This window comes from Oncorhynchus tshawytscha, linkage group LG30 (assembly GCF_018296145.1).
Source record: "Oncorhynchus tshawytscha isolate Ot180627B linkage group LG30, Otsh_v2.0, whole genome shotgun sequence".
In the NCBI taxonomy this organism is placed as follows: Eukaryota; Metazoa; Chordata; class Actinopteri; order Salmoniformes; family Salmonidae; genus Oncorhynchus; species Oncorhynchus tshawytscha.
The window spans coordinates 8,348,228-8,473,229 of NC_056458.1; the positions used below are offsets into that span (position 1 = coordinate 8,348,228).

Sequence of the window (125,002 nt, forward strand, 5' to 3'; positions counted from 1 at the left end):
TTGCAGTTGTCAAGGTAATTTACTGCAATTCTACACATATTCCCATGGAGCAGAGAGACACATTTTCAGGTTTAAATCTTAAATGACAGTGCATTTACGTTCAAAACAACATTTTTAGGAAATACAAGTTGAGTTGAAAACTGGATCCTTGATGGAGTTCTGTGGATCCTTGTGACCCTCCCAGGCCCTGTTGTGCATCTAGGGTAGCCTATATTTGTAACGATCCTCTTCATCTGATAAAGAGTAGTCAAGATCGGACCAAAACACAGCGTGGTAAGCGTCCATGTTAATATTTATTTTAACTCAGACAAAATTACAACACTAGACCAACACGAAACAGTTCTGTCTGGTGCAGAGACAGAAAACAACTACCCACAAACACAGGTGGGAACAGGCTACCTAAGTATGGTTCTCAATCAGAGACAACGATTGACAGCTGCCTCTGATTGGGAACCATACCAGGCCAAACACATAGAAGTACAAAACATAGAACAAAACATAGAATGCCCACCCCAACTCAAGCCCTGACCAAACCAAAATAGAGACATAAAAAAGGAACTAAGGTCAGGACGTGACAATATTGGAGATGAGTAATATTACATTACATTGTATTGTATTGCATCCTCTTAACTTGTTCCACAGATCCCTTGGCCAAATGTGTTTAATCTGTTGTTGCTAGCCACGGACACCCTGCAGTAGGACCCCGGTTTGGGAACCACTGATATTATTCACTGTAACCTGAACAAACATGCATGCTTTGATTAGGGGACATTCAAGACCTCCATCCACAATCTTGTGCTAGGCTAACACAATGTCAAAATGTGTTCTTACTGACTATATAATGACACAGATTACTACATTTATGTCATTTAGCAGACGCTCTAATCCAGAGCGATTTACAATTGAGTACTGGTCCGCCGTGGGAATTAAACCCATAACCCTGGAATTGCAAGCGCCATGCTCAACCAACTAAGCCACATGGGACCCATTATATAGCATTAGAAACTGGATGGTTCGAGCCCTGAATGCCGATTGGCTGACAGCTGTGGTATATCAGACCGTATAACATGTATTTTTACTGCTCTAATTATGTTGGTAACCAGTTTATAATAGCAATAAGGCACCTCTGGGGTTTGTGGTATATCTATACCACTGAAAGAGCTGCAAAATCTGGACCCCTACAAATCAGCCGGGCTAGACAATCTGGACCCTTTCTTTCTAAAATTATCTGCCGAAATTGTTGCAACCCCTATTACTAGCCTGTTCAACCAATCTTTCGTGTCATCTGAGATTCCCAAAGTTTGGAAAACAGCTGCAGTCATCCCCCTCTTCAAAGGGGGGGACACTCTTGACCCAAACTGCTACAGACCTATATCTATCCTACCCTGCCTTTCTAAGGTCTTCGAAAGCCAAGTCAACAAACAGATTACCGACCATTTTGAATCCCACCATACCTTCTCCGCTATGCAGTCTGGTTTCAGAGCTGGTTATGGGTGCACCTCAGCCACGCTCAAGGTCCTAAACGATATCTTAATCACCATCGATAAGAAACAATACTGTGCAGCCGTATTCATTGACCTGGTCAAGGCTTTTGACTCTGTCAATCACCACAACCTCATCGGCAGACTCGATAGCCTTGGCTTCTCAAATGATTGCCTCACCTGGTTCACCAACTACTTCTCTGATAGAGTTCAGTATGTCAAATCGGAAGGCCTGTTGTCCGGGCCTCTGGCAGTCTCTATGGGGGTGCCACAGGGTTCAATTCTTGGACCGACTCTCCTGTCTGCATACATCAATGATGTCGCTCTTACTGCTGGTGAGTCTCTGATCCACCTCTACGCAGACGACACCATTCTGTATACTTCTGGCCCTTCTTTGGACACTGTGTTAACAACCCTCCGGACTAGCTTCAATGCCATACAACTCTCCTTCCATGGCCTCCAATTGCTCTTAAATACAAGTGAAACTAAATGCATGCTCTTCAACCGATCACTGCCTGCACCTGCCCACCCGTCCAACATCACTACTCTGGACGGTTCTGACTTAGAATATGTGGACAACTACAAATACCTAGGTGTCTGGTTAGACTGTAAACTCTCCTTCCAGGCTCACATCAAACATCTCTAATCCAAAGTTAAATCTAGAATTGGCTTCCTATTTCGCAACAAAGCATCCTTCACTCATGCTGCCAAACATACCCTTGTAAAACTGACCATCCTACTGATCCTCGACTTTGGCGATGTCATTTACAAAATAGCCTCCAATACCCTACTCAATAAATTGGATGCAGTCTATCACAGTGCCATCCATTTTGTCACCAAAGCCCCATATACTATCCACCACTGCAACCTGTACGATCTCGTTGGCTGGCCCTCGCTTCATACTCGTCGCCAAACCCACTGGCTCCAGGTCATCTACAAGACCCTGCTAGGTAAAGTCCCCCCTTATCTCAGCTCGCTGGTCACCCTAGCAGCACCCACCTGTAGCACGCGCTCCAGCAGGTATATCTCTCTGGTCACCCCCAAAACCAATTCTTCCTTTGGCCGCCTCTCCTTCCAGTTCTCTACTGCCAATGACTGGAACAAACTACCAAAATGGAAACACTTATCTCCCTCACTAGCTTTAAGCACCAGCTGTCAGAGCAGTTCACAGATTACTGCACCTGTATATAGCCCATCTAAAATTTAGCGCAAACAACTACCTCTCCCCCTACTGTATTTATTTTGCTCCTTTGCACCCCATTATTTCTATCTCTACTTTGCACATTTTTCCACTGCAACTCTACCATTCCAGTGTTTTACTTGCTATATTGTATTTACTTCGCCACCATGGCCTTTTTTTGCCTTTACCTCCCTTATCTCACCTCATTTGCTCACATCGTATATAGACTTATTTTTCTACCGTATTATTGACTATATGTTTGTTTTACTCCATGTGTAACTCTGTGTTGTTGTATGTGTCGAACTGCTTTGCTTTATCTTGGCCAAGTCGCAATTGTAAATGAGAACTTGTTCTCAATTTGTCTACCTGGTTAAATAAAGGCGAATATGTATATATATATATGTATTTATTTATTTATTATATATTTATATATATATTTGGCCAACATACCACAGCTGTATCCAGGCACTCTGTGTTGAGTCGTGTATAAGAAAAGCCCTTAGCCGTGGTATATTGGCCATATACCACACCCCCTCGGGCGTTATTGCTTAAATGCTATAATTTCACAATTTCTACATTAATTAATGTTGAACAATAATAATATATTTGCATTCCGTGGTTCCGGCCAGGAGCAATCAACCATAGCATTTCAACCATGGAATCCCATTCTGTGAGAGCCCTCAGTTGAGGATGCTCCTTCTTCTGGAGTGAATCACGCACCGGAGGTAAGAGCTGAGAGAAAAGGCTAAGGAAGACGAGGTGGGACTGATGTTAGAAATTGTGGTAGAGGGCCGTGTGCTTTCTGCCACAGGCTGCAGAGGCCTGTTCTGTTTGATCTCCACCCTCTCTGGGGTATACTCCCTCCCTCCCTAACTCTCACCTCCTGTGTCTCACTCTCTCTATATACATCCACCTCCTCCCCTTTCCCCTCTCCCCTGGGGTTAGCTACAGCAGTCAGGCCCACAGCAATGGTAGCAGGGTGGTGGGCCCCGTAATGGAGTCACATGTATCACATACCCTGGCTGAGGATGGGATTATCAACCGCAAACACACATACTCACAAAGGACAGACACACTCATTATGAGAGCAAACCATGATCATGATCATGATCATGGACAACAACATAAAAATGGTGTGTAAAACAAACCGTCAAAGAGACAAACAAATAATGACTGATTTTGACTACCCCGACCCCACACCATCCCTCACACTTGTGATGCCCTCCTCCCCCTCTAGGCCCTATCCATAGTGAGTGGACAGAGGGGGGTTTAGCTCAAACTGCTGCAATCTGCAGAAAGCACCCCTGTGTAAGCAAATGTGCTGGCCAGAGTCTGGCTGCCAGTAGCACCCTGATATCATGCACTCAGCTCTTTCCCTTTGTCACAGTGGATTGTGGATTGGCCGTCTGTTTAAAAGAGGGGACCAGGTAGGGGCGGGACAGGAGCGGGAATGGAATGGAGGGGCTCTGGGGGGATGGGATGATCTATTGCACACTGGTAAAATGCTCTAGCTTGTTTCAGTCTACCACAGATAGAGAGCGAGAAACACAGAGTGAAAGAGAGATGAAGAGGGAGACAAAGAAAGTTTGGAGGTAGAACAGCATGGTTGTCCAAAGTGGGTGGGTGAGACATTCCCAAGTTCCCAAGGCAGAGGTATAGACAGTTTGTTAAACATAATCTGCAAACACACACACCTATTCCCGCTTCAGATAGATGAGTGGACTGGGTCACTCTCTCTGACTCGGTGTCAGAACCGTTAATGTGAAGGGAGAGTCCAGATGGTAAATGTCTAGTCCTGAGGACTTCCCCTGGACCGACTGGTAGATTTGACTCTTCACCACCCCCTGTCAGATTTCAGCCCCCTGTCGAGCACGGCACACACGCCAACAGACAACCGTTTGAGCCACTTCTCATCTCCTAATCACTGCACTATATGGCTCATAGAACAGATCAAGGTGGGACAGACACACAGAAATATAGAGTGCATGGGAGGGGGGGCACAGTGACCAACATAACCAACACACAAGAACAATAGCGATGACTTTGATCATTGTTTTGTTTAGACCATTTTGGCTACACTGACACACACACTCATCTGTAATGTAGGTGTGCTCTGCTTCCTACTAGAGTCATTATAATGTGTACCTAGTCTATTTGTCAAAAGCATAGGTGTAACATTTCTTATAACTTTCACTGTTTAAATGGAGCAAGTTCTGCCCCTCTCTGTCTGCAGTCATTTTAAGACTGTATCATAAAGGTGGATGCTCGTGTTCTGAGTTAAATACAGTGACTATCCTGCCTCATCCTGCATACAGGCTCCTGTGTGACTGAAATTGTTTTCTGTGTGATTGTTTCCCTGTGCAAATAAACTCAACTGGAGAAAAAAAAGTGTTTTACTGAAATGCATAGGCCTTGGAGGGCAACAGGTTTGTGTTTAGGCTACTGTTCATTGACACACTATTGGGGAGTGTGCCGCTATAATCACACTATATTGATCAGTTGCTATTTCTATGGAGGATGGAAGGATAGATAAATAGCCTATGGTCCGATTTAAAGAAAAAAAATCGATTTGCCAGGAGGATCATATCGATGTAGACGCGTCAGAATCACACGTTTTGCGATAGTTCCAACACGTGATTCACATACGTATTTTGATCAATTTAGTCATTGGTATAGGCCTACCTGACTCATTACACACAATGTTCAATATTCATCCGCCCCCATAAAAAAAAAAAAAAAAACGTTTCTCTGTTCACATTTGCAGAAAGGATACCGTGTATGCATGGGGTCCACAAAGGAGCCCAATATTGCGACTAATAAACGGAAATTGTTGGGTTGGAATCAGGCTGAAATTATGAACCAGGGACAGCACCACTCTGGAGGCTTTGCGTGTCTCCGCGGTATGAATGTGATTGACTGAGCGTACTCATCCCCCCCGTATCATTCATTCTTTCTTTCTCCCTCCCTGTTGAACGAACGGAATTAGGGGACGACCGTCGGAGGTTATCTAGGAAACTGCGGACATCTCTCCGATGCTAACTTATCAACGATTTCGTATATCCTTGCGAGTAGCCTACCACCATTGCTTTGCCTTTACTCTGTCAAATGTAGAGGACTGCCTATGTTTCTGTCAAATGTAGAGGACTGCCTATGTTTCTGTCAAATGTAGAGGACTACCTATGTTTCGTATCACGCCGTGCTGCACAAGCAGCGTGAAAAGATCTGACTCAAGGATGCGGATTTAAACAGAAATACGCTGCCAACTTGGATTTGAAACATTCACATTGAATTAAGTCACTAATGCCAGTAACCAGATACTCTTTATGTTAGTTTTATATTTGATCAGTGACGCGGTAAAAATATCGAGAGCCAACCACCAACGAAGATAAACCGCGAGAACGGGTAAGCGTGCTTTTTTTTTCTCTCTCTCTCTCTCTCCAACACAGCATCACCTCCGCCACCCAGAACCAGCTAGCTAGCAAACGTGGGCTAATCCTAATATTCAGGTAAAGATGTTTTTGGGGGTACCCTTTGTCATTTTAAAAATCGACCATTGTCTAAAAAAAAATGAGCCATACATTAATAAAGCATTTGCTCTCAACTTGGCTATTTAATGTGTATTCTATTGGCTACCTCGCCATGCTGTGTTGCCTTTGTTTGAGTCGATGTTCGCCAGTTAGCTACTAGCTTGATAGCGCCCCTCATCTTCTCGGTCGAGTCCGCCAGCCATCCAACCTGACCATATTGTCCAACCAGGCGCTGTGTGACTACCCGGCGTCCCACTGAACATGACATTAGCGTTGGGCAAGGTATCTCGCCCTCAAACTGTGTATGAATACCCGACTCAAATTATATGAAGCATCTCCATCAAATGTTTGTTTGCATAGCTTTGTAAATGTTCTACTGAGCGAGCTTCGTAGGAGTTTTGATATGTCATCGTAGCTATGGGTAAACCTGGCTGTTGCGCTGTCTCACGACGAGACCAAGGAAACGACACGATCGTTCTTCTCTGGGGACACGGAGGTAGCCAGCATCATCTGCTGCTTGCTCACAATTGCAATGTTAATTGCCTGTGGATATAAACTACAACCGTTATAATTTCAGATGGCTGGCCTGTTAAGATCATATCTGTAATGCATAGCTAGCTAAGTGGTGTATTGATGTCAACCTCCAAGTGTTTTTTTTTTTTTTCTTCCTGGACAGAGCCGGTGTGGCCTGTACGAGGAGGATCAGTTTAGATAACTTGGATGAAAACACCACGTTGTATATGATTTAGTAGGAAACTAAACCTGTGTTTTGTCAGCTACGGTTTAGTCACCATTTGAGTTATGATTATGACCAGTGGAGACCTGTCATTCAGGGCAGGTTTTGAGCCCTACCCGTTTAGTGTGTATATGTGTGTGTGTGTGTGTGTGTGTCGTTCAAAAGTTTGGAGTCACTTAGAAATGTCCTTGTTTTTGAAAGAAAAGCATTTTTTTTGTCCACTAAAATAACACACAATTGATCAGAAATACAGTGTAGACATTGTTCATGTTGTAAATGACTATTGTAGCTGGAAACGGCTGATTTAAAAAAAAAATGGAATATCTACAGTGCCTTGCGAAAGTATTCGGCCCCCTTGAACTTTGCGACCTTTTGCCACATTTCAGGCTTCAAACATAAAGATATAAAACTGTATTTTTTGTGAAGAATCAACAACAAGTGGGTCACAATCATGAAGTGGAATGACATTTATTGGATATTTCAAACTTTTTTAACAAATCAAAAACTGAAAAATTGGGCGTGCAAAATTATTCAGCCCCTTTACTTTCAGTGCAGCAAACTCTCAGAAGTTCAGTGAGGATCTCTGAATGATCCAATGTTGACCTAAATGACTAATGATGATAAATACAATCCACCTGTGTGTAATCAAGTCTCCGTATAAATGCACCTGCACTGTGATAGTCTCAGAGGTCCTTAAAAGCGCAGAGAGCAGAACAAGGAACACACCAGGCAGGTCCGAGATACTGTTGTGAAGAAGTTTAAAGCCGGATTTGGATACAAAAAGATTTCCCAAGCTTTAAACATCCCAAGGAGCACTGTGCAAGCGATAATATTGAAATGGAAGGAGTATCAGACCACTGCAAATCTACCAAGACCTGGCCGTCCCTCTAAACTTTCAGCTCATACAAGGAGAAGACTGATCAGAGATGCAGCCAAGAGGCCCATGATCACTCTGGATGAACTGCAGAGATCTACAGCTGAGGTGGGAGACTCTGTCCATAGGACAACAATCAAGTCGTATATTGCACAAATCTGGCCTTTATGGAAGAGTGGCAAGAAGAAAGCCATTTCTTAAAGATATCCATAAAAAGTGTCGTTTAAAGTTTGCCACAAGCCACCTGGGAGACACGCCAAACATGTGGAAGAAGGTGCTCTGGTCAGATGAAACCAAAATTGAACTTTTTGGCAACAATGCAAAGCGTTATGTTTTGGCGTAAAAGCAACACAGCTCATCACCCAGAACACACCATCCCCACTGTCAAACATGGTGGTGGCAGCATCATGGTTTGGGCCTGCTTTTCTTCAGCAGGGACAGGGAAGATGGTTAAAATTGATGGGAAGATGGATGGAGCCAAATACAGGACCATTCTGGAAGAAAACCTGATGGAGTCTGCAAAAGACCTGAGACTGGGACGGAGATTTGTCTTCCAACAAGACAATGATCCAAAACCTAAAGCAAAATCTACAATGGAATGGTTCAAAAATAAACATATCCAGGTGTTAGAATGGCCAAGTCAAAGTCCAGACCTGAATCCAATCGAGAATCTGTGGAAAGAACTGAAAACTGCTGTTCACAAATGCTCTCCATCCAACCTCACTGAGCTCGAGCTGTTTTGCAAGGAGGAATGGGAAAAATGTCAGTCTCTCGATGTGCAAAACTGATAGAGACATACCCCAAGCGACTTACAGCTGTAATCGCAGCAAAAGGTGGCGCTACAAAGTATTAACTTAAGGGGGCTGAATAATTTTGCACGCCCAATTTTTCAGTTTTTGATTTGTTAAAAAAGTTTGAAATATCCAATAAATGTCGTTCCACTTCATGATTGTGTCCCACTTGTTGTTGATTCTTCACAAAAAAATAGTTTTATATCTTTATGTTTGAAGCCTGAAATGTGGCAAAAGGTTGCAAAGTTCAAGGGGGCCGAATACTTTCGCAAGGCACTGTACATAGGCGTACAGAGGTCCATTATCAGAAACCATCACTCCTGTGTTCCAATGGCACGTTGTGTTAGATAATCCAAGTTTATAATTTTAAAAGGCTAATTTGATCATTAGAAAACCCATTTGCAATTGTTAGCACAGCTGAAAACTATTCTGATTAAAGAGAAATAAAACTGGCCTTCTTTAGACTAGTTGAGTATCTGGAGCATCAGCATTTGTGGGTTCGATTACAGGCTAGAAACAAAACTTTCTTCTGAAACTCGTCAGTCTATTCTTGTTCTGAGAAATGAAGGCTAATCCATGCGACAAATTGCCAAGAAACTGAAGATCTGGTACAACGCAGTGCACTACATCCTTCACAGTACAGCGCAAACTGTATAGAAAGAGTAGAAAGAGGAGTGGGAGGCCCCGATGCAACTCTGAGCAAGAGGACAAGTACATTAGTATCTAGTTTGAGAAACAGATGCCTCAAGTCCTCAACTGGCAGCTTCATTAAATAGTACCCGCAAAACACCAGTCTCAAAGTCAACAGTGAGGAGGTGACTCTGGGATGGTGGCCTTCTAGACAGGGTTCCTCTGTCCAGTGTCTGTGTTCTTTTGCCCATCTTAATCTTTTCTTTTTATATGCCAGTCTGAGATATGGCATTTTCTTTGCAACTCTGCCTAGAAGGACAGCATCCTGGAGTCGCCTCTTCACTGTTTACGTTGAGACTGGTGTTTCTGGCCTTTTTTGAGCCTGTAATCAAACCTACAAATGCTGATGCTCCAGATACTCAACTAGTCTAAAGAAGGGCAGATTTCTTGCTTCTTTAATCAGAACAACAGTTTTCAGTTGTGCTAACATAATTCCAAAAGGGTTTTCTAATGATCAATTAGCCTTTTAAAATGATAAACTTTGATTAGCTAACACAACGTGCCATTGGAACACATGAGTGATGGTTGCTGATAATGGGCGTACGTAGGTATTCCATTAAAATTCAGCCGTTTCCAGCTACAATAGTCATTTACAACTTTAACAATGTCTACTCTAAACTTCTGATCAATTTGATATTTTAATGGACAAAATTTGGATTTCTTTCAAAAACAAGGACATTTCTAAGTGACTGCAAACTTTTGAATGGTGATGGTACCAGTCAAAAGTTTGGACACCTACTCATTCAAGGGTTTTTATTTGTACTATTTTCTACTTTGTAGAATAATAGTGACAACATCAAAACGATGGAATCATGTAGTAACCAAAAAAGTGTTAACAAATCAAAATAGATTTTATATTTGAGGTTCTTCAAAGTAGCCACCCTTTGCCTTGATGACAGCTTTGCACACACTGGGCATTCTCTCAACCAGCTTCACCTGGAATGCTTTTCCAACAGTCTTGAACAGTCTTGAAAGAGTTCCCTCGTGCTGAGCACTTGTTGGCTGTGTTTTCTTCACTCTGCGGTACAACTCATCCCAAACCATCTCAATTGGATTGAGATCGGGTGATTGTGGAGGCCAAGTCATCTGATGCAGCACTCCATCAATCTCCATGGTCAAATAACCCTTTCACAGCATGGAGGTGTGTTGGGTCATTGTTCATTTGAAAAACAAATGATAGTCCCACTCAGCGCAAACCAGATGGGATGGTGTATCACTGCAGAATGCTGTGGTAGCCATGCTGGTTGTGTGCCTTGAATTCTAAATGCATCACAAATGGTGTCACCAACAAAGCAGCATCACACCTCCTCCTCCATGCTTCACGGTGGGAACTATACATGTGGAGATCATCCGTTCACCTACTCTGCCTCTCACAAAGATATAGCGGTTGGAACGAAAAATCTAATTTGTATTAATCAGACTAAAGGACAGATTTCCACCAGTCTAATGTCCATTGCTAGTGTTTCTTGGCCCAAGCAAGTATCTTCTTCTTATTGGTGTCCTTTTTTGCAGCAATTTGACCATGAAGGCCTGATTCACACAGTCTCCTCTGAACAATTGATGTTGAGATGTGTCTGTTACTTGAACTCCGTGAAGCATTTATTTGGGCTGTGATTTCTGAGGCTGGTAACTCTAATGAACTTATCCTCTACAGTAGAGGTAACTCTAGGTCTTCCTATCCTGTGGCGGTCCTCATGAAAGCCAGTTTCATCATAGCACTTGATGGTTTTTGCAACTGCACTTGAAGACACTTTCAAAGTTCTTGAAATTTTCTGAATTGACTGACCTCCCTGTCTTAAAGTAATGATTGACTGTCAGTTCTCTTTGCTTATCTGAGCTGTTCTTGCCATAATATGGACTTGGTCTTTTACCAAATAGGGCTATCTTCTGTATACCACCCCTACCTTGTCACAACACAACTGATTGGCTCACATACATTAAGAAGAAAAGAAATACCACAAATTATCTTTTAACAAGGCACACCTGTTAGTCACATGGAATGCATTTCAATTATCTCATGAAGCTGGGTGAGAGAATGCCAAGAGTGTGCAAAGCTGTCATCAAGGCAAAGGGTGGCTACTTAGACTCAAATATAAAATGTATTTTGATTTGTTAACACTTTTTTGGTTACTACATGATTCCATATGTGTTATTTCATAATTTTGATGTCTTCACTATTATTCTACAATGTGGAAATTAGTTTTTTTTAAATACAGTGAGTATGTGTCGGAACTTTGACTGGTACTATATACAGTGGGGCAAAAAAGTATTTAGTCAGCCGCCAATTGTGCAAGTTCTCCCACTTAAAAAGACTAGAGGCCTTGTGAAGACTTACAGAAAACGTTTGACCTCTGTCATTGCCAACAAAGGGTATATAACAAAGTATTGAGGTAAGTATTTGGTCAATAACAAGTTTATTTTCCACCATAATTTGCAAATAAATTCATAAAAATCCTACAATGTGATTTTCTGGATATTTTTCTCTCTCATTTTGTCTGTCATAGTTGATGTGTACCTATGATGAAAATTACAGGCCTCATCTTTTTAAGTGGGAGAACTTGCACAATTGGTGGCTGACTAAATACTACTTTGCCCCACTGTATATATTATAATTGGCCTATTTTTGCATGTCATTTTTGCATTAATATGTGTTACATATCAGTTTGCAAAAAATTTAATGAAATACAAATCCTTCAGTTAATATAGCTGCATACATACATGGTCTCTTGAGTAAGGCAGCTGCAAAATGCAGGCGTTTCAGCTTAGCTCAGTGCTTTCTGTGGTGGAGGGGCAGCCAGCGAAAGCACAGAGCGTAGGCGTTGGTACTTTTCTCTAGTTGCGCTGTGATTGGCTCAGTGTTCTGTCACTCATGGGGACACTACGTCACCTTAGAATCTTCAGGGAGAGCTTGGCAGTTCAAGCCCCGTTGGTTTCTGCCATAGATTTTTATTAGAAGTGCCCATTCAAGAAGGCTTATGGTCATTGGCCACAGATAAAAATGATGTCAAATCACCTTATCTACTGTAGCTTTGATTGGATTGATCATGTCAACATCATACATACATCAAAATCTTAGAGACAAGCAGTCATCATCATGAATAACGTTGACAATCTACTGGCAAATCCTTTTCAATCCTTCATATGAATACATTTTTCTTTAACGAGGCAAGTCAGTTAAGAACAAATTCTCATTTTCAATGACATTCTACCCCGGCCAAACCCAGATGCTAGGCCAATTGTGCTCCACCCTCATGGAACTCCTGATCACGGCCGGCTGTGATGCAGCCTGGATTCGAACCAGGGACTGTAGTGACGCCACTTGCACTGAGATGCAGTGCCTTAGACCGCTGCACCACTCGGGATTGAACATTTTAAGAGGAAATTATAGATTAAATGTATCGGTGCGCAACAGCCATTGGATATTAACATTACACAATAAGTCGTAAAAATCGCAAATTCACCAATGAGTGGTTTGGAAGGAGTCAGTGGTTAACTGCAATCACTATTTTGCTTCCCCTGCCTGCTATTTGGTGGGGAGGGTGTTTGGTCCAAGTCTGGGTTTAAGGATTTAAAATGTCTGTCTGAAAGGGTCTATTTTCCAAGCTTTAAAAGGATAAACATTCACACTCGCGCACCAGAAAATGTTGAATACATTGGCAATGCTGTCAATCCAGCATGACTTCTGCTGGGTTCAAAACAACTGTGAACTCAGAACTGGGAAATCTCCGACTTCGGTGCATTCAACACAACTGGGAACGAAGGGGGAAAAAATGAGCTCCGACTGGGAAAATACATTTTGAACGGTCATCCAACTCGGAATTCCAAGTCGGGAACTCTGGCCTCTTTCTAGAGCTCTGACTTTCCAACCTGAAGATTGCTGACGTCATGATTCGACCTAGTTTTTTTTCTGAGTTCCCAGTTGTCTTGAAAGCACCACAAATCCATAGAATGCCAGACTTTGATGACAAAGTTTGCACACAAGAAGAACCACCGTGCCACCTTCCTGTTCAAGTATAACAGTGCTAAAATAGGCCTATGTCTTGTATGCTGCTGTGTAAATGATGTAATATGCCAGGGATCTATGTATACTGTAGCTAAGTAATACGATGTGTATGTTGTGTGTTAAGCTGTTAGTAGCCCATGCAAATTTGGTCTATTTGCACCTCTTAATTTAGCCTATTCTGATTTGGTGGTGCACATGTAGCCTATAGGCAGTCTTGGATTAATGTAATCATTTGAATATTGTAAAAGCGTTCTTTGTCTCCTTATATGCCCCAGTTATTTATCATGCGTTTCTAACTTGGTGTACAGGGAGAATACTGTAAGAATACGCAAATGTTCTGAAATCTGTTGCTGTACATTTCAAAGTGCTGAACAAATAGTTATATTGATTACGTCCGTCTTAGCTCGCTCATTAATGTCATAATCGAAATGACTCCTTGCCTCAGATCCCCTCATCGTTCCCTTGTGTCGTAGTTTGTACTTCTCATGTCAGAGTTCGTCATTATTGAAGGATGCGGTTTTTATCGAGTTACACAAATCCACAAGGAGTCAGTAAAAGCCATATTTATTTAAGCAAGTCATTCGTATCAGCTATGGTTTTTAAAAAGGCAGTAAATGAGGCTTAATGAACTGTTTGGCTGCCAGACAAGGCTCCGCTGATAGCCAGGTGTAGCGGTGGTAAGGATTCACTTCATGGTGCCGAAAACAAACAAAGCTCTGATGTTGGGACCGCTTTATGTGGGCACCGTTTGCCACCATTATAGTTACATTTATGTATTGCTTAGTGTTGTGTAGTGGCTTTGCTGGCATGCATCTAAAGAAATTGTTACGTTTGCTCCACCAAGATTTACTTGCTAAAATCGCCACTGATTATGACTGAATGACCACTTACGGAGAACCTTTTATGGGCCAATGACAAAAACGATCCTATCGCAAAGCTGTCTTATATCTTTCAAAACCATACCCACCCTTGTGCTCCCCCAGCCTAGACAGACCCACTATTTTCCACTAACATTTTTATGAGTACAGTATTGCGAGCTCTAGATGGATGTAGTCCAGCCATTGGTGCAGTGGTGTGTTAATCAACAGGATTTGTGAAATTTAAATGTTTGCATGGTGCATCAGCCTAATTGCCGATGTTTATTTTGTTTGAATCTATTAGTCTTGGACGTAGCCTATTAGTCATGCTGTTGGGAACCTGTTTATCCTTTACATGTACAGTATATGCTGTTGAGAGGGGTATTGACTAAAGGTCGACCTATTAATCGGCATGGCCGATTACATTGCAATCCACGAGGAGACTGCGTGGCAGGCTGACCACCTGTTACGCGAGTGCCGCAAGGAGCCACGGTAAGTTGCTAGCTAGCATTAAACTTATCTTATAAAAAAACAATCAATCTGAACATAATCACTAGTTAACTACACATGGTTGATATTACTAGTTTAACTAGCTTGTCCCGCGTTGCATATAATCAATGTGGTGCCTGTTAATTTATCATCGAATCACAGCCTACTTAGCCAAATGGGTGGTGATTTAACAAAACCGCATTCACAAAAAAAGCACAATCGTTGCACTAATGTACCTAACCATAAACATCAATGCCTTTTTTAAAAATCAATACAGAAGTATATTTTTTAAAACCTGTTTATTTAAAAGAAATTCATGTTAGCAGGCAATATTAACTAGGGAAATTGTCACTTCTCTTGCGTTCAGTGCAAGCAGAGTCAGGGTATATGCAGCAGTTTGGGCCGACTGGCTCATTGCGAACTGTGTGAAGACCATTTCTTCCTAATTAACCGTGATACATTTTCTATAATTATACCATTTGAAGGTTGTGCAATGTAACAGCAATATTTAGACTTAGGGTTGCCACCCGTTCAATAAAATACGGAACGGTTCCGTATTTCACTGAAAGAATAAATGTTTTGTTTTTGAAATTATAGTTTTCGGATTTGACCATATTAATGACCTAAGGCTCGTATTTCTGTGTATTTATTTTCTATAATTAAGTCTATGATTTGATAGAGCAGTCTGACAGAGGTGACAGGCAGCAGCAGGCTCGTAAGCATTTATTCGAACATCACTTCCTGCGTTTGCCAGCAGCTCTTTGCAATGCTTGAAGCACAGCGCTGTTTATGACTTCAAGCCTATCAACTCCCAAGATTAGGCTGGCAATACTATAGTGCCTATAAGAAGAACAGCCAATAGTCCGAGGTATATGAAATACAAATGGTACAGAGAGATTCCTATAATAACTACAACCTAAAACTTCTTAACTGGGAATATTGAAGACTCATGTTAAAAGGAACCACCAGCTTTCATATGTTCTGAGCAAGGAATTTAAACGTTGGCTTTTTTACATGGCACATATTGCATTTTTACTTGTCCAGCACTGTTTTTGCATTTATTTAAACTAAATTGAACATGTTTCATTATTTGAGACTAAATTGATGTTATTATGTATTATATTAAGTTAAAATAAGTGTTCATTCAGTATTGTTGTAATTGTCATTATTACCGATTTTGAAATCGGCCGATTTTATATATTTCTATCGGCTTTTTTTGGTCCTCCCAATAATCTATCGGCGTTGAAAAATCATAATCGGTTGACCTCTAGTATGGACTACTTCAGATCTATGGATAGACTATTGGACGGGTTTAGCGAGTGTCTTCAGTTGTCGACCCTAGGTGGGTGAGGAATGGATGGATGTTTGGAGAGCGCAAGTTATATGGAGGCTGGGGAATGCAATTGTGGGGCCCCCCCATAGTGCTGATGCTCAGAATCCCTCCCATACAAGCTTGTTTCATCTCCGGCCACTCACAGGATCATTGTGCTGCAGTCATCCATGTCAGTTAAGCTAAGTCATGCCATTATCACTAACAGTGTTATTGTTCTTATCAGATGTGCAGGTCCTGATGCAACAACTCATTTAAACTTTATTCTGCCATTGAGATAAAAGGCAAATAGCCTTCAGTTTTTTACCCTTCTGTTTCTGCCTATTCTTTTTTTGGTGGGTGTACAGTATCAAATCGAGCACCTCTTCACATTTCAGTATTGCTCTCAGCCTCTTCAGCAGGATTAATTTGATCTGCCCAATGAAGATTAATGTTATGACATCTCAATATGCACTTTAGAAAAAACATTTTGTTTTTTACAAGGTTGAATATGAAAGTTCCAGTGTGTTGTCATTAGTCCACACAGCTAATTGAAACATTGAGATGGACCAAAATGAATGCCATGGTCTACCTGCATGCTTAAGCTACTTGAGGACAGTGATTTCCTCATTGTCTGGGTTTTGTATGGGGTATTTGAATTGCTGGGCTGTTTATAGTGCTTCAATAAATTGTCCTCTGGGCAATTCCACGTTAACGGACTCAGGTTTTTCACTTAATGTATTTTTAAAAAATATATATAATTTCAAAGTATAACAAACCATAGAACTATGCACAATGACTACTTTTAACTCGGGGCTCTACAGTGCGACCATTTTAAGGATTCTAGCATTAATACCTCAATTTCCTTTGTTATTTTGTGTTCGCCAACATTTTTCAACTTAGGCGCACTTCAACTTAGGCGTGTTCCTTGTAAAAAAAAAAAAAAAAAAAATGTATTTTTAAAGTTAAGCCTAGAGCCCTGTAACAATTTACACGGAACATTTTAAATAAACCGATGCAATGCTTGGTAACTGAATTTCGGTAAAATCTCCCTCAGTTGATGTGACCATGTTTTCCAAAAACTCTTAACCATCTGCTCCGAATTAAGATTCACCGATTTGACATGACACCTTTTCAATTTGAAAAAAATATATATATTTGCAGTGTTTTCCACAAGTACATAGAGTAGCCAGCCAAACAGAAAATGCACTCTATTTTGGTGGCCTCAGGAACATTCTAATGACTTGATTCCATCTGAAATACACAGCAAAATGGTCTAGGATCAGGTCCACATCTGTCCATATAATCGTATTCATTATGATCTAAAATGTTAAACTGATCCTCGATCAGCACCCCTATTATGAGACACTTTGTGGATATGGGCCCAGGACTGTTTTCTAAGGGACCTTTTTACATTTAACCTGTCTTCTCTTGAGATTAAAGTCATATTTACAGTTTTACTACACAATATGAATTGCTGCTGATGTTTGTTCACATATTTTATTAAAACAGAAAAATGAAGTAAATAGCCCACATTATCATGGAAAAGAAATGAAAGGTTATATTGAAACAATGTAAGGGTTCTATCAGTCTTAAGTATTATCTTTCTGATTTTGCATAGCCCCAATTCATGAAAAAGTATTGTTAGGTAGGGCTCTATAAAACCCGTAATTTTTGCCTGATTTCGTTTGGTTCTTTCCCAAATTCAATCCATTTTTAAAATAAAACATCCAATCTTGTTGTTTTTCTAGGTCCACACCAATGCTTAAGCCATGTCAGGAGACCACATGAGGTCTGGAAAAAATCAGAGAAATGTTCATTTTGGGGTGTAATTACCATTTAATTCAAGTACGAACCTAGCAAGAGAGAGTTGTTTAGCTGTTTATTTGTAGCGCACTTGTCATTGTAGTTTGCAAAACAAATACCCACTGGATTGATGAAAATAATCATGATATCATTCTGCCAGGTAAGCATAGGCTACTTTGTAGTTCATATTTAATTGAGAAGGTTTTTGGGAAAGGCTATCCATCTACCAGAAGACTGTTTTCATTAGCATCATCGCTAACGGCTTCACAAAGTGGAAGACCACACATGCAGACCGGGGCATTCTCCTTGCTTCTTCAGAAAGTTGCTCGAACTACGAATCACTGATTCATTTGGTTCATGTCTTATGATAAACTTGAGCAAATTCATTACATTAATAAAACATTTTTTAAATGTTTAGTTTGATTCCCTAAGGTCAATACATTTTTGAATATTGTTGAATTCTGTTTTAATGCCTGGATTTCATGAATGCCCTAATTATCATATTTGGACCAGAATGAGGCTCTCCACTGCCTATTGTTTCTGTAGTGGTGATTCAAACTTCATGGAATGTTATCTGCCTAGGCCTACCTGTAACCTATGCAAATTAGGTAGCCAAATGCAATGTCCGTACTGTGAGATGCATAAGACAGCGCTACAGGGAGACAGGACGGACAGCTGATTGTCCTTGCAGTGGCAGACCACGTGTAACAACACCTGCACAGGATCGGTACATCCGAACATCACACGTGTGGGACAGGTGCAGGATGGCAACAACTGCCCGAGTTACACCAGGAATGCACAATCCCTCCATCAGTGCTCAGATTGTCCGCAATAGGCTGAGAGAGGCTGGACTGAGGGCTTGTAGGCCTGTTATAAGGCAGGTCTTCACCAGACATCACCGGCAACAACGTCGCCTATGGGCACAAACCCACCGTTGCTGGACCAGACAGGACTTGCGAAGTGCTCTTCACTGACGAGTTGCGGTGTTGTCTCACCAGGGGTGATGGTCGGATTTGCGTTTAATGTCGAAGGAATAAGCGTTACACCGAGGCCTGTATTCTGGAGTGGAATCAATTTGGAGGTGGAGGTTCCGTCATGGTCTGGGGCGGTGTATCACAGCATCATTGGACTGAGCTTGTTGTCATTGCCTGCAATCTCAACGCTGTGTGTTACAGGGAAGACATCCTCCTCCCTCATGTGGTACCTTTCCTGCAGGCTCATCCTGACATGACCCTCCAGCATGACAATGCTACCAGCCATACTGCTCGTTCCGTACGTCATTTCCTGCAAGACAGGAATGTAAGTGTTCTGCTATGGTCAGCGAAGAGCCTGGATCTCTATCCCATTGAGCATGTCTGGGACCTGTTGGATTGGAGGGTGAGGGCTAGGGCCATTCCCCCCCAGAAATGTCCAGGAGCTTGCAGGTGCCTTGGTGGAAGAGTGGGGTAACATCTCACAGCAAGAAAGTTGTCTCGCGCACCTACAGTGCTGGTCATTAAAAACAGCTAGCTAGCTCATGGATGCAAACAATCCCCAAAAACATAGCAAAACGGTGTAACGTTTCAGTAGCTTTTTTAATTGATATTTTATTTAACTAGGCAAGTCAGTTGAGAACAAACTATTATTTACAATGACAGCCTAGGAACAGTGGGTTAACTGCCTTGTTCAAGGGCAGAACGACAGATTTTTTACCTTGTCAGCTCGGGGATTCGATCTAGCAAACTTTCGGTTACTGGGCCAATGGTCTAACCACTAGGCTACCTGCCGTTAGCTAGCTATATAGCTAGGTGTCATCATGTAAAATAACCCTAATTTATAAGACAGGTTTTATTTGATAGATGGGTCCGACCACCATTAATGTGAAGCTAGCCACAATAAGGATTAGCCAGAATAGTGGACTTTGCGGTTACCCTTCAAAGTAAAAGTATGTCATTGATAGGGATGCAAATGAAGAATACTAATAGTAGAATTATTCCATAATTTAATAGATCATGCTAAACGAGGTTGGAATGTTATATCAAATCAACAAAATACAATTTTGTTAATTTGACAAAAATATGTTGAAGTCACACTATGTATTCTACTTTAGGATTGCATTGGGGGCATACTTATTTCACTGTACCGCCTTACCTATGGATTGTGGATCAATGACATGGGGTATCAGTCAGTGACACCCAGAGAACATTAGCATTGTAGCTCTTATTGTGGGACTCTGAAACAACTGTGAATTGAGCCACATTTATTGTCAACCTGTGTGTATTGAACACTATTCCAGAGGAAAAACAATACTGCGTGGATTTTCGAGTCTGATAACTCTGAGGACCTTGGTAAAAGTGTATTGAGTGGACTGTTACCCCATTTCGTTGCTTCACATTCCAACCTTCCTTAACATTATCTAGTCTAAATATGGCTAGATTCCACCAATTTGTAACCTTCTGTACTTTTATTTTGAAGGCAAGCCTCAAATTCCCCTATTGTGCTTAATTGTTATTGTGGCTAGCTTCACAACCCGGTCAGGTCGAACCTCACTAGCCAGATGAAGCGAGCTGGCTGCTTATAACATTAGCTTTGGGCGACAGGGTTAATAACTTGTTATGGCTGCAATCCCACTAACGGGATAAGTGTCATCAACAACCGCTGAATAGCATAGTGCTACATTCAATAAATATTACTACAAATATTTATATTCATGAAATCACAAGTGCAATATAGGAAAACACAGCTAAGCCTTTTGTTAATCCACCTGTCATTTTGAAAGGATGCTTTACAGCGAAAGCAATCCAAGCGTTTAAGTTTATCGATCGCACAACAAAACATTAAGTACACTTAGCATCAGGAAGCTTGGTCACAAATCAGAAAAGCAATCAAATTAATCGTTTACCTTTGATCTTCGGATGTTTCAACTCACGAGACTCCCAGTTACACAACAAATGTTCCTTTTGTTCCTTAAAGATTATTTTTATATCCAAAATACCTCAGTTTTGTTTGTCGCGTTATGTTCAGAAATCCACAGGAAAGAGTGGTCACGACAACGCAGATGAAAATTCCAAATACTTTCCATAATGTCCACAGAAACATGTCAAATGTTTTTTATAATCAATCCTCAGGTTGTTTTTAAAATATATAATCGATAATGTATCAACCGCAAATGTCTTTCACAGTAGGAGAGGGAAAACAATACCTATCCGAACTCTGTTGCGCGAGCAAAACTCACGTGACCACTTGGCTCAATGTTATCGTTCTGGCTCATTTTTCAAAATAAAAGCCTGAAACTATGTCTGAAGACTGACACCTTGAGGAAGCAATAGGAAAAGGAATCTGGTTCATATCCCTTTAAATCCAGCAAAGGGAGGCTATGGAACATGGAGTTTTCAAAATAGAGGCCACTTCCTGTTTTGATTTTCCTCTGGGTTTCGCCTGCAATATCAGTTCTGTTATACTCAGCTAATATTTTGACAGTTTTGGAAACTTTTGAGTTTTCTATCCAATACTAATAATAATATGCATGTATTAGCAAATGAGACTGAGGAGCTGGCCATTTACAATGGGCATCTTTTTATCCAAGCTACTCAATACTGCCCCTGCAGCCATATGAAGTTTTAAGCTGGCTAGCTATTTATTTTCAGGAACTGAAGTTCAATTTCAATAGGCAGACAAGTGCCTACCTAGTTAATACTTACTCACAAGGATTCCTAAATCGTTGCTAAGAATAATGAAAATGACTGCAGTTTCTACTGCTCATTGTTTTCAGGCTGGTTGTATTGGTGCTAGCTAGGTACCACGCTAAAGCTAGCTACCCCAGAAGTTGGAGTCAAACAAATAATGCTTTATTACCAACACGGTATTGTAAACACATCGTTCGTGGCCAGTGTTTGCTTGTTTGCAGATTATTCTTTTTTTGTACGGCTTTGACAGTGCTACTGATAGCAGTGGTGTCGCTTGGCTTGCACAGGCAAGTTCAGAACACACAACATTCTATAATAGAACTGTGTTATTTGACGTGTCAAATGGTGTTATTTGACATATCTTTTTTGACACGCGAAGACCCATGCGGCGTTCTATAGTATGTCGTGAAGTGACGCTATTACTCTATAACTCCGGTAGGGCAACATCTGAACAATAGCACACTTGGTAACGTTAATGTGTACCGGTGCTCGACAAGCTGCGAAAGACAAATTCACCCACGACGGAGAACGGTTGATTGTCAAGGGCAATGAATTCCATTATCTTGCCGTTAATGGATTTCGCCTTTGAATTGTCTCGCTGAAGTTTTCCTAGTCTTTCAAATGACTGCTCGACTTTTTGACTGCTCAATCCACACAGCAGCAGACATTGTGGACTAAGTTAGGAATGCTGTGTTGCACGTGTAACGCAAAGTTTTATGTCATTACGTCATGTACCTATAGGTATGCATGGCAGCTTTGACATTGGTTTTTCACATCAGCGTTAATCTAGACATCGGGCCGATACCGATGTTGGCATTTTTAGCTATTATCGCCCGATTCCGATATGTTCACCAATTTTTAAAAAATATATTAAATTAATTGTTAACTTTTTTAAAATCGTGCATCCCTAACAAAATGTGGAAAAAGTCAAGGGGCCTGAATACTTTCTGAATAAACTGTATGTTTGGTCTCATAGGCTGTGAGTGAGATCCTTTCTTTAATTAGTAGTGCTGAAACAACTTCTATTGAAGGCTGCTGCCGTAGGGAAGAGAGTAGGAATGTGCTGGTATTATATTAACTGTGTTTTTAGAAATTAAATTGTTAGGTTTAAGCAATTCATAGATGTTGCCCCAAATTAGATTGTATTACGTTGTTGTTTTGCAATGTTTCTCTTGTATTGAGAAATGCAGTCCCCTGGCAATTTGCTCTGTTTTGGAGATGGTGATAAGTTTGTCCCCCACATCATCTGTCCAGTTATCCAAGGCAGGCAGGAGTTTTGCCGCTCAGGATAGTGGGGGATGTTTTGCAAGTTGTTTTGCAAGTTGTGGACATATCCATTTGCCCTCACGCCTCCTCTGGCCTTGTGAGTCCAACATTTGAACATGTGTTCCTAATTCTTCCCTGTAGAGTCCATGCTGGGCTTTTGGAATTCTTCCTAAACCCCCCCACACCAAGTCCGCCAGAGCTCCTTTTTGAGCCATCTCAAGTAAAGAAGCAACAATCTGTTGAACTGATCGGGCGTCCATCCATTGCCTTAAATGGGGAAGGGCCTAAGGTTTAGAGTTTAGGCTGGGAATGATTGACTGTAAGGAAATCTGCTGAAAGAACCCTATGTTGGGATCTGTGGTTTTCTGTGACCGTGAGTAGGCTGGAGGTCTCTACCCAAGGGGAGCGCCGACCCTGAACTTTCTCCTACGCCTCATGACCCAGGCCCTGTGGGTGGCGTTTGTGCTGCAGGTCATGAGTGCAATGGAGTACATTGGATGGCTCACTTCTGCCAGTTTGGCTAAATTACAAATTCTAACCGAGCACAATAAAAGGGAGGAGAATTGAGAGGATGAGCATTTCTGCGCTCATAGCTTCATACTAAACTTGACTCTTGTGTTAGAATGTAGCCTAGATGGAGATAACACACAGATGTTGCCCTTATTCCTGGCCAGTCATGCCATAATTAGCCTATTGCACAGTCATGCCATTTCTGTTACCCAGTGTTGAGTAATGAAACCTAGCTTTAGTATAGTATTCTTATTGCTTGTCCCATGTGGAGAAATGGCTTGTGTGATTTGTCTATGTATAGCCAGGCCCATCCTGTACAATATCGATTTGCTCCGGTCTCCCTTCTCTGGGCATTTTAATAAATTGCAGTTGATGTTCTGTGGCTGTAGCCGTCATGGTCTTTCTCATTTGTGATTAGTTTCAGGAAACTAGGCTATGTCACGCGTCATTACTTCACACAAATCTGCAGACTGAGTCGAAAAGAGAACACACAATGATTTTGTATAAAACATGCATATTACATCTTCAAACTAAGGGCAACCATGGCATCCATGACAGAGGGGGAAGAAGCGTCCATCCATGTATACTGGTAAGAGTCTAGCTAGATAAACTTTCAGATATATGTTTCTAATTTTGTCAGAAAGTTGTTTTCATTTCAAGCTAGCGTATTGTTAGCTAGCTACCTAACGTTAGCTGGCTCACTGTCTAGCTGACGTAACGTGTATGATCAGTGTAGTAATATTATTAGTATCTCAGAGCCATTTGCACTGCTAATTATAGCCTAATGTTAGCTAGCTAACATTTAACCTGTTGAATCTAGGGGGCACTATTTTCATTTTTGGAAAAATAACGTTCCCAAAGTAAACGGGCTATTTTGTCAGGACAAGATGCTAGAATATGCATATAATTGACAGTTTAGGATAAAAACACTCAAGTTTCCAAAACTAAAAATATTGTCTGTGAGTATAACAGAACTGATATTGCAGGCGAAACCCTGAGAAAAATCAAACCAGGAAGTGGCTTCTATTGAGCAAAACCCAATCAGGAAGGGACTCTTATTTAGAAACCTCTGCGTCCCTATTGAGCAGTGAATGAGATATCAATCAGATTCCTTTTTCTATGGCTTCACTAATGTGTCTAGTGTCACAATAGATAGTTTCAGGCTTTTATTTTGAAAAATGAGCCTGAACGTCAACATTGCGTCAGTGGTCAGCTGGAGTCTCTGAGTGAGTGTTTTGTGCGTAAAAGACAAATGCGGCCATTGTTTCTCTCTTTCCTACTAAGAAGCCATCTGTCCCGGTTGATATATTATCTAATAGATATTTGAAAAACACCTTGAGGATTGATTATAAACAACGTTTGCCATGTTTCTGTCGATATTATGGAGCTTATTTGGAGAACTAACAGAGTTATTTCGGCTACAAAAATAATATTTTTGGAAAAAAGGAAGATTTGCTATCTAACTGGGAGTCTTGTGAGTGAAAACGTCCGAAGCTCATCAAAGATAAACAATTTAATTTGATTGCTTTTCTGATTTTCGTGACCAGGTTGTCTGCTGCTAGCTAGGCATAATGCTATGCTAGGCTATCGATAAACTTACACAAATGTTTGTCTTGCTTTGGCTGTAAAGCATATTTTCAAAATCTGAGATGACAGGGTGATTAACAAAAGGCTAAACTGTGTTTCAATATATTTCACTTGTGAATTCATGAATATTTTCTAGTAATATTTATGTCCGTTGTGTTATGCTAATTAGTGTCAGTTGATGACAATGCTCCCGGATCCGGGATGGGTAGTTACAAGACCTGGTTGGTTAGCTACCTGCAGATTCAGGCAGGGTAGTAACGCTATGAGTTGGGATTATGGTTCATTGATTAGCTAGCTAGCTACCTACATGTCTTAACTTCTTGGATATAGGGGGCGCTCTTTTAATTTATGGATAAAAAACGTGCCCGTTTTAAGCGCAATATTTTGTCACGAAAAGATGCTCGACTATGCATATAATTGACAGCTTTGGAAAGAAAACACTCTGACGTTTCCAAAACAGCTAAGATATTATCTGTGAGTGCCACAGAACTCATGCTACAGGCAAAACCAAGATGAAACTTCAAACAGGAAATGAGCAGAATTTTTGACACTCTGTTTTCCATTGTCTCCTTATATGGCTGTGAATGCGCCAGGAATGAGCCTGCCCTTTCTGTCGTTTCTCCAAGGTGTCTGCAGCATTGTGACGTATTTGTAGGCATATCATTGGAAGATTGGCCATAAGAGACTACATTTACCAGGGGTCCGCCCGGTGTCCTTTGTCTAAATTGGTGCGTAATCTACAAGCTGCACGCAGTCATCCAGTGATTGAGAGGAGAGAGGAGGCTTCCACGAACGATATATGATGAAGAGATATGTGAAAAACACCTTGAGGATTGATTCTAAACAACGTTTACCATGTTTCAGTCGATATTATGGAGTTAATTTGGAAAAAAGTTCAGTGTTTTGATGACAGAATTTTCATTTTTTTTTTGGTAGCCAAACGTGACGCACCAAACGAAGCGATTTCTCCTAAACAAATAATCTTTCAGGAAAAACTGAGCATTTGCTATCTGAGAGTCTCCTCATTGAAAACATCCGAAGTTCTTCAAAGGTAAATGATTTATTTGAATGCTTTTCTGGTTTTTGTGAAAATGTTGCCTGCTGATGCTAATGCTAAATGCTACGCTAGCTACGCTAGCTGTTACCCAAATGCTTGTTTTGCTATGGTTGAGAAGCATATTTTGAATCAAGAGGTTAACAAAAGACTCCACTATGCAAGTAACTATTTCAATAGAATGTTTATGATGTCACTGTCGATTGCCAGAGTGAATTTACCAGCTACGTCTATCTACTCAGATTTCAGAGCACTCTAGTCTGAGTGTGCCAGAGCGCAGAATAACTGACAAATTTACAAACACTCAACACCTGCTGAATATGACCGGTGTCAGTAAACGTTGGCAAAAAAGCTGAATTAAATCATTGCCAGCTGCACAGTCGCCAGAGCGTCCAGTGTGCGCTCTGAATGCTCCGTGAGCGAAACGCTCTCAATTTACGAACGCCCAGAGCACACTCTGGCACTCCAGATTACATTTACGACCTCAACCATAGTATAAGCCAGCCTTTAGTCTTGAAAACTTAGCCTCACGTGTGAATCTTTAAAGAGATGGTTGGGGCTAAAGCTGAAGAGCGTGCGAGCGATGCTGAATGGCTGTAGACTAAGAAGAGCTCTTCATTAGGTACCAAAACATTTAAGGGCCATTTTTTCAAAAGTGAAGTTACAAGTTTATCAACTTTCAAAGCAGAATTACTTTCCCATTGTTCCTTGACTGTAGTGCATGATATACCATTTTCTACCTCTGAGTCTACTTCTATCCAATGTAAAAAATAAAAAAAACACATTCAAATTTTGCTACGTAAGACCGAATCCAACCTGTCGGTCACATTTTTGCTAAAAAGGTGTTCAACACAACTGAATTTGAGCTAGCCACAAATGAGAGAATAGGCCTAAAAAGTCTCTGGCGTGTCACATTACATTACATGTATGCCTATAAGTAACTGTCTTTAGTGTGTCTGTGTGAGTGTTCCACCAGATTAAGCATGTAGTAGATTGCTCCTGTAGAGGTTTATGTGGGTGTTTTTATATGGATAAAAGCCTTGAGCGCCTGGTAAGCGTGTTCCGCGGGTGAATGCATGACGTGGGTGAGCGCAGCAATGGCATGATGAGTGTCGTTGTATGAGTGAATCAATCTGGCTAATGAGAGTGGGTTTGAATGGCCACTGATGGGGAAAACGAAACAGACGTTTCTTGGAGAGATGTGGGGGTGGTAGAGGTGTTGAAGTGATGGAGAGAGAAATAGGAGAGTATGTCATGGAGAGGGCGTTCTCTCTCTGGAGGACTCTGTGTTGGTGAGCATTCTGGGGTGGGGAGGGGGGGGTGTTTGTTGAATGCGACGCTACAGGCTTGACAATGGGCCGCCGCTGCTCTATTCAGAAAAGCATTCAGGGCTGGATCAGCGCCTCTGTGAGTGGCCCTCTGATACATGTGTGTCTCTGGCCACCTCATTTCTGCAAACAGGAAAGGCGTGAGCTGCTGGCCCCTTGTTCTGCTGACTCCTCCATTGTGTCGGGCCACTGGCGAGATGGGCTTTGTGCTGGGCTTTTTGGGGATCTCGCCCCTACTCCTGTCCTACCCCATCTGAGCTTGACTGACAGTAGGACATGGAGCCAGAGAGGGGTTACCCCCCCAGGAGAGGAGAGGCTGTGGGCAGAGGGGTCTTGCTGCAGTAATTATAATTCCTGATTATTAGCATGTAGGCCTAGAACTCAACTCTGGACCTAGAAGCCAGTTTCACTGCATTTCTTTCATTGTGCCCCTCTAATCATGGACTGATTTAGACCTGGGACACCAGGTGGGTGCAATTAATTGTCAGATTGAACAGAACACCAGCAGGCTCTGGACTTCATAAGGTAAGAGTTGAATACACCTGGTATAGAGAAACATCATCCAGTGCTGTGGGGGGGTTTGTTTGGGTGGTCATGCAGCCTCCATCCTTATTTTCCACAGTTCAGCTCTGGGACTGGCAGAACTAAATGATTTGATGAGCGGTGTGTGTGTGTGTGTGTGTGTGTGGTTCCTATAAGACTGTATTCTCTGTCTGACAAAGCAAGCTTAAGTATTGTTGTGGTGTTGGGGGAGATCGGATGCATGGCCAGGCTTACAGCCCGTCTGTCTGGGTGAGGGAGTGAAGTGTGGCCCCATCCCCCGGGCATAGTGTGGCGCGTGTGCTCATCTGGCATGTTGTGCGCTGGGGTAATTCCCTCCTGGCGACTGTGCTGGGCCCCATTTCTCCCTGATTAACTGGTGCAGTGAAAAACAGACCAGCTAGCGGAGAGGAAAGAAGGTCAGGGAGGGAGAGAATGGAGAGCGAGGAAAGAGGGGTGGTGATGCTGCCTTTGATGCTGCTTGCTCTGTCCTGCTTTCCCTCGTTCTTCCAAGCTCCCATCGTTCTCCTGAAGGTGATGCCCTCTCCGTGCCAGAACAGCCACCAACACTAGTCTTCCTTCTAGAGCTGGGCCATGTGGACAAATATTGCGATAAATTGCCTGTATTGATGCGATAATGATAAATACAACCATACGTTTTATAGCATTAATGTGGACCAGTTTTTTTTACTACTACTAATTTGATTGTTGTAGCCATCAATTGTGTCATTAACAATCACCCATATTAGAAAACGTATTTCATTTCAAACATCACATTTCTCTTGAATAGGCTACTTATTGTAATGAACGATATCAAATCAAAATTTGTCATGTCCCGACTACAATAGGTGTAGACCTTACAGTGAAATGCTTACTTACAAGCCCTTAACCAACATTGTAGTTTAAAGAAAATACCCAAACAAAAAAAAGTAAGACAAGAATAACAAATAATTAAAGCGCAGCAGTAAATAACAATAGTGGGGCTATATACAGGTGGTACCAGTACAGAGTCAATGTGTGTGTGTGGGGGGGTGGGCACCGGTGTCGAGGTAATATGTTCATGTAGGTAGAGGTAAAGTGACTGCATGGATAATAAACAGAGTAGCAGCTGCGTAAAAATGTGGTGTGGGGACAATGCAAATGGTCCGGGTAGCCATTTGATTAACTGTTCAGCAGTGTTATGGCTTGGGGGTAGAAGCTGTTAAGAAGCCTTTTTGACCTAGACTTGCTTCTCCGGTACCGCTTGCCGTGCGGTAGCAGAAAGAACAGTCTTATTACTAGGGTGGCTGGTGTCTTTAACAATTCTTTGGGCCTTCCTCTGACACCGACCTGGTATAGGTGAAAAAAATAAAATAAAATAGAGGTCCTGGGTGGCAGGAAGCTTGGCCCCGGTGAAGTACTGGGCCAAAAGCACTACCCTCTGTAGTGCCTTGCGGTCGGAGGCAGAGCAGTTGCCATACCAGGCAGTGATGCAACCAGTCAGGATGCTTTCGATGGTGCAGCTGTAAAACCTTTTGAGGATCTGAGGACCCTTGCCAAATCTTTTCACTCCTGAGGAGGAATAGGTTTTGTCGTGCCCTCTTCACGACTGTCTTTGTGTGCTTGGACCATGTTAGTTTGTTGGTTACGTGGACGCCAAGGAACTTGAAGCTCTCAACCTGCTCCACTACAGTCCCGTCGATGAGAATGGGTGTGTGCTCGGTCCTCCTTTTACTGTAGTCCACAATCTCTAGAGGTCGACCAATTTTAATTGGAAGGCCGATTAATTAGGGCCGATTTCAAGTTTTCATAACAATCGGAAATCAGTGTTTTTGGACACTTATTTGGCCGATATTGATTTTTTTTTTTTTTACACCTTTTATTTAACTAGGCAAGTCAGTTAAGAACACATTCTTATTTTCAATGACTGCCTAGGAACGGTGGGTTAACTGCCTCGTTCAGGGGCAGAACGACAGATTTTTACCTTGTCAGCTCGGGGGATTCAATCTTGCAACCTTACAGTTAACTAGTCCAAAGCTCTAACCACCTCCCTCACGAGGAGCCTGCCTGTTACGCGAATGCAGTAAGCCAAGGTAAGTTGTTAGCTAGCATTAAACTTATCTTATAAAAAAACAATCAATCAATCATAATCACTAGTTAACTACACATGGTTGATGATATTACTAGTTTATCAAGCGTGTCCTGCGTTGCATATAATCGATGCGGTGCGTATTGTTGCTCCAATGTGTACCTAACCATAAACATCAATGCCTTTTCATAAAATCAATACACAGAATTATATATTTTTAAACCTGCATATTTAGCTAAAGGAAATCTAGGTTAGCAGGCAATATTAACCAGGTGAAATTGTGTCACTTCTCTTGCGTTCATTGCACGCAGAGTCAGTGTATATGCAACAGTTTGGGCCGCCTAATTTGCCAGAATCTTACGTAATTATGACATAACATTGAAGGTTGTGCAATGTAACAGGAATATTTAGACTTATGGATGCCACCCGTTAGATAAAATACGGAACGGTTCCGTATTTCACTGAAAGAGTAAACGTCTTGTTTTTGAGATGATAGTTTACGGATTCGGCCATATTAATGACCTAAGGCCCGTATTTCTGTGTGTTATAATGTTATAACTAAGTCTATGATTTGATAAAGCAGTCTGACTGAGCGATGGTAGGCAGCAGCAGGCTCGTAAGCATTCATTCAAAATTTATTTTGTGTCAAGAGAAACTATAGTTGCACGCCCCTTATCGCTTGAAGAGAAACAGACTTTCAATATAAAACACAGGCGAAGTGGTTTAAAATGCAGATTTTGATTGTCTGCATTTTGAAAATGCTGATTTCTGAAAGCTAATGCGAACCCTGCATATTTCAGTAGCTTTCTAATCTTGAGATGGAAAAAAACTGAATGTCCCCTTTAAAGTAATGTTAATCTGTAGTGACCTGAAGACGCACTGATCTGTTGTGATCTCTCTCTCACACACAGACAAAAGCCCGGTTGACAGTTTTTCATGGTGATGAATGGCGTGTACAGGAAGAGTTCCACAGCGTTCAGTATCTACGCACTCTCATCTTAGCACCCCGTTCTAGCTGTGACATCTTGTTGGTTTATGACCGCCACACTCCTTTTTTTTTCCCCTCCTCTGTCTCTGTTAAAGGGTCACAAGGCGATTTTTATCCAGGACAACCTTGGCACATTTAGTACATCATCCATTTTGGGTTGAGGCTCATAGGTTTGTCCCGTAAGTCCACTGCAACAGCTCGGCAGACGTAAACATGCTCTTCCACCATAATGGCTGTCAACACGAGGCAGGCGCACAATGACGAGTAGAGGGGGGAATAAAGCTGATTATTACGGGGTCAGCTGCACTGCAGGGAGGAGTGTCACCCAAATTGTCTATACATCATACATTAAGGGTGATTAGGGAGGTGGTAGCGCTTTACACTTGTACCCTTATACGGGTTGACAATGGCAGATTTGGACACTGATAAGCGCCTTAATTGGGACGCAGTGGCTGTACAGTAGCGTGCTATACATGAGAGCTCGGGGTCAGAGCTCGGGGTCAGAGCTCGGGGTCTCCGCTTCACAACGCTGTATGGGATTTGTCTGACAGCCGTTCTGAACTTGAGCACTGTGCGACAATGTTGCCCCCATCCCTTCTGCTAATTTAGCAAATTTCTTTTGTCGTCTGAGTGAGGGGGGGGAAAAAGCTATAAATGACAAGGACTCGATGTATTTTGAAAGATGAGGCGTTGAGGATTATAATAAATACTGCTTTGACGGCATATAGAGAAAGTCAAACACCTGTGAGTCCAAAGTTGCACTTCACATTTACATATGTAATATCTTGTCATCGTTTATGATCATTGTTTGGTGTACAGTTACAAGAGGACATGGCGTCATACCCTGGGATGACCTGACCAGAATGAGCCCATTTGATGTATTGTGAAGAAAATTTGCCATAGGCCACACACCTGAATGCACACATGACTCATGCTTTTCTGAATTGCCTTGTGAAAGCTTTCGTTAACAACAAATGTGGCAAAGTACAGTAAATGTAAAATGCTCGTAAAATCAACATTGTAATGTTTTGCATTCAGTCTTGTCAGGTGAACTGTCAATTTTCTGAACAGGAACTGAATAATTTCCCCATAATCTCCAAACTGTTCCCTTTTAATTGCTACCAGGGGTATTTGTTTATTTGGATCCCCATTGAGCTTTTACAGAAGCAGCAGCTACTCTTCCTGGGGTCCACTAATTATGCATTACATATTTCTTCATTAAGAAACATTTCAATTTAGCCCCATCCATATAGGGCGGTTTCCACGAGTGTAAGGGGTTCATTTGCTAAGAAGGGGTTCATTTGCTAAGAAGGGGTTCATTTGCTAAGAAGGGGTTCATTTGCTAAGAAGGGGTTCATTTGCTATTTTTGCTAAGAAGGGGTTCATTTGCTAAGAAGGGGTTCATTTGCTAAGAAGGGGTTCATTTGCTAAGAAGGGGTTCATTTGCTAAGAAGGGGTTCATTTGCTAAGAAGGGGTTCATTTGCTAAGGTGGGGTTCATTTGCTAAGATGGGGTTGGTGGGTGTGTGAGTCGGAGGAGGACGTGTGTGACGGGAATGAATATGTGCATAAAGGAGGTTATTTGTTGGTATGTAGTTAGTGTATTAAAAGACTGCATGTGTGAGAAAGCTGTAGGCTCTCTATTTCTGGCTTGTGTGTATGGAGCAGACAGTCCCAACAAAGCCCTGTCACCTCATCCCCTGCAGGCAGACACAATCCTCCTGGGTCCTGTGTCTGGCCCTCCCTCCCCAGCTCTAAGCCCTATTGATTTATATCCCCTCCAATTCATCACCTTAATCGGTGACCAGGGGAATATTGTAATTCACTCATTAGATATCAGAGAAGGCCATTTTAAACGGTCATTTTTTAAACTTTATGAATTGCACTTTTCTAAGGCACGCACTGTAGATATGACTAGTGTGACGACGCGTTTTGGAGGATAGAGGTGGTGGTGACAGCCAGGTATCACGATGAAAAATAATCTTTTTGCCTTATTACCTTTGTAGAACAAAATTGTGGGATGCTGTTTCGGAGGAGGCTGTGTTCAGAGGTTGTGTGTATTCTAGGCTCAGTGGGGAGGCTGGCTAGTTTCGAAGCTGTGTCTATTGGCTAGGTTCGAAGCTGTGTCTATTGGCTAGGTTCGAAGCTGTGTCTATTGGCTAGGTTCGAAGCTGTGTCTATTGGCTAGGTTCGAAGCTGTGTCTATTGGCTAGGTTGTGTCAGACGGAGGCTGTGTGTTGTAGGCTACGTCATAGGCTGGGTGTATCGTAGCATGTGTGTTGTACCCTGTGCCCTGTATTGGAGGCTGTGGAAGTGTGAGGGTCTGTGTCATAGTGGGTCAGGGGATTGTGTGTCTGATCCAATCAGGAGTGATTAGTCCAGACACTGAGCCCCAGCTCCTCCTAGCCATAGCAGGGATACACCCCCAGTCCCCTAGTACCATCTCCTTCCCCCTATTCCCCTGTCCCCCCACCCACCCATCACCATTCCCGTCATACCCCTGCTCCAAGTACAGGAAGTGGTGGTAGCCATGTTCGTCCGGGGGAACGCGATGTCCTCCTCTTGTTGCGTTGGCTCCAGATACCAAGGACCAAAGCTCTTCCAGGCTCTAGCAGGGGCCTGGTCAGTCAGTCATCCCCAGAGGGCCCATCATGGCTGCCTGTCTGTCTGTGGGGAGGTAACGGGATCGGCGGGTCGCGGGGGTGGACTGGAGGGAGGCGTTGCCGACTGTTCCTCCTGTCTTGCTTTAATCCAAGGATAATGACTGAGTTTCTATTCTGAGCCACTTCCTAATCTGACTAATGGGATTTACCCTGCTTCTTCTCGTTGTTTTGATATTTACATGTGTGAGGAGTGGAGTGCCGCTCGCGCCTGTGTTACGTTATGTGCTGTAGCAAGGTGTCTGTGTGTTCCGTCCCCTCGTAGGCTGACTCATTGGGGCGGCGGGGTAGCCTCGTGGTTAGAGCGTTGGACTAGTAACCGGAAGGTTGCAAGTTCAACCCCCCGAGCTGACAAGGTACAAATCTGTCGTTCTGCCCCTGAACAGGCAGTTAACCCACTGTTTCTAGGCCGTCATTGAAAATAAGAATTTGATCTTAACTGACTTGCCTAGTTAAATAAAGGTTAAAAAAATATATACAAAACAAATTGATTTCCTGAATTTGATTTTGAAATGTGATTTCACTGTAAGGCCCTTGATGAAGTATGTTTTAGACAGTGGAATAGATGGTCCTGTGAGATGTTATTACAGACCGCTTTATTCGGTCCCATCAATCTCTGTCACAAAGACTCACTGCGCTGGTCCATGTTCATTGAACATATTACATCACTAGCTAAGAGTCCCATGAATACATAACCGTACTGGATGGACTGTATTGGCTGGCCCTGTATGACACACTTTCTTCCTCCTTCACCTCACTAGTGCCGCATTTCCATGGAGACTTACCCCCACATCAGTGTGTTGCCAGTGTTTTAAGTTAATATAAGCTCTATAGTGTTGTTGTGGATCCATTAGGTGTGTGACGTGAAACACACTTGAGACTCTCACTGCCGATAGGTATTTATCACAGTGGGAGGCCGTTCCTTTTATTACTAGAACAAAAGCGCTACCTGCTGCGTGCCAACCCGGGTTGCGACGAACCTGCCATTTGTACTTGTAGAAGATCCCAGACATTTTCCATACGCACCAAAGCGTATTTCTCCCAAATGATGTGCATACATTTGTTTACATCCCTGTTAGTGAGCATTTCTCCTTTACCAAGATAATCCATCCACCTGACAGGTGTGGCATATCAAGAAGTTGATTAAACAGCATGATCATTACACAGGTGCACCTTGTGCTGGGGGACAATTAAAGGCCACTCTAAAATGTACAGTTTTGTCACACAACTCAATGCCACAGATGTTTCATGTTTTGAGGTAGTGTGTCGTTTTTAGAAAAGTTTACAGTACATCCAACTGGACTCACAACCCCAGGCCATGTGTAACCACACCATCCCAGGACCTCCACATCCGGCTTCTTCACCTGCGAGATCGTCTATGGAGGAGGAGTGCTGAGGATTATTTCTGCTTGTAATAAAGCCCTTTTGTGGGGGAAAAACTCATTCTGAGTGGGTGGGCCTGGCTCCCCAGTCATGTGAAATCCATAAATTAGGGCCTAATTCATTCATTTCAATTGACTGATTTCCTACTATGACCTAAATCTTTGAAATTGTTGCATGTTGTGTTTTATTACTAGCGTTACCCATAGCACAATGACTGGAAGTCTATCTACTATCATGCTGGCAGATACCCATAGACTTCCAGCCACTGCCAGTCACACTTCATATGCAATGTAGGCTATGGGATGGCTAAGTGCACAGACGCAATGCACACAACACTATTGTAGGAATAGGTGGGGTTTAGCATAATTACAACTTTGTGGCTGTGGTAACTAGTGATGACCCTGATGGACAAACTTGGATCCTCTCAATCATGTGAGACACATTTGACAGAAGTACCGAACGTAACAAAAATTCTAGTACCAAACTGTTTTTTTTTACCGTGCAATACAATAGATTAGATTCCATGAAACAGCTGCCGAATTAGTGCAGTGTCCTTAGCTAGCTAGCTATGTTGCGCTAACAAGAGAATATGCTAACAATGCTACTGCCACCTTCTGGTTTGGAGTATTTTAACAAGGCTGAGTGGCTGACGACTTCAAGGTCTTTGCTGTGTGAACACAAAAGATTCACTGCCGACACTGTTCAGACGTGCTAAGTACAGTTTGACAATCCTACCGGTGTCTCTGAGCTATAATAACTCAGGAGAGCAAAATCAACAACCTCTGCTTCGTAAGAAGGTGTTAAAGTACCGGTGGCCTGGCTTTGGCCCCAGGTAAAAGCAGGTCCACTGGAGCCATGGACGAGTGAGACACGGATGCCGGACCGCATAGATGGAAACAGACATGTCTCGTCCTTTTGGGTAAAACACTGGGGTAAATCCTGAATCAAAATGCGCCGTAGGAGTGTTCTCTGAGCCCCTACAGACATCCTGCCCTGTCTCACATATAATATCTCTTGTTTTAACACCCCATCCTCCACAAGGTGTCCCCTTTATATGAACTCTTTCTGTTCTCTCCATTCCTGGCCTCTGTCTATTGTCAGTTTATTTGGAGTAGGGACTGGGAATGACGAATGTTCTTTCATTGTAATATGTCCACATTTCTTACCTTGATGCTTCCTGCTTATTAGAGGGAAACCTTTTTTTGATATAGCTGAGGGAAGACAGACTGAATACTCCATGTGAGACTGTGAATGCTCAATACTGCAGGACATCACATTCTGCTGGATCTGCTGAATATATGAGACTTAAGTTCCTCTGATCCGTCTGTATTAAAGGTGTCATTCTTGGAGTATGGATTTAGCTAGGCCTAATTGATATGTCTAAATTAGGGGGTGAGTCAGTGTGCGCATACTTGCCTGCATGCATATTTACCAATATTTTGAAAATGGCTCTCGTAGCAGGTCAACTCCCCTCTGGCAGGTCTACTCTCCCCTATTTCCCAGTTCATGTGGTAGAGTGGTGCTGACACTAACTCAGCGGATGAGTGGTCTCTTATAGCAGAGCATGGAGCAGCAGGCGCTGTCTATCCTGGTGGAGGGAGAGCGGCAGCATGCTCTGCCCCAGCCTTCTGGATTAAGACAGCCTCCTGCAGGGAGAGATGGAGTCTGGAGCAGAAGGCCTGCCGGTCAGCCTGATTTGAGGACAGGGGAGCAGCCTCGCTATCGCTTCGACATAAAGACCCCAAGCCTTAAGGCGTCCGCGTGCTTCCCATTCGAAACAGTTCGGAACAGTTTGTGCATATATTATGTCGACATTTTGTGACGTTTTTGTTCATTTTGGCCTTCGGCAAGGTATTTAAAAAAAAAAAACTTTTGGCCTTTCGGGAAGTTGAAGTCGACGCCCTTTTGTCTGATTGGTCAACAGTAGGGATTCTTCAATGATGTGTTTGTTGTCATTTAAAGGTAGACGGCACGTTTTCGCGCACATTTTTCACTTGAGAAATAATGCACCAAACATCTTAGTTTAGATGTCAAGTTGTGCAACTATGATCTCTGCAAAAAAAATTTAAACATTTTTGACCGACGTCTTGAGTTATTTACGGCGTCTCAAGATGGACAAACGGTACTATTGGTGCTTTTGTCTTGGTTTTTAAAGCCTTTTTAAGAGTGTATGCGAGCACACTCGTTCGCTTTGCCTTGCCGATCTGAACCGAAGCATGTGGACGGCCTTTACCACAGCAGCCCTACTACTCAACCCCCACCCCTAGATCCCACTAAGAGCCTTACGACAGACACAAAGCCAGACACAACAGAACAAACAAACATGGCCTTGATAAACAGACAGATCCGATCTGTTATCTGTCCTCATAAACAAACAGACCGTGTCAGCTAATGGGTCTTTTTAGTTAACTGTCTGGGTTTCAATCTGAATAGATTCCCCCACGGGGAGGGGAGGCCATATAGCTGTCAGAGAAGATAGAGGGGGTAGTCACTTTAGCCAGGGAGAAACCTGAAAACTCTTTCTCCCCCCCCCCCCACACCACTCTGATTCAGAGGGGGTTGGGTTAAATGCGGAATGCACATTTCAGTTGAATGCATTGTTGTGCAACTGACTAGGTATCCCCTTTCCCCTCTCCATGGTGGGGCTTTAACTCTTACCGTGCCACAGCATACTCAGAACACGGTGAAAGGAAGGAGAGGTTCTGGGAAGGAGCAGTGCATGGCCGTGGCACATCTCTGTCCTCTCCTGGTTCCTGAGTTCAGTCATTACCCAGAGATCTACTTCTGGACAGTACATGGACGAGTTGGTCTAGTGCACCCACCCACCCACCAACTCAGTGGCCTTGTGATTAGTTTCCGCCCTGAGATTGAAAGGTTGGGAGTTAGATCCTCGGCCGAGTCATACCAAAGACTAGAAATGGGACCTGATGCGACTCTGCTTGACACAGATTTGGGGTAAGGCACTGTGATGTACACTCGCCCGGACAGGACGCTAGTCTTTTGTACATCAAGCTGCCTCATGCTACAGAAACAGGAGAGCGACTCCTGACCCTATGAGCTGTTCCAGCTTGCACAACCCAAGGCTGGTGCAAGGCAACTTACTTACCCACCCATCCCGCTGTATCTAACACCGTATTTGATGTCTGGATTTCAGATCCCTTGTACTTTTTACCCTTTTTTCTCCCCAATTTCATGATATCCAGTTGGTAGTTAGTCTTGTCTCATCGCTGCAACTCCTGTACGGACTCGGGAGAGGTGACGGTCGAGAGCCATGCCTCCACCGAAACACAACCCTGCCAAGCCGCACTGCTTCTTGACACAATGCTCGCTTAACCCGGAAGGCAGCCGCACCAATGTATCGGAGGAAGCACCAACTGGCCACCGTGTCAGCCTGCAAGCCTCGGTCCGCCACAGGAGTCGCTAGAGCGCGACGGGACCAGTCCATCCCGTCCAGTCAAACCCTCCCCTAATCCGGACGACGCTGGGCCAATTGTGCGCAGCCTCATGGGTCTCCCGGTCGCGGCCGGCTGCGACACAGCCCAGGATCGATAACGGATCTGTAGTGACACCTATAGCACTGTGATGTAGCGCCTTAGACTGCTGTACCACTCGAAGGGCAGTTTTTCCCACTTGGATTCTGAAGCTGTTAGTGATGGTCAGGGATGTATGTTCTGCAGAGGCATATTGGTCAGGTCAGGTGACATTAGAGCTGTGCGATAGACAAACATCCATATTACAATAAATGTATAACGATCAATCAGAAATAAATTAAGTTTTGGGGAGGTGCTAGAGCTGGGGTGACATGGACAACGTTTTATATTGTGATAAATAACTATTTTGCTCGAACAGTAAATACAACCATTTTATAATTTTTCTGGGCAGTTACTTTACATTCATGGTAGGGCTCTAGAATTTTCTCCAGTGTCAGGCTACCACCTCAGTTGTCTTACTATGATAAAAAGTAATACAAGTAAAGCTATTTCATCTAACATATTGAGAGAATGCATGCTTGATATTTTAGGATCCAGAATTATCAGATTTATTTTTTGGCTCTTCAGAGAATTTGACAACATCTTTGCATATCGCCCTATAGTTTTATTATACACCACCTGAGGAAATGGGAACTCAAAACACCTAGCTAGATTGCCTCTAAGAGGGGAGAAATAAATGATCTACTCAGAGAGAGCTGTGACTCTCCCCTCTGTAACTAGAACAGCAACGTTGCTTTGAAAACTGTATTTGTCCCAAAATAGCATTTTTACGCAACGGTCATATGCTTGTTCTTGTCAGAATGCATCTCTCCCTCTTCCATGTCACAGCGGGGAGAGTGATTGATGGCTGCTGTGTGAACGAGCCACTAACAGCCAAAAGGGGACAGGCAGATACTTTCATAGCATTAATCAGCATAATGCACTGTTGACCAAATAATGGTTTTAGAACCATCTACAGGAACGTTGTGTAGACAAATGACCTACGTACGCAAATTGCTTCAGGTAAGCGGAAGGTGGAGCCGGTAATTTTCGGTTTACTGTCCCAGTTCTAGGTGACATTGACCCTTGGCACCAGGCCAGAGTGGCATCAGAAATTGGTGTGTGTTGTGAGGCGTGTGCGTCCTTCAAACGGATTTCACTGAGAGACATCACGGTTATACAGGTATCTGCTCCTCGCGCACGCGTGTGGGTGTGTGTGTTTGTGCGCATACGAAAACCATAGGACTTTCTCATGAAGCTGCTCCTCTTGCCGAGTCGAGATAATTACAATCAGTTTCTCTGGTATATGAGAGACAATGGCAATTTTAAATATTTATCTTAAGTAAACGGCCAGTTGCATGGCAGTTAAACTACAACAGGTGCCGTTTGTACCAAGCCATCCCTCACCTTTCTCCGTCTCTGCTTGGCTTCCATTTTCACTATCTGTCCCAGCTGATATTTGCATTGGCCTTGTCATACCACGCTAGAAAATGTGGCAAATGAAAGTGTGAGACTATCAGTCTGCAGCTTACTGCGGGAGGTGTTAGAGGCTAAATTAAGGGTTCTCCAAGGTCTATGAGGGACGGGCAGATCTAAAAACTTGTTCGGGTGGGAAAGTACCTCCACGCGGTTTCAAGGCACATCGACTGACCCCCCTTCTCTGTTCCCCTGCAGGTTGGATGGTTTTCCCCCAGCCCCGGTCACCATCATGAGCACCATCTCTCCCACCGACTTCGACAGCCAGGAGATCCAGCAGCAGTACAATGACATCAACAACCGCTGGGACCTGGCCGCAGAGACCGACTGGGACAATGAGAACAGCTCGGCACGCCTCTTTGAGCGCTCGCGCATCAAAGCTCTGGCAGGTAGGACAAGGCCCCAGGTGTTAGCGCCGGCATCTGCGTGTGTGTGAATGTCGGTGTGTATGACTAGTGTGTGTGTTCCCAGTCCACCGTCCTGTTGTGGAACATGACCAGCCACGCTGGTTGCAGTAATGTGGAGGCCCAGCAGAGGGAAGCACCAGGCAGCCCTGCAGCCAGAGGCAGCATCGGCCACCTCTGTTCTCACTCTACCATTTTAAACAGACGAAATCTCTCTGTGGTCACATATACATACACGCACCCCTACTCACCCCTCAATGCTGGAAGCAGAAACTGACACCACGACTTCAAACTGTGGTATGTGATAGTATAGTGGTGAAGAGAGAGCGCTGTTTAAAAGTTTAGCCTCATCACACATTGAAAAGCAACCATTCTCCTTGTGGTAACAGACTCATTCAGACTGTTGGCTGTTTGTCATCTACAGTAGGTCACACTGAACTGACTAACAAACTAGTGTGACCTGAGTAGTGGATGTGTCTTTTCATATAGTATTTGACAAGGTGTGTGTGCGTGTGCTCTTTACTCATCTCCTGGGAATGTCACTGATACCATCTCCGTTTGGCAAGTGGGAGCTTGATGTGCACATTCTTTGACATGCTGCAGCAGTTATCTCTCTCTGTCTCGCTCTCTCGCTCGATCTCTCTCTCTCTCTCTCTCCCCTTCTACACTTGTGTTCTGTTCTTTCATTCTCTCACTCCATTCATGGGATTCCCCTCTGTGTTCTTATCTGTTGACTAATCCTCTGCTCCCCCTACACAGCGAAGGAGGTGCTAACATCCCCTGTGGTCAGGATCATTTGCATGGGTTTCTCCCTCGTTTGTGTAGACTCATCTATGCACAGCTAGCTCGAACTGTCACGTCCAGGCCTCCGTAGTCTGAGGATTAGAGTCCTCTATGTCAAGTGTAGTCTGTATCTACGAACTACCAGAGCACAACAGCACTGTGACTCTCATCAGCAGCACTCTGGTTACCGGTCTGATTCCTGCCATGGCCTAGGAGTGCCTCCTTCCCTCAGCTGTTCATTTGAATACTTCCTGCTTGTGTGTTGGTGTGACTCATCCAAGTGTGTGTGTGGCCTAGTAAGATCTGACGTCCCGCGACGTCTTCACAAACCTGTCTGGTGTGTGAAATGCCTGGAAGGTAACATGGCAGGTAGGAACCAGGGTACGACACACTGACAGACTCTGAGCTGTCAGAGGGACGGGGAGTAGGGAACACAGAGGGTGTAATGAGGCCCGGTGTAATGAGGCCCGGTGTAATGAGGCCCGGTGTAATGAGCCCGGTGTAATGAGGCCCGGTGTAATGAGGCCCGGTGTAATGAGGCCCGGTGAGGCCCGGTGTAATGAGGCCCGGTGTAATGAGGCCCGGTGTAATGAGGCCCGGTGTGTAATGAGGCCCGGTGTAATGAGGCCCGGTGAGAGGCCGGTGAGGCCCGGTGTAATGAGGCCCGGTGTGCGGAACCAGAACACTGATGCCACTGCGCCCCTGTCTCACTGGGCCATGGCTCTGGTGGACCCTGCTCTGACTTGGAGCCAAGGCCTTAAGTACTTTTCAGTTGGTATTTACAGAACAATGGCTGACTGAACTAGATCACCTTCTCACAAAGCAACAGTCCTGAATGATACTGAGGTTGTTGATTCTGCTCGCCTCAAGTCTTTAGTGTCACACTCCTGATGGAAACACAACACTGGAGCTACATTAGCATAAAACACTGCCGGCCCACTGGTGTGGGGTTAAGTGTCTTTGGAAAAGCACAGCCTCAACTCTAACACCATGACCTGCGGAGAGAGGCATCTGGTTGTTCTTTCTCTATCTCTTGCCCCCCCCCCCTCCACCACATATCCTAACTGAGAGGAATGTGCAGAAGACGAACAGAATAGACCCTCTAGCAGCATCAGTCTACAGGCCTGTCTGGGTGATACTCTACATCCTCCTCTATCCTCCATTCGGGGGTTTTAGTATGACCTCTGTGCCTTTTGCAGGGGCAGGAGTGTGCTGAGTTGTGTGTGGGGAATGTTCCCGGGCGCCTCTCCCTGCCTGGGTCTTTGCGGAGGAGTTGCAGGATGTGGAGATGTTTACTCTCAGCCCTGCCTGTGGATCGCTCCTCTCCCCCTCTCCTCTCGCTCCCCCCTCACATGGTTCACTCCCTCTCTCCTCTCACTCCTCTGCCCCCTCTCACATGGTTCACTCCCCCTCTCCTCTCACTCCTCTGCCCCCTCTCACATGGTTCACTCCCCCTCTCCTCTCACTCCTCTGCCCCCTCACATGGTTCACTCCCCCTCTCCTCTCTGCTCCACTGTCTTGCTCATGTCCGTAGAACGGGCCATTATCTGTAATTGCACCGTGCTTCATACAGGAGCTCTTGCCGAATGCTTCCTCGTATACTCCCCCCTCTTTTAGTTTTCACAAGTTGCAGAAAAGGGTTGTTTATCCAGCCCTCTGTACAGCAAGCGGACGAGCTGTTTTCTAGAGGAAGGAAGCTTCTTTATCCCGAGGCGTGAGCACAGTTACACACACACACACACACACTCAGAGACCTGCACTCATTACAGGCCTGCATGTTATGAGGGATGTTTGGTATTTTGTCAGGACAGCAATGAGCGCACCACGAGCTCTCCTCTCATCACCCCCGGCGACAGCGACAGAATCCCTTACCCCCCCCAGTGAGAGGCCTGCGTCTGTTCTCTGGGCCTCATTAAGCCACTTCCTTCTATAAAGTGCTGGTCACTCTGAAAACCCTGGCCCCCTAGATCTTCTAATAAGAGTAGGCTGCTGGGCTCCTGTACTGTACAGCCTTAACCCAACCAAACCCAAAGTAGCCCAAACACAGCCTGTAAAACAACAGATCTGAACACGTGCCCCATGGACAGGGCAGGCTGTACCCTTACCTTACCCCCACACCTTAGTGCGCACCCATTCATGCTACACCCCCCCGACATTTCATGTAAGAAAGCTAATTTAATTTGTTTCTAGTGAACAACACGGCTCTGGTGTGTCATATCCAGGTCACTGGAGGACAAGCTGCCGCTGCAGCTAAGTGTTGAGCACAGTACAGAGAGCACTGCAAACGGCTGTCATGTCCACTTATTTCTGAGGACTGCATCAACATTTTTATTTTGGTAGCGTTAAGTTGTGTTCATGTGTATGAAGACATGTGGGAAATCGACGCTTAGACATTTTTGATTGGGTGGGCCTCAGTGGACAGTGATTGAGCGCACACACACACACACACACACACACACACACATTCTCTCATCACACTCCGCTGCTCAGGCAGGAAAGAGCGTGTTGCTGCTGCTGCCTTTCTCAACTACTTCCTTCCTGTCTTAACGCCTTATTTTAGTCCCGTGAAGCGGGAAGAGAGTGATCGTGTAAGACTGAGACAGAGGATGGGAGAACAACAACTGTAGACACTGGCTTGTGTGACACCTCACTGGCTGACCACACCTCCTACACTACCACTGTGGCATTGTGAAGGATTGGAATGATCTATCTTCTGCCTCTCCCTACTGTACCTTGCTGAATGGTTAAGTCCACCTCACCACTCCTCCAGCCGCCACCCCCCCCCCCCCTCCACTGATCCAGCCCATCCACCCGCTCTTTTCTCAGGCCCCTCCCTAAAACACACCTTATGCAAATGTCACAGATTTCCGAGAGCAGCAGGCTCTGTTTACACAGCCATCCGACCACAGCCGGTTCTCCTGTTGTGCTCAAACAAGGTGTGGGTGTTATGTGTGTGTGTGTGTGTGTGTATGAGGCGGAATGCGCGCTCAATGTTTTGGAGGGAAGAGCCAGTGTTCATTTGACTCTGAAAGTGAAGAGGAGAACTTCTACTGCTCTAAAGGTTTCTACTTTGCTCAGAGAAAAGGAGTGTGGCACAGATTCCAGAAGAGGTGAAAGAGACGAGAACATTCTGCTCTTAGTTTTGTTTGGAAAAACTCCTGCACCTCTGTGAAAAAAGGGGGAGAGAAAACAAAGGAGTATATTTTTTTTGTACGTGGGGGATAGCATGGCGTGCTCTGCTCATAATCTCTGCTAGAGGAGAAGGACTGGGATTTTACGAGGGAAAACGATCCATAAAAAAGCACATTTTGAATCTAACAGAACTTTCCTCAACTAAAGCCTGTAGCTTCTGTAGTAGAATCTACAGGTAGATAGCTAGCTCCTGTCCTGTGGACAGCCCTGCTGGCCCTGTGCTATGCTGGAGAGCCCACTGGCCCAGCCACGCTGCAGAGCTCCATACCTGAGGTTGATTTAGGCTGAGCGGGAGGGAGAGAGCGCTCCAACATGGAGCTGGACCACCAGCGAAACAGGGAGCCCTGTCTCTCCCCGGCGGCGTTTGTTAACCAGGTGCAGTACTCCAACATCCTGGAGGGGAGATTCAAACAGCTGCAAGGTAAGAGCTTACTAATAGTCTGGCTCTTCCCTGGGGCAGGCTGGATTAACACTTATTCTGGTGGCTCCTAAACCTGCTGGAATAAGAAATGGAAAGTCTGTAGAGCTTTTTGGCTCCTGATGTAATGTATGTTATTGAGGGTTAGAGTGCAGAAAGTCCATCCAAAAGTCCCCAGTTCAGAGAGATTGAGAATGAAGAAATTACTCCCGCAAATCTTTTATTATTTTTCCTTTATTCCTGTTGTGCGTGGTCAGCTCTGGCCCCACACCGTGTCTCCGTTTGGTGTGGCCTGTATTTGAGTATAGCGCAGGGGGCTGTGTAGCTCCAGGCTCCTGTCCCAGGTCTGGCCTGTTCAGGAGAGTTAGAAACACTGGCTGGCCCGACAGATCAGCTCCAACTGATCACCAGGCCACCTGGCCCTCCATATCCAATTACAGGCCTCCGTCAGTGGCCTAAGCCATGCGTGGTCATGGGCACGGAAGTCACCGTTGCCATAGTACGAAACACAATCAGACGAGTACAACCCAATAGCTGGTTCAAATTGTTCAGGGTAAAGGTTTGAAGTGTTTACCCAGCAACGATCCATTCCATGGGGCCTCCCCTTGTGTAGATCTGGTGATCCCCCTTTTCAATAGAGCCATTATAAGGTTGAGGTGCTGTAGCAGACTAGCAGTAAGGATCAGTATGGGTTACTGGGTATTTGGTTTGTTTATTTTGTCTATCTGGGTGGGTGTGTGTGTGTGACCAGGTGTGCCTGGCTCCTTTTGAGCTGCACACCTCCCTAGCATGGGGCCATTAGGCAGGGTTAGATTAGCAGAAGTGCAATGCAGTCAGTCAATTAAGTTATCACTAAAGAGCATTGTGTTTCATCTGTTTTTTTTTTTTACTCTTAAAGATTTTAAGAAACGCCGTCTGGGATGGAGCATTTTCAAGGAGTTGACTTGTGGTGCAAGTCCACACACCCTACATGTTTGAAATTCTTTGTGCTCGAACGATATTTCACCTCCCGGATTGGGCAATCTGCCCAGTGTCACTAAGGCAGACGCGCAGGGTTTAGTTTTATTTGACTTGAAATCCCCCAGGGTGTCACAACCTCCTTGACCTCCTCCTTCCACTGTTCAGTCTGTTTGAGGCCACCCCCCTTTTTACCAGCCAGTAGGATCTTTCTCCATGATAAACCTGTTTATCTGTTAGCTTCTCGTGTTCAAAGAAAGTGTTCTGTGTCTGTGACACTCATTCCATCTGCTGGTAGGTGCTGGTGTATCCGAGCTAAGCTTTAGGTACAGGGTCTACACAATGACTTTAGGTGGAGATAAGAGTTATGTAGTGCACGGTGGGGGTATACTGTCTTACATGCCCCTTCACTTGAAAAGAGGGAGCCTAAATCCCACCAATCGGTGTGAAGTTCAGCGTTAAGGAGTGGTAGCTCTGCGCCTAGCAGGATCCTCCTCTCTTTCAGATGGCTTGTGTAAAGTCTGAAATTTGCCTCTGAGTCTGACCTTTTTTAGTCAATCATCTCATCTCCAAACAGGAGCTCCGTCTGCTGATGCCAGACGAGATGTACACATCACTCGCATACCGCTCGCATTCACTTCACCCACATACCCAAAGATATGAGGTGACCGCATTTAAGTCAACTGTTGACAAACCATTTATTCTCTATAGCCTGCAGTCAATAGCAAGGCTGATCAGTCACCCCGACCCCCGTCTTTCTGACGAAATGTATGAATGGGTTTTCTGCCTTGTCCCGATCCTTCCCACTCTGCCTCCCGATCCCACCTCACCCCAGTCCTCTGTCTGTCCATGGCATCGCCACCACCACCCACCCCCTGTAGACACACTTAGGCACCACACTAGTAATTCCGGTCTGACTGCACTTGAGGCTTATGCTTCTTCCTCCCTCTGTTCTTCTCTGACTGAGGACAGGAAAACTGGCCTGTCTGCTGGGACCGCAGCAGTGTGATAAGACACAGCGATATATTTGATTGACATCGGTACACCATAGTTACCGTGTTAATAAAGGCGTCACTGAAGTGATAGGTATGGTATGCTAAAGAAACGGAATGTTTCCTCATTCTTGTTGCGTCACCGTCCCTCAGGCGGTGTGTTTTGCGTTTGAACTTGGGGATCAGTAGGCCGTAGGTCACGCAGGACAGGAATGTTCGAACCAGTGATAGTCGATGAGAATTCTTTGTGCCACCTTCGTCATTAGCCAATGTAGCAGGGCACATGCAGTGCCTTCGGAAAATATTCAGACCCCTTGACTTCTTCCACATTTTGTTACGTTACAGCCTTATTCTGAAATTGATTAAATAAAACATTTTCCTCACACACAATACCCCATAATGACAAAGCTAAAAACATATATATATATTTTTTTACAAATGTATTAAACATAAAAAACAGAAACCTTATTCACCTAAGTATTCATAACCTTTGCTATGAGACTCGAAATTGAGCTCCGGTGCATCTTGTTTCCATTGAAACAATCTGTTTCTACAACTTGATTGGATTTCACTTGTGGTAAATTCAATGGATTGGACTTGATTTGGAAAGGCACACACCTGTCTATATAAGTTCCCACAGTTGACAGTGTATGACAGAGCAAAAACCAAGCCACGAGGTCGAGATAGGATTGTGTCGAGACACAGATCTGGGGAAGGGTACCCAAAAGTGTCTGCAGCTTTGAAGGTCCACAAGAACACATTGGCCTCTATCATTTTTAAATGGAAGAAGTTTGGAACCACCAAGACTCTTCCTAGGGCTGGCTGCCCAGCCAAACTGAGCAATCTGGGGAGAAGGGCCTTGGTGAGGGAGGTGACCAGGAACCCGATGGTCACTGTGACAGAGCTCCAGAGTTCTTCCGTGGAAATTGGAGAACCTTCCAGAAGGACAACCATCTCTGCAGCACTCCACCAATCAGGCCTTTATGGTAGTTGCCAGACAGAAGCAACTCTTCAGTAAAAGGTACGTGACAGCCTGCTTGGGGTTTCTCAAAAGGCACTTAGACTCTCAGACCATGAGAAACCAGATTCTCTGGTCTGAACACAGATTGAACTCTTTGGCCTGAATGCCAAGACGCGTCTGGAGGAAACCTGGCACCATCACTATGGTGAAGCATGGTGGTAGCAGCATCATGCTGTGGGGATGTTTTTCAGTGGCAGGGACTGGGAGAGACGAGTCAGGATTGAGGCAAAGATGAACAGAGCAAAGTACAGAGATCCTTGATGAAAACCTGCTCAGGACCTGACTGGGGTGAAGATTCACCTTCCAACAGGACAACAACCCTAAGCCAATGCAGGAGTGGCTTGTCCTTGAGTGACCCAGGCATAGCCCGGACCTGAACCTGATCGAACATCTCTGGAGAGACCTGAAAATAGCTGTGCAGCTGTGCAGCAACACTCCCCATGCAACCTGACAGAGCTTGAGACGTTAGGTTAGTGTGTGTGTGTGTGTGTCTACACTTTGTGTAGCCGTTAGTGATGATGCTAATGATAACCTTCTTATGGTAGAGATCTAAAGATTTTTCCCAAAACTTTTTTATTTAAACGTTAACTACAAAGTAGCATGAATTTGCATGAATCCAGTGGCTATGTATTCTTTCAAACTCAGCAATAACATGAGCGCTACAGAAACATCGCTAACCAAACAGTCTCTTGCTGGTGCACACTTGCATTAACTTCTTTGGGGCAACACCCCCCCTTCTCAATTTTCCACCTAAAGACATATACCCTAATCTAACTGCCTGTAGCTCAGGCCCAGAGGCAAGGATATGCATATTCTTGGTATCATTTGAAAGGAAAGGAGAATAGGAGAATATAACACAATAGATCTGGTAGAAGAAAATACAAGGGAATAAACAGACATTTTCTGTTTTTTATTGTTGCTGCATCATCTTTCAAATGACCAAGAACAGCCAAACATACTGAGAGGATCCTGTGGATGATTTGAATGAAGGACATAAGATGGCAACAATAGCTGAGCAAAGTTTTGGACAGAACTTCAAAAATGAGCGAGCTACATGACATTGAGCATGAAGTCACCCAGGTGTCCCACACAAATGTACCCAAGTGGCCGAATTGGTACAGTGATACATTTTGAAGGAAAGAACTATATACAAAATAAACAAATAAATAACAAATAAAATAAACTATTAACAAGGGTAACTATTTACTTATTTTCTATTTACAATATTGTGAAGACCCTCTGTGCTGCTGGTGCCATGGCCCATAGCAGTCTCTTTCTGCTGTAAAGGCAGAGGCTTACTGAACAGGTGGTGCAGGTGATGGGGCATTTCCTGTGACAAAGGGCACAACGACGTCTCCCTACTGTGCCCTTTTTGCCCTGTGGCACATTCATGCCTGCAGAGATGAATCTGGGCAGGTGAACACCACTGGTTGGAGCAGAAGGGACAGAGGTAGAGGGGACAGAAGGTGCTACAGTGGACTTGCTGTAGCAAGCAAGCTCCTGGATGAGCTGCTCCCTGAAGGCTAGCTGTGAGATGGGGGGGCTGTAAACCGCTCCTAGCCATTTCCTTCTGGAGGATGAAGGCATTTACCACAGCAATGTCAATGAAATTATAGAAAAATGTATTGTACCATTTCATGGTCTTGTGGAGAACATTGTAGTATCCTATCAGCGCATCTGACAGGTCCACACCTCCCATGTCCTTGTTGTAGTCCTTCACAGCGCCTGACGTCGTGATCTCCATTGAAGGACTTGTGGATACTGGAGCACATGACCACCTCTCTGGTATCCATCCACATCACAAAGAGCAGGCCATCTTCACGGATCCATCGCATGTTACCCCGCTCAGCCCGCTTAGGCATGTCGTTCACCTTTGTCTTTGGAAAGCCCACTCAGTTAGTCCGAATGGTGCCACAAGCCTACACATCCCGCTTCCTAACTCTGTAAACAGGGTAGGGCTTGTGTAGAAGTTGTCAACAAACAGTTTGTAGCCCTTCCCCAGCAGTTGAAAATCCAATAACTCCATAACGGAATCATAACTCAGTCCATTTTTAAAATTGTTTTTATTTATTTGACCTTTATTTTACTAGGCAAGTCAGTTAAGAACTAATTCTTATTTTCAGTGACTGCCTAGGAACAGTGTGTTAACTGCCTGTTCAGGGGCAGAACGACAGATTTGGCAAGCTCGGGGATTCGAACTTGCAACCTTTCAACCTACAACCTTCAGTTACTAGTCCAACGCTCTAACCACTAGGCTACCCTGCCGCCCCATTACTGGTAGCAAAACTGTTTTTCCCCTCATAAACAAAAATATTGCAAGTGTAGGCACACACAGAATCAACCAAAACAAACAGTTTGTAACCCCATTTGGTTGGTTTGTTACGCATGTATTGTTTGAGGCTGATTCTGGCCTTTGAGGCTACCATCCTCTCATTGATGGACAGGTCCTGGGCGGGCTGAAAATAGGTCTTGCAGGCCTCAACGATGTTGGGGTAGAGAGGTTTGATTTTTGCACAGCCTATCAAACCTCGGTGTGCCTCTTCTTGTCATTCTCCCCATCAACTTCTGGGTCACTGATGTGAAGCGCCCGTGAGATAGTCAGAAACCTTTTAGAAGACATGACAGTCATGGGGAAAGGCAGTTGATAGAGAGTTGACGTTTTCCAGTAGTCCCTTAGAGTTTTCAACTTCACCAGCCCCATGTAAATGAGCATTGAAAAGTAGCAGAAAAGGTCTGACATGGAAATTAGCTTCCATGTCTCTTTCTTTCCTGCCTGCTTCTTAGCCCCGTACTGGTGTTCGACACCAATGAATCAACAACTGACGAGGTGAAAAACAGTTGAAAAAGTTGAAGGGGGCTGTACTTTGCAGTCATGTCTAGTTGAGGTCCTGGCTGCCTTTTGGGTCTAAAAACTGGTGGATTTGGTTCCACATCATCTTCTAACACAAAGTGCCAACGACCCTCTGGCCCTCTGTCTGCAGGTTTCTCTCTTCCCCACCTCCACTTCTTTGTCACTGACTTCACATCTCTAGATGGCCGGGTAGGTGTGGAGCTGGAGACAGCGGGGGTCCGGCTGGATGAACCAGCTTCAGAGGGAGATGGACACCTAGACATTGGCAGCTCATATCAGAATCAATGTCACTGTGAAAGATTTTTAAAAATCAGTAACAATACTTTCACTTATGAGCCTTGTAATCAACACGTAAAATAAACAGATACAGTGGGGCAAAAAAGTATTTGGTCAGCCACCAACTGTGCAAGTTCTCCCACTTAAAAAGACGAGAGGCCTGTAATTTTCATCATAGGTACACTTCAACTATGACAGACGAAATGAGAATTTTTTTTTTCTGGCTCTCACAGACCTGTAACTTCTTCTTTAAGAGGCTCCTCTGTCCTCCACTCGTTACCTGTATTAATGGCACCTGTTTGAACTTGTTATCAGTATAAAAGACACCTGTTCACAACCTCAAACAGTCACACTCCAAACTCCACTATGGCCAAGACCAAAGAGCTGTCAAAGGACACCAGAAACAAAATTATAGACCTGCACCAGGCTGGGAAGACTGAATCTGCAATAGGTAAGCAGCTTGGTTTGAAGAAATCAACTGTGGGAGCAATTATTAGGAAATGGAAGACATACAAGACCACTAATAATCTCCCTCGATCTGGGGCTCCACGCAAGATCTCACCCCGTGGGGTCAAAATGATCACAAGAACGGTGAGCAAAAATCCCAGAACCACACGGGGGGACCTAGTGAATGACCTGCAGAGAGCTGGGACCAAAGTAACAAAGCCTACCATCAGTAACACACTACGCCACCAGGGATGCAAATCCTGCAGTGCCAGACGTGTCCCTCTGCTTAAGCCAGTACATGTCCAGACCCGTCTGAAGTTTGCTAGAGAGCATTTGGATGATCCAGAAGAAGATTGGGAGAATGTCATATGGTCAGATGAAACCAAAATAGAACTTTTTGGTAAAAACTCAACTCGTTGTGTTTGGAGGACAAAGAATGCTGAGTTGCTTCCAAAGAACTCCATACCTACTGTGAAGCATGGCGGTGGAAACATCATGCTTTGGGGCTGTTTTTCTGCGAAGGGACCAGGATGACTGATCCGTGTAAAGGAAAGAATGAATGGGGCCATGTATCGTGAGATTTTGAGTGAAAACCTCCTTCCATCAGCAAGGGCATTGAAGATGAAACCTGGCTGGGTCTTTCAGCATGACAATGATCCCAAACACACCGCCCAGGCAACGAAGGAGTGGCTTCGTAAGAAGCATTTCAAGGTCCTGGAGTGGCCTAGCCAGTCTCCAGATCTCAACCCCATAGAAAATCTTTGGAGGGAGTTGAAAGTCTGTGTTGCCCAGCAACAGCCCCAAAACATCACTGCTCTAGAGGAGATCTGCATGGAGGAATGGGCCAAAATACCAGCAACAGTGTGAAAAACCTTGTGAAGACTTACAGAAAACGTTTGACCTCTGTCATTGCCAACAAAGGGTATATAACAAAGTATTGATAAACTTTTGTTATTGATTTTTTTTTTTTTCATTTTGTCTGTCATAGTTGAAGTGTACCTATGATGAAAATTACAGGCCTCATCTTTTTAAGTGGGAGAACTTGCACAATTGGTGGCTAAATACATTTTTTGCCCCACTGTATATATATATGAGTACAGGGAACATAATCACTATGGTGAAGGGCTGTTCCATTCCATGCTTATGTAAAATAAATGTAAAAAAATATCACACACACAATATAGCCAATGTATACTTTACATATTTCATTACAGATATTTTTATCTATTGGAAATAAAATAAGAAAATCTTTTAAAAAAAATCTCAAATGAATAATATTTGATATTATTAATTTCCAACAATGACATTAGCATTAGAGCTTACCAATCCAGCATGGCATCCTCGCCATGCAGAAACATGTCTTCTGCCTGGGAGTCAAAACTAGCTTCGCTGAAAAATTCATCTTCCTGAAGCACCTCGGTCTCGCTGTATCTATCTATTTCCTCTATAATTTGGGTTAAATCTTTATATACCTAGACTTTGTTTTAGCTTTTCCTGATTTATTCGGCATATTTTAAATATATAAACTTGTTAAATGCTATTGAATATGTACTGCTATGCATAACACCCGTGGCTCTGTCAAGTAGGATTTGCAATGGTGAATGAACCTCTTTTACGCCAGAGTTTACGACAAAGGCTGGTCTTCAAACGTATAACCATTACATATTGCCGTTTACCTCAGCTCATTGGCTATCTTCCAAGCTAGATTTCAAGATAATCATTGGGCCAAAATACAGTCAATCAACAATAGACCGGTCCTACCATTGGTGCGCAATGATGTCATTGATTGGTGTCTTCAAATCGGTTTGTTTCGGTCAATACGTCCCGGGAAAAGAACCATCAAGTATGGTTGTTACTAACAACCAGAGGATTGCAATGAAACCAACCATGACTGGATAAAAGTTTGTTTAGTGTGTGTAATTACCACGAACGCATCGTCCAAAGTTGAATGAGACGGAAATCATGACGCAAGCGGTTTACAAATGTTTCGTGTTAGGCTATAAAAATGGATTTTATCAAACAAAACGAACATTCACTGTGTAGTTAGCACACTTGGCATTGCCACCAGAGGAAGATCTTCAATGATAAGCGATTTATTTTATTGTTATTTCTAACTTTCATGACGCTAATGCTTGGTTGGAAAATGCTAGTAATACTTGTGTGTGTGTAGGGTGCAATCCTCAGATGTTTGCTTTCGTAGTAACAGCTTTTTGAAATCTGATTAAGATGTTCATCTTTTAAATGACGTAAGATACATGTATTTACAAGAATGTTTACTATAACTATAATGTTTACTATGTATTTACAAGAATGTTTACTGTAACAAATGGTGTATTTAGAATGTTAGCTCTCTGCAGTTTCACCGGATGTTGGCCTGCTGGGACGTTAGCGTCTCACCCTTTAACCGCTCTAGGGTAGGTATCTACACTTCTTCTTTTATTATTATTTTTCTCCCAGATTTCAGAAGTTTTGGACTTAGAACCTCAAATGTTGTTTTTCTATGTATAAGGTGAAAACCGAATTTTGGGAGAAACTCAAACGGAATCAGGTAAAAAATCAACTGATTTTCTGGGGCCCTATTTGCAGCTGTTTCTCACAGCAGTACAGCACAAATCTGGTGAACTGTGTGTTCATCATCATAATTTACATGGCAAACACGTCTTCTTTACTTGGCAAACAAAATCATCTAGTTAAAAGCCGTACTGTAACCAGCAGTAAGTCAGCCTTAAGCCCTGTTCAACTGGAGATGCCAGTCTGGGCATCTAATGGTTTCAACACAAACACACAGGCTAAAGGATACAGTCCATCATCACTGCCTATCTCATGTTGCCATGGTGATAGGCATGGTGAATTTGGTTAGGTAGTGTGTCTGGGTCCAAAGGGTTACTGTCCCTGGTGCCAGTCACCTCTGCCTGCACTTCTGAGTAAACACTGATGTGTGCTTTAGGAGGGACTGCTCAGTAGCCATTAGTAGTGTGCCTCTATTCAACCAGAAGAAAAATAACATATACACTCATTTTAGACACCAAGACACATCTGTTGTTTTTTTGGGGGGGGCAGATCTGCATATTTCCGTTAGGGGACACCACCTCTGAGGTGGGCGTGTGCAATAACCCAATTTGCCTTCTAAACAACTTTCTTTTTGAAAAACTTTTGTGATGGGTAAAGTTCATAACAGATTTTAGTTTTGGGAACAGAAAACTATTGACATCAAACGTTTCATTGATGAGAAAGTTTGCAGAATCCTGGCCAAAATCCATCTCCTTTCATCTTCTCCCATCCTATTTAGTAGTGAGTTGAAACCCCAAGCGAATGCTTCACATTTATACATCCGGTAAAATGTCTGTCTCATTGTGCTATCTTTGGCTATAGGCTAGATCTGGCCTACCTGATTTTAAACACACATGAGCCACATGTCAGGCAGATGTTATCGGAGCGTGAGGTCTGGTACCAACAGGCTCAGAGAACGTTTCTATCTACATGCCATCCGACTGCTGAACACTTGAACTGGACTGACCACCTGCTCTGACTCTCCACACCTTAACACACACATTCATTCATGCTCGTTCATTCATGCTACACACACACACAAACTCCTGTTATTATGAGTGCACAATTTAACATCTTGACGCTACCCATCTCTTTAGCAGGATAATTGTCATCAACATCCGCTGAATAGCATAGCGCCATTAATATTACAAAAAATATTTATATACATGAAATCACAAGTGCAACATTGCAAAACAAAGCTTAGCCTTTTGTTAATCCACCTGTCGTCTCAGATTTTGAAAATATTTTTTACAACGAAAGCAATCCAAGCGTTTAAGTTTATCGATCGCTCAACAAAACATTAAGTACACTTAGCATCAAGTAGCTCGGTCACGAAAATCAGAAAAGCAATCAAATTAATCGTTTACCTTTGGTGATCTTCGGATGTTTTCACTCACGAGACTCCCAGTTACACATTAAATGTTCATTTTGTTCCATAAAGATTATTTTTATATACAAAATACCTCAGTTTGTTTGGTGCGTTATGTTCAGAAATCCACAGGAAAGAGCGGTCACGACAACGCAGACAAATTCCAAATAATATCCGTAATGTCCACAGAAATGTCCACAGAAACATGTCAGTTTTTTATAATCAATCCTCAGGTTGTTTTTAAAATATATAATCAATAATATATCAACCGCAGATGTCTTTATCAGTTGGCGAGGGAAAGGCAATGGCTGTCCGAACTCTGTTGCGCGAGCAAAACTCATGTGACCACCTGACGCGATGTTCTTTCTGGCTAATTTTTCTAAATAAAAGCCTGAAACTATGTCTGAAGACTGACACCTTGAGGAAGCGATAGGAAGAGGAATCTGGTTGATATCCCTTTAAATGGAGCAAAGGGAGGCTATGGAACATGGAGTTTTCAAAATAGAAGCCACTTCCTGGTTTGATTTTTCTCAGGGTTTCGCCTGCAATATCAGTTCTGTTATACTCACAGACAATATTTTGACAGTTTTGGAAACTTTAGAGTGTTTTCTATCCTAATCTGTCAATTATATGTTTATTCTAGCATCTGGTCCTGAGAAATAGGCCTTTTACTTTGGGAATGTTATTTTTCCAAACATAAAAATAGTGCCCCTAGCTTCAAGAGGTTAAACACTTGCCCCCCCATCCACCTTCCCCAAAAACACCTGAATAAAGAGGTTAAACACTTACCCCCCCCCCAATCCACCTTCCCCAAAAACACCTGTAAATATTGGACTATAATTTGTGCCTGCCTTCCTGTATTATACTTAAGATAAAGTGTTTACTCTGTTCTACTGAGCCATGTACTTTGTTTTGTATTCTCCTCATCTTTTATTTCTTATTGTTGAAGGAACCAGAGAATATGCATTTCATTGGACGTGTATACCATCCTTGAAAACCATTTGATTAGGCTGAACATCATTATCTGCCCAGCTGTTGACCAGATAAGGGAAATCAGAGAATGTCAGTTAGACAGGTGATAAGGGTCATTCCCACACCCTGTGGAATTGATTTGAATAAGGAACTTGCACTGTCACAGTGACTTAGTCTGACAAAATGTGACGTTTTGATTGCGATATAGGATAACGGCGGTATGCTAGTTCCTATAGGGTAGAATCTAAATCCAGGAGGGGGGGGGTGTGTGTTTTAAGTTCATACCAACGATCATTTAGCTATTTGATTTTGAATTGTAAGACCCCTTGAAGTATTACAGAAATATATTTTAATAATTATTTGATGAAATATTGAATTTGGCCTTACTGCTATAAAACCAGAAAAAAAAAATATTCTCAACTTTTAACAAAATCGGCGATTTGTCACATCCCTAGTTGGTAGGGCAGAGAGAAGCCATTATTGTGGTTCACTTTGTTCACTGGCAGCCTGTTGCACTGTAGTAGTGTTATTCTAATTTAGATACAGGTCACGTGGCTGTCACCCAATAGGGATTGTTCCTATTCAGAGCGTTTGAGCCCTGTGGAGTAGGTGTAAGTGTTGAGGGAATAGAAGACTTGGTCCAGTCTTCCTTGCTCAGGTCATTGGCACGCTCCATTTCCTCAGCCTTTTGTTCCTTTACTTTTATTTAAGAAGTGACACTTGAGGAGATCTATTTCCCATTTTTCAGTCACATTACAGGTGTATTTTCAGTTTCCTACTTGGGAAAGCAGCAGAATACTCCAGCTTTGGGGTCTTGAGGGGCTATTAGCTGCTACCTGTTGACGCCCATTCTGTGTCCAGATGTTATGACTGAGGGGTGTCTCTGCTCTGCCTCCATCCCAGGGGACTGGGCCTTAGCCGTCTTCATCTTCTCCCCGCAGCTGCACAGAGAGCGAGAGAGGCCTGGGAAGGGTCCATACCTCCACCTTCCACAGTCAGCGGGAGACAGGCTTAGAGACCCATCCATACTTTACCGGTTACCCACGGATAGAGGTGTTCTCTAGAAGTCAAAAGTTAGTACTTTTGCTATAAATTGCCCTTTCTGTTTGCCTTTCAGTGTATTTATTGAGGTTTACATGGACCGAGCTGGCACCAGATCAGGTGACACACTCCATTTGTTTTTATGCCTGTGCCCACAAGCTGTAAAGAATACAAAATAACCGGCGTCACACGTGGCTAGTCTGTGGTTGAGCAGCACTAAGGGTTGGGTCACATCAGCCCTATTCTCTGAAGTCTTCAGCTGTTTGGGCGGTTATGTTATTGTAGAGAAAAGTAAGTTTGCATGTGTGGTTTTGTGCCCTTCTGCATTTTGTCCTTCAGCTCGCTGTCCTTCTGCAGACATGTCAGGAGCAGTCATGTCAGGGGGAGTCCTTGCCCTGGCGCTTGTAGGATAAATATGACAGCAGCACACACTGCACAGCCATTTTGCTGTGCTGTCCTTGGCTAACCCACAGAGGACAGGTGAGCTGTGGCTCACAAAGATGTAGCGTTGTACTGACAGGCTACTATAAATGGTTGCCAAAGAAACATGCTGTCAGTTGAATTGATTCCCTGTACCAATCCGATTTTGCTTTTGAATTTCTTACAACCAGTCTTGCTCAGAGAGACTGTTTTGATGTTGCCTGTGTGGCAGCTGCGTGTTTCCTTCTGAAGCTGTGTGTGTGGTCTGACCTGCGTTTTGCTCTGACGTCTTTATGGATTAGGGATGCAAATTTCGGTCGTTTTTGCTGCTGACTAACCAAATCACATTAACCGGTCAACAACATGTCAACAACATGTGACCAACAGAAAACATGCATACAACGAACAGACATATTTCATTAAGAGCTTAATGAAAACATTCAACAATAGCAAGCCTATTATTGCACGTGCAACTGCTGTGATGAGGCAGCTAATAAAACATACTTTTAAAGGGGGGTTGATTGGTAGTGGCTGGTCTTAGTGGCCCTCTTGGCAGCAGAGACAACATTTTGCTCATTTCCTGCAATTTTACACATTTTGCCATGGGGCAGAGAACATTGTACAGTTCTTTTTTTAATGAGTAACTCTCAATTCCAATTTTAGCATAAACTGGCTATGTGAACCAAACCGTTGCTCAACCTAACTTTGCATTTTCAAATGTGTTTCCCCTTCACAGCCTTTTTTTTTGTTTTTTTGCATTACATTATTATAGGTGTTGGAATTAAAATTGACAAAATATGAGGGTTGCATCTGTTAGATAAGGAAGTGAGGGATACAAGACACGTGTGTGTTGGTGTCATCATGCATGACGCATTTCTATATACATTCAGGTACAAAATGATTGTCCCCCTTGACAAAGATGAGCTAAAAAAATATAAAGCTATTTGGCCTCGCATACCAGTGGTGGATTTGGCATCGACATAGGGATGCATAAGCTGAAAATAACTCTGTACCTGCTGTGAAATATGGTGGTAGATCTTTTATGTTATGGGGCTATTTTGCTTCCACTGGTCCTGGGCCCTTTGTTAAGGTCAACGGCATCATGAACTTTACCCAGTACCCGGACATTTTAGCCAAAAACATGGTTGCCTCTGTTGGGAGGCTGAAACTGGGCCGCAAGTGGATCTACCAGCAAGACAATAACCCAAAGCACACGCAACAATTCATAAAGAGATAGTTAATTGACCACAAAATCATCATCTTGAAATGGCCATCTCAGTCTCCGGACTTGAACCCCGTTGAAAACCTGTGGTTTGAACCGAAGAGGGCAGTCTACTGTATATGCGCTAGGGGTGTGCCGAGTAGTCGGACAAAACAAGTAATGTAACGGATATGGGCAATTGTCCTGATATGATTATGGTCAGAGTAACTTGTTCAACTTGTTCAGTGTTCATCTTTCAATTAAGTGTGAGGTGTTATGTGGTCTAAGTAACTCAACTTGCTAGTTTGTCTTTATGTATAGAGAAGGGTGGGCTGTACGTTGACCCTGCGGCTCTGATTGGATAGAGCGAAGCCTTATTTCTCCGTTCACTCGCTTTGCTTTATCCTTGCATGTTTCGGTTGGGTCGTTTTAGATTGTTGCTGGCTCCAGTTAGCCTGCTACTATGATAAATCAAATGCTGAAGACGTTTGCTACAAGGTACAGTTGAAGTCGGAAGTTTACATACAGTTTTTCACATTTCCTGACATTTAATCCTAGTAAAAATGTCCGGTGTTAGGTTAGTTAGGATCACACTTTATTTTAAGGATGTGAAATGTCAGAAAAAAAAAGAGGTTTATTTAAGCTTTTATTTCTTTCATAACATTCCCAGTGGGTCAGAAGTTTACATACACTCAATTAGTATTTGTGGTAGCATTGCCTTTAAATAGTTTATCTTGGGTCAAACATTTCGGGTCGCCTTCCACAAGCTTCCCACAATAAGTTGGATGAATTTTGGCCCATTTCTCAGGTTTGGAGGCCTCCTTGCTCGCACACGCTTTTTCAGTTCTGCCCACAAATGTTCTATAGGATTGAGATCAGGGCTTTGTAATGGCCACTCAAATACCTCGACTTTGTTGTCCTTAAGCCATTTTGCCACAACTTTGGTAGTATGCTTGGGGTCCATTTGGAAGACCCATTTGTAACCAAGCTTTAACTTCCTGACCGATGTCTTGAGATGTTGCTTCAATATACCCACATAATTTTCCTCCCTCATAATGTCATCTATTTTGTGACACAGTCCCTCCTGGTGCACAGTCCCTCCTGCAGCAAAGCACCCCCACAACAGGATGCTGCCATCCTTGTGCTTCACGGTTGGGATGGTGTTCTTCGGCTTGCAAGCCTCTCCCTTTTTCCTCCATACATAGCGATGGTCATTATGGCCAAACAGTTCTATTTTTGTTTAATCAGACCAGAGGACATTTCTCCAAAAAGTGCCTTCTTTGTCCCCATGTGCAGTTACAAACTGTACTCTTTCTTTGTTTATGGCGGTTTTGGAGCAGTGGCTTCTTCCTTGCTGAGCGGCCTTTCAGGTTATGTTGATATAGGACTTATTTTACTGTGGATATATATATATATTTTTGTACCGGTTTCCTCCAGCATCTTCACATGGTCCTTTGTTGTAGTTCTGTGATTGATTTGCACTTTTCGCACCAAAGTACGTTCATCTCTAAGAGTCAGAACGTGTCTCCTAACAAGCCGGTATGACGGCTTGTTAGGAATTTTATGAATAATGACTAAACAATATCTACATATTAAACTTATACTTTGTTTTATTATATCTGATTAACAATATGAATTAATAAGTGAGGGATTGTGGAGCCTGAAACAGGGGGTAATTACATTTCAATTAATACCATTCCAGCCAGGTTGGAGAAGATTGGAAGTGTTTTTTTTAAGTAAGCAGAAAAGGTCTTTAACCTATGGTTGAACCGACGAAACTTAGCTCTGGGATGTTTTCGATAAGGCAGTGAGGGTTTTCTGTTAACTGGAACTGTCAGCTAAGTGGTGATGGATAATGGTGAGGGGTCAAGAGTTAATTCAGTTATATTGTGTATCCTGTGTGTGCGCTAGTGGGTCGGAATGAATTTTTAAACTTGCTTTGTCTTGGTCGGGAGGAGGAGATTCATTCTAGAACCAATGACATCATATTTTGTATATACACTGTTGTTCGTGGTTACATCGGAGCGCGCTCTGAGAATAAATACTATTATCTAATTTTGCTAAGACTGGTCTCTGTCTATTTTATGCAAATAAGAATCTTACAAATTCTCATAAAATAGACTAAGTGAATTTAATTAATGAAAACATATTGGAATAATGAAAATATACTAACACGGCTGCGTGGTCCCATGGTGTTTATACTTGCGTACTATTGTTTGTACAGATGAATGTGGTACATTCAGGTGCTTGGAAATTACTCCCAAGGATGAACCAGACTTGTGGAGGTCTACAATTTCTTTCTGAGGTCTTGGCTGATTTATTTTGATTTTCCCATGATGTCAAGCAAAGAGGCACTGAGTTCGAAGGTAGGCCTTGAAATACATCCACAGGTACACCACCAATTGACTCAAATGATGTCAATTAGCCTTATCAGAAGCTTCTAAAGCCATGACATAATTTTCTGGAATTTTCCAAGCTGTTTAAAGGCACAGTCAACTTTGTGTATGTAAACTTCTGACCCACTGGACTTGTGATACATTGAATCATAAGTGTATGTAAACTTCTGACTTCAACTGTATCAATGTGCTTAGCATCTAACACGCAGTGTTAGTGTAGGGTAAATCTACACATTGCAAATTGATGACAGTCTCTCACACTTTGCGTGCTGCTCCGAATCTGGAGCTTTTTTGGCCTATAAACGTGCAGTATTTAGCCCATTTAGGCATATTAAAACACTTCCGTGTTTTCCAATCCAACTGTCGATCTACGGACACAGTTATGAATATGAGTATGGCCCGGTAGGTACACCCCTAATATGCGCAGATGAAGAATATTAAGGATCTGGATAGATTCTGTATGGAAGATTTGGTCTAAGTCAAGAACCCTCCAATTCGATTAAACCCGGTTTTCTCAGGGTTTAAAGTCTTCCGTAACACTGGACAAAACATTAAGAACACCTTCCTAATAGGGTGGCAGGGTAGCCTAGTGGTTAGAGCTTTGGTTCAGTAACTGAAAGGTTGCAGGTTTGAATATCTGAGTGGATAAGGCTCTGTCAATGTGCCCTTGAGCAAGGCCCTTAACCCTTATTTGCTCCAGGGGCACCGTACTACTATGGCTGACCCTGTAAAACAACACATTTCACTGCCATGCCATGTTGTTATTAAAAGAAAATCAGACAACCCCATAGTGGAATAGTTGACCTATTTACCTAGTCGGCTTGTGTTCTATGCGATTTTTAAAAAAGCCATGCTTCAGACTATATACATTTTATAGCCACATCATCAACTCATTGTTATGGATGTATCCAAATGAATGTCAATAGAAAACAGGCTGAACAAACGCAAATGTATCTGCTTTGCTGTTTTTTTTGGCTGCAGAGATCATGACCATGTTAGCCGTAGCTAGTTGGCTGGCTAGCAAGCAAGGGACAATAACGTTACCAATCTAGAACCTCTATATATTCTCTAGCAATCAAAAGATGAGAAAGTGTGCGTTCTCTTATAAAAATGAAAATATTACAAATGTTTCATTTATTTATTGTTGGAAATGTGTTCTTTAGTATTGTTTTCTTTGGCAACTGTGCTATACGCTGGATAAACGCCTCCGTTCTGTACATTACCTAGGCTGCGGCGTTGATTATTTCCATTTTTTAAATTTATTGCAACAATATTACACATCAATACAGGGACAGTCCTGTGAATACAATGAACAAAACCATATAAAATACCAGGTGCCCCCCCCCCCACAAAAAAAAATTTATACAAAAAATATGAATAATTCAGGACATCATTAATGTGACAAGGCAATGAGACATTAACAGACATTCAGAGACATGACTTTTCCAACTTTTTAAGTTTCACAGGTTTGAGAGATTTATAAAATTGTAACAGTTCAATGAAAGAAACTAGAAAATAATACATTTTTTCCATCCATTTACATTTGAATATTATTTGGCTAAGAGAATAATAATGTTAATAAGATAGTTGTGATTCTAATTACATGCATAAGCATAATGCCATTTAACATCAAAGGTAAACAGGTCATTCTTATTTCCCAAGGTAATCTACAGAACGTTGGTGTTTATCCCTTACTTATACCATGACACTGTTGAATACTAGTTTCTGATTGGCTTGAAGGACATTCTAGAGCATGTACAGCATATTTGCATGGTAGAATTCAGTAGCTATAGTTTCTTACATGTTCAATGTTTTGGCTACTTTTGAAAGCAGAAGTCGAATTGAAAACATTATTGGCATTGAATTCGATTTTCATAAAAGCAAGCCAGGACTGATGGTTTAGTTAGCTAAACTAGCAAGTATGTTTGGTTAACAAGGTAACTACTGTCACTATCTAGTAAACTTGCTAGCTACTTCAGTGGACGTTGAACACATTTCTAGCGGCAGTGTGTTTTAAGTTATGGCCATGGTATAAAATGGATAGTCAACTTGTGGCTCTATGCGTTCTCTGGAAAATAATGCAACTCCGTGGAAGGTCAGTTCAACTCCGCTAGCGTGTCTTGGAACACACCTTCCATGTCATTCCTTATTTTCCATAGAACGCGTAACCTCTTTATTATCCCTTACTTATTTTATAGTCTTTTTTTTTTTCTGCATGTGGGTGGGTGGCTGGCTTGGGCCAGTGTTAATGATTACCCTGGCTCTAGACTCTAATCACAGGCTGTATTGGAGCTGCTTGAGGGAGCTGGCTGAGAAATGGATCCTTAAGCCCAGTTCAGTGTTCAATTACAGAGCTGAAGGAGCAGCGTCTGACTGCACTAACAGTGCCCTTCTGATGAGGGTATTACTCACACGCAGGCACACACACACACACACACACACACACACACACACACACACACACACACACACACACACACACACACACTAATAAACAAACCAACATACGGTTGGCCAATTGTCACCTTGCTTACTCCTCTCACACATTCACACTCCTGGCCCAATAAAAACTCTTCCTACGGTAGGTATTGATCACGTTTATGCTCCGTTTACATTACACTGTTATCCAGAGCGGATTACAAGTAAAGGTACATGTATAATTCCGAGTTGAACATCCACATGAATACAGAATAACAAGCAAACGCATCCGAAGGTAAATGTCACTACACCGAACGTCATTACAATAAACAGAATTGAAATTCAAATAAATGCAGACTAAAGCCTCTAGCAAAACCGATGGCTTCAGTGGAACATTATGTTGTGGTCGTATCTGTCTACATAAATAATAGACAGATTCTTTCTCTCTAGGTACTAGAGCTGAATTTATAAGTCTGGCTCAGAGAGGGCTGTCAGGTATTGAGGGTATTTGTAGTGCCCTTGGGCCTCGGACAGGATCCCCATAATAATCCTGTATCAGTAGGTGAGTGTGTGACAAAAGGCCGTAAAGGCAGGCAGGCAGATTGACTGACTGATGCCGGTAGTTTCCTCATTCTTTCTCAGGACGAGGTGACTGGAGGCGCTGGTGCTGGTTACTCAAGCAGGCAGCCCAGTGGTGGTGATACGAGGGAGGGCAGACTTTACAGGGTCAGGGGTAGTGCTGTGGCGGTCATGACATTTTGTCAGCCGGTGATTGTCGAGCAAATAACTGTCTCACGGTAATTGACATAAACACATTTAGCATCTCCTGGCTTCCACGCAGCCTACAAGTGGCACCTGGTGACCTTGGTTAGTGCGCACTGTGCCCGGCCCGCCACAGAAGTCGCTGGTGCGCGATGAGACAAGGATATTCCTACCGGCCAAACCCTCCCTAACCCGGACGACGCTAGGCCAATTGTGCATCGCCCCACGGACCTCCCAGTCGCGACCGCCTGCGACAGAGCCTGGGCGCAAACCCAGAGTGTCTGGTGGCACAGCTGGCACTGCTCTAGACCACTGTGCGACCTGGGAGGCCCCATTTCAAACTATCAATTGCTCAAAAGAACAGGATGACTCTCGGTCGACCAAGATTTGTTTTTAGTCTGGGACAGCCCTAACGTAAATCTATTCTACCATGTGGTTCTCAGATTTTTTTTCTTCTAGTCAGTACTTGTTTTGTTTGTGGAGGAAAAGTAAATGTGGACTGTTCCAGCATTTTCAAATTGCACCTTGTTAGAAAAAAGAAAAAATTGCATGGCCGCAATGAATTTGCTGTGGAGCATCGCCACAGCTAAATGACTGCAGCTGAAACACTGGAGAGGAGAAGAGATGACAGGAGGGGGAGTGGAAGGGGGAGAAGAAGACTCGAGAGTAATGATTAGCAGACGGCCAACACCAGGCAGCCTGGCCAGATGCTTGTTCATAAACCCTTGGTTATGTGCGGTGGGGAATGTTGTGAACCAATTCATCTGCAGAGAGCACTGGTCAGTGGTAGGAGGAAAACAGTACCCAGGAATGCATACACACAGGCATTGTTCAGTTCTGACGAAATGCTCCTATTGTGTCTAGATATCTATTGCACCACGTTTGTAATCCTTGTGTTTCCCTCTGGCCAAAGCCCATTCTGTGTCCTGTCCTCAAGTTAGCCCGGTGGGAGCCATGAAGTGGTGAGAGGTGCCAGGTCTGGAGCAACACATCAGTCAGCAGAGATACCTGGCACAGGACTGTACCACTATATGTTCTACTGCACCTGCCGCTGCATGACTGACTGGAGAGACTAGAACTGATAAGCCATGACATGGAGTGGACTAGAATACAGGAGGATTACTGTATGAAGGGGCAAGTGTTCAATTAGAGGCACAAGGGCAAAAAAAACACATCAATCATCTCTCTGTCTCTGGTAGATGTGACGTAATCATCACTACTGGCACAGGGCTAAAGGACTGTTCTGACACAGAGAGCGTGTTGTGTATACAGTGCCTCAAGTTTGCTGTCAATATGGTGTGAAGACATTTTTGAAATGACACCATCTTAGACAGTCATGATAATAGCAGACCCTGAAGTGTATGCCCTTGATGAAGATGCTAGAGATCAGTTAGTTAGTAGAGCTGCTGTCAAGCATCCAGACCCAGCATGTAATTCGCCATGAAGGCGGTCCTAAAGAGAGACCGCTTCATGTTCCATGACAAGGAACCAGGGGGTAGGGAACTTTTCTCTTTTAAATGATACACCATATCAGTTCAGTCAAGCATCATGTTTTCAAGTGGACCCACTTCCTCAACAAGCCGTCAAAGGACCTGTTGCCCTCATCTATAACCGCCAACTGTCCTTGTCACGGCTTGTCATTATTTCCCCCTTCCACCATTGCTCTGACAGTAGATGACATACAGTAGTGAAAGGTCATGGCATACTCAAAGGGGTCAAACTGTATGTTAGGTAGGCTACATGTTACAATGCCGTCTACTGTAGCTACCTGCCAGGGAGGTTCACTATCTGCCCATCTGACCTGAAGTCTCAAGCCAAGGCTAAGCCTGCATGGGCCTCACAGACACAAGATTAACACTGGCTGCATTTCTGCCTGGATTACCTTCAGATCACCGTTCTTATCAGTGTTTCAGCACAGATACCATCAGATGTTGTTGGGGTTAAATTGGAGGGTAGCAGGTCGGACTCAAGAATTTTGTTTTTGTATGACCAAGATGGCGCTGATAAACAAGGTAGCGCTGTTTCTTTGCAGTACACTGAGTATACTAAACATTAGGAACAACATTGAGTTGCACACGCCCCTTTTCCCCTCAGAACAGCCTCAATTTGTCAGGGCCTGGACTCTACAAGGTGTTAAAAGCATTCCACTGGGATGCTGGCCCATGTTGACTCCAATGCTTCCCACAGTTGTCAAGTTGGCTGGATGTCTTTTGGGTGGTGGACCAATCTTGATAAACACAGGAATCTTTGGAGCGTGAGAAACCCAGCAGTGTTGCAGTTCTTGACACCAAACTGGTGCTACTGGCACCTACTACCGTTCAAAGGCACTTACATCTTTTGTCTTGCCCGTTCACCCTCACGTACACAATCCCTGTCTCAATTGCCTCAAGACTTTAAAAAATCCTTCTTCAACCTGTCTCCTCCCCTTCATCTATACTGATTTTGAAGTGGGTTTAACAAGTGACATCAATAAGGGATCATTGCTTTAACCTGGTCAGTCTGTCATGGAAAGAGCAGGTGTTCTTAAGTTTTGCATACTCGGCGTAAATACACTGAACAAAAATAAACGCAACATTTAAAGAGTTGGTCGCAAGTTTCATGAGCGGAAATAAGAGCCCAGAAATGTTCCAAACTCACAAAAAGCTTATTTCTCTCAAATTTGTTTACATCCCTGTTAGTGAGCATTTCTCCTTTGCCAAGATAATCCATCCACCTGACAGGTGTGGCATATCAAGAAGCTGATTAAACAGCATGGTCATTACACATGTGCACCTTGTGCTGGACAATAAAAGGCCACTCTAAAATGTGCAGTTTTGTCACACAACACAATTCCACAGATGTCTCAAGTTTTGCGGGAGCCTGCAATTGGCATGCTGACTGCAGGAATGTCCACCAGAGCTGTGGCCAGAGAGTTGAATGTTAATTTCTCTACCGTAAGCCACCTCCAACATCGTTTTAGAGAATTTGGCAGTACGTCCAACCGGCCTCAGTCGCAGACCACGTATTACTGCACTGTTTGTGCTTGAAACACAACATTTTCACTGCACCTGCGATAACATCTGCAAATCTGTACACGCAACTCAAAATGAAGGTGTTCTTAATGTTTTGTACATTCAGTTTACATACACACTTTATAATTCGTGTGAATACCATACACACTTTATAATTCGTGTGAATACCATACACACTTTATAGTGCGTGTGAATACCATACACACTTTATAGTGCGTTTGAATACCATACACACTTTATAGTGCGTGTGAATACCATACACACTTTATAGTGCGTGTGAATACCATACACACTTTATAGTGCGTGTGAATACCATACACACTTTATAGTGCGTGTGAATACCATACACACTTTATAGTGCGTTTGAATACCATACACACTTTATAGTGCGTGTGAATACCAAACACACTTTATAGTGCAATACAAACACACTTTATAGTGCGTTTGAATGCCATACACACTTTATAGTGCGTGTGAATACCATACACACTTTATAGTGCGTTTGAATGCCATACACACTTTATAGTGCGTTTGAATGCCATACACACTTTATAGTGCGTTTGAATGCCATACACACTTTATAGTGCGTTTGAATGCCATACACACTTTATAGTGCGTTTGAATGCCATACACACTTTATAGTGCGTTTGAATGCCATACACACTTTATAGTGCGTTTGAATGCCATACACACTTTATAGTGCGTTTGAATGCCATACACACTTTATAGTGCGTTTGAATGCCATACACACTTTATAGTGCGTTTGAATGCCATACACACTTTATTATTGCGTGTGAATGCCATACACACTTTATAGTGCGTGTGAATACCATACACACTTTATAGTGCGTGTGAATACCATACACACTTTATAGTGCGTGTGAATACCATACACACTTTATAGTGCGTGTGAATACCATACACACTTTATAGTGCGTGTGAATACCATACACACTTTATAGTGCGTGTGAATACCATACACACTTTATAGTGCGTGTGAATACCATATACACTTTATAGTGCGTGTGAATACCATACACACTTTATAGTGCGTGTGAATACCATACACACTTTATAGTGCGTGTGAATACCATACACACTTTATAGTGCGTGTGAATACCATACACTTTGAATACAGATGATTTTGAGTCATTAAGACAGGACAGTGGTACAGTTTGTTCTAATACACTATGCTTTTAAGTCGAAGCATTTTACACAGCTGATGAAGTGCTTGTGTATGATGAGCAAACACAGCAGAGATGTGTGTATCCTCCTGACTGGGTCTGCTATTAGGAGACGTGGGACAGGGAAGGGTTGAGCCTGGTTTCTGTTAGCACCCTGTTACCTCCTCCTCCGCAGGGCTGGGTGCTGTCACAACATGACCAGCATCAGGAGGAATGTGCCCCCCCCCTTCACCCTCCCTCCCAGCAGTGTAATCCACCTCAGGTGGCTCATTGACCAGGCTTCCTCTGCAGCGCCCCGGCTTACCTCTGGAAAGGTAACCGCACGCTCAGCTATGAGGGAAAACCACACGCTATTGTCTGGCTCTTGTTGTGTGAGAGGGAAGCAGCAGCGAGAGCAAAGCAGCGATTATTACTGGTTTGTTTTTTGGGAGCGCCAGGGCAGGTATGATCCCCAGAGGAGGTGGGTGGGGTGTATGTGACATGGCAGATGTTCTCGCAAAGACTCATGGCAAAAAAAGCCCTGTCAGCAAGGCTGTGGCGTCCTATGAGGAGGAAATGCTCTTTTCTGACATCTCTGAACTGTGGAAGCCATATAGCCATTATTGTGGTGTAATGCCATATATTTATACCCTATCAGTGTTTACCTTGAGTCATTAGGAAGTGTGTGTGTCCATGACAACGGTGAGGGTTAAGAACCTTGTGGCTGGGCCTTGAGGAAGACCTCTCTATTACTGACTCCAAGTCTCCCAGTACAGCTGTTTCTACTCAACCTCATCTGTTTCCTTGAGTCAGGAATGGTGTCGGGAGATAAGTCTTTCTGTTTCTAATGTTAATATTTGACTTTCCAGATTCTCTTATGTGCTCTTCAGGATTTCAATCCTATGTGTCTTGATTTGATGAAGTCGTTGGGTGACTTATCACCTGAGTTCAGAGGAGTTTCTTTGACTCCTGGCTCTGTTCAGAGAACACTGGTGTTTGGTTAAGTACAAGCAGTGGTGGGAAAAGTACCCAACTGTCATGCTTGAGGAAAAGTAAAGATACCTTTTTAATTTCCCACCCAACTGTCATGCTTGAGGAAAAGTAAAGATACCTTTTTAATAGAAAATGACTCAAGTGAAAGTAAGTCACCCAGTAAAATTCTACTTGAAAAAAAAAAGGGTTTGGTTTAAAATATACTTAAGTATCAAAAGTGTAAATCATTTCAAATTCCTTATATTAATAAGCAAGCCAGATGGCACCATTTTCTTGTTTTTTAAATGTATTTACGGAAAGCCACGGGCACACTCCAACATTCAGACATCATTAACAAATGAAGCATGTGTGTTTAATGAGTCCGCCAGATCAGAGGCAGTAGGGATGACCAGGGATGTTCTCTGTTTAGTGAGTCCACCAGATCAGAGGCAGTAGGGATGACCAGGGATGTTCTCTGTTTAGTGAGTCCACCAGATCAGAGGCAGTAGGGATGACCAGGGAAGTTCTCTTGATAAGTGTGTGAATTTGACTATTTTCCTGTCCTGCTAAGCATTCAAAAGGTAACGAGCACAGTTGAGTGTCAAGGAAAATGTATGGAGTAAAAAGTACAATATTTTCTTAAGGAATGAAGTGAAATTAGTCGAAAATATGAATAGTTAAGTACAGATACCCCCCCCCAAAGAGACTTTAGTTCTGTAAAGTATTTTTACTTTACACCACTGAGTACAAGGGTGGGTCTGTGACTGTTTTTCTATTCCATTCAAGTTCGGTGTTTGTGCGTAGATGCATACGTGTGTAAGTGCACTCACAAATGCTTGTTTGTGTGTCAAGTCCAGGCCATAATCGTCCTTAAGCCGCAGATATTCAATCTGTGTTTTGATGGGCTTCTGCTGACTGACAATCACACAGCCAAGCCTATATTTTATTTAACCTTCATTTAACTAGGTAAGTCCGTTTTAGAACAAATTCTCATTTAACTAGGCAAGTCCGTTAAGAACAAATTATTATTTACAATGACAGCCTACCCCGGCCAAACCCTAATCCGGGTGACGCTGAGCTAATTGTGTGCCGCCCTGTGGGACTCCCAATCACGGCCGGTTGTGATACAGCCTAGAATCGAACCAGGTTCTGTAGTGACGCCTCTAGCACTGACATGCAGTGCCTTAGACCGGTGCGCCACTCGGTACACCACTGTCCTACTCCTCTCAATCTTTGTCAAGCATTCAGACACGCAGAAGACGGTGGGGAGACCGAGCAGGAGAGTAAGTTGTACCTCCATTGTTACACAAGCCTATGAAACCCAACACTCATTCACCTAAGCCCAGGGGCTTCTCAAGGGTACTAACTTAGGAGAGGAAAGAAGATGCTTTTGCGGCTGGAAAATGTCACCTCGAACTGTCATTATTCACACCTGAATTAGAGTGAGTTATAGCAGCCGAAGGGTTTTTAGACTGATGTGTGGACATGTCTCATAGTCTGTCATTCCTGTGTCTTTGCTTCTGGTGCCCCAGGAGATGAGGAGGCAGTGGACGTGACGACTAGCATTTCTAATGCTTTTTATCCAGATTCAATCCCAAACGTATCACACTCCTGTTACTCATCCTTGTCATTTAGTTTTTCTGGCTGAAAAGTCATTCAACAATAGAGATGCTTTTACCACCAATTTGTTTTAGTTTTTTGGGGGGGGGGTGGATGTGCTCACGAGACACTAATTTGTTCCATGGCTATCTGTCTCTGCAATCTAGCTGAAGGGTGTGGTTGCCACTGTCATCTTCTTTCCACAGTCATGAGCTCCTTGGAGGAACACTGTGTTTGTTGGGAGATGGTGATGATGAAACATTTATATCTGTCGTTGTCCCTTCGGCTTGTTTATTGCAAAGTCTGTAACGCAGGAAAAGGTGCCGTTTTCCTTTTCACAACAGCGACGGTCTCGCGTCATTCAGTATAGAGCCTTGACAAGAACCTACTCAGTCTGTCCAGGATTCTGCGATTTGCATTTTTATTTTGTAATTCCCTGCATATTATGCAAGAGCTTGCAAATTTGACCAATCACCGCATAAATCAGTCAAATCATCAATGTTATCGCATAAAACAGCCCCATCACCACAGTACAAAAAGAGGGCTCGCAATTTCAATCACTGCAATTTTCCCCCTCGGGTGACTGAAAAGATTTGGTATGGGTCCCCGGATCCTCAAAATGTTTTACAGCTGCACCATCGAGAGCATCCTGGCCGGTTGTATCACCGCCTGGTATAGCAACTGCTCAGCATCTGACCGTAAGACGCTACAGAGGGTAGTACGTACGGCCCAGCACATCACTGTGGCCAAGCTTCCTGCCATCCAGGACCTATATACTAGGCGGTGTCAGAATCAATCACGTTTATTTATCATGCCCTTCTTACATCAGCTGAGATGTCACAAAGTGCTGTACAGAAACCCAGCCTAAAACCCCAAACAGCAAGCAACGCAGGTGTAGAAGCACGGAAAGGCCAGAACCTAGGAAGAAATGTAGAGAGGAACCAGGCTATGAGGGGTGGCCAGTCCTCTTCTGGCTGTGCCGGGTAGAGATTATAACAGAACGTGACCAAGTTGTTCAAACAGCAGGTTTGGGACATGTAGGCAGAACAGTTGAAACTGGAGCAGCAGCACGACCAGGTGGACTGGGGACAGCAAGGAGTCATCAGGCCAGGTAGTCCTGAGGCATGGTCTTAGGGCTCAGGTCCTCTGAGAAAGAGAATTAGAGCGAGCATATTTAAATTCACACAGGACACCGGATAAGACGGGAGAAATACTCCAGATATAACAGACTGACTCTAGCCCCCCAACACACAAACTATTGCAACATAAATACTGGAGACTCCAGTCACACAAGTCATAGACTGTTTTCTCTGCTACCACACAGCAAGCCGTACCAGAGCGCCAAGTCTAGGGCCAAAAGTCTCCTTAACCTGTTGCGTCGAGCCATCCCGGATCCGGGATCGTGAATACAGCCTCAAGCTCATTACCATAACGCAACATTAACTATTCATGAAAATCGCAAATGAAATGAAATTAATATGCTAGCTCTCAAGCTTAGCCTTTTGTTAACAACACTGTCATCTCAGATTTTCAAAATATGCTTCTCAACCATTGCAAAATAAGGATTTGTGTAACAGCTAGCACACCTAGCGTAGCATTTAGCGTTAGCATTAGCAGGCAACATTTTCACAAAAACCAGAAAATCATTCAAATAAAATCATTACCTTTGAAGAACTTCAGATGTTTTCAATGAGGAGACTCTCAGTTAGATAGCAAATGCTCAGTTTTTCCTGAAAGATGATTTGTTAAGGAGAAATTGCTCCGTTTGGTGCATCACGTTTGGCTACCAAAAAAAAACGAGAATTCAGTCTTCAAAACGCCAAACTTTTTTCCAAATTAACTCCATAATATCGACTGAAACATGGTAAACGTTGTTTAGAACCAATCCTCAAGGTGTTTTTCACATATCTCTTCGATGATATATCATTCGTGGAAGTGTGCTTTCCCCTCTGAATCCCAGGAGAAAATGCCTGCAGCTGAAGATTACGCACCAATTTACACAAAGGACACCGGGCGGACCCGTGGTAAATGTAGTCTCTTATGGCCAATCTTCCAATGATATGCCTACAAATACGTCACAATGCTGCAGACACCTTGGACAAACGGCACAAAGCTTAAGCTCGTTCATGGCACATTCACAGCCATATAAGGAGACAATGAAAAACAGAGCCTCAGAAATTCTGCTGATTTCCTGTTTGAGGTTTCATCTTGGTTTTGCCTGTAGCATGAGTTCCGTGGCACTCACAGATAATATCTTTGCAGTTTTGGAAACCTTAGTGTTTTCTTTCCAAAGCTGCCAATTATATGCATAGTCGCATCTTTTCGTGACAAAATATTGCGCTTAAAACGGGCACGTTTTTTTATCCATAAATTAAAAGAGCGCCCCCTATATCCAAGAAGTTAACAGCTTCTACCCCCAAGCCATAAGACTGCTGAACAATTAATCAAATGGCCACCTGACTATTTACACTGCCCCCCTTAACTGGCCAGCAGTGCACCGAGTCCAGATGGAGAGGCCATCCTCTATTTTGATATTCAGACAGTCGTTGTTTCTGACCCATCCCCCTGAGAGAGGCTGTAATGCTGTTGGCTGGAATGATTCATGTTTTTAATTTCCTTCTTTCTAGGACACTTTATAACATTCAGTTACCACTCACTCTACTGCAGCACACCTCTGGGCAACACCTTTAGTATGTTTTAGCTGTTTGGATATGACTTAGTTAGACAGTAATATATTATCCACCCAGACCATGGAACATATTAATTTATGATGGCCATTCTACTGGAACACTCCTGTGAATAATTAAATTGTGAAAGTGGTCTAAGGCACGACATATCGGTGCTTGAGGCGTCACTACAGACCCAGGTTCAATCCCAGGCTGTGTCACATCCGGCTGTGACTGGGAATCCCATAGGGTGGCGCACAATTGGCCGGGGCGGGGGGCTTTACTTGGGGAGGGTTTGGTCGGGGCGGGGGGCTTTACTTGGCTCATCGTGCTCTAGCGACTCCTTGTGGCTGGCCGGGCGCCTGCAGTCTGATTTCAACAAGATTGAAATTGGGGAGAAAAAGGGGGTGAAATGCCAACAAAATAGAAATGTGAAAAAAGACTCTTCCTCATTTTGTTTGGAGGTGATTAGCTCACGTGGAGCATTTATTTGAACTGATTGTTCCGTTTTGAGTGTGTGTACAGTACTGTGCCCAGTTTCTAGCTGTTGACAGCTACACACCATTTTGCATTGCAAAGCAGCCCTTTCCTGACAAAACAGGTCAGCACTGGCACTGCATTGCATTGCACACGTGGCCCTTCTCTCGCCCTGTGCTCTGACTCTGAGTGTTTTCGGCCCCAACCTGACCATTGTATTTCACAGTGACCTTGTTTAGATCTCTCTGCAGAGTACATTCATGTCCACCATTTCAAGTTTTCTCCTGAGCTGTGGATAGTTTGTTCTATCAACACGCAGGGGATTTATAGGAATGGCACTTGGAACAGCCGATCATCATGTACTGAGGTGAATTGAAGGCCACTGTCTGTCTGTTCCACTCCAGCCAGGCTTGGCCGAGGACCCTGAAGCTGTCAAGTTTGCCAGGCACAGACTCAGTCCAGGAGGGAGAGGTTATCCCCTCCTTTTTGTGCTAGATAACAACCACTGGTTCTGGTCACACACACGCAGGCACACACACACACACACACACACACACACACACACACACACACACACACACACTCGAGCCCCCCGAAGATCTCTTCCCGAGTCCCAGATAACTTGAGCAAGTGTTCTGTTGCATGAGCAGCCAGATTCACAGACGTGGAATTCCATTTATTTGTTAATTGCTCTCTTTATCTTGTGTTTAACAATTTATGGACGTCAAACATCCCATTATAATCCCAGCCCGTCAAACAGTGACATACTGCTGCGCGTCCCCTGTACCCCCTAGCCATGTTTCTAGAGGGAGAAGTAACATTTCAGTCCTTGTCAGGTGTAGTAGAGGGGTACAGGGGAGGTCAGAGCTGCTTCACAGGGGTCACAGGTCAAGCTCAGAGGGGTTTAGGGGAATTTATTTGGGGGGAGCTGGAGCAGATTTCCTCGTCAACAACCAGAAGGGCAGAGGGTCACGCTGGGGATCTTTGGTTATTACTTTGTAGCGAAAGAAAAATAGAGAGATACATTCCAGAATGGGTCCGTTTTTATTTGGTGTCCTGGGTTCAACTTGACATGGGACAGTCAACGTTTCAGTTGTGTTTTGTCTCGTGTGCCTCCAGGGTGGCAACTCGCTGAACTGGTTTCTTACTAAGCTCTCCCCCCTCAGACGTTTAGCACGTCGCCATGGGACGCGCTCATTAAATAGGGGTTCCGTTAGATGGAATGGTCCGCCATTATCGCTTGGGCTTTCCTGTATCTGGTCTGATGAGAGCAAACCTCAGTCCGTCTCATTAGAAGTAATCCTGCTTACTGTAAAACCCAACAATTACGTCCAACAATAGGCTGCTGCTTAGACTGGCCAGGAGCTTCCATTACACTCCGCAGCAGAGCATTTGGGCATATTAAATATAAATCTACTATGACATGGTTTAAAAGATACGTTTGGAGTATATGATGTGTGGTTTTTCTTTAAGTTTGTTTTGTAAGAGTTTAGAGTCATGTTTCTCGAGTTAACCAGGCCTAACTCATTATGCCAACCTCCTCTTCTACCCTCCATAAATAAAACAGCTGCCACGGCCAGACTCTCTGAGATGGTATTTGATGAGTACATGTAAGAGCGTTTTCAAGTTGAAAACTTGCCTCCTTCCCTAAAAGGGTACACCCATGCCTCACTCCATTCTAGTGTCACCCAAAGGGAGCTGGCAAGTCTGCAGGCTGTCATCTCGGAGTGACCTGCTGCTGCCTGCCTGTCAATGTCCCTCCCTCTCGCCGCCACCCTCCTCCTCTCCTGAAAAAACCCATTAGCGTTTGATTGAAAGGTTCCTCAGCAGGGATAGGGGGGCTTCCTTAAACCCTGTAAAGTGGCCACCTAATCCTTCAAGTACTGCCATAAATCAGCTCAGGAATACCATCGCTCTGCCATGCAGCCAGCTGCTCCCCGGCCCGGTCGCTGTGCCTGTCATCGGGCAGGGCACCAGCAGGCCACTGGCCAGGCAACGTGGTGCTGCCTATCTCTGTCCCTCGCCCCAGTGTAGGGAGCTGTTAGCCTGGACCCAGGTGGGGCACGGCTCAGCCTAATGGACCTCCTGCTCCAGGGGTGGGTGAGGCGTGAGACAGCAGGGTAGCGTCTTGGCCAGATGGAGAACTAGCTTCCTCGTCATTTAGCCCCTAGTCACAATGTGACATAACTTTGCCTTGAAGAGAGGTTTTCTGCCAGACAACCTGAGCCTAGGTCACAAGGAACATGGTCCATTAGCATGAGGAGTGTAGTGTATATCACATGTGGGACATCGCACCCGGAGCTTTCCCTTCTGTGTCTCACACACATTCTCTCTCACATGGACATCCGTTTCACTGGTTGTTGGAGATGGTGTGACGCTTTCCGTAACAACGTGAGACTCAGCAGCTTGGCTTTGTTTTTTTTTTTACACATGGCAAATTTTAAGATTGTGAAGCCATGACTTTTTTTCTGTTAGGATTTGAAGAGGCTTTCATCTTCACCTTAATTACTACAGTCAATTTCACACGGCTTCAGAAGTCCTCTGCTTTTTTACCTCGCAGCCGCAGGATAGTTAGTCTGATTTTATTCCGTTGTGTCTACATTTTATAGTTAGTTTTTTTGTTTGGGCAGTTAATTGTGTCCCATGATGAAATCGGAAAAGGGATTGTGGATCTGTCTCCGTCTGTTCGTTTCTTACATAAGTCACCCGCGATATCTGACACAGCTGGCCCAATTTTGACAAAACTTGGATGAATTATGCATCTTTCCATAGAGATCAGGGCATTTATTTGCCCTAGTAATTGCCAGAAATTTGTTACACGCAATATCTGTTGACCCAAGGGGGGTGTTGCCTTGTTTATTACGTGTGTGGGGTCCCATAGCTACTAGATCTAGCTCACACAGACCAAGTGACCTAAGAATTGAGGTCACCTTGTTTTGGAGGCAGGTTCAGAGTTTTACTCCTCCTGCTCCATATCTCTGCCACTGCTTCATGCCCTTTATCTTCCTGGAACGTTATAGTGACGTGTTCTCCTTTTTTAAAACCCACCGCATTTCATCCCGTCTTCCTTGACCCTCCTTCACCCAGGGCGTGTGTTTGTTTTAGCCACATTGTGAGCCGTTAGCGTGGCTGTTCAAGGCCGGTCTCCCATCCAGACTGTCCCAGGCGACTGGCGGAGGCCGCGTCAGCAGCCCAGTCACGTAGGTTCAGCTAGGGGCCTAAAGAACCTTCTGCTAAAGCTGTCTGTCAACTCGACGATCCCAATGACCTAGTGGCATAGCTTATCTGTGAAATGAAGTGCTGTGTACCGGAGCTCAGGTACCCATGAGTTACTGACCCTGTCACCAGTCTCAGGGGTGATTCAGGCTTTTGAATGGCCTTATACGACTACATCAGTGTTTGTCTTGCGAAGAATTGCATCCCCTCTATGTATTTGCCTGACAGTATTGGACATAGCTTATTACAAAGCAATGAATGACTTCATACTTGCTTCCCAGTCACTATGAGCTGGCTTGGGATTGGTTTACCCCCCCCCCGCTGTAACCCACCTTTCCCCTCTGCTCTCCTCTCCAGATGAGCGCGAAGCGGTGCAGAAGAAAACCTTCACTAAGTGGGTGAACTCTCACCTGGGCCGTGTGACGTGCCGCATCGGGGACCTGTACACTGACCTGAGAGATGGACGCATGCTCATCCGCCTGCTGGAGGTGCTGTCAGGAGAACAGCTGGTCAGTAACTCCCTCTGTCCTCCTAACTCTGACTCCTGACCCTAAGCCTGACCTTAACCCTGACCCATCACTCATGACTCCCCTTGTTGGTCCTGAACAAACCCCTCTCTCATTCCTTCATTCTTTCCTCCATTTGAGCCCTCCACCCTGCTTAACATGAAATCTGTCTTCATTCCTGTATGCCCTTCCTCTCCCTCTCTGTTATCCATGTCTCATTCCAGCACTCTCTCTCACACAACCTGACTCTCCCCCGTCTCTCTCCAGCCGAAGCCCACCAAGGGGCGTATGCGTATCCACTGCCTGGAGAATGTGGACAAGGCCCTGCAGTTCCTCAAGGAGCAGAAGGTCCACCTGGAGAACATGGGCTCTCACGACATCGTGGACGGGAACCACCGCCTCACCCTGGGTCTCATCTGGACCATCATCCTCCGCTTCCAGGTACCGTGTGAATCCTTGTAATGTTCTATACAATGCCTTTCTAGAGAGTAGAAGGTGCATGTGAATATTACCCCCCCAGCCAGTACTGCCCTGTTCCTCACCCCCACCACTCTTCCTAGTCCTATCATGTTCCTTACCCCCACCTGGGTCACCCCACCCTGCCCAGTCTTGTCATATTCCTCTACCCCACCTGGGTCACCCCACCCTGCCCAGTCCTGTCCTATTCCTCTACCCCACCTGGGTCACCCTGCCCAGTCCTGTCCTATTCCTCTACCCCACCTGGGTCACCCTGCCCAGTCCTGTCCTATTCCTCTACCCCACCTGGGTCACCCTGCCCAGTCCTGTCCTATTCCTCAACCCCACCTGGGTCACCCTGCCCAGTCCTGTCCTATTCCTCTACCCCACCTGGGTTACCCTGCCCAGTCCTGTCCTGTCCTATTCCTCTACCCTACCTGGGTCACCCTGCCCAGTCCTGTCCTATTCCTCAACCCTACCTGGGTCACCCTGCCCAGTCCTGTCCTATTCCTCAACCCCACCTGGGACACCCCACCCTGCCAAGTCCTGTCCTATTCCTCAACCCCACCTGGGGCACCCCACCCTGCCCAGTCCTGTCCTATTCCTCTACCCTACCTGGGTCACCCTGCCCAGTCCTGTCCTATTCCTCAACCCCACCTGGGGCACCCCACCCTGCCAAGTCCTGTCCTATTCCTCAACCCCACCTGGGGCACCCCACGCTGCCAAGTCCTGTCCTATTCCTCAACCCCACCTGGGGCACCCCACCCTGCCAAGTCCTGTCCTATTCCTCTACCCCACCTGGGGCACCCTGCCCAGTCCTGTCCTATTCCTCAACCCCACCTGGGTTACCCCACCCTGCCCAGTCTTGTCCTATTCCTCTACCCCACCTGGGTCACCCTGCCCAGTCCTGTCCTATTCCTCAACCCCACCTGGGGCACCCCACCCTGCCAAGTCTTGTCCTATTCCTCAACCCCACCTGGGGCACCCCACCCTGCCAAGTCCTGTCCTATTCCTCTATCCCACCTGGGTCACCCTGCCCAGTCCTGTCCTATTCCTCAACCCCACCTGGGTCACCCCTCCCTGCCAAGTCCTGTCCTATTCCTCTACTCCACCTGGGGCACCCCACCCTGCCAAGTCCTGTCCTATTCCTCTACCTCACCTGGGTCACCTCACCCTGTCCTATTCCTCTACCCCACCTGGGTCACCCCACCCTGCCAAGTACTGTCCTATTCCTCTACCCCACCTGGGTCACCCCACCCTGTCCTATTCCTCAACCCCACCTGGGGCACCCCACCCTGCCAAGTCCTGTCCTATTCCTCAACCCCACCTGGGGCACCCCACCCTGCCAAGTCCTGTCCTATTCCTCTACCCCACCTGGGGCACCCCACCCTGCCAAGTCCTGTCCTATTCCTCTACCCCACCTGGGGCACCCCACCCTGCCAAGTCCTGTCCTATTCCTCTACCCCACCTGGGTCACCCCACCCTGCCAAGTTCTGTCCTATTCCTTCACCCCACCTGGGTCACCCCACCCTGCCAAGTCCTGTCCTATTCCTCTACCCCACCTGGGGCACCCCACCCTGCCAAGTCCTGTCCTATTCCTCTACTCCACCTGGGGCACCCCACCCTGCCAAGTCCTGTCCTATTCCTCTACCCCACCTGGGGCACCCCACCCTGCCAAGTCCTGTCCTATTCCTCCACCCCACCTGGGGCACCCCACCCTGCCAAGTCCTGTCCTATTCCTCTACCCCACCTGGGGCAACCCACCCTGCCAAGTCCTGTCCTATTCCTTCACCCCACCTGGGTCACCCCACCCTGCCAAGTCCTGTCCTATTCCTCTACCCCACCTGGGTCACCCCACCCTGCCAAATCCTGTCCTCTTCCTCTACCCCACCTGGGTCACCTCGCCCAATCCTGTCCTATTCCTCTACCCCACCTGGGTCACCTCGCCCGTCCTGTCCTATTTCTCTACCCCACCTGGGTCACCTCGCCCAGTCCTGTCCTATTCCTCTACCCCACCTGGGTCACCTCGCCCAGTCCTGTCCTATTCCTCTACCCCACCTGGGTCACTTCGCCCGTCCTGTCCTATTCCTCTACCCCACCTGGATCACCTTGCCCAGTCCTGTCCTGTCCTATTCCTCTACCCCACCTGGGTCACCCCACCCTGCCAAGTCCTGTTTTATTCCTCTACCCCACCTGGGTCACCCCACCCTGCCAAGTCCTGTCCTATTCCTTCACCCCACCTGGGTCACCACACCCTGCCAAGTCCTGTCCTATTCCTCTACCCCACCTGGGTCACCCCACCCTGCCAAGTCCTGTCCTCTTCCTCTACCCCACCTGGGTCACCCCACCCTGCCCAGTCCTGTTTTATTCCTCAACCCCACCTGTTATGGAATGCTCTTCCACCAAAGGTTACTCAGGCAAAATATATGAATATGTATACAGTTGAAGTCGGAAGTTTACATACATACACTTAGGTTGGAGTCATTAAAACTAGTTTTTCCACAAATTTCTTGTTAACAAACTATAGTTTTGGCAAGTCAGTTAGGACATCCACTTTGTGCATGACGCAAGTCATTTTTCCAACAATTGTTTACAGACAGATTATTTCACTTATAATTCACTATCACAATTCCAGTGGTTCAGAAGTTTACATACACTAGGCTGACTGCCTTTAAACAGCTTGGAACATTCCGGAAAATGATGTCATGGCTTTAGAAGCTTCTGATAGGCTAATTGACATAATTTCAGTCTAATGGAGGTGTACCTGTGGATGTATTTCAAGGCCTACCTTCAAACTCAGTGCCTCTTTGCTTGACATCATGGAGAAATCAAAAGAAATCAGCCAAGACCTCAGAAAGAAATTGTAGACCTCCACAAGTCTGGTTCATCCTTGGGAGCAATTTCCAAATGCCTGAAGGTACGACGTTCACCTGTACAATAGTACGCAAGTATAAACACCATGGGACCACGCAGCCGCCATACCACTCAGGAAGGAGATGCGTTCTGTGTCCTAGAGATGAACGTACGTTGGTGTGAAAAGTGCAAATCAATCCCAGAACAACAGCAAAGGACCTTGTGAATATGCTGGAGGAAACGGGTACAAAGGGTATCTATATCTACAGTAAAACGATTCCGATATCGACAACCTGAAAGGCCACTCAGCAAGGAAGAAGCCACTGCTCCAAAACCAACATAAAAAAACAAAGCTACAGTTTGCAACTGCACATGGGGACAAAGATTGTACTTTTGGAGAAATGTCCTCTAGTCGGATGAAACAAAAATAGAACTGTTTGGCCATAATGACCATCGTTATGTTTGGAGGAAAAAGGGGGAGGCTTGCAAGCCGAAGAACACCATCCCAACCGTGAAGCATGGGGGTGGCAGCTTCATGTTGTGGGGGTGCTTTGCTGCAGGAGGGACTGGTGCACTTCACAAAATAGATGGCATTATGAGGTAGGAAAATTGTGGATATATTGAAGCAACATCTCAAGACATCAGTCAGGAAGTTAAAGCTTGGTTGCAAATGGGTCTTCCAAATGGACAATGACCCCAAGCATACTTCCAAAGTTGTGACAAAATGGCGTAAGGACAACAAAGTCAAGGTATTGAAGTGGCCTCACAAAGCCTGACCTCAATCCTATAGAACATTTGTGGGCAGAACTGGAAAAGCGTGTGCGAGCAAGGAGGCCTACAAACCTGACTCAGTTACACCAGCTCTGCCAGAAGGAATGGGCCAAAATTCACCCAACTTATTGTGGGAAGGTTACCTGAAACGTTTGACCCAAGTTAAACAATTTAAAGGCAATGCTACCACAAATACTAATTGAGTATGTAAACTTCTGACTCACTGGGAATGTAATGAAGGAAATAAAAGCTAAAATAAATCATTCTCTCTACAATTATTCTGACACTAAACATTCTTAAAATAAAGTGGTGATCCTAACTGACCTAAACAGGGAATTATTACTAGGATTAAATGTCAGGGATTGTGAAAAACTGAGTTTAAATGTATTTAAGGTGAACTTTCCGACTTCAACTGTATATGAATAATGTGTAAATCGTATTTTTGTTGTCTCTTGGTGTCTTTCCTTTATTACTCTGTTTAATTTAATGGAATCCTATATTTTGTCTTCCTCTTCCGTACTCTGTCATGTATTTGTACAATTTATGTGGAGTTAATGGGGTCCCTAAGAAACGTAACTAAACCTCCATTCTGTGGTATTCTGGAACGACTGTGGTTTCAGATTATGTCAATTATTGGAACGTAATTTCAGCGTTCAATTTCTTTCCTCTTCTTTTTTTAAAAATGACATAATTACAAAAAAAACTCAAATGAATCGGCCCTAATCTCTGCTCTCTTGTTAGACTGATTGGATTGTGATTTATCATCAAACCTAATACAAAGCTGCATGTAAGACTGATTTCAGTGAAGTCTTAATTTCCCAGAGAGCGAGAGAGAGAGAGAGAGAGAGCTGGCTGAAGTGTTAAGTAGGCAGTGTCTAAGAGAGTACTCTGCTCTGCTAACAGATCCAGGACATCAGCGTGGAGACTGAGGATAACAAGGAGAAGAAGAGTGCCAAAGAGGCCCTGCTTCTCTGGTGCCAGATGAAGACCGCTGGGTGAGAAGGGAGAGAGAAACTGGGGAGAGTGAGAGGGGGGAGCGAGACATGTTCAAGGATGTGCAAGCATGATAGACGTGAAATGATTTGAAGAACGTTGGGTTTCGAGAGCTTGGGACTATAAGGTTCAAAATGTAGATATTGACATAGCCTTGTTTCGTTCAGTGTTGTCCACTCCATATAGTACTCGAACTACCACAATTCATGTTCAGTTCAAAAGAACACAAGAAACAAATCTGACACCATTCAAACCAATTAGGGTTCGGCGATTTGAAAGCCAATTATCTCAGAATCATATTTTTGCAGATGGAACCTTATCGTCCCAAATCCTTGGTTTGTCAACATCAAAATAGCCTAGGTTCTGTGTCGATTGATTAATGAGCTGTGACCCTGTCCCTGCAGGTACCCCAACGTCAACGTTCACAACTTCACCACCAGCTGGAGAGACGGCCTGGCGTTCAACGCCATCGTGCACAAACACAGGTCAACGCCCTTCCCCTCTGACAATGTGGCCTGTCACACTGTATGAAATGCTTCAGTCACTCATTTCAACAGTAGGCGCTGACATTGTCCATCACCTGACACGCTTCCTGTGTGTTGTGATATAAAATCAGTCTAATACCGTACGTAGCCTGTTGTACTTGCAGTGCGTTTGAGAAATGGGCTACCTGTTATGACACACAACCTCCCTGGGGTGGCTGTATCCCCGTTCTCTATTTTGGGTTTGACCCGCTTTTCAAACCCTCTACAGTTTGGATAAGTGGATACAAATGAATTGGAATAAATTGACCTAGATAACAGAAATAAAACCCACTGGTTTAGCATGCAAGGCAATGCCTGTTGACTCAACGCTGCCCACTGCTGGTGGCTCCTGCGTTACAGTGGGAGACGGGCCTCTAGAGCGACGGGCCTTTAACATGACTACAACTCTAACAAATGGAATTCATGTATTATTCTCATCATTGACTCTTTATTTCTCAACTGAGGCTCAAAGTACAAGCAGATTTGAAATATGCTCTGAATGTGCTACAAGGCAATCATGTCAGTTCTGTCACTGCCCTTTTTTTCTTATCTCATCCTATTCAAAGTGGAGCTGAAGGAGTGGAAGGGATGATTAGAACTGCTCTGAAGAAACAATGTCGTCGTCGACATGGTCCACAGTTACCGTAGAACAGAATCATGGTGGCATGTTGATGAAGATGCTATCTCTCAGTCAATTGACATACATTCATTAGGCCCTAGTCTATGGATTTCATATGACTGGGCAGAGGCGCAGCCATGCGTGGGCGTTGGAGGGCATAGGCCCCCTGACTTGGCAGCTAGGCCCAGCCAATCAGATTGAGTTATTCCCCACAAAAGGGCTTTGTTACAGACAGAGATACTCCTCAGCATCCGTTACGTGGTAGTGAGGCCGGTTGGACGTACTGGCAAATTCTCTAAAATGACATGAGACCAACACTTGTTGGGTTTTATATTTTATATATATATATATATATATATATATATATGCAATTCCTTTCATTAAAAGTGACACCTGTGTTCCCTTCCAGACCGGACGTGATTGAGTTTGACAGCCTGAAGCGTTCCAACGCCCACTACAACCTCCAGAATGCCTTCAACACGGCAGAGAATAAGCTGGGCCTCACCAAACTCCTGGACCCAGAAGGTGAGTATGGTCAGAGCTCTGAGACAGGACATGGGTTGAGCTGTGTGTGCCCTCTGCCTTCCCCCAATGGCTTATGGCCACCAAGACTGTGCTCCTGTCCTGTACCAGGATAGTTGGACATGGTGTGTGGGGAGGGAGGATTACTGGAATGAATTAAAGCTTAAGTGAGAATAGGTGCCGTGTGGTCTGGCTGGACACGGCGCAGGGCTTAATGATGCCCTCTGACATCACAGAGGAAGTCCATACATGGTGAGGTGTTGGCAACGCTCCAGGGCCATCAATCAGGGCAGATTTAGAGAAGAGCACCATGTGTTTAAGTTTTTAATTGACTGGGTTGAGATGGGAGTTTGTGTGGGTGACTGTGTCTGTGTGTGGGTGCGTCTGCCTGTGCGCGTCTGTCTGTGTGTGGGCGCGTCTGTCTGTGTGTGGGCTAGAGGTCGACCGATTATGATTTTTCAACGCCGATACCGATTATTGGAGGACAAAAAAAACGGATACAGATTAATCGGAAAATTACCAGAAAATCACATTGTAGGATTTTTTATGAATTTATTTGCAAATTATGGTGGAAAATAAGTATTTGGTCAATAACAAAAGTTTATCAATACTTTGTTACATACCCTTTGTTGGCAATGACAGAGGTCAAACGTTTTCTGTAAGTCTTCACAAGGTTTTCACACACTGTTGCTGGTATTTTGGCCCATTCCTCCATGCAGATCTCCTCTAGAGCAGTGATGTTTTGGGGCTGTTGCTGGGCAACACGGACTTTCAACTCCCTCCAAAGATTTTCTATGGGGTTGAGATCTGGAGACTGGCTAGGCCACTCCAGGACCTTGAAATGCTTCTTACGAAGCCACTCCTTTGTTGCTCGGGCGGTGTGTTTGGGATCATTGTCATGCTGAAAGACCCAGCCACATTTAATCTTCAATGTCCTTGCTGATGGAAGGAGGTTTTCACTCAAAATCTCACGATACATGGCCCCATTCATTCTTTCCTTTACACGGATCAGTCGCCCTGGTCCCTTTGCAGAAAAACAGCCCCAAAGCATGATGTTTCCACCCCCATGCTTCACAGTAGGTATGGTGTTCTTTGGATGCAACTCAGCATTCTTTGTCCTCCAAACACAACGAGTTGAGCTTTTACCAAAAAGTTATATTTTGGTTTCATCTGACCATATGACATTCTCCCAATCTTCTTCTGGATCATCCAAATGCTCTCTAGCAAACTTCAGACGGGCCTGGACATGTACTGGCTTAAGCAGGGGGACACGTCTGGCACTGCAGGATTTGAGTCCCTGGCGGCGTAGTGTGTTACTGATGGTAGGTTTTGTTACTTTGGTCCCAGCTCTCTGCAGGTCATTCACTCGGTCCCCCCGTGTGGTTCTGGGATTTTTGCTCACCGTTCTTGTGATCATTTTGACCCCACGGGGTAAGATCTTGCGTGGAGCCCCAGATCGAGGGAGATTATCAGTGGTCTTGTATGTCTTCCATTTCCTAATAATTGCTCCCACAGTCTTCCCAGCCTGGTGCAGGTCTACAATTTTGTTTCTGGTGTCCTTTGACAGCTCTTTGGTCTTGGCCATAGTGGAGTTTGGAGTGTGAATGTTTGAGGTTGTGGACAGGTGTCTTTTATACTGATAACAAGTTCAAACAGGTGCCATTAATACAGGTAATGATTTGAGGACAGGAGGAGCCTCTTAAGAAGTTACAGGTCTGTGAGAGCCAGAAATCTTGCTTGTTTGTAGGTGACCAAATACTTATTTTCCACCATAATTAAATTAAATTCATGAAAAATCCTACAATGTGATTTTCTGGATTTTTTTTTCTCATTTTGTCTGTCATAGTCATAGTGTACCTATGATGAAAATTACAGGCCTCATCTTTTTAAGTGGGAGAACTTGCACAATTGGTGGCTGACTAAATACTTTTTTGCCCCACTGTATATATTCACACACACATACACACATTTTTGTTATGATGTCAATTGCAACAATACTGAATGAACAATGAACACTTTTATTTTAACTTAATATAATACAAATGGAATTTTGGATGGGTGTTCTTAAGATGATTCCACAGGTTGGTGGTATTTTTTGATTTAGCTGTTGCTGACCCCATGCTTACATCTTTATCACAAATAAGACACCTTGCTTTCCCTGGTGCCAATTCCATGTAATAGTCCCACACTGGTGCTCTGCTTTTCTCTGCCATCTGTAAAACACACACACAGCTCTGAAGGGACAATGATACTGAAGAGTCTGCTTAGGAGACAAATACTCTCAACTGTTTGAATAAAAATAGACTTTAAGTTACCTGTGATGAATGTTGAAAACAAAAACTGTAATTTCTATATGCAGGAAATCCTATTTTAATCATGGACATGGTAAGAATTGACTACCAAAGTGCGAGTCATAATTCCTATGACACCTAGCAAAATCTGAAAAGTGGTTCCTTCATTAATTTATTTTATAGGATATTTTTAGATTCACTTAAAATAAGGTCTGTGTTTCGTGTAGGCTAACACCACCTTGCCAATTTTATAACTGTGTAGATATCCATAGGACAAGGTAACTCTGATCAATATTGGTTAAATATAAGCGAAGATCTTTTTTTTTTTGTAGAGTGGATTTATGAAAATATTTTGACAAACATTACCTTATCCTAGTGAGATTTACATGGGTATCAAAGGTCGGTTTAAGCCTGAACGAAACACAGACCTTATTTGAAGTAGATCAAGACATTCTGTATGGAAGACATGAATGGTAAAATAACGAAGGAACCCCTTTCAAGTTCAGCCGCAAGTTATTACAGGAATTATAACGTGTAGACTATTTCTCTCTAAACCATATACCTTTGACTATTACGAGCCTACTGCTGCCTACCACCCCTCAGCCAGACTGCTCTATCAAATATCAAATCATAGGCTTAACTATAATAAACACATAGAAATACGAGCCTTAGGTCAAATCCGGAAACTATCACCTCGAAAACAAAAGGTTTATTCCGTTCCGTATTTTATCTAACGGATGGCATCCATGAGTGTAAATATTCCTGTTACATTGCACAACCTTCAATGTTATGTCGTAATTATGTAAAATTTTTGCAAAGAGCCAGGCGGCCCAAACTGTTGCATATACCCTGAGAAGTGACACAATTTCACCTGGTTAAATATTGCCTGCTAACCTGGATTTCTTTTAGCTAAATATGCAGGTTTAAAAATATATACTTGTGTATTGATTTTAAGAAAGGCATTGATGTTTATTGTTAAGTACACATTGGAGCAACGACTTTCGTTGATCGTTTGATTTTTATAAGATAATTTTAATGCTAGCTATCAACTTACCTTGGCTTACTGCATTCGTGTAACAGGTAGGCTCCTCGTGAGGCAGGTGGTTAGAGCGATGGACAAGTTAACTGTAAGGTTGCAAGATTTGCCTAGTTAAATAAAGATTAAATAAAGGTGTAAAAAATAAAAAATGGCGCCCAAAAAAATACAGATTTCTGATTGTTGAATTTGAATTTGAAATCGGCCCTAATTAATCGGTCAACCTCTAGTGTGGGCACGTCTGTCTGTCTGGCTGGCTGTATCTGTCTGTCTGTGCGTGTGTGTATGTCTGTCTGTGTGTATGTGTCTGCGTCTGTCTGTGTATGTGTCTGTCTGTATCTGTGTGTGTCTGTCTGTATCTGTGTGTGTCTGTCTGTATCTGTGTGTCTCTATCTGTATCTGTGTGTCTCTGTCTGTATGTCTGTGTACAGTGCCTTGCGAAAGTATTCGGCCCCCTTGAACTTTGCGACCTTTTGCCACATTTCAGGCTTCAAACATAAAGATATAAAACTGTATTTTTTTGTGAAGAATCAACAACAAGTGGGACACAATCATGAAGTGGAACGACATTTATTGGATATTTCAAACTTTTTTAACAAATCAAAAACTAAAAAATTGGGCGTGCAAAATTATTCAGCCCCCTTAAGTTAATACTTTGTAGCGCCACCTTTTGCTGCGATTACAGCTGTAAGTCGCTTGGGGTATGTCTCTATCAGTTTTGCACATCGAGAGACTGAAATTTTTTCCCATTCCTCCTTGCAAAACAGCTCGAGCTCAGTGAGGTTGGATGGAGAGCATTTGTGAACAGCAGTTTTCAGTTCTTTCCACAGATTCGATTGGATTCAGGTCTGGACTTTGACTTGGCCATTCTAACACCTGGATATGTTTATTTTTGAACCATTCCATTGTAGATTTTGCTTTATGTTTTGGATCATTGTCTTGTTGGAAGACAAATCTCCGTCCCAGTCTCAGGTCTTTTGCAGACTCCATCAGGTTTTCTTCCAGAATGGTCCTGTATTTGGCTCCATCCATCTTCCCATCAATTTTAACCATCTTCCCTGTCCCTGCTGAAGAAAAGCAGGCCCAAACCATGATGCTGCCACCACCATGTTTGACAGTGGGGATGGTGTGTTCAGGGTGATGAGCTGTGTTGCTTTTACGCCAAACATAACGTTTTGCATTGTTGCCAAAAAGTTCAATTTTGGTTTCATCTGACCAGAGCACCTTCTTCCACATGTTTGGCGTGTCTCCCAGGTGGCAAACTTTAAACGACACTTTTTATGGATATCTTTAAGAAATGGCTTTCTTCTTGCCACTCTTCCATAAAGGCCAGATTTGTGCAATATACGACTGACTGTCCTATGGACAGAGTCTCCCACCTCAGCTGTAGATCGCTGCAGTTCATCCAGAGTGATCGTGGGCCTCTTGGCTGCATCTCTGATCAGTCTTCTCCTTGTATGAGCTGAAAGTTTAGAGGGACGGCCAGGTCTTGGTAGATTTGCAGTGGTCTGATACTCCTTCCATTTCAATATTATCGCTTGCACAGTGCTCCTTGGGATGTTTAAAGCTTGGGAAATCTTTTTGTATCCAAATCCGGCTTTAAACTTCTTCACAACAGTATCTCGGACCTGCCTGGTGTGTTCCTTGTTCTTCATGATGCTCTCTGCGCTTTTAAAGGACCTCTGAGACTATCACAGTGTAGGTGCATTTATACGGAGACTTGATTACACACAGGTGGATTGTATTTATCATCATTAGTCATTTAGGTCAACATTGGATCATTCAGAGATCCTCACTGAACTTCTGGAGAGAGTTTGCTGCACTGAAAGTAAAGGGGCTGAATAATTTTGCACGCCCAATTTTTCAGTTTTTGATTTGTTAAAAAAGTTTGAAATATCCAATAAATGTCCCGTTCCACTTCATGATTGTGTCCCACTTGTTGTTGATTCTTCACAAAAAAAATACAGTTTTATATCTTTATGTTTGAAGCCTGAAATGTGGCAAAAGGTCGCAAAGTTCAAGGGGGCCGAATACTTTCGCAAGGCACTGTATGTGTCTGTCTGTGTATGTGTCTGTCTGTGTATGTGTCTGTCTGTGTATGTGTCTGTGTATCTGTGTGTCTGTCTGTGCATGCAGAAGTGTGTGGAGAGGAAATGTGGAGCACAGTGAAAGGATCAAGTGTAAATGAACTTCAGTGCTGAAGTAGTGCATGTCTCTCTTTCCAGATGTCAACGTTGACCAGCCGGATGAGAAGTCCATCATCACCTACGTGGCCACCTACTACCACTACTTCTCCAAGATGAAGGCCCTGGCTGTGGAGGGCAAGAGGGTTGGCAAGGTGGGGTACAACGGCTGTGTGTGTGGGCTTGTTACTGTCCTTGGGGCCCATCTTACCCCTTCTCTCCCTCCCAGGTGCTGGACTATGCCATTGAGGCTGACCAGCTGGTTGGGAACTATGAGAGCCTGGCGTCAGAGCTGCTGCAGTGGATCGAGCAGACCATTCTGACCCTGAACGACCGGCAGCTGGCCAACTCCCTGAGCGCCGTGCAGAACCAGCTGCAAGCCTTCAACACCTACCGCACCGTGGAGAAACCCCCTAAGTAAGACGGGGATACACCGCTGGGGGGGAATTTAAGAACTGGGATGATGTTCTAGATTAGAACATAAATCTCAGCAGGTTGGAATCATAACTGCACGTATTCCATGGTAGGTTAGGTGTCTGACCTGGCTGTGTTGGTGTTCCTCAGGTTCACAGAGAAAGGCAACCTGGAGGTGCTGCTGTTCACCATTCAGAGCAAGATGAGAGCCAACAACCAGAAGGTGTACATGCCCAGAGAGGGCAAGCTCATCTCTGACATCAACAAGGTATCACTGTCACTCTGTTGTCCACCCAATGGCAAGAAGTTTCAACAGATCAAATTGTTAGGCCCCTCCCTGTTTGTTCCATTTGCTTCCGTTTGGGGTTCTGTTTGGTTCCTAATGAATACACCCTCTGGTGACACTGATGCCTTGTAACAAGGTGCAGTTACTCCCTGTTTAAATGCATGAATAGAGTAGAACGTTTAATAAACACCAGTTGACCCTACAGCCGTCTAGGATCATGAATAACACCCCTGAGCGTCAGTATAGAGACAAAGTAGAATCTCAATTCAACGGCTCAGACACAAGAGGTATGTGGCAGGGTCTACAGTCAATCGCGGATTACAAAAAGAAAACCAGCCCAGTCACAGACCAGGATGTCTTGCTCCCAGGCAGACTAAATCACTTTTTTTGCCCGCTTTGAGGACAATACAGTGCCACTGACACTGCCCGCAACTAAAACATGCGGACTCTCCTTCACTGCAGCCGACGTGAGGAAAACATTTAAACGTGTCAACCCTCGCAAGGCTGCAGGCCCAGACGGCATCCCCAGCCGTGCCCTCAGAGCATGCGCAGACCAGCTGGCTGGTGTGTTTACGGACATATTCAATCAATCCCTATCCCAGTCTGTTGTTCCCACATGCTTCAAGAGGGCCACCATTGTTCCTGTTCCCAAGAAAGCTAAGGTAACTGAGCTAAACGACTACCGCCCCGTAGCACTCACTTCCGTCATCATGAAGTGCTTTGAGAGACGAGTCAAGGACCATATCACCTCCACCCTACCTGACACCCTAGACCCACTCCAATTTGCTTACCGCCCAAATAGGTCCACAGACGATGCAATCTCAACCACACTGCACACTGCCCTAACCCATCTGGACGAGGAATACCTATGTGAGAATGCTGTTCATCGACTACAGCTCGGCATTTAACACCATAGTGCCCTCCAAGCTCGAGACCCCGGGTCTCGACCCCGCCCTGTGCAACTGGGTACTGGACTTCCTGACGGGCCGCCCCCAGGTGGTGAGGGTAGGCAACAACATTTCCACCCCACTGATCCTCAACACTGGGGCCCCACAAGGGTGCGTTCTGAGCCCTCTCCTGTACTCCCTGTTCACCCACGACTGCGTGGCCACGCACGCCTCCAACTCAATCATCAAGTTTGCGGACGACACAACAGTGGTAGGCTTGATTACCAACAACGACGAGACGGCCTACAGGGAGGAGGTGAGGGCCCTCGGAGTGTGGTGTCAGGAAAATAACCTCACACTCAACGTCAACAAAACTAAGGAGATGATTGTGGACTTCAGGAAACAGCAGAGGGAACAACCCCCTATCCACATTGATGGAACAGTAGTGGAGAGGGTAGTAAGTTTTAAGTTCCTCGGCGTACACATCACAGACAAACTGAATTGGTCCACCCACACAAACAGCATCGTGAAGAAGGCGCAGCCACAGACTGAAAAACAGCTTCTATCTCAAGGCCATCAGACTGTTAAACAGCCACCACTGACATTGAGTGGCTGCTGCCAACACACTGACTCAACTCCAGCCACTTTAATAATGGGAATTGATGGGAAATGATGTAAAATATATCACTAGCCACTTTAAACAATGCTACCTAATATAATGTTTACATACCCTACATTATTCATCTCATATGTATATGTATATACTGTACTCTATCATCTACTGCATCTTTATGTAATATATGTATCACTAGCCACTTTAACTATGCCACTTTGTTTACATACTCTTCTCATATGTATATACTGCACTCAATACCATCTACTGTATCTTGCCTATGCCACTCTGTACCATCACTCATTCATGTATCTTTATGTACATATTCTTTATCCCCTTACACTTGTGTCTATAAGGTAGTAGTTTTGGAATTGTTAGCTAGATTACTTGTTGGTTATTACTGCATTGTCGGAACTAGAAGCACAAGCATTTCGCTACACTCGCATTAACATCTGCTAACCATGTGTATGTGACAAATAAAATTTGATTTGGTTTAAGAGACACCTCCGACTTGCTGTGTTCTGATTGGCTCTGCAGGCGTGGGAGCGCCTGGAGAAGGCGGAGCACGAGCGGGAGCTGGCGCTGAGGAACGAGCTGATTCGCCAGGAGAAGCTGGAGATGCTCGCCGCTCGTTTCGACCGCAAGGCCGCCATGAGGGAGACCTGGCTGAGCGAGAACCAGCGGCTCGTCTCTCAGGTAACACACACACACACACACACACACACACACACATTCACTCCCCTGACCTTGAACTGGCAATGTGTTCAAACTGGGAAGGCAGGTGAGGAAGGATGGCGGTTATATTGTCTGTCTCTCAGTTGTCCACAGCCCAGAGTTAACTGTAATTGTAGGTGATGGTTGTGATGACTTTATTTTGATGGAGTGGACAGGCTTAGCGTCCTGCTGTCCTGCAGACAAGCCACTGTAATTATCTCAGTGAGGCAGGGGGGAGGGATTATATACGCTTGTTCAGTAGCTTTATCATAATTGCTACTGTCATAAGGTTATTCAACAGGCTACAGTGGTATGCGTTTGAACACGCTGACCTCCTCACCTCAAACTGTCCTCTTGTCCCACAGGACAACTTTGGCGTGGACCTGGGAGCGGTGGACGCCGCGACTCGTAAACACGAGGCCATCGAGACGGACATCGGGGCATACGGGGAGCGCGTGGCGGCCGTGGAGGCGGTGGCCAGGGAGCTGGAGGCGGAGAATTACCACGACGTGCGCCGAGTGCTGGCGAGGAGGGACAACGTGCTGCGGCTGTGGGAGTATCTGAAGGAGCTGTTAGCCGCTCGCAGGGAGAGACTCAACGCACACCGTGACCTGCAGAGACTGCTGCAGGAGATGAGATCCATCATGGACTGGATGGGAGAGATGAAGGTACTGGAACATATCAACACACCTGATATTCTCCCAGTGTAGAAAATGCACACTTGGTCATGGTCATGCTGTACATCTCACACTATCAACCCTGCATGCCAGTCCAAACTCAAATGACTCCTTTCAAAAATGGCGGCTACTTCTGGGTGTGATGGGTTACAGAGGTCGACTGAGGTGGTCCTGACTGGGACAGTCTGACAATGTATTCTTAGCTCTTCCCTTTCCCCTGCCTACCTTAAAGGGGATACTTCGGAATTTGGGCAATGAAGCCCTTTATCTACTTCCCCAGAGTCAGACAAACTCGCGGATACCATTTCTATGTCTCTGTGTCTGGTTTGAAGGAAGTTAAGAGGTAGTTTCGCGAGCCACTGCTAACTGGCATTACCCATAGACTCGGTCATTGCGCCTCAGAGAGATGGTATTGGGATTCAGAGAGCCTCACCTCATCAAAACCAAGTGAGCGCTCTGTTTTCTAAAGATAAAGTCTCACTTATCAGTCAGCACAAAAGCTGGCCCCTCATTTACGATATTGACACCGTGACTTAATCTATATCTCTTAGTGACTGCTGCAGCTATGTCTTTTACTAATGCCCCTGCCGTTCACATCTCATTAGCACCATTTATTAACTACGGGCAATTCAGACTTAGTGAGTGAATGCGTTTCTAACCTCTTCCTGCTCGGTGCTCTCTCAGGGTCGTCTGCAGTCCCAGGACAGTGGGAAGCACCTACATGATGTGGAGGACCTGCTGCAGACTCACAACCTGGTGGAGGCAGACATCTCAGCCCAGGCAGAGGGGGTCCGTGGGGTCCAGGGAGCCGCTCAGCGCTTCACCTCGGACCAACAGGGTGAGACTACAGATCTGCGCCCCCTCACTAATATACACTTGACAGTCAGTTACTGTGTACGTGTGATTATGGTAACGATGGCGTTCAACGACTATGCACTGTGCAAGCTTTTATGCGTCACGTAACTTATGAGGAGGATGGAATTTATGAATTTATTTGGATGCCTCTTCACCGATAACCATTTAGCTAATTCTCCTTCTCTCGCTCAGTCTACAAACCGTGTGAGCCGGCGCTGGTGGGAGAGAAGGTGTCTCTGCTGGGCCGGGCCTATGAGGAGCTGGGCCAGCTGGCCGGGGAGCGGAGGGTGCGCCTCGAGGATTCACGGCGCCTCTGGCAGTTCCTGTGGGAGCTGGGAGAGGAGGCGGCCTGGATCAGAGAGCAGGAGCAGATCCTGGCTGGAGGAGACTGTGGCCGCGACCTCACCTCCGCCCTGCACCTACTCAGCAAGCATGAGGCCTTCAGGGACGAGATGGCAGCCCGCTACGGCCCTCTGGGCAACAGCATCGCCGCCGGACAGACCCTGGTGGAGGAGGGACACATTGGAGCCCCAGAGTGCACTGAGAGGATCAGGGACGTCCGCGCTCAGTGGGCACACCTGGAGGAGGTGAGCAGGCAGGGGAAAGGAGGTTGACCGGTCTGGAGAGAGAAAATGAATTGATCGATTTCAGAAGGGGTTCCTCTTGTTTATATACTGATTCCTTCTCTCCCCCTCCGTCCCCAGACGTCCCAGCTGAGGGAGCAGCAGCTGAAGGAGGCAGTGGCCCTGCACCAGTTCCAGACAGACGCCAACGACATGGAGGCCTGGATCCTGGAGACGCTGCGCCAGGTGTCCAGCCAGGAGGTGGGCCACGACGAGTTCTCCACCCAGACCTTGGCCCGCAAGCAGAGGGAGGTGGAAGAGGAGATCCAGAGCCACCGCACCCTCATCGACTCCCTGCACGAGCAGGCCCTCACCCTGCCCCCAGTCCATGCAAACTCCCCTCAGGTCAGTTACCCCTGGAACAGCATATCAACCCACACTCACTAGGCACCGTGCTGTTTCTCCCTCTCTCTCTCTCTCTGACACACACAAACACGCCCATACACATTACAGAAAGACTCTCCATGTCTCCCATTTTAAGTGAGACATATTTTATTTATCGCTCCCATTTTGTGTTCCTTGACTTGTTATTGACTCTGCTCGGAGGGGCGTCCTCTGACTGAGTGGTTGTTGCCGTCTGGCTGTGTGTAGGTAGAGGGCCGTCTGCCTGCCATAGAGCAGCGTTACCACGAGCTGGAGGCCCTGTCTGCGTCGCGGCGTCAGGCCCTGGAGGGGGCGCTGGCCCTCTACCGCATGTACAGCGAGGCGGGCGCCTGCCAGCTGTGGGTGGGGGAGAAGGAACAGTGGCTGGACGGCATGCAGATCCCCACCAAACTGGAAGACCTGGAGGTGGTGCAGCAGAGGTGAGCTGGGGAAGGGAGGAGTGTTCCAACGATGGGATAGGAAGGAAGAGGTGGTCTTTAGGCTGTGATTTGAATAGCCTTTATAATGATTTGGTATTGATCTGTGTACGCTGATCATTGTGCTTCGTTGAGTGGATATCAAACTGAATCTCTCCTTTTTACGGTACAGCTGTAAAAATCTGGTCTTTTTTTTGTGTGGAATGGCAGAGCAATGTTTGGGGGATAGAAGCTCTTCCTATGATAATATTTCCCTTCTAATCTCCATTGTAGAGGCAAAGCAATGGGAACATGATACCGAGTGTTGAATGTACATCCCTGTGTGTGGGCTGCAGGTTCGAGACCCTGGAGCCTGAGATGAACAACCTGGGGACTCGTATCTCTGATGTCAACCAGGTGGCCCAACAGCTGCTGGGATCAGACAACCTCAGCAAAGAGCAGATCCACCAGACACAAGACCAGCTCAACAACAGGTTAGGAGTTCTCAACGTGATGCCTCTCAGACATGCAAATAACACAGCCCAAAACAACTACTTTTATTTGAATGGTTATTTGTGAGAACCAAATAGTCTACCAAATTGTATTTGAGAGTATTTTCAAATACCTGGGTTAAATGCATGGGACTGTTTTTGACTCTGTGTATTTGAGTATTTTCAACTGTTTTTCTTTTCAAATAAAATATATCTGAATACTTACTTCAAGAGCTTTGAAATAGTATTTGAACCCAGGTCTGAAAAACACATATACCCTCTGATGCATAGCCAATACACTGTATAACGTGAGCACTGGAAACAGGTGATTGAGACTTCCCCTTGCTCTGGTCCCCAGGTGGAAGGAGTTCCAGCGTCTGGCGGACCAGAGGAAACAGGCCCTGGAGTCGGCCCTCAACATCCAGAACTACCACCTGGAGTGTAACGAGATCCAGAGCTGGATGAGAGAGAAGACCAAGGTGATCGAGTCCACCGAGAGCCTGGGCAACGACCTGGCTGGTGTCATGGCCCTGCAGCGCAAACTCACCGGCATGGAGAGAGACCTGGAGGCCATTCAGGTACGGTGACGGATCAAAGGTTATGGAGGTGGACAGTTAAACCACCGCATCAGATCCATGTTTAATAGCGATCGGTTGAGTCATTAACTGGTTCACGTCAATCCTTTTGTATCATTTTATGCCATATGATGTTGGTGACACCATTTGTTTATTTTCCATATCTTTTCAGGGTAAGTTGGACGACCTGAAGAAGGAGGCAGAGACGCTGGCTGAGGAGCACCCGGACCAGGCAGAGGAGATCCATGCCCACCTGGGGGAGATCCAGGAGGTGTGGCAGGAGCTCAACGCCACCATGAAGCGGCGAGAGGAGTCTCTGGGCGAGGCCAGCAAGCTGCAGGGCTTCCTCCGGGACCTGGATGACTTCCAGTCCTGGCTGTCCCGCACGCAGACCGCCGTGGCGTCCGAGGACATCCCCACCTCGCTGCCAGAGGCTGAGCGCCTGCTCTCCCAGCACGAGGGCATCAAGAACGAGGTGGACAACTACAAGGAGGACTATGAGAAGATGCGGGCGGTGGGTGACGAGGTAACTCAGGGCCAGACGGACGCCCAGTACATGTTCCTGGCCCAGAGGCTGCAGGCGCTGGACACCGGCTGGCATGAGCTGCGCCGGATGTGGGAGAACCGCCACAGCCTTCTGGCCCAAGCCTTCGACTTCCAGAGCTTCCTGAGGGAAGTCAAGCAGGCTGAGGGCTTCCTCAACAGCCAGGTGAGGACCAGGACACCAGTGGAGAAGAATCAAACACGTCTATTGTCTATCTCGATGATGTTACAAATAGTTCTCTCTCCTTCTGTAGGAGTATGTGCTGTCCCACACTGAGATGCCCTCCAGCCTGCAGGGGGCAGAGGAGGCCATCAAGAAGCACGAGGACTTCCTGACCACCATGGAGGCCAGTGAGGAGAAGATCACGGGCGTGGTGGAGGCCGGACGCCGCCTGGTCAACGACCTTAACGCCAACTCTGACAAGATCCAGGAGAAGGCCGACTCCATCCAGGAGAGACATCAGAAGAATAGGGAAGCTGCAAATGAACTCCTGTCTAAACTGAAGGACAACCGTGAACTTCAGCACTTCCTGCAGGACGGACAAGAGGTACGAATCGCCAAACTGTTACAATAATAATGGTGGTGTGATACATTTTATTGACACTGTTTGTCTTGTAGTAAAAAAAAAAAAATTCAACTGCAGTCCAAGGAATTATCCTGAGGCACATGCATTGAGTAATATCATTCTCCTCTCTCTTTCTCTCTGCAGCTGACTCTGTGGATCAATGAGAAGATGCTGACAGCTCAGGACATGTCGTACGACGAGGCCAGGAACCTCCACAGCAAGTGGCAGAAACACCAGGCCTTCATGGCTGAGCTGGCCTCCAACAAAGACTGGCTGGATAAGATCGATAAGGTATGATCATAAAACTATTATACGATGAAAATAATAAGTGGGAAAAGCAGTGCGAAAGATGTGGGTGCCAGTATTTATGCTTTTTCTGACCCCTTTCCCCCATGCCCCTGTTAGGAGGGCCAGGCCCTGGTGACAGAGAAGCCGGAGCTACAGCCTGTAGTCCAGCAAACTCTGGAGGGCCTGCAGAGCCAATGGGAAGAGCTAGAGAACACTACACGCACCAAGGCTCAGTGCCTCTTCGATGCCAACAGGGCAGAGCTCTTCACCCAGAGCTGCTCTGCTCTCGACGTGTGGCTGAAGAACCTGTCAGGGCAGCTTCAGAGCGACGACTTCGGCAAGGACCTGACCTCCGTCAACATCCTGCTCAAGAAGCACCAGGTGGGTGACATTACACCGTCAAAGCCCGTTCTCAGTTGTCCTACTCCTTTGTGACCATTTGCGTGGAGAAGTGTCCGTATCGAAATGAAAGAGTAATAACAAACATCCCTGTGTGTGTGTGTGTGTGTGTGTGTGTGTGTGTAGATGCTGGAGCACCAGATGGAGGTGCGTGAGAAGGAGGTGCAGTCGCTGCAGTCCCAGGCGCTGGCGCTGTCCCAGGAAGATGCTGGTGGGGCCGTGGTGGAGGTGGACGGCCAGCAGAGACGTGTCACTGACAGCTTCTCCCAGCTCCAGGACCCCCTCAACCAGAGGCGGCAGCAACTGCTGGCTTCCAAGGAGGCCCACCAGTTCAACAGAGACCTGGAGGATGAGATTGTGAGTGGGACCACATGACTGGAAATACAGAGATGTTGTACAGAATCATCATCGTCGTCTTTTTAATGCACTTCCTCCTGTCTGTCGGTCAATTAGCTGTGGGTGAAGGAGAGGATGCCCCTGGCCACATCCACCGACCATGGGAAGGACCTGTCCAGTGTGCAGCTGCTCATCAAGAAGAACCAGGTACACAGACGAGAGAGGAATTTTAGGGAAGAGTCTGGACAGTAGGAGGGGAAAAAACACCGCAACACTGTTTTGTTATCCAGACTTTGCAGAAGGAGATCCAGGGCCACCAGCCCCGTATTGATGACATCCAGACCCACCGCAGGGGGATGTCCCCAGGGCAGGAGGAGGTGGACGGGGAGAGGCGGTCTGCTCTGGAGGGCCGTCTGGCGGAGCTCCGGGACTCCTGGGCCCAGCTCATTGCTGAGACGGACGAGCGCCACGCCCGGCTGGTGGAGGCTAACCGCGCCCAGCAGTTCTACACCGATGCTGCCGAGGCCGAGGCCTGGATGGGAGAGCAGGAGCTACACATGATGTCAGAGGAGAAGGCCAAGGTGAGAGGAGAGGCAGGCGGAAGTTAAGCTCCGTCTTTCCTAATGGCGTCTATTGTGCACACTAGTGCTGTGTCCCTGGCTTAATGGTGCTAACTCCATCTCTGTAACGTGTGTGTGTGTGTGACCCAGGATGAGCAGAGCGCTCTGGTGATGGTGAAGAAGCACCAGACGTTAGAACAGACCTTGGAGGACTACGCCCAGCCCATCCACCAGCTGGCCAACAGCAGCCGCACCATGATGACCAGCGAACACCCAGAGAGGTGAAGGGCACCAGGGTTAACGGGGGGCAGTTAAAAGCTAAGTACATTAAACTAATGCCACTTCACAATAGGATTTAACTACAGCCACAATGTCTCAGTCATTACAACTGGCCTGACTCACTCACTCACATATATATATTCCCTGCTGTTAGCGAGCGTATCAACCTACGGCAAGCCCAGGTGGACAAGCTGTACGCAGGGCTTAAGGACCTGGCTGAGGAGCGTCGTGGGCGTCTGCAGGAGAGACTGAGGCTGACCCAGCTGAAGAGAGAGGTGGACGACCTGGAGCAGTGGATCGCTGAGAGGGAGGTGGTGGCCGGATCCCATGAGCTGGGACAGGACTACGAACATGTCACCGTGAGTGGCTTTCCTTTCACTTCCTCATACGTTCAATTACGTACCAACACACACGCTTAGTAACACAACACACACGCTTAGTAACACAACACACACGCTTAGTAACACAACACACACGCTTAGTAACACAACACACACGCTTAGTAACACAACACAACACACACGCTTAGTAACACAACACAACACACACGCTTAGTAACACAACACAACACACACGCTTAGTAACACAACACAACACACACGCTTAGTAACACAACACAACACACACGCTTAGTAACACAACACAACACACACGCTTAGTAACACAACACAACACACACGCTTAGTAACACAACACAACACACACGCTTAGTAACACAACACAACACACACGCTTAGTAACACAACACAACACACACGCTTAGTAACACAACACATAGGCACTAATTGCTCACCGACAACTCTTTTTTTTCTGTCAGCTACCTTTTAAGAAGTATGGCGATAACCTGGGATTGTTATCCATATTTAAACCTCTTCTCCTCTCAGATGCTGCGGGACAAGTTCCGCGAGTTTGCTCGGGACACCAGCACCATCGGCCAGGAGCGCGTGGACGGCGTTAACGGGCTGGCCGATGACCTCATCGAGTCGGGTCACCCTGAGAATGCCAGCGTGGCAGAGTGGAAGGACGGGCTGAACGAGGCGTGGGCCGACCTGCTGGAGCTGATCGACACGCGCACCCAGATGCTGTCCGCCTCCTACGAGCTGCACCGCTTCCACCAGGACGCCCGCGAGGCGCTGGGGAGGGTCCGGGAGAAGAAGGAGGCGCTGCCCTCTGACCTGGGCCGTGACCTCAACACCGTCCAGCACCTCCACCGACAGCACACCGCCTACGAGCACGACATCCAGGCCCTCAGCGGACAGGTAGGCTGCTGCTCTTTTAAACTCCTGGCTGCACAATGAATTTCCCTTCGGGACAATAAAGATATTGAATTCAATTGGATGAACTCTGCACCATACCACCAGTGTACAGGGATACTTACAGGAACACTAGTGGGAGAAATAATGTAATTACACACACTTTTACACACCATCCCACAGTAGAATATTAGATTTAATGCATTGTGAGGGCTGCTTTTCAGACTCGTACTGGGGGCTATCAGAAATGTGTCAGAGCACATGAGGGGGCAGGTTAATGGTTTTCAGGATCCCTTCTGAGCCGGCTGCCTCCTCCAACCCCAGGTGAACCAGGTGCAGGACGACGCGGCGCGGCTGCAGAAGGCCTACGCCGGGGAGAAGGCCGAGGAGATCCACCGGAGCGAACGCTCTGTCACTGAGGCCTGGGAGGGTCTGCTGGGGGCCGGCCAGGCTCGCCGTCACCTCCTGCTGGACACCGTGGAGAAGTTCCGCTTCGTCAACATGGTGCGTGACCTCATGTTGTGGATGGATGGGGTCAACCTGCAGATCGACGCCCACGACAGCCCCAGGTGAGACCTGACCTTACCTCTGTTCTCTCATCGTTGTTCTCAATGTTTTTATTAAGGTTTTACGCTGAATTTCTGTCGTTCGTCCGTCCCGTCCCCCATCCTCTCTCTCTCTCTCTCTGTCAGGGACGTGTCCTCTGCAGGGTTGGTCATAGCCAACCATCAGGACATCAAGTCTGAGATCGAGACCCGGGCAGACAGCTTCACCACCTGCAATGAGATGGGACACTCTCTCATCAACAACAACCACTATGCAGCTGATGAGGTATGGGCCATGTCACCGTTACGTCACATACTGGACACCCACATTTGGATTTAGTCACGGGATTAGGACAAAAGCAAATGTAAAAGGTGTGTTTATGCAAATCAAATCACATTTATTTAGTCACATGCTACGTAAACGACAGGTGTAGGCTAACGGTGAAATGCTTACTTGCGGACCGTTCTCAATGATGCAGAAAGAAAAATGTAGGAAAATAATAACACAAGGAATAAATACCAGTACCGAGTCGATGTGCAGGGGTACGCGGTAATTGGGGTACATATAGGGAGGGGTTAAGTGATGACTAGGCAACAGGATAGATAATAAACCGTAGCGGCAGCGTATGTGATGAGTAAAACCAGTTAGGGCAAAAAGGGGTACCGCTTTCCGGGCGGAAACCGAGAGAACGGTCTATGGCTTGGGTGGTTGGAGTCTTTTTCCGGGCCTTCCTTTCACACCGCCTGATATAGAGGTCCTGGATGGCAGGGAGCTTGGTCCCAGTGATGTACTGGACTGGCCGAACCACCCTCTAGCACCATGTAATTGAGGGCGGTGATATTGCCACACCAAGCAGTGATGCAGCCAGTCAAGATGCTCTCAATGGTACCGCTGTAGAACCTTTTTGAGGATTTGAGGGCCCATGCCAAACCTGTTCAACCTCCTGAGGTTTCTTCACAACTGCGCGCGGACCATTTTAAAGTTGTTAGTCTTACTGACGTTGAGGGAGCGGTTGTTCCGGCCCCACACTGACCAGGGACCTACCGCCGTCGTGTCGGCGTTAGCCCTGAGTGTGTAGTGCGGCTTGCTGCTTGTTCATGTAATGTTACTGACATACCTGTTGGCTTTCCCATAGATCCTGGAGAAACTGGACCAGCTCCAGGGTAAGAGGGATGAGATCAGCAACAAGTGGCAGGACAAGATGGACCACCTCCTGATAGGTATGTGGACTTCAGGGTGTTTTTTCAATTGAATTAATGAATTCATTTTGCATTTGTCTGTTTTAACACGTTTTGCTCGTGATCTTTTCATGGATGCTCATTATTTTCTGGTTTCTGTCTCAGTTCTGGAGGTGCTGCAGTTTGGCCGGGATGCGTGCGTGGCAGAGACGTGGCTGGCAGGCCAGGAGCCCCTGGTGCGGGGGGCCGAGCTGGGCTCTAACGTGGACGAGGTGGAGAGCCTGATAAAACGCCACGAGGCCTTCGAGAAGCTGGCCGCCGGCTGGGAGGAACGCTTCACCCTGCTGGAGAAACTCACCACGGTGAGGAGGACGGGGGTGGTTTGCAAATGGGAAGACGGTGGGTTAGCAGGAGTTGGGAGAATGCATGTACTTGGCGTTGTTAGGAAGGTAGGGTAACGTCTCCTCTGAACAGCCACTAACCTGGGCTTCCATTTCAGCTGGAGGAGCAGGAGATCCAGAGGAGGAGGGAGGAGGAGGAAAGGGCGAGACGAACCCCCACACCACCCCCGACAGAAGAGGTGGCCCCGTCTGAGGCCGAAACACATGATGCCAGGTAAGACTGGAGGAACTCCTAGTAATCAGAGATATTTGATGCCCCCCCCCTCCCCTCGTTCTCATGCTCATTTCCCCTTCTGTGTAACCCAGGACCAGCCTGGACCAGACCACACTCAACCAGTCAGTATCAGTCAATGGAGTCCACAGCTACCAGGACACCTCCCAGGTGAGAGAGGACATTGATTAGATACAGTATGTCTCAAAGGTTCTAACCTCCTGTTTCATGCACTCAAATTAAACTACTGACTGAAATAGTTCCAGATTTTCACCGCAGTATGAAGTGTGTGTTTTTTCTTTCATGTTTTTGTCTTTTTCCTCTTCATGTTGTCCTGTTCATATGTTTGAGGAGATTTGAATGAAAGATTTTAAATGTTCTAAGTGTGAGAGACTTTGACATAACTGTAACCAAGCCTGTATATGTTCGACGTGAGTCTGTTTCCCCATTTCTGATGTGATTGTGTCCCTTTTGTCGTGCGTGTGTCAGGCTGTTTCAAACGCGTTAGCACAGGGTAGCATGCTATCTCCTAGCACAAGGACTTCTTAACAATGACTTGTTGCGTCTTTACCTGCAGTCGTTATCAGTATCATCAGTGTCAGTGGAAAAGAAAGAGAAGTGTGAACCTGTCTCTAAACCTGTGTCTAAGCCAAAGCATCCGCTGCGCGTGAGTACCTATCCTAGCCTAGCTTCCTCATCCCACCCCCCCCCATCACCGCCTGCGCTCAGCTCCCGCAGTACCTCAGCATGACCTACTAGAGGGCGCCATCGTCCTCTGTCACTGTGCCATTGCTTTGTTTGATTTTGAAGATATACAGTCCCCGCAGCTGTTGAGCCAATCATGCCTCACACAGATTCATTATATCATTTGGTGTCACCAGAAGCATCAGAGGCTCTTAAGCCTTTCTTGGGTGCTGTTCCATTTGTAACCACCTTCAAAATGACCAGCACATGAGGGTAGTTTCAGTTCCAAGCTATTGTTAGTATGAGGTGATGAGGGTTGTCCCTAGCTGGCAGGTCCCTGGGTGGGCTGTGCCTAGCTTGGTGGGGTTGTTTTGAATGGGGTGTTAGTAGGGAAAGTTTTTTTTAAGAGAGGAAATGTTGATTTCCTTTCAAATTGAGTTTGATGTTTTGCCAGGAAACAAAGATAACAATGCCACACCCCCTCTATAAAAAGCAACGTGTATCTTAGCAACAGTATGACAATGCTTTCTGCCTGCGTTTGCCATGTTCCAGTAAGGCTGTGAGTGACATTCAGATGAGGGTTGACCCTCCTCCTGCGGGTTTGGAGCTCTTCTCCATGTGTCTGTCGTCTGTTAACGTGTGTCTGTGTAGTCCTGTATGTGTTTTTTGTCCATCCTTTTCAAAGCTACCATCTAGTGCATGTGTGGATATGGACATTCAGCTGTTGTCTCGTTTTGTTAAGTTCCGACAGACAGTCAATGACTGGTATTACGCCGCATGGCTTCTAGGAATCGTTGTGGCCATGTGTCCTGACTGCCGTGTGTCTTGGATGACAGGGTTCTGAGTCCGACTCTGTGAATGGTCCGGGGAGGGACAGCGGGCTGGCGTCTTCACGCCTGGACCCATCTGCCACGCTACCCAGCAAGGGAGATAACGCTGGCACAGACGCCATGGAAGGCCTGCTCTACCGCAAGCAGGAGATGGAGACCCACGCCAAGAGGGCAGCTAGCAGGTGAGATACCGCGACGGGAGTTGGGCAGGGGTCATGGAGGGGCGTCTTGGAGTGAGCGTCGGAGTGCCATGAAGGGTAAATGGAGAGCCCTAGGTTATATAGACTCCGTCTGTTGAAGGATGGGATTAATACGAGCAAAAACAACACCAACATAAGAAGTTAGATGTAGGATTTTGGAGTGTGTATTCTTTTGATGAAGAAAATAGCCTTTTGTGTGTCGCCATGAACTCTTTGATGTCCCTAACCTTTTCAGGCGCATGCCTGCATGCCTTCCGCCAACAGCTTCTCTCTCTCTTCCCATAGGTCCTGGCAGAATGTCTACTGCGTTCTGCGTAAGGGCAGCCTTGGCTTCTACAAGGACCAGAAGAGCGCCTCCGGCGGGATCCCCTACCACGGAGAAGTCCCCATCAGCCTGGGAGAGGCTGTGTGTGAGGTGGCACACGACTACAAGAAGAGGAAACACGTCTTCAAGCTACGGTGAGAGGAGAGGGAGAGGGAGAGGGAGGGGGGGGAGAGGGAGAGGGGGAGAGGGAGGGAGGGGGAGGGAGGAGAGGGAGAGAGAGAGGCTGTGTGTGAGGTGGCGCACGACTACAAGAAGAGGAAACACGTCTTCAAGCTACGGTGAGAGGAGAGGGAGGGGGAGGGGGGGGGGGGGAGAGGGGGGGAGGGAGGGAGAGGGAGGGGGAGGGGAGGAGGAGAGGGAGAGAGAGGGCTGTGTGTGAGGTGGCGCACGACTACAAGAAGAGGAAACACGTCTTCAAGCTACGGTGAGAGGAGAGGGAGAGGGAGGGGGAGAGGGAGGGAGAGGGGGAGAGGGAGGGAGAGGGGGAGGGGGGGAGGGGGAGGGGGAGAGAGAGAGAGGAGAGGGGGGGGAGAGGGGGAGAGAGAGGCTGTGTGTGAGGTGGCGCACGACTACAAGAAGAGGAAACACGTCTTCAAGCTACGGTGAGAGGAGAGGGAGGGAGAGGGAGAGGGAGGGAGGGGGAGAGGGAGGGGGAACTGGACGGTTTGAATAGAGAATAGTCTTGTAAACTCAATTAAATTGTGATGTGCATCTATAGTGACCCGGCGTTTCTCTTGTGCAGGCTAGGAGACGGTAAGGAGTTCCTGTTCCAAGCTAAAGATGAGGTGAGTGTCACATTTGAACCCAAACAAGATTCTGATGCTCCTCTGGTGTTTTCCCCCTACTCAGGACTAACCCTGCGTTTGTCTGTCCCAGCCGGAGATGGCCTCGTGGATCCACTCCATTCATAGCTGCATCCCAGCAGGGGGGTCAGGAGACCGCTCCCCCGGAGGCCCCAGGGCCCTGAGCCGAGCCATGACTATGCCCCCCATCTCCCCTAGCTCAGCAGAGGCTGCAGGGGTCACCATGCGCAACAAGGAGGGCAAGGAGAAGGACCGCGAAAAGAGGTTCAGCTTCTTTGGCAAGAAGAAATAAAACGTCTGGAGAAAAACAACATCAAGGAAAATGATATTTGTCGAAATTCCACCAAACTGAAACGGGCAGAAAGGAAAACGGTCTTGTGGCATAAACGCATCGCTCTCAGCCTTGGTCCTAAGGAGTTTGTCAACAACTATGTGGCGCACACACAGAGCTTGCTCTTCCTCCCTCTCTTCTCCCTCCCTCCCTCTCCATTTGTCTTCTCTTTCCCTCTCATATCGCTCTTTCCATTTCTCACATTAGATTCATCCTACCAATGTAAGCCCTTGTCTTTTGCTTCAATGGCATTTTCAGACAAGAAGCTGTGTTTGTTGATCAGTCACTAATAAGAACTCTTTGACCTCATCGCTGGGGGGGAACCAAGGTGTTTGTGGGGAGATGAGAGGCAGGGGTGGTTAGCATTGGCAGAGCCAAGAGGCTATGAGGCCTGTAAGAGTCCATTCTCTTCCATTCACCCACATTGGATTCTGTTTAAAATGAGTTCTTCCTCGACCAGTTTTTAGATGGCTAATCTGCTCTAATGCTGTTTTACCACTAAAAGAGAACCCATGGACCACGGTAGAGAGTGCTGTCCCCTCACGTCCCCTCTCCCAGTCTCTCTCTCCCCCTCCTTGGGAAGGACCACATCATTTTTGGGACGTTGGCGTAATTAACGTTACCAATAATTATTGCTGTTATTATAATTAATATTTATCTTTTTGCTGTTGCAAGCTTGAGGAGGGGGGAGAGAGTTATTTAAAGAGTACGTCAGTGGATGTATTGAGTCGTGTTGTGAAACAACAATTTGGTTTAATTCACGGGACCACGTTGGTCTTGTTTCTGTTTGTATGGTTTTCAGTTTGAGGTGGGTTTTTTGTTTTGTTTTAAGAAAGCTCAGTAAATTTTAGCAGTGTGCAGTTAAGTGATTTTCACCAGTGCAGAATGATAGATATATTTAAAGTGGTTTTATTTTAACTTGGAAATTGTACCTGTTTGATTTTGTTCTTCGACGGGATTATTTCTCCTTTTATTGTGAGTTTCCTTGTTTCTTTTGGAAGCAGAGAGATTTAGTTTTCTAGTGAGAGTGTGAGTTGTGGTGCTGTGGGTTTTGCACGTTTCTGTTCTAAATCAGACGTGTCCAGTTGGATGCTGCTTTTCTGACTTAACACACACAGATAAACACACACTTAAAGAAGTTGTTGGGATGGCTTTCTAGAAGTATTCTTAAAATGTAGATGACAATGTGCTAATGAATGAATGAAACGTTCCTCCTAGATGGTTTTCAGACTTCCGTTTCACTCTTCCCTCACCACCTCCTCCTCTGTCTGTTGTTTTGCTATGTGATGGCAGAGGGGTAAACACTGTTTAACACTGCCAGTGCCCAACACTAGAGAGGATTGTAAGCAAAAGCACATCAATGTGGCATGGGGTGGTCTAGTTGGGGGGGGTCATTACAGGTGGGTTAGGGTCAGGGCGCTGAGGGGGGGATGATGAGAGTAGAGAATCAGAAGGTAGTGTGCTGGACGAGGGAGAGGAGGAGTACTTGAGCCTTACTACGGCCCACAGACTTAAGAACCCTTTATTAGCGCAGTCGTTCCTTGAATAGCGCTTAATCACAAAGGGAGCTTTTTCACTCGCGTAACACTTCTCCGAATGTGCCCCTTGGCGTTGACGCGGCATATGTCTATGGATTCTGTACCCAGGTACCACAGGGCGCATGGAGACGGGCCCAGCCGCAACAGCGATTTGAAGGAAGTGAAATGCAGGCAAAGCTCGGTTGGATTGGAAGAGGCGTAACCATGGATCACTTTCCTCACTTGATGGTAAATGACAGAGAGAATAGTCTTCCGGTGTTTTGCCGGAGAGCTTTGAGCTCCTCCGCGTGTGGCATGACCTCATGTAGGATTGTACCCGTATGTGTCTCATTTTTCTCTCCAATTCTCACCTAGTCAGATTTTCTAGGTACATGAGATTTCCCCCGTAAGCCATGATACCATGAAGCCCATGCTGTGGAGGGTGGAGTATTACACAGGTGTATCATTAGCAGTTTGGAAAGAATTCACAAATGGGCAAAAATAAAATGGTTAAATGATATTAAATGACAGTAAAGGTGACATTGATACGTAGATGGCGAGTCCTGGCACAGTGAGTGATTTTTATTTCCTTGTCTGAGACGAGTGGAAGTTTTTCCTGTATAAGACGGATCTAAACATGGCAGAATCCTGGAGCCTCAATTCTTGCGGGCAAAATGGTATCTGTTACTCAACGATAGGCTTATCTGGGGTGAGGGTGTGGGCGTATCAAAGCCCTGTTAGGTTATTGTATGACCGATGGCTCACCCTCAACCAGAGAAGGAAAGAACAAGTGGCTGGCTAAGTGTCAGAAATGTGCAGCTTTCCAACAGGCAAGACTATTGGACTATTGGCCTTTCATTCCAATACAGTTGGTGTGATTTGTGGTAAATAAGCAAGAGTTGACCCATAATACCTGAGGCTGTAGAATATGCAGTTGACTGCTTTGTCTGCCTTGATTTGTATCCCAGCTGTGAGCCTGAGCGATTGGTCCCAGCCGAATGTACTGAGCTGAACCTCTGGCTCCTTAATCACAGTTCAAAGCCCGCTGACCTGTTCAATGAGGCAACAACAACAAAGAAGTCAACGACGCTCAGAGTAGAACAGAGTGAGCCTTGCTGTGTCAATATTCACTGTGACAAACTACTACCAGGGCAGCCAGTGCTGGATCGGCCACAGCACTTCAACAAGTAGCTTGTGTAGCCCTCTACTGGGCGTACTGCTCCAACAGTGACCCAGTTGTAGACACGAGCAGGTTCCCCAGGCCCATTTGAAGTCTCTGAAGATGAGTCTAGCGCTGTATGTTCTAGTATAACTTCTTATGAATGTTTATGGCTCAGAAGGTGAGTTGGCCAAATTGGTCATGTGATGCCAAAGGACATGTTACTTGGAGCCACTATTTCACATACTTTACATGCATACACACTACCTTTCTCTCATCTCTCTGTCTCACTCTCACACACACACACAAACACTCTGATATACTAAGGTAGAATGACTCTGGCCTTCCAGCCAAGCAGAAATATCTGGAGCTGGTTGTGATTTGGTTCCAGACTTGGGTTGTTGTTCAGTCTCTGTGTGTTACTGGGGAGCTTTGACCAGAAAAGGATTGTATTATTGAGGGTTTTTATGGGGTTTTAAAAGTTAAAGTGGAACACCTGAAAAGGTATCTTGGTCTCTTATTTGAAGAGGAAAATAAATACAGTATACATTAACCAGAGGGCTGATGGCAAATTTGAGCTTCCTTTTTCTAGAGGTAGACAGCAGATGTGCTGTCTCGCGGGGTTCTTGTATTTTCTCATCCAGCGGTCTGATCTGTTCTGTAGCGTTTGATAAGCCTGTTCACCCACTCTCATTTCTAATTTCTTTGATGAATCTAAGTTCCTTCTTCTGTGACTTAACTAATTCCAAGTTAATACCACTGCTATGATGTATTATTATTGCTACTGTTATTACTACTACTGTTACTCCTGTTACTTATTACTTTAACTAGAACTGCTGTCCATTTTTCAGGTATGTGTCTGTAATACCAGACCCTTCCACAACATGTCAGTGTGCTGTGGAGCATTTTCATTACAGATTGAAAATAATGTTTGTTGACTTGTATCTTCATATTAGGAATAATAAAACCTGGTTTAAAAGAAAACAACGAAGTACAGCTGTGGTGTTATTTCTTATTTCTGTCATTCTGTTGTCGGTGATCGTCACTGTTTTGATGGTAGTCGATTTCGCTAAAGTGATTCACATGTAAAAAAGCGAATGTATTCTATACAATTGTGTTAGAGGAGTTCTAGTCCCTGACCTCTTCCGTGACCAGCCTGTGTGGAAAGGGGACTCTTGTGAACAGGGTCTGTATGGAGATGCATAGTGCCCAGGTGAGGCTGACAACTTCTGTAACCGAAGTAGCAGTCCTTTTTGATTGGGTGTGCATTCTGTGCTATATACAAGCTCAAAGTATTGGGACAGTGACCTATTTTTTTTGTGTGTGGCTCTGTACTTCAGCACAAATATCATACCCACAAGACATGCTAACCTCTCACCATTACATAATGGGAGGTTAGCATTTTTGGTGGGGGTATGATATTTGTGCATCTAAGTTTCTTGCTCATCATTATTCACTATTCGTTCAGGATTATCCATATTCATGGTAGCATCCACATGAATGTAGAAGTGTTTAGAAACATGATATTCTTATTTAGAATAAACGTCACTACAAAATGACACTACATTATTTACCATTAATTTCTTTTGGCCACAAAATAATCTGAAACGCAACCAAAACAAACAGCAAATCCATCAAGTCACAAGCTTGATGTAGTTATTGTTTGCTTTGAATATGGGACCAAATTCTTAACTTTTTACTACTTTAATACACATATAACTGAATTTGTCCCCTAAAATGGGGGGGGTGTCTATGTACAAAAAGTGTGGTAATTTGTAAACAGTACACCTCAAATTAAATCTGACATTCTACACTTTAACCTCCTAGTCATTGTATCATTTAAAATCCAAAGTACTGGAGTAGAAAGCCAAATCTACTGTAAAAAAAAAGAAATGGGTCACTGCCCCAATACTAACCATGTATTTATTCTGATTGGAGTTGTCCATGTGCTTTTAAGGAAAAATAGTCATATCCTTCAAGCGTATGACGCAGACAGCAGAGAAAGGAAAGGGATTTCGGATATATCCTGTTTTTACGTTGGCTGGACTGGAACAAACCGTTCTGTAAAAAAAAAGTACTTATTATTCTTGATTTTCTTTAACTTGGCTGCACATACCCTGCTCTGTGTACATTTGTAGTGGTGTCTGAAGCACTCAGATCACTTTCAATGCACGTCAAAGTCCCAGGTTACAGGACTTTATCAACTGAACTGTTGCTCTTCGCGGGCTTCTCCACAAAAACCTCCAGTAGAAACGTCCTACTGCAGTCTGCTGGTGTTTGTGGGGAAGAGCAGGAACTGAGTTGGTTTGATTATAGTAACAGTAGTAGTAAGGGTCTGTATAATATTTCAGCTTGCTCCGTTTATATCTTTATTTAACTCTACCAATAGATCAGTGTTCATTAATTGGACGATTTAATGAAGACCCCTCATTCTCTGCTTCATAACTCTAATGCGAAGAGGAGGCTTAACGGCGTGTACATGGTGTTGTAAGAGCCTACAGGCATGATATAAGCTAATCTAAATAGTAACGGTCGCATTTCCATCTTCATTCTTTCTGTTAAAGACGTGTCAATGGCCATAACGACTTCAAATAATCAAGTGCCTTGGATACCTTGGAAACTAGCTACAATATATTGAAGGACATTTAAAAGAGCACAGCCCTCCTTCATTTAGCTCCCCATTGTATTCACCCTATCAATAGCCTGTTACCCAGCGACCGTTAAAGCTCCTAGACAAAAGACAGGGAGGTCGTCACAGTGCTGTCGAAGCATTCAGCGCTCCCAAGAAAATTGTCTTTGGCATGGTAGCTTACCGATCAGCCTAATATCAACATTTAAAAACTTGAACCTGATTACAAAAGAAAACATGACACATTTTGTCTAACGGAGCTAAAAAAAAATTTAAAAAAGGAATAAGTTCAGTAAATTGTCTAACTCTTGTTTTTCATACCTTCGTGAAATGTTGACGATATGACTGCGTCCACTCTGGCCTGGTTTTGAACTCAGGATCCTATTCAATCAAACTGGTAGCCAAGTTCATCAACTGAATCATACATAATGTTCCTTGAGTGCTTAGAGAAAGCATATGTGATTTAAGCAGTTCGTTTTTTTTAATGTATTATTATCTCACACTGAAAACATTGTTTTCTTGAGTATAAATGGATTTATGCATTCATGCAGTGATAAAACATGTGTTTTTGATTTACCAGAAACCTAGTGAATAACTTTGTTTGAATTGGGTCCTTAATCACTCATACTTTCTCTAGTAAGCAAAAAAGCTGTGGGCATGTGTTGCAAGACTCTTTTTCTTAAGCCCTCTTGCATTATTGCATGACAAGAACTGGGTTGGGGGCCTGAGCAGTCTGAAGACAGGGGAGCCGACTTTTTTCGGCTTAACAAACCGAAGGACATGGTGGGAAAGGGACTGAAAGATAGATCCTGAGAGGACTAAAGCTCAGGCTACCTCATGAACACAGATTGGTGAACATGCCTAACATCTGGGCTGTATTTAGAGCTGTATGGAAAGGAGGAAGGGGAAAATACAATAGGTAGTCTGCCCTTATCCGGAACAGAGCTGTTCCCTCTCTACAGCCTTGTTAGTAGGCTTCTTCTCAGACTCTTTAACTAAACCATGTGTAGGCTTCCCACACATTGTATGGCCAGCTTTGTTTTTACAATTTATGAAATCTTTCAAAAATGGCCTGCACATGCTTTGGTAGAAATTCACATGTCATTCAGGGCTCCCGAGTGGCGCTGCGGTCTAAGTTACTGCATCTCAGCGCAAGAGGCGTCACTACAGTCCCTGTTTCGAATCCAGGATGTATCACATCCGGTCGTGATTGAGAGTCCCATAGGGCGGCGCACAATTGGCCCAGTGTCGTCCGGGTTTGGCCGGGGTAGGCCGTCATTGTAAACAAGAATTTGTTCTTAACCGACTTGCCTAGTTAAATAATTTAAAAAATGAATGAGTGTAAAAGCGCTGTTGCATTTTTTTTTTAAATGCTGCCGTCATTTCACTATGTGCCTCTTATGTTCACCACGTTTGCTGTCCCTTCTAGAAGAGTACGGAGTATTTATTTCTTTTCTCATGTCACGGACAATGTTTTGTTTACCCACATGCAGATAGCACCTACCCCCGGGTGAGACGTTTTAAAGAAGTTTATAATTGGCTGTATCGATGTATTCACATGACCATAACCAATCGTTGGGTTGCATACTGTAGGCCTACTTTGGGTCCAGATTCAAAGGGAGCAGGTAGTTTACTCCGGTGGGAGCCTAGATGTCGGCATAATCAGCTGCGTTATAATCAAAGAAATGTGATTATTGTAGGCCTGTGGGACTAACTATTACCTTGTGTTAATAATAGAAGTGCCAATGCAGACATTTTGACTGTATTAGAATTGCATTATCTCTGCCAATTATTAAAGTAATGCCCCCCACCCCCTGTCCTTTACTTGCCCTCTAAATAAGTCTATTTAACACACATCTTGCTGGGCACACACTGGTTGAATCAACATTGTTTCCATGTCATTTCATCTGTGCCCAGTGGGATATGCTGTTAGAATTTCGATATCATAAACAGAATTTGAGTTATAAGCAGTTTGACAAGGACATGTCATTCCACCCTCTGCCCCTCATTCACTGTACAGCTGATGATGGCCCATCAAATCGCAACTAGTTTCCATACACTTAGGTTGGAGTCATTAAAACTTGTTTTTCAACCACTCCACAAATTTCTTGTTAACAAACTATAGTTTTGGCAAGTCGGTTAGGACATCTACTTTGTGTATGACACAAGTAATTTTTCCTAAAATTGTTTACAGACAGATTATTTCACTTATAATTCACTGTATCACAATTCCAGTGGGTCAGAAGTTTACATGCATGAAGTTGACTGTGCCTTTAAACAGCCAGAAAATGAAGGCATGGCTTTAGAAGCTTCTGAGAGGCTAATTTATATAATTTTAGTCAATTGGAGGTGTACCTTGTGGATGTATTTCAAGGCCTACCTTCAAACTCAGTGCCTCTTTGTTTGACATCATGGGAAAATCAAAAGAAATCAGCCAAGACCTCAGAAAGAAATGGTAGACCTCCACAAGTCTGGTTCATCCTTGGGAGCAATTTCCAAACACCTGAATGTACCACGTTCATCTGTTCAAACAATAGTGTGCAAGTATAAACACCATGGGACCACGCAGCCGTCATACCGCTCAGGAAGGAGACGCGTTCTGTATCCTAGAGATGAACGTACTTTGGTGCAAAAAGTGCAAATCAATCCCAAAACAACAGCAAAGGACCTTGTGAAGATGCTGGAGGAAACAGGTACACATGTATCTATATCTACAGTAAAACGAGTCTCATATTGACATAACCTGAAAGGCCACTCAGCAAGAAAGAAGCCACTGCTCCAAAACTGCCATAAAAAAAATACAGATTACGGGTTGGAACTGCACATGGGGACAAAGATTGGAGAAATGTCCTCTGGTCTGATTAAACAAAAATAGAACTGTTTGGCCATAATGACCATCGTTATGTTTGGAGGAAAAAGGGGGAGGCTTGCAAGCTGAAGAACACCATCCCAACCGTGAAGCACGGGGGTGGCAGCATCATGTGCTTTGTTGCAGGAGGGACTGGTGCACTTCACAAAATAGATGGCATTATGAGGAAGGAAAATGATGTGGAAATATTGAAGCAACATCTCAAGACATCAGTCAGGAAGTTAAAGCTTGGTCTCAAATGGGTCTTCCAAATGGACAATGACCCCAAGCATACTTCCAAAGTTGTGGCAAAATGGCTGAAGGACAACAAAGTCAAGGTATTGAAGTGGCCATCACAAAGCCCTGACCTCAATCCTATAGAATATCTGTGGGCAGAACTGAATTAACTTGTGCGAGTGTTACGCCCCTGAAAACAGGGGAGAAATAATCACGAGAGTGATACGGTGTTGTATTCTCAATTCAACGTTTTGTTCAATGAGAAAAGACCGCGATTTTCCCCAGGAATATGGGTGGAGACCAGAGCAATCGATCTCCGGCTCATAGATTAAGAGCATTTCGTAGATGACAGATGAACACTTTTAGGCACCACAAAATAAAGTAATCAATATAACGTTTACACATTACTCTCACAATTCGTACCCTTTGACAGATTTGAACTTTAACACAATTATATGAATGTTATCAATCTCTATCAACTAATACTGAATGCATCTTCTTAACCTTAGATGTTTTAAGATCCTCACATACTATGAACTTACTAATACTTTTTAATGTATAACAGGCTATGAATATTTCCTTTAACCTGTTACACTCTCCCCGACAAAATAAATGTTGTCCCAACATTACCAACATTGTCTTCTTCAACAGTCCGTATGCACTGGACCTAGAAAATCCTCTTCTGTAAGGTAGGACTTGAGCAGAGGTCAAGGGTCACAGTTCAAATATAACTAACAAGTTATATTCACAGTCCATATCTGTTGACCAGCTATATAACATAAGCAGTATTTTCTCATACTATTGATCAGCAGTCCATCAATTTTAATGATCTATATGCATAGTCTGCAAATTGTCTCTTTTGACAGTCTGTGAAATCAGACAGTAGTCCATGGTCAAACATGTCAACTCTGTAGCCTCATGTTTGCTAAAGCCCATACATGTAAGGTGGCTGAAAGTAGCATTGCTGTAGTGATGGCAGCCATCGAACCAGTCCTGGTGCAGAGTAGACAGGGAACAACTGTGGCTGCGGCTGTATACTGTAGCAGGAAGGGATACCAAGCTGATCATAAGTGATACGTCTTGGAGGGTGTCTCTCTCTTTGTGGCAGCTGGTAGGCTGGTTCCTCAGGTTCAGCAGAATCAGTATATGAAGGAAAGGCACTTGGTGGATGATCATCAGGCAAATTTTCAGCAGGCAAGTCTTTAACTGTTGTTGTCTCCTCCAGCCGCTTTTCAACAAGAGGCTGTGCTGGTAGCATATCAGGGATTGGCACTGCAACTGTCTGTTTCACTGTTGGGGGCCTGTGTTCCCACTCTCACTGGTTCAGCATTCCTCTCCTCAGGTACTGTAGGAGATGTGGGAACCTGTAGCAGCTCATGATGAAGGTCATATTCATCCCCACTGTCTTCATCAGAATCTAGAGTCTGTGATGCAGGCTGGTGTCTCCTCGTTTTCTGACTTTTGTCCACTTTGGTCATTTCTGGTTGTGTCTCAAAAGGTAAGTGGTCACAGGACATGAGCAGATTTCTGTGCAGGACCCTGGAGCGTCCCCTACCCTTTTCTGCTCTCAATTCATAAATCGGCAGGTCTGAACCCATTTGTCTCACCACTGTGTGAATTGTATCTTCCCAATAGTTATGGAGTTTTCCTGGTCCTCCTCTTGGTGTCAGGTTTTTAATCAGAACTCACTCACCAGGCTGTAGCACTGAACTCCTAACTTTAGTGTCATAGTACTTCTTACTTCTTTCAGCGGCTTTCTGAGCATTTTCATTTGCAATGGCGTATGCTTCTTCCATCCCTCGTTTCCAGTTCTCCACGTATTCTCGCTGGTTACTGGAACCTGCCTCTGTGCACAATCCAAAGAGCATATCAACTGGAAGCCTGGGTGATCTCCCAAACAGAAGATAAAATGGTGAATAGCCAGTCACTTCGCAACGGGTGCAGTTATAGGCATAAACCAGTTTGTTCAGAGACTCCTTCCAATTTGACTTTTGTGTCTCAGTTAGTGTCTTTAACATTTGCAACAATGTTCTGTTCATGCGTTCCGCTTGACCGTTTCCCATCGGGTGATAGGGTGTTGTCCTGGACCCCGCCATGCCACTGAGTTTCTTTAACTGATGGAACAACTGATTTTCAAATTCTCCCCTTGGTCATGGTGGATGCGGGACGGGAACCCAAACTTCAGGGCAAAGTCATTGAAGATGAGATTTGCAGCAGTTTTACCTGACTTTGATGTGGTGGCGTAGGCTTGAGTGTAACGTGTAAAATGATCAACAATCACGAGGATGTACTCATATCCCCCTTTGCATCTGTCGAGATGAAGGAAGTCTATACATACCAGTTCAAATGGCTGTGTTGTCACAATGTTTGTCAGAGGAGCTCTTTTTGCATGGGCTGGCTTTTACTGCTTGACACAGCTACAAGTTTTAGTCACATAGTGCTCGATGTCAGATTGCATAAAAGGCCAGAAGAAGCGGTCACGTACTAGTGATACAGTGCGGTCAGTACCTTGGTGTCCCATGTTATTGTGCAACTCTTCCATCACTTTACCTTTGTACTGCTCTGGTAGAACTAACTGCTTGTGGGCTGTAGTGATTCTGTACAGAATGCCATCACTGTCTATTGTCAATTTGTCCCATTCTCTGAATAGGCATTTTGTCTTTGGACTGAATTTCTTTTGCTCTTTAACTGGCGCTTTGGAACCAGACAGTTTGAAATTGAGCACAGGACGGATGACCAGATCAGATTCTTGTGCTTCTCTTATCCCATCTTTTGGGATCGAGCTGGTTGTTGCAGTGGTTGTCTCACCTTCAGCTGATACTGACATCGATGCAGCTGAAAATGACCAAGGTACAACAGCCTCTTTCTGTACCTCAACTGCTTGTATCGTGGCGGCGATGGTGTCTGGTGGAAGCTCCTCAGAACATTCTCTCATCAGTGACTCTACATCCAGTGGCATCCTTGACAAAGCATCTGCATCGCCGTTCTCTCTGCCTGGCCTGTACTTTATTGTAAAGTGGAAATCAGCCAAGTCTGCAACCCACCTGGAAGTGGTTGCGTTCAGTTTTGCAGTAGACAGAATGTAGCAGAGCAGGTTGTTATCGCTGTATACAGTGAAGGTCGGAGCATAGTACAAATAGTCATGGAACTTATCAGTGATTGCCCATTTTAGAGCTAGAAATTCTAGCTTGCTCGAGTGGTAGTGATAGTTCTTCTCAGCTGCTGTTAAGGTTCGAGAGCCATAAGCAATGACCCTAAGCTTCCCCTCTTGCTTTTGGTAAAGAACTGCTCCCAAGCCTTGGTGTGACGCATCAGTGTGTACAACAAATGGCTGAGTGAAATCAGGGAAACCTAAAACTGGTGGGTGAAGCAAACACTCAATCAGCTGTTCAAGTGCCTGTTGATGCTGGTCAGTCCACAGGATTGGCTTGTTTGAGGGCACCACATGACTTACTTTCTTTGTTTTTGTTTTCTGTGGGTGGTCAGGTAATTTCTCTGAATCTGCTTTCAGGAGGTCATACAGGCAGCTGGCACTCCTAGAAAAGTCCTTGATGTACTGTCTGTAGTAAGTGAGTAAACCAAGCATTTTTCTGAGCTGGCCCACAGTCTCTGGTCTGATTTCTTTCAATGCTCTTACTGCTTCAAAATCGGCTGGGTCAACTTGGCTGCCCTCTGCAGACACTATTCTGCCCAAATAACGGACCTGGGGTTTAAAGAGATCACACTTACTTGGTTTGAGTTTAATGCCATACTCTCTGAGATGCTGCAAAACTTTTCGCACATCATTCACATGGCTGTTGAATGTTTTACTGAAAACTAGCGTGTCATCCAGATAAGGAATGCAGATGTTATCCCGGAGCCCTTCCAAACACTCCTCCATACACCGCTGAAAAGCTGCAGGAGCGTTCATGAGGCCGAATGGCATACGTATCCACTCATAGAGTCCCCACGGTGTCACAAATGCTGTCAGTGGTCTGCTTTCTTCAGAGATGAACCCCTGGTGATACGCTTTCCCCTGATCTAAGAGGGAGAACCAGGAATTACCACCTAAACTGTCCATGATGTCTTGGACCCGAGGGATGGGCTGGCGGTCGGGATGTGTCTTTCTGTTCAGATCTCTGTAATCTATACACAACCGGAGGGTCCCGTCCTTCTTACGAACGCACACGACAGGTGAAGAATATGAAGAGTTTGACTTCCTAACCCAGCCCTGGACTATGAGGTCATAAATGTAACCCTTCATCTCCTGATACAGTGGCCTGGGCACTGACATGTATGTGCGCTTTACTGGTTCAGAGTCCTTTAGAGAAATAGTCATTTTCAATCGTTCAATGCAGCCAATGTCATTGTCTGATCTGGAGAAGGAGTGACACTCTTCTCTAAGCATTTGCCTAACAACCTCTCTCTGTTCTTCGGTTAGGTGAGTTAAATCTACTGGTGGATCCCACTGTTCAGTAGCAGTACATGGGGTTCGAACGCTGGTGTGATTCACTGTGGCTGGGGTGACAGTTTTTTCAAAGACTTGGGCAGGTAACACAGTCATAATGGTTTGTACTGTACCGATTATTGTGCGTCCTAGCAGGGCAATGTCGTGGTCAGTGGGGTTAGAGACATCAAGCAGGATAACTGGAAAAACACCAATCCTGACTCTGACTAGTGTGTCAAAGAACTCAAGGTCGTCTGGCCACTGCGGGTTCAGGTCTGGCTGGAAAAGCATTGTCATGTCATCTTTGAAAGGCTGGGAAGCTACACGGCACTCAATCTGAATGCTACTGTGTTTTGGTACAGCAACCTTCTCTTTCTTGGTTTTCACTGCGTATTCATCTGTCTGTTCTGCGCTAACAGCCTGTATAAAAGCTCTCACCTTGTTTCTTTTGAGGCTTGGGAAAGCTGTTTTTACTGTACTGTATCGTTTAGTCTTTTCGGTCATTGTCAGGATGTGCTCGATAACATTGAAACCTATGATGGGATGTGATAGGTGACAGCCTTTCATTACCAGCACCGGGATGATCAGTTCCTTTGTTTGGTCAGTTTCAGAGGCTAGCCGAAAAGTTGTTTCAATCCATCCCAGGTACGGCATTTCAGTCCCATTTGCTGCAGTCAACCTTAGATCATCAGGTGAGTCCAGGATTTCTGAAACATCTCTCAGCCTTGCATTTGGGAGAGATTCCTCTTTCCATCGTTCATCAATGACCGATACCTGAGAGCCTGTGTCCCATAGAGCTTTGAGGTGGTGGCGATTCAGGTGACACTCAATAAGGCACTGTCTGCCGACTAGCGAGGTGACCTTACGGGGGTGGCAACCTTGAGCTAGGGATGGTAAGGAGTGGGCATTTTCCTCTGTGCTGGAAAACCTTTCACTATTAGAGTCAATTTTCAGGTGAGTTCATTTTTCCTTATGTTTAGTCCAATGTTGGTTTTGACATACTTTGGAACAGTACAGTGTCTCTTTACATGATGAACATTGTTTCAGGTTCTCAAATGAATCTTCTCTGGCACAATTTGCACATTTCTGGGACTTTTTGGTAGCTACGGTTAACACTCGTCCCTCAGCGGTAACCCGTTTCCGTTTAAAGGGGCCTCCCTTGATGGTCTGGCTCCCCGGATTTTACATCCAGCTTGAAAATGTTCTCCACTCCCACATCGGAAGCAGTGTGTGCATCTGTTCTGGCCTGCTGGCAGACAAAACACCTCCTTGGAGCTTGAGCAGAGCGGTTGGTATACCAGTTAGGTGCATATTGATGCTCTGCAGGGTCAGGTGCTTGGGACCGACTGTAGCTGCTGTAATACTGCTGCTGGGAAACAGGTGGCTGGGGGTCCCTATCTGGCCTCCTAACTGGGGGTGGGGCATAGGCACAAGGCGGTGACTGAAACATAGGCTGCTGTAATGTCTCCTTAATCTGAGCAATCTCTGCACTGGGACCTTTTAGAGAAGCTACACCTGTCTTAAGTTCAGCTAACTCTGTTAACAGTCCTGCGGGTATCTTAGCTTTGGCTTCCTTCACAGGACACTTTGCAGATGGCGTATCTTCTAACTGGACTACACTTACAGTTGTAGCAGGCTGTGGGGCATTAAACCGCTTTTTGTTTCGTCTTTCTATCTCATTAGCACAAGCAATGTTAAGATTCTCTAGCAAAACCTCATCTGATGTTTTGCTCTCTAGCAGGAGAGGCTGCATGTCTATCCTCATACTGTCACTCTGGAGACCCGTAAGGACTGTGTGAAAACACATGCTCTGGACTAGAGCAGGGTCTTACTTAAGCCCTGATTCTGACTCCTGGGATGCAAACAGTACTTTTTGCCTCAAATCTAAAACGCGCATCAGGAAGCTTTGAGGGGTCTCCTGTTTGTAAAGCTCTGTTGCACTCTTCTCTTGGAAGTGGGAACGCAGGATACATCTAAGTGTGGGAAGAGTTAGCTGGGGTTTACCTTCCAAGTAGCTGCGTAGCTGTGAGCCTGGAGAAATAGCCCTGACTACTGCGTCTACTATTTCTACCTCAGGATAGCCTCTGTTAAGTCCATTTTCAATCTGATGGGCAAGGCTGGAAAAAATCAGTTTTTCTTTCTGGCCCGGTTCACCTCTCTGACCAGAAATTTTAAACTCTTTGCGCCAGTATGAGCTGGGCTGTGCATTGGGTGAGAGCGGCACGCTCCCCTGAAGATTGGCATGTTGTTGGGGCTGACGCAGAGAATCACTGGCTTTGGCTGCAATAATCTGCTCAGTTCCCACCCCTTGTTGTGGAGTTACAGTTCTCAATTCCTCTATTCTGTGATGTGTTCCGGCTGGTTCAATATCATGGTCAATTTGCCCTGTTTTGTTATCTATGCCACTGATCATCTCTGTCATTTCGTCTCTAAGTAGCAACAATTCTGACATGCCGCCATCTTCTAACTCTGCGACTTCCTCTCTTTCAAGGAACATCATAATGCGAGTCATTAATGCTATGCGGGATTTGTCTTTAACATCTCTTCTCTGTTCGCCTGATATTTCAAGGAAATCACATATCTCTAGTAATTTGTCTTTAGTCAGGGTGTGCAATTCTCCTACTACCTCTTCCTGTAGTTCTTCCAAGGCGCTTGTCATGTTGACAGAACAGGAGGAACTTTTACTGTGCAGGAATTGACTCTGAATTAGATGGTCCTTACTGTCTCTGATGGTCGATCAATGGCCTCAGTTGACACGTACTTAACCACTAACTTCCAACTTCCCTCGAACAGCAACACTTTCCTCACTGCAGCCTGCCTGAGTTGTTATGTGGAAATTTAGCTGGCTCGGAATTCAGCGACCAGAGTGTGGAAACTGGACATCTGAGCAGCTATCTCAGCAGAGCCTCCAAAAATGTTACGCCCCTGAAAACAGGGGAGAAATAATCACGAGAGTGATACGGTCAACGTTTTGTTCAATGAGAAAAGACCGCGATTTTCCCCAGGAATATGGGTGGAGACCAGAGCAATCGATCTCCGGCTCATAGATTAAGAGCATTTCGTAGATGACAGATGAACACTTTTAGGCACCACAAAATAAAGTAATCAATATAACGTTTACACATTACTCTCACAATTCGTACCCTTTGACAGATTTTAACTTTAACACAATTATATGAATGTTATCAATCTCTATCAACTAATACTGAATGCATCTTCTTAACCTTAGATGTTTTAAGATCCTCACATACTATGAACTTACTAATACTTTTTAACGTATAACAGGCTATGAATATTTCCTTTAACCTGTTACACGAGCAAGGAGGCCATTACAAACCTGACTCAGTTACACCAGCTCTGTCAGGAGCAATGGGCTGAAATTCACCCAACTTATTGTCGGAAGCTTGTGGAAGGCTACCCGAAACGTTTGACTCAAGTTAAACCATTTAAAGGCAATGCTACCAAATACTAATTGAGTGCATGTAAACTTCTGACCCCACTGGGAATGTGAATAAATAAATAATTATCTCTACTATTATTCTGACATTTCACATTCTTAAAATAAAGTGGTGATCCTAACTGACCTAAAACCGGTAATTTTACTAGGATTAAATGTCAGGAATTGTGAAAAACTGAGTTTAAATATATTTGGCTAAGATGTTTGTAAACTTTCGGCTTCAACTGTATGAAGAGATGGGCCAGCGCAGCTTGGAATTGACACAGAGGATGGGGAAACAGATCACCAAAAAGTTACTTTTTCAAATCTTCCTACAGTCAGATGCAGGTAAGACATTTAGATTTGTATATAGTATCAGCAGATTCTGAGGTTTCCAAAACACTTCCCTTTTGCCAAACAGACCTAACTCTCAAAATTCAAGAGATGATTTCAAAATATAACTTTCTACAAGAATAACTGCTGTTCCATGTGCCCCACAAGTGATGAGCACACAGCACTATATACCCCTGTCTCCTACGCACAAGACTAGTAAGATAATACTAAAAAAAGTGTTTTCTAATGTTACCCATGACCTTCATAAACACAACCAAATTATTATGAAATGTTGGCTATTAGACTGTTATTGGCTCAGAACGGGATGGCTCGAGGCCGGGCTTTTCTAGGAACATCTTAGCTGCTGACCACATCAGATTTTAGAATGACACAGTATAGACTGATGCCTTTCGTGGGGGTTGCATGGCAGTCTTTTATGGTTTCATATGTGATTGGCACAGGCAGTGCCGTTTCTAGGTATAAGCGACATAAGCAGCTGCTAAGGGCCCTGCGGCGGCTAGGGGGCCCCCAACCCCCTATTTATTTAAGTCAGACGGGGTCTCAGCTTACTGTTAGTGAGGGTAGTAGAATACACAATTTTGAAATGTGGTAGTCCATCAGCAGTTATCCTCTTATGTCAGTCACTGACAGTCACTCGATTAGCCCATGTGAGTTAACATTTTATAGATAGGTGGCTAGACTAACTTACCTAGCAATGTAAACCTTGTAGTATTCATGACCCCGTTACTAACCGGGCACACAAGGCATGTGCCCAGGGACCCTGATCTCTAGAGAGTGCCGGTTGATTGTGTTATTCACTCCCACTCAGATATCATATTAACATGGCATAAGTTATGGCAAAATGTGTACAATTGCAGGAAATTAGTTTTAAAACTGCAAAAATCTCTCTGACCTATGGAAAAATTGGTAGAATTCCAGAAAAATTGCTTTAAAACTCAACATTTTCTGTACGGCCCATGGCAAGTATGTAGAATTGCAGGACATTAAAGATGCAGTCCGTGATCTTAAGCACTTACAAATTCATAAAGTATTGCCAACACAATTGCGCACAATTTTAAGGGACCTGTTTGGCTCTGGAGCACTACTTTCAGAACTAATGGCTGAAATTATACAAAACCTCTAGCATCAATCACTAACTTTAAAGTTGCACATTTTTCTCTCTACAGTCAAGAGGGGTGCCACTCAAATGTTTTGCCCACGAGGTGAGGGGGCCCCCCAACCAAATCTCTCTTAGGGACTGGTCCCAAAAAAGCTAGAAACGGCCCTGGGGACAAATATGTGTAACCGCTAGTCAGTATGCACTGCTGTGCTTGTACATGTGGACAGTGTCGGAAGCGCATATGTGTTTGTTTGAATTTGCAGCAACAAAGTAGCCATATAATCCAACAAAGTTTAAACCCTGTCTGGAGTACAGCTCTTTCGGGGATTGTTCTCTGAGAGTTTTCGCTTTTCTAATCATCGGCCGTTTGGTAAAGTGATATGCACATGGTGGGCCCTGCGCCATCCCTTAACCCAAAGGCCAGCAGATAGCGATATTCAGTCTTTTCCATTTTACCGTCCAAACGCATTGTATGCAGCTGGCAATACACTCGTTAAACCCGTGGACCGGTTCATACCTAAAACATTCTCCATTCAGGCTGCATAGGCGTCCATTTAATCCTTACCTAGATTTAATGGTTAGAAG

General features: G+C 44.9%; 1 protein-coding gene across 6 annotated transcripts; it reads left to right on the forward strand.

The window, feature by feature from the left end:
- Window positions 1–5,434: 5,434 nt before the first annotated feature.
- Window positions 5,435–107,218, forward strand: LOC112228845 (spectrin beta chain, non-erythrocytic 1-like). Of its 6 annotated transcripts, none has more exons than XM_042309368.1 (39): window positions 5,435–6,063; window positions 39,936–40,126; window positions 77,669–77,820; window positions 78,085–78,258; window positions 82,801–82,892; window positions 83,295–83,375; window positions 84,443–84,558; window positions 90,108–90,220; window positions 90,295–90,482; window positions 90,630–90,747; window positions 92,803–92,961; window positions 93,345–93,647; window positions 94,341–94,494; window positions 94,704–95,098; window positions 95,216–95,479; window positions 95,726–95,937; window positions 96,270–96,407; window positions 96,763–96,982; window positions 97,152–97,688; window positions 97,777–98,070; window positions 98,233–98,379; window positions 98,494–98,757; window positions 98,902–99,132; window positions 99,229–99,318; window positions 99,402–99,692; window positions 99,822–99,952; window positions 100,105–100,309; window positions 100,835–101,209; window positions 101,528–101,772; window positions 101,896–102,034; window positions 102,885–102,969; window positions 103,093–103,289; window positions 103,427–103,542; window positions 103,635–103,710; window positions 104,117–104,206; window positions 105,060–105,235; window positions 105,518–105,712; window positions 106,321–106,363; window positions 106,455–107,218. In XM_042309368.1, the coding sequence occupies exons 2-39, from the start codon at window positions 39,970–39,972 to the stop codon at window positions 106,671–106,673; spliced, it is 7,182 nt and encodes a 2,393-aa protein (XP_042165302.1). In that variant the 5' UTR covers window positions 5,435–6,063; window positions 39,936–39,969; the 3' UTR covers window positions 106,674–107,218. The 6 variants fall into 6 exon arrangements, with proteins under 6 accessions (XP_042165302.1, XP_042165304.1, XP_042165306.1 ...); XM_042309370.1 differs by having other exon boundaries at window positions 105,539–105,712; XM_042309369.1 differs by lacking the exon at window positions 5,435–6,063 and adding an exon at window positions 27,664–27,678.
- The last annotated feature ends 17,784 nt before the right edge of the window (window positions 107,219–125,002 follow it).

Coding starts and splice junctions, on each gene's coding strand:
- LOC112228845 (XM_042309368.1), top strand. CDS start 39,970: ATGAGCACCATCTCTCCCACCGACTTCGACAGCCAGGAGATCCAGCAG. Junction 102,970..103,092: donor GATGGACCACCTCCTGATAG/GTATGTGGACTT, acceptor TTTCTGTCTCAG/TTCTGGAGGTGCTGCAGTTT. Junction 103,290..103,426: donor TGCTGGAGAAACTCACCACG/GTGAGGAGGACG, acceptor CTTCCATTTCAG/CTGGAGGAGCAGGAGATCCA.